The sequence below is a fragment of the Vipera berus genome (assembly GCF_964194415.1).
Source record: "Vipera berus genome assembly, chromosome: 7".
NCBI classification, from domain to species: Eukaryota; Metazoa; Chordata; class Lepidosauria; order Squamata; family Viperidae; genus Vipera; species Vipera berus.
Genome location: NC_138209.1, coordinates 66006168 through 66150346, shown reverse-complemented (window position 1 = coordinate 66150346; position 144179 = coordinate 66006168). Strand labels below are relative to the sequence as shown.

Below are 144179 nucleotides of genomic sequence, written 5' to 3'. Positions count from 1 at the left end.
AGGATAAGGGCCTCCTCAGGGTGCCACCGGTCAGAGAATGCCGTCTGGTGGCCTCCAGGGGGAGGGCCTTCTCTGTGGGTGCTTACCGGTTGAGCTCTGGACGGCACCCGACCTTCGCTCCTTCCGAAGTGATCTAAAGACCTACTTGTTCGAACAAGCTGGCCTGGTCTGATGGGTTTGGGTTTTATTATTGTTTTTAACGTATTGTATTTATTGTTGTATTGTATTGGGCATTATGTTTAATCTTTTCTTAATTTTTGTATCTTTGTATTTTAGTATTTATTGCCCTGTTCACCGCCCTGAGTCCTTCGGGAGAAGGGCGGTATACAAATAAATTATTATTATTATTATTATTATTATTATTATTATTATTATTATTATTAGTAGTAGTAGTAGTAGTAGTAGTAGTAGTAGTAGTAGTAGTAGTATATAAAAAATGGAAAGAGGGACTTTTAACAAATATTTTAAGTGTTGCTTTTAAGTAATTTCAATTTAATGGTCTTTTCATTGTTTAAAAGGGAAAAAAACCACGTGGTGAAACGTTTATACATTAGTTGGCCCTGGATTAGCTTGTCAGTAGATTACATATAGTCTCCTCACTTTTATGAGCAAACGTATGTTATTTTAAGGCATGACTTTCAGAAACTCTGTTCCTAAATATTCACTTATTCTGCTCTCTTTCTTACAAATACTGTGCTGCTTGAGGACCATCACATGTTTTCAGATTGTCCCCATTTTAGCAAGGCATGTCAGCCTTGCAAGTTAGTTCAGACAAGAAGTACAAGCAGAAGTACTAGCATTATCCTTATTGTAAGGTGACATTAACAGAATCAAGCAAGTCTGAAATCACCGCTCCTGTTCCTCATTTTGACGCTGTCTCCTAAAAACTATGGCGGATCCCTTCTGAAAGACTTTCACCACCATCACCATCTTCCTTCAGCCTCAAATTTTCTTTATTAAACTGTTGTCCAGGCTGGGATTCTTCTCTCTGAAGATCATTCCCATATACCATTACACACAGGGAGCAGAATGACAAAGAAACGTGGCTTCTTTGATTGTGGTAGTCTTGTGTCATACTGGCTATTTTGGATGAAAGCCAAATCTAAGATGTTTTGAAACCAGATTTGGGTACTCTTAATTTTGATTATATTCAGAAGTAGATTTTGGGCACAGGAGTGAAGTAGTGGGATGTGATCTTTAGCAGTTTTCAGTACCATGGGACAGTATATTCTTTTGTATTGGCCTTGGATTTATCCTTGTATTATCTTAAGGTTTCGAATTTGGGTATAAGAAATAACTGATGTATTATTTCCCAATAATGGAGCATATCATATCATCTTTAGACAAAGACCTCGGATGAAACAGCAAGTGAGAAAATAGTGTGGTGAAATTACTATCATGCAGTATTTCTTATATCTACTTTTCTTTTAAAGAAGAAGAAACAACAGCAGATACACTTGTATTTCAAGATGAAATTAAAATAATGACAGGTAAAAGACTTAACTACTGCTATTCAGTTTTGCAAGTGTAATTCAAAAATTTGAGTGAAAGTTTAGATTTTATCCAAATCTTAATTTTTTTTCCACATTGGCCTTTTCTTCTCTTGTATAAGGACAGAGGATGTGAAATGCCACATGTCTGTTCTGTACCAGCCTGCTATCGGCCCTGCAGAAAAGGCAGGGACAACCCCTTTACAAACAGCAAGAGGCTGGAACTAAGCCTGCCAAATTTATTAACATAAAACAGAGCAAAACAAGACACGAACCATGAAACAGGAGCTATTCAAGCGGTTGCCTTCAGCAAACCAGCCCTCCCACGCATTCCCCTTTTATACAGTTCAGGGCATGGCTTCTCTCTGCCTCCTTCCGAGGTGTCCCATTGCCTTCCTCTGTTTACTCCTGATTGACTGCCTCCTGCATCGGGCATCCTTGAACAGGGCCAGCTGTGGGTCATCTTCATCCACGCTGTCAGGCTCACACAGCTGGGTCTGCGTCGTGACCAGGTGGGAGGGGCCTGGCTGAGGGCTCTCATCAGCAAGCTCTCCAACCCCCTCAACAAGCTCTTCAACACCCCCCTCCTCCTCTGAGTCATCCAACCCAACTGCCGAACCCACAGGCTGAACCTGAATCACAACAATGTCCTGATAAATGTTTATATGAAACAAAATCAGGCAAAAAGTGACTAGCACCGATGGAAGAATGTTAGCCCAGTCTAGACACAATAAAAGTTATGCTACATAATAGTGTGCATTTGGTGACAGGAGAAACAATAGATATACAGACTATCTGGCCAATGTGTTGCATACCTCGTAAACAGAGCTTTGTCAGCTAATCTGATTTACACTCATGTGAGCAAGGAAAGTTCCTTTATGTTTCTCTGGCACACTGGAAAATTAAAACAAGGTGAGCTTTTTTTTTAGCTTGCTAACAATATATATATATATTGGCCAAGAACAAGGGATAGATAACATGACATGACTGTGACATGGAGCAGCTGGATTAGAATGCCTCGGCTAATTGTATTTTATGATTTCTTTTCATTTAGCAGAGCCCCGTTTAGCAGAGTGGGAGAGATATAAATTCCAAGGTTAATTTCTAAAAAGGAAAAAAAAAGGGGGAAGATCTAAAAAGACTGCATGCTTTGAACCGGAAGCCTCAGTTTAGTCCCAGATGGGCTAAAGGCATGAGAAATTTAGTGTCAAGGAAACCTGAAACCTTTTTTGTTGTTGTTGTCGTTAGCTTATGTTTCCAAAGTTGTCCTGGACTCAAAGCAAAACAAAGCTTAACAGAAATGAAAAAGGCTGGGAACTGGTCTAACTAAAATAACAGAAAGGCTGTACATGTCATAGTTTATGTCTTGGCTTCCCTCTGATGGACTCAGTTCAGGTTCTCAGCACAACCTAATTCACAGGATAGTAGTAGTATAAATGGGAGGAGGCAATAGCTATGTATATTGCTTGAGCTGATGAATGAAAGGTAACAAATAACACAAAGTGATTAACCCAATATTTTAATTTTAGCTATTTTTTTGCTGATGGAAGTTTGTTTTATGTTCATCTCGATGAACATAAGATTAAGAAGAGTTGCAAACCAAAGTGGACTAAAGTGACCGATAAACAGCAACCCTTAAGTGTATCAGCCTGTTCTGTACCAGCCTGCTACTGGCCCTGCAGAAAAGGCAGGGACAACCCCTTTTACAAGAAGGCAAGAGGCTGGAATTAAGCCTGCCAAATGTATTAATACAAAAACAAACGGAACAAGACACGAACCAAGAAACAGGAGCTTTTCAAGCGGTTGCCTTCAGCAAACCAGCAGTCCCACGCATTCCCCTTTTATACAGTTCAGGGCGTGGCTTCTCTCTGCCTCCTTCCGAGGTGCCCCATTGCCTTCCTCTGTTTACTCCTGATTGACTGCCTCCTGCGTCGGGCGTCCTTGAGCAGGGCCAGCTGTGGGTCATCTTCATCCACGCTGTCAGGCTCACACAGCTGGGTCTTCGTCGTGACCAGGTGGGAGGGGCCTGGCTGAGGGCTCTCATCAGCAAGATCTTCAACCCCCTCAGCAAGCTCTTCAACACCCCCCTCCTCCTCTGAGTCGTCCGACCCAACTGCCGAACCCACAGGCTGACCCTGAATCACAACACAGCCACTACGTGGTGCATCAGTTACAGCAGACATGTCAAACACAAGGCCCGGGGGCCGGATGTGGCCCGCGAAGTGGTTTCATGTGGCCTGCGAAGCCATCCTGGAAACAGTGAGGGAACGGCCCCCCACTGCCTTGGCCCTGGCCCAGAGACCCTCCTTCTGCCAGAGACCTCCAGATCTGTCCCATTCCTGCCCAGGCCCCCATAGGCACCCTTGATGCGAATGATGTAGAGCTGGCCACACCTACCCAGTAGGCCACACCCACCCTGGCCATACCCACCCAGTCCCTCGAGGGCAACCACAATGCTGATGCGGTCCTCAATGAAATTGAGTTTGACACCCCTGAGTTACAGTATTATATCAATCACAACCCAGTGTTTTCTAATGTGAGTACAGCAATGTGACTGTACAGTGTAACTTTGAGCATCTAAGGCACAGGTATCAAACTCACTACATCACGTGACGTGTTGCAACATATCATGAATTTTTTTCCATATTGCTGGAACTGGGGTGGATGCAGCCTCTGCATGATGCAACCGGCCCATGGGCTGGCAGTTTGATACCCCTGATCTAAGTTATCTGCCAGTCAATGAAACAAAGTCCTTTGGGGTTTCAGCCATGCTGAAGGCAGCCCTAGTAAATTACCTTGCTGGGTTCAGACTGTGACAATATTAGATTCAGTGTATCTATGAATTTTGATTTACCCCCTTTTAATATAAATTCTAACATTGGACCAAAACAGCCTCAGAGGTTTTGGGGTTATAGGGAGAATGATGATACATTAAGGCTGGAGGTCTCTCTTCAGTTTCAGAGAGTGGATTCTCTCTCTAGTTCAGGGGTGTCAAACTCAATTTCACTGAGGGCCGCATCAGCATTGCGGCTGCCCTCAGGGGGCCGGGTGGGTATGGCCAGGGTGGGTGTGGCCTACTGGGTGGGCGTGGCCAGCTCTACATCTTTCGCATCAAGGGTGCCTATGGGGGCCTGGGCAGGAATGGGACAGATCTGAGGGTCTCTGGCAGAAGGAGGGTCTCTGGGCCAGGGCCAAGGCAGTGGGGGCCGTTCCCTCACTATTGCCAGGATGGCTTCGCGGGCCACATGAAACCACTTCGCGGGCCGGATCTGGCCCCCGGGCCTTGTGTTTGACATGTCTGCTCTAGTTCCACAGATGTAGAACTGCAGTCTAAATCTCTTATTTGTCAATTTTAAAATGCCATTGTACATTAAATACTGAAATCAAATATAATCAGCTGTCAGGTACAGATGGCCGGCATCTGCTAAGCTTGTAAGCCGCCCTGAGTCTTCGGAGAAGGGCGGGATATAAATGTAATAAAAAAAAATTGCTGAACATTTGGTGCTGAACATTAGCTATCTACTGTCATAAAGGAGGATTCTGAATGGAACTTCAGGAAATAAATTTGTTTCAACTCTAGTTTAAACAATATCATCCAACTTTCTGTACTAAGTTTCTTTTTCCAAGAATATAACTGAACATTTTAAAAAGATACTTTTGACTACATTAACATGTTTCTGTGCATTGAGGCGATTTATAAACACCCTTAAATCCCTCTGAAACTCAGAGATACTGATATTGTTAAAACAGGTGTTGAGATGTGGCTAAAGGTCCAATGAGATCTGCAAGGCAAAAATATTGAAAGGCAGAGGACAAGAAACTCTTTTGTGGGAGTTTATATATAAAATTATGTCTATATAACTAAAGTACACTTATTTTCTGCTTTTAAATATTTTAAAATAGACTGTTGTTCACAAATGTAGGGAATATCAGGGACAATTTTCCAAAGGTTTTGTAACTGGTAATTTAATATAATTCGTTTAATTTTGTTTTCAATACCTTTACTTTATACATGGTACATTAAACTATATAGATGGCTCAGGAAAAAAAGTGTTGTGTTTTTTTAAAGTTACCAATAAAAGCTTATAAAGTAGAAATAATGCTATTATCTACATTGGATGATGTAAGGAATCATATTGATTGTGATTTAAACAACCTGGACTTAAGATTTCTGAATGTGCATAGAGCTCTTTGCCTGGGCTTGTGCTGAGCTTTCAATATGGTGCACATTTGTTAGATATGGGTGGAGACTTGGAGTGGAATGGATAGTTACTCAAAAGTATAGACAAGAAACAATATGCACTGAGGGACAATCAAAGCAAATTGTTTAAGTCACAATCTGTAATACAGATGCCCAGGACAAAGCAAATTTAAGCTAAATTATCTAGAAACATGCAGGCTTATGGTTCATCCTAAATATTGCTTCAGAGGAGAGGAGATAAATGGAAAGAAAGAAAAAAAGGAAGGAAGGAAGGAAGGAAGGAAGGAAGGAAGGAAGGAAGGAAGGAAGGAAGGAAGGAAGGAAGGAAGGAAGGAAGAAGGAAGGAAAAAGGTCTCTGTCTGGCAGAGATAGCTAAAAGCAGACCTTATATGTTTAAGTGTAGTCTGGGCAAGAAGAATGACTCTTGGTATAGGAAGATACAGTAAATAGGTAAAGGTAAAGGTTCCCCCGCACATGCGTGCTAGTCATTTCCGACTCTAGGGGCCGGTGCTCACCTCTGTTTCAAAGCCGAAGAGCCAGCGTTTGTCCGAGGACGTCTCCGTGGTCATGTGGCCGGCATGACTAGACGCCAAAGGCGCATGGAATGCTGTTACCTTCCCACTGTAGTGGTCCCTATTTTTGTATTTTCATTTTTACGTGCTTTCGAACTGCTAGGTTGGCAGAAGCTGAGACGAGTAACAGGCGCTCACTCTGCTACGCGACACTTGGGATTCGACCCGCCAAATTGCCGATCTTCTGATCGACAAGCTCAGTGTCCTACCCCACTGAGCCACCGCGTCCCTATACAGTAAATAGGAATTGTTTAATAGATGGCTACAATAGCCTATAAATGGGACTTAGCCAACTACTGTTAAAGTGTCCCAATCTAAACGCTTAAATGGTATTCTGGTTTTCTTAAATTAGTGTACAGACAGCTTTCAAAATCTTAAGATAGTGCAAGGATAAATGCAAGGCCAATACAGAAGAGTATTGAAAACTGCTCAAGATCACCATCCCACTATCTCACTCCTTTGCCCTTCTTTGTCACCCTGCCCCTTGTGTGTAACGGTATCTGCCTGAACTATATCTCACATGATTATCCTTGCATGAAGGAAGGAAGAAGCTTCTTTAAGAGACAAAGAAAAGGAAAAGTCTTCACATGTTAGGGTTTGTCTGGTGGGATCATGAGAACTCCTTAAATTCCCTGTGACACTTTCCTTGTTTCTGATAAAATGAGTGGCAGCAGTAGAATCAAAATAAACATTCTGAGCTTTTCATTCATTGCCTTACTTCCTGTCTGTTTTTTTCTTATATTGGCATAAGGTGAATCTTTATCTTCATTATCTTCAGAATGAAGTCTAACAGATTTAACCTAAGCCAACTGAGTCACTGAAGACAATTCCGTAACTCTTCGATATATTTACTGAGGTTTAAAAATACAAAGATAAAAAAAATGCAAAGGTTTGTTTTTAGACATATGATATGGGAAGTGTTTTTCCCCTTTGTTTGGAAAGACTTTCTATGTTTCTCATGCTTCACCTGCTTTTTCCCCAACTGTTTTCCTATTAAAAATCACTAACATTCTTTATATAAAACAAATGGGAAAACAGACCATAAATATTTTAAGTCAACAGCAACAGCAACCTTTACTATAAAGTGCAGTCATACACCAAAATTTAAGTGTAAATCCATGTCAGTAGTAATGGTAATAAAAAGAACAATGAAATAGCTACACAACTTTTCAAAATTGTGAAATATGAGTGTTCCTACTTTGCTCCTACAGTAGTCATGGTTTACAATTAGCCCATCAAAATATTAGACATGATTTATTTTTACTTTCCAAAATAAATAATTTGGAGTATAAAATCCTTATCTACTCTTTAGTAAGCCTATAAAACCTTTGTTTTATCTCCAACTATAGGCTGAACCAACCTGATGCCTTTAAAATTAGTTATCAGATTATTTGCAGATGGCTGGAGGTAGATGAAAGATTCTATCAAGGTATGCCTTACTCTGTTCCTTAGACCCCAGACTATTGGTCTGCATGCTGACACATGGATGTTTGTTTTACAATATCATTGCACATGTGGGATTTGAGCGTCAAATTTTCACTTAAAGCCAAGAAAATGTCAGCTAGTAAATAATACAGTAAATCAGCAAAAAAGGCTATCAAGGTTGTTGAGGGCTTTTTAGAACAAAGAAAGCAGAAAATGGGTGAGTGCCAAATCTACTTAACCCAATACTAAATGTACAAATTTGACTTGACTGTCAGCAGGTTCAGATTCCTTTGAGATGCTTTGTTGAGATTCCATTACTGCCTTTATCATTAAGAAAAAAACATTTTAACACAACTGGTACCTTTTCTCTGAATCTATTAATGAGATAAAACTTGTTGGTCATGTTCCAAAACCACTGGAGCCACCCTTAATTGGCTGCTTTTTGTGGTTTAAAACTTGGAATGCAGGGATGTTGCAGAACATAATGAGGATTGTACCAGTGTATTTTAATAAAAATGTTTGGATTCTGTCATTCTGTGTAGGCCATTATTCACATAGATTCACCGTGAAACTCAAGTTAATTCGGTTGTAAATACATAATATACATATGCAACACTCTCAAACAGAAGTTGTGGAAAGTAAAGCTTATCTACCTTTCAGCTGCTTTTCTGAGAGATGGATACTTGGTATTAACAAGCTGTCAAACCTCTTCTCCTACTGGTGTTCCGCTTTAAGTCTGTCCAGCCCATAAAAGCAGCTCATAATCAAGAAAGCAAGATTCACCTACAGTCTCTTCAGTCATATTTATTGCATGGAAAAAGAAGTTAGGTTACAAAATTTTGAAAACTATACTTTAACCTTCATATATTAATGAATTTATTAAAGAAAGGTGTCCTGTGTGCTTTTGATCCTTTTGCTTTTAGACTCAAGGTGGACTACTACTTATTTAAAGATTCTGTTGAGAAAAAAAAATCTTCATCAGGGTCCAGTCCAAGCTGGGAATAAACAAAATAGAGACTCCTTTAGTTTATTGAAGAGCAGAGCCAGACAGAAGTGTGGCTCTGGGAAAGGGGACCACATGTAGTAGGGAATGGTGGATTTTTATACCTTCTTGAGCTTTTGTTTGGAGTTGTTCCTGTGGCATAAACTTTGAACTGAGTCTGAGTGTGCCTTTCTGGTATTCTGATGGTGGTGGGTTAATCCTATTATGTCCCAAAGGTCATATCCTGCTTCCCTGGGGCTGTGGCTGATAACTGTTGGATTTTTAGTGTGAGGGATTATTGATTCTAAGGATCTTTGTCTTTCTAATCCAAGCTTCCTTGCTCCAGTCTTTCTGACAAGATTATCACATCCTCATTTCTGCAGACCTGGTTTCTGTTTGGAGCAGAGAGACTGGCGGAGGGTTGGTTTCTGCCTTTAAGATCTTTTGGGGAAATATATTCTGCCTTTTTAATGTTTCCCCAAATATTTATTTCTCTGGATTCTTCTCACAACCCCCCCCCCCTTTGTGTCATAACAGTGTGGATGACACACTTGTACTGGCACAAGATTAAAATTTGATCTGGTCAGGGAAACTTGATAAACAAGTTTTTAAACTGTTAATGCAAAAAAGGGAAGATACTAATAGAGGCAGCAGAAAAAGATCCCTGCAGTGGCTCCCAAAAGAGGGCCTTCCAACCCATTAAGGTCTAAAAGTCAAGGCAAAAGTTCTGTTAGATGGAAAAGAAATTTATAGTGGCCAATATTCTATGCCCATTATTTTCATATGTTGAATGTCACTTTGAGCTTCCAGTCAGGTCTGTACATGCCTCCCAGAATTCTTCACATCCATATTTTTTTCCTCAGTACATAACCACTGGCTGCACATTTTCAAGGGTTGCTTACTGAACCTGCCTTAGCTCTTAGTTCAGTGCATCCAGGTTTGTGATGTCCAATTGAGGTTAGCCAGTATGCAAGCCAGGCTATTAAATTTTCTTAAATTGCACATTGTGGGCAATCTGAGTCCACCAGTGCAAGATATTCAGGGCTTAGGTTTGGAGATGTCTTTTCTGCTCCCTCCTCAGTGAGGGCATATGAATTGCAAATTGCCTGAGGAGGCCAGATTCCCTCCCCCTTGGAATTTGCAGGAAGTTGTGCATGCAAAGCTTTAATGCCACAGAGCAAGAACCAGCCTAAGGAGATTTACTGAAGGTAGGGATAGACTCAATGTGATTCTGAATGGTGTGTGTGTGTGTGTGTGTGTGTGTGTGTGTGTGTGTGTGTGTGTATGTGCATGCAGCTACTTCTACAAAGCAGGCAATACAAGCATCCTTGACAAATTTTCCCTCCCACCAGACAGCAGCCCAAGATGTTAAGTACTTGCTGTGGCAACTATTCCCAAATGCTATCCCTCCGTGAATCCATTCAACTGCTTAATTACAACACAAATGGGGCAAGAAAGAAAACCTTATGATGAGTTTCTACCCTTCCCCCTCAAAGTCTTTCTCTGTAGTCTTCTGAAGCTTCTGTAGTCTTCTGAAGCTTCACATGGGGACCAATGGTTCCAGGACTCCTTCCTTTCTCTGCAGCTTTCACAGGCCTCTGGGTGATGTAGCACTGGGAAGATCTGTTCAGCTCTGGTTGCATAGTGACTTTCTAGTGGATGGCTTGATTCAAACCCAATTCCATGGCTCAAATGAATGGAGGCAGCGTCTGGGTCATCCTCGGACAAACGCTGGCTCTTCGGCTTTGAAACGGAGATGAGCACCGCCCCCTAGAGTCGGAAATGACTAGCAGCCGGTTGCCCAAATCTGATTCCCCCTTTCTGGGTGGACTCTCTCAGGAGAGGCAGACAAAGGCATGGAGAACAGAAGATAAGAAATGGAGAAGTGATATGGTGGGGGGGGGAATAGCTTGCAGGCAGAGTTTGAAAAGGCATTAAGGTTAACATTGCAGATGTTAAATAGACAGATAAAAGGTAAAGGTAAAGGTTCCCCCGCACATGTGTGCTAGTCGTTTCCGACTCTAGGGGCCGGTGCTCATCTCCGTTTCATAGCCGAAGAGCCAGCGCTTGTCCGAGGACATCTCCGTGGTCATGTGGCCGGCATGACTAGACGCCAAAGGCGCACGGAACGCTGTTACCTTCCCACCGTAGTGGTCCCTATTTTTCTACTTGCATTTTTACATGCTTTCGAACTGCTAGGTGGGCAGAAGCTGGGACGAGTAACAGGCGCTCACTCTGCTACGCGGCACTCGGGATTCGACCCGCCAAACTGCCGACCTTCCGATCGACAAGCTCAGCGTCCTAACCCACTGAGCCACCGCGTCCCTAAAAATAGACAGATAAAACCCGCTTAAACACATATAGTAAATGCAAGAGTGAAACTTTTCCAGAAGACGAACTTAAAACATTCCCTCCTGATAACTTTGGGCTGTTCTTAAAAGTACAGAGACAGAGACAGAGAGAAAAGAACACATTTCTCTTCACCCTGTTTGCTGGCCAAACAAACAAGGTGAGAGTATTTTCCTTTGTTAGCTTATTTTAAGCAGAATTTCTAGGAGAATTTTAAAATTCTTTTCTCTTTGGATTAGAGTAACCCAACAGCTACATAATAGGGACGCGGTGGCTCAGTGCGTTAGAACGCTGAGCTTGTCAATCAGAAGGTCGGCAGTTTGGTGGGTCGAATCCCGAGTACCGCGTAACAGAATGAGCAGCTGTTACTCATCCCAGCTTCTGCCAACCTAGCAGTTCGAAAGCACGTTAAAAAATGCAAGTAGAAAAATAGGGACCACTACGGTGGGAAGGTAACAGCATTCCATGCGCCTTTGGCGTCAAGTCATGCCGGCCACATGACCACGGAGACGTCCTCGGACAAGCGCTGGCTCTTCGGCTTTGAAACGGAGATGAGCACCGGCCCCTAGAGTCGGAAATGACTAGCACGCATGTGCGGGAGAACCTTTACCTTTACCTTTAACAGTTACATTTACCTCACACACAAGGACTTTGACACACATACACACACAAAGACAAGGAAAAGAGAACAGAAAAGGAAACAGAACTCTTAGTTTTACATATCCTGGTCATTCCCACCATAAATCTCAGTTAACTCAAATTAGGGAAGGCACTAATCTTAAACATATCGCATGGTTGCATAGAAAGAGAGAGAGAGAAAGAATCACTATCCCTATAGTTTAACTTCCTTTTCCTTCTAAGTACCTTTATTTAGCCACATTGGTTTCCCAGCAAAGCCCTGAGCAAAGCCCATTATTCACAAATTTCCCTTTATCGTTTTTTCTTTATACCAGCTAGGATGGGCACCTGCCTCTCGTCCCATGCCACCAACAAATCACTTAGAGGGGATCTTGGTACAACCTTCGAGCTACAGCTTCCCATGTTTCCCTTCAGATATGGGTTCAATGGGTTCTAGCCAGGTCTCCCTCGCGGCAAAATCTCTACCGCACCGCCTGACATTTTTCAGACTAAAGAAAAAGAATGTCCCGGAGGACTCTGGTTCCCAACAGAGTAAGGGCCCCTCCTTTACCAGGAACATTGCCTTTCAGTTTGCAGACCAAAAAGGCCTCTGGGAGGACCTGATGTTCCCAGTCAGCAGGTATGGGCAACTCCTTCCACTGGCTTTTCACAACTTTACCTCTGTTCACACCTCTACTTTTATTGTTTTGGACCTTGAGGAGTCTGGGAGGCTCTAACCTGCTTCTTCCAAGCAGCGACGGTGAGCAACTCCTTCCCAGACCCGGGATTTGCTTACAGGGCCTTACCAGCTGGTTGCCCAAATCCGATTCTCTCATTCATTTTCCCATTTCATTTTCACACAGCCTGTCCCTTTTCCCTACCAAAAGGTCCTGTGCTCTGGACGAACCACCATGCTTTCCAGGGTCTGCCACTTGAACAGATCCTTTCTGCAGTTAGGAAAGTCCAGAGGGAGCAAAATCCAACTGTGATTGGGAAAAGGGTCTTCTCATTCACACACACAGACATACACACATTTCTGTTGCTCCCCTGGGCTTTAAAATTAAAATTTAGAGGTACTCACCTTCTTTCCAAAGCAGCCCTTGAGCTCAAACTCAAAACTCCCTTTACTACCCTCACTCCACCTGGGCAGGGCCTGGGAAACCCATCCACAGACACAAGAGGTCTGCTGCCAGCAAGATGGGGCTTACCAGTCCCAGTCCATTGGTCAGGTTAGCTTGGAGTCCTATCCTGGGTGCCAAATTGTTGTAGTTTATTGAAGAGTAGAGGCAGACAGAAGTGTGGCTCTGGGAAAGGTGACCACATGTAGTAGGGAGTGGTGGGTTTTTATACCTTCTTGAGCTTTTCTTTGGAGTTGTTCCTGTGGCATAAACTTTGACCTGAGTCTGAGTGTGCCTTTCTGGTATTCTGATGGTGGTGGGTTAATCCTATTATGTCCCAAAGGTCATATCCTGCTTCCCTGGGGCTGTGGCTGATGACTGTTGGATTTTTGGTGTGAGGGATTGTTGATTCTAGGGATCATTGTCTTTCTAATCCCAGTTTCCTGGCTCCAATCTTTCTGAAAAGATTATCACATCCTCATTTCTGCAGACCTGGTTTCTGTTTGGAGCAGAGAGACTGGCGGGGGGTTGGTTTCTGCCTTTAAGATCTTTTGGGGAAATATATTCTGCCTTTTTAATATTTCCCCAAATATTTCTTTCTCTGGATTCTTCTCACAATACAAATGAAGGTCTACCTGTTTTGCAATATTTTGGAAACATCTGTTCCTATTACTAATAACAGAGCCTTTGACTGCAAAATCTTTGCTCAGGAAGAAGCTCTCCTTGACTTTGGCCTTTGCCCGTTTTTCCCCACCTAAATGGGAGAATGTGAAACTTCATCAGAGAGCATACAGTACATATAATACATTGGTTTGTCCAACATTAAATGATATAAAATAGCAAGCAAAATTACATGGTTCAAATATTGAAATATTTCGTTGTTTGCAAATGTAGAAATTCATGTTTCCAGCTGCTTAACAATTCTTTGTCAACACACATGCATAACCTTTTGAGGAGGGTCTGCAGCCATGGATAGTACTTTCCAACTTGAATAGAAAGATGTTCAGGACTCCTTCTGGATCAGGAAAGCACCATTTTAACAAGCTTTCAGAATCAGGCCTTCATATTAAATTTTCATCTGATTTATTTCTCTTTGTTAGTTAGAGTTTAGACTGTTGCCTGAACTAAGCCATAAAGAGAAAAAACTAATTCCTTTCTTTTCTGGCCACATATTCAGACATATCCAGAACAACAACAAAAAATGGCCACAAATGCCAATAACTCTACAGGAAATTTGTGGTAACACCTTTGTTCTTGTTGCTTAATTTTCGTTCTTGTTACTTCTGCCCAGTTTATTTTAGAAGGGAAAATAGCCGAGAGCATGCTATCATCTCGCTCTTCCAAATGGAAAAACTGATGTGTGTGCACACACAGCCTTCACCAAATCTCTGCAGACTTCTTTAAAGCTGCTGCCTTATGCTGAGCTTGGTGTTCAAAGAGAAAAGCATTTATTGAACCTGTAGTTATAAGGAACTGAGGTGTACAACAGATGATGGACTGGGGGAAAAAAGTCCACTGAGAAGCAAACTTAGAACTGATTGCCAAGATTAAAAAATGAAAAGGAGAGATACACATCCTTGAAATTAGTTTTAGAAAACTGACATTTCTCAGTTTGTATAATTAAATTTCTGTTTGGTCTGAAGGAGGCTTTATCATAATACACAGAATTTCTATTGATATCAGTTATGGATGCAGCTCTGTGCTGGTGAAGAATCCAATCTTCTCAATAGTTTTCATGTTGTCCATACATTATAGTACTTGAACTCTTCCATTATAGCAGGGGTGTCAAACTCAATTTCATTGAGGGCCACATCAGCATTGCGGTTGCCCTCAGGGGCCTGGGTGGGTGTGGCCTGGGTGGGCGTGGCCTACTGGGTGGGCATGGCTAAAGTGCATATGGCCTACTGGGTGGGCGTGGCCAGCTCTACATCGTTCACATCAAGGGTGCCTATGGGGGCCTGGGCAGGAGTGGGACAGATCTGGGGGTCTCTGGCAGAAGGAGGGTCTCTGGGCCAGGGCCAAGGCAGTGGGGTCCGTTCCCTCACTGTTTCCAGGATGGCTTCGCGGGCCACATGAAACCACTTTGTGAGCCGGATCCAGCCCCCGGGCCTTGTGTTTGACATGTCTGCATTATAGTATATGTTAATCTGATCCACTATCACTAAATGCAATTCTCCCACCAGATATGAATTATGGGAATTTATAGATATAGAGCAGGGGTGTCAAACTGCCGGCCCGCGGGTCAGATGTGTCACGCAGAAGCCACGCCCACCCTATCGCCGGCAATGGCAAAACATCGTGCGACATCACGTGATGTTGCAAGTTTGACATGTCTGATATAGAGGACCAGAAGAGTGACAGCTCAGAGGCAGAACACATCCTGTGAAAACAGAAAGACCAGTGTTAGAACTCCAGAATTTCCAGATAAGCTTTGAAAAGCTTTGGCACAAATACTGAAAAACACTGCATGTCAGCATCAATATTAATGGGCTCAAATGATCCAATGTTTTGACTTCGTGCCATCCAGAATATGAAAAGCAGAAAGAAGAGTTTTGTCTCCTCACCCAGGCATCCACATCATAAGTTATCCTTTCACTTTGCCCTCTCCTTCCTCTTGTCACCCAACACCATAATATGTTTCCTTCTTCCTTTTCTTGCTGTCAAGTTAATTCATCCTCCCCCATCATATTGCTTAACTACCTTGCATTTGCTCAGTTTTTTCAATAACATTATTATATATTCAGCCCTTAAAATGGGAATTATTGAAGTTCTAATCACCATCATAATAGTTACAATTATTATAATCAAGGTATACAATGCATTTTTTTTAAAAAAAAGCTGTATTATTTCAGTCAAGCAGATTCAACACTCCACCAATAAGGCAGCTGTTCTTAACCTTACAGTGCCATAATATGCTATCAGTTCAAATGTAATTGACCTTTTGCATCACAAATGTCACAGTGTCATAAATTAAGAAATCTGCTCTAAATAATGCCATTCTCATCGATCTAAGATGGCGGCACCTGGAATGGCTGCGGCTGCATTGGCTCTTGAAGGCAAATAGTTTTGGGAGAGATAGTAAGGGCTATAGGCCACATGATCAGGAAATTTTAATGTGTTTGAGCAACATGGTGGAACTAAGGTAACATACGACATACGACCGACAATCTTTGCTGGCATGGTGAGTTTCTAGTTGTTTTGGAACTGTTGGTGAGACTGTTAAAAGTCGTTGGCACTGTTTGAATTTGTTCTACCAGCAGCAAGATCTGACTGCTGGCCCAGTGATGGACTGTATTGCAAATCAGGGCTGTTTCCAGAAGAGGCAGAGGAGGAAAGGACCTGGAGCTTATGGAGCAAAGGAACTGGATAAGGCTGTCGGCAGGCCCAGAGGAAGAGAGAGAGGCTTTTGGAGGAGTTGGTGGCGGCAGCAGCGTGCTCCAGGGGCGAAAAGAAGCAAGGCCTCTTTAAGGAAAAGGTGGAAGAGTCAGGATCAGAAAAAGGAAAGAAGGCGAGGTTGTCAGAATACAAGCGAATTTGAGGGCTAATCCACATGGAGCCCCATTTCCATCTGTCCTGTTTGCCATCGGTCACTCCCTAGAGACTAAAATGGACAATGTGAAATTTGAGCGGGCCACAAACAAGAAGTATATATCGGAGGTGGTGACCCTTTGAGAGCTGAATGCAACAAAATTTCATTTTGATGTATGCCGATTGGTGTACATTCAAAGTGACAATAAAGTTATCATTTCAACTAAAGCTAAATTTAAACTCTTGAGAAACGTAGTGGTTTTAAAATAAAAGACTGACAGAAAAGAAAGAATTCCCCTTGAACTGGGTAACATTTCTAATAAAAAGGAACAAAATGTGTTCAAGGCCACTTTATCCAAAAATAAATTCAGATCTTATTGCTTTTAAAACATGGGGCAAATGCCTTCTCTTTTGGGATCTGATCAAACACAAATAAAATAATTAAAATTTATTTAGTCATGTGCAAAACATTCAGGGATTAAAGGCAAAAAATTACAGAGTGCATTAAAACATTCCCAATGAATGTTTTTATAAGGAAAAAAAATTGATAGGCATATATTGCAGGAAAAACATGAGATGGCTTTTATTTTATTATTGGGAAAATTTCTGTTACCCTGAGAATCCAAATGATATAAACTCACTGTTTTTTGCATGGCTAAAAAGATAGCAGATCAGATAATAGCAGAAAGTAAAGCAGAGTAAAGCACACAAAGCCAGATTAAAGCATAAGTTTTTAACACCGATCTATAGAGGTACCCTTTTGGACAAACAGATTTCTTTAAAAAGTGAATTTTGCTAGCCTTTTGTTCCCCCAGGAGCTGCTTTTTCTTTATTCAATTCCTGGTTGAGATTTGGATTTAACATACGTTTTCTTGTCTATAAAGGAGAACTGAGGGGAATTTCATGATTGTCACACAGATAAAGTATAAACCTCCTGCTGTTTCCATGTCTAGGAAGTACATGTCAAATTGGGAACTGCCAGATGGCAATCACAACAAAGAGTTTGAGCTATTTTGTTCAGCAAACAATGGAAGGCTAGGATCCATGATCGATTCTTTCCCCCTCTAAGCATATTTACCTAGCATTTAATTGCAAAAACATGGCCCCAAGCTCCAATTAATTTTCCTTACAGTAATATACATTAAAATTTCAGGATAATGTAGTATAATTCTTTATGAAATAAATAATGTTGATACAGATACATAAGAATGCTTTGAAAAAAGTAGATCTATGTGTCATCTATAATTAATTCCTTATGTACTTGCTTCATTTGCCATATAAAATATTTTCTTAGCTAATTAATTGCATCTCAATATCTTGCAGTAAAGTAACAAATCCTTAGCATTTCTGATATATAGTGGGGTACCAAAGTGCAATTAGCACACCTTTCTTATGGACTAGCAACCAGAAGCTCAAAATTCTGGTGAGCTGAATCTGCTTCTTTTCTTATCAGCATCATTATTTAGGTTTGGAGAAATGGAGGAAGACCACCACACCCCTTAAAAGTCCTGAAGCAATTTCTCATTCTAGTATGTGCCCAGGTTGCTTATTATTATTATATAAAACTTTTATTCATAAAACATGAAACTCAGTCAACTGTACACTCAAATTGACTGGCACTAATGGTTGACACAGGTTGCTGCCAGCATCCTAGGTATCAACCATGTATCTCCTTAAAATGTAAGATGTTCCGAGTAGCACAGTTTTTTGTAGCTTTGCTGGAGTTATTGCAGGAAGCTGCAATTTCTTGATGTATTTTGCAAAGTTTTTGGACATAGTTCCCAGTGCCCCGATGACAATGGGTATCACTGCTACATGTTTCACCCATAATCGCGCAGTTTTGATGGCCAGGTCGTGGTATTTTGTAATTTTTCCCAGTTCTTTTTCTTCAACTCTGGCATCTCCTGGTACAGCGATATCAATCAACTGTATGCTTCGGTTCTCTATGACTGCAATATCTAGCATGTTGTGTTCCAAATGGCAATCTGTATTCGGAAGTCCCACAAGATCTTCACCCTCTCATTTTCAACTTTTTCCACCCTATGTTCCCACGACTTTTCGGATATAGGCAAGTCGTATTTTTTACACAATGCCCAGTGGATTAGTTTAGCAACTCAGTCATGTCTAGCTTTGTAATCAGTTTGCGCAATTTTGCTGCACTCACATATTAAATGTGAAACAGTTTCAACTTTCAACTGTCAGTAGATATTTGTATCTTTGCTTTAATGCCATTAGTTTGTAGTGCTTGTTCTTGAGCAGCCAGTATTAAGCCTTCTGTTTTTTTCTTGATGGTTCCCATCTTCCCATGTCAAGTTGTTATCACATTTTCCTTCAATGTTTTTCAAATGCTGTCCATGCAAAGCTTTGGTTTTCCATCTATTTAATCTGTCATCCAGCCGTTTTTCCTTATATTCTGCTTTTGTTTCTGTTATTTTTATAATGCTCTCTGTTTTCACAGCCTGCAGCAATTTTTCTGTACTTTGATTTACATAGTCATTCAAACTTTGTTTTTCTTCTTCTACAGTTTGGTGGATTTGCACTAAGGTAAAGGTAAAGGTTCACCCACACATGAGTGCTAGTCGTTTCCAACTCTAGGAGCCGGTGCTCATCTCCGTTTCAAAGCCGAAGAGCCAGCGCTTGTCCGAGAACGTCTCCGTGGTCATGTGGCTGGCATGACTAGACGCCAAAGGCGCACGGAACACTGTTACCTTCCCACCGTAGTGGTCCCTATTTTTCTACTTGCATTTTTACGTGCTTTCGAACTGCTAGGTTGGCAGAAGCTGGGACGAGTAACAGGCGCTCACTCTGTTACGTGGCACTCAGGATTCAACCCGCCAAACTGCCAACCTTCTGATCGACAAACTCAGCGTCCCAACCCACTGAGCCACCGTGTCCCTACTCACAAGATAGTAAAGAATAGTCCAATTAATTTGAGTGACACTAGGTTAGGAGGGCTGACTTACACAACAATACATAATCATCTAATTTGGGAATCTTATTAACTAACTAAAGGGTTTTCATAAAATTTATTTACAAAAGCATGCTTTCTACATACTGATTGCTCAAATAAGCTGTATCACTTGAATTAAAGCACAGCATATCAGTTGTAACAGGCTTTGGCAAATTATTAATTAGAGCAAATTGCATTACTTCCAGATTCTCCCTCAGCTTTACAGTCATTGAACACCAAATTACTGTTTTATCTTAAAGAAACAAATAACTTTCAGTGTCTAACACCAAGGTATTCCTCATCTAGTTGATGTGTTCATTCCCAAATATTATATTATTTTAAAAGATGAGCTCTAAGCTTTTTTTTCAGGCCCTCAAAATGGTGCTTTAATTATTTCCTCTGCCTTACATTTAAAATATGCAGCAACAGTTGTTTCTGTCTCCTACTCCAAAGAATTGGGTTGGATTCAGTTAGTCTTATTCATTCTACTGTTTTAACTGTGGAGAGTAATAATAAATATTACATGTGATTTTGTGATTTCCATCCTTAATATTAATTTGTGTTTTTTTTTAATAATCAAAATATAAGCTTTTGAATAAATACAAAATTCACATAGGCAAACTATGCAAAATAGAGTGTGCTGTTCATATGTAGGTTCTTTCACTGATTGGGAAGAATGTGCAGAATTCCAAATTATGTGTAGAGTTTACACCAAACTCCCCCAACTTGATGTCCTCCAGATGTGCTGGGAATGCAATACCCAGAATTTCCTGCCAGCATGGCCAAGACATCTGGAAGAAGCCAAGTTGGGTAACTAGTCTGCCTTAATTCAGCAAGCTTCCATTACAGGTGCTCCTTCTAACAATGAATGACAGGGGAAAATATCACAATGGTATGAAACGTGCCAACAGAAACACACTGTCCCATGAATTGTGATATTAATAAGGGATCCTTCCTGATGGGCTGCTAGAGTCTTTTCATGTTCTATTTAGCAAGTACTCATTTTTAAAAGATAAGATGCGTATTACTTTGCCTATTCCATTTTTTTTAATGGGTTGTTTTGAATTTTGCAGACTCTTGTAAATATTCCTGCCCACTCCGAAGCAAAGCGAACAACAATAAAATTGGCAAGATACTGTATGAGCCTTATCCTCTACCCCCACACCCTTTTTTTCTTCTACTACTGGATCAGATGATATGACCAAGCTGCTTGGGTTGCTTGTACTTTTCAGCAACTGCCCCATGGATAAAAAGGAACAGAGAACTTATTTACAAATAATTCTAATAACTGCTGAATTGTTACTGCAAATGACAATAAATGCAGATAAACACACAATGCAGTGTTCTGTAAATGTAATTGGCAAAGACAGCGGTTTGTTATAATTAAAAATTTCATTTTGTATATAGAATGGGAGATGTTTGTTGCTCCATGACTTGTAGTTCTGTGGGCAGTAAAATGATGGGTATGTTGTGATTCAGGGTCAGCCTGTGGGTTCGGCAGTTGGGTCGGACGACTCAGAGGAGGAGGGGGGTGTTGGAGAGCTTGCTGAGGGGGTTGGAGAGCTTGCTGATGAGAGCCCTCAGCCAGGCCCCTCCCACCTGGTCATGACAGAGACCCAGCTGTGTGAGCCTGACAGCGTGGATGAAGATGACCCACAGCTGGCCCTGTTCAAGGACGCCCGACGCAGGAGGCAGTCAATCAGGAGTAAACAGAGGAAGGCAATGGGGCACCTCGGAAAGAGGCAGAGAGAAGCCACGCCCTGAACTGTATAAAAGGGGAATGCGTGGGAGGGCTAGTTTGCTGAAGGCAACCGCTTGATTAGTTCCTGTTTCATAGCTCCTGTTTCATGGTTGGTGTCTTGTTTTGCTTTCTTTTATCTTAATAAATTTGGCAGGTGTAATTCCAGCCTCTTGCTGTTTGTAAAGGGGTTGTCCCTGCCTTTTCTGCAGGGCCGGTAGCAGGCTGGTACAGAACAGGGAAGTGAATAAAGACCAAAATGCAAAACCGATAGTTGAAGGAAGGATAAGTGGAGTGAAGAAGAGGAAGACTGAGGAAACTGTGATGAAGTTGGTGAGATTTTCAAAATGAGACTTGAGAAGTTTTAAAGGATAAAAAAAAATATATGTTTGAACATAGTGAAAAAAGCTTGTAACAAAAACAGAAAAGATATGCAAACCCTTTGGCTCTATTTATTTCATTTATCCTATTAATCTGCTAGAACTGGTTGATTCATGACATTCCCTACCTGCTCTCTGTATTCTAAGGCAGTGAAAAAGATTGTACAGCAATCTTCAAGAAGAGGTTGGGGCGCTTTGGAGTAGAAATGATAGACAAAAAAGGGGACAGAGATCCATATAAAGAACCATTATTCAGCATCACATCTGTACCATAATTTAATTAATAGGCCACATTAGACTTTTATTAGATTTTCTATCACCAACTCCTTGGCTGCAAATTTGTGGTCTATGACTTACAGTTCAGTCATAGATCATTGTTGCCACACTCTTAATGGCAATGAAAGTATTCAGGATCTGTATTATATTTATTTGGATTTATGTACAAACTGTCTATCTGTGTGGTCAGCTCTTGACAGTTCAGTAGCGGAAGGGAATCACAAGATAGAATGCTCATTTTTTTCTGTTAAATAACTAGCTACAAATTTAACTGAGCTACTTTTATGCAGAATATTGAGCCCCCGAAGTTTTGATTAGGGAAAACTGCATTTTTGTATGGTTTAGATACCCCAAACTCAATACTCATTAAGCTATTTGACCTCTGGTAGGCTGGGAAGTGAGCCACTGTCTCATTGCCAGACACTTTCATTCTGTATCCAGAATGCCTGACTTTCGATGCTCCCTTGACTGTAAAGGAAACATCACATTGTGCTGTGGGACTTTCCTTCAACTTGACTTGACTTAACCCTTGACTTCTCCCTTGCCAGAAGCAAATACATCAATCACTCAGTAATGGCTTTGAAGATTTGGGGAAGTGTTTATTGCGGTGGCTCAGTGGGTTAGGACACTGAGCTTGTCGATCAGAAGGTCGGCAGTTTGGCGGGTCGAATCCCAAGTGCCGCGTAACAGAGTGAGCGCCTGTTACGCGTCCCAGCTTCTGCCAACCTAGCAGTTTGAAAGCATGTAAAAATGCAAGTAGAAAAATAGGAACCACTACAGTGGGAAGGTAACAGCGTTCCATGCGCCTTTGGCGTCTAGTCATGCCGGCCACGTGACCATGGAGACATCCTCGGACAAGCACTGGCTCTTCGGCTTTGAAACGGAGATGAGCACCGGCCCCTAGAGTTGGAAACGACTAGCACGCATGTGCGGGTGAACCTTTACTTTTACCTTTAATACTACTACAGAGACAGAAAGATTAAAATTTTTATCTGATTTAAGATAGACTGATACATGCATTCCATTGATATTAACATGATAGAAATCTTGGAACTTGCATAGCCATGTTTGCTGCCAACAAGAAACTTTGCCAGAAATGAATTTCTGAGCATGTGCTCCTTGACAGAGATTCAACAGCCTGCTAGATATGAAGTCATATAAACAGTGTAAGCAAATAATCTGCCATTGATGCTGACTCTTTTGTAATGGGGACAAAGAGCATAAAAATCAAGATAATACAATGCATTGGTTTCATGGACAATGCAGATTAGAAACAGACAACTAACATAGTGTTTCAATTTGATGGGTAAAATGTTTTGCAAAAACTTCCATTTTTTTCAGTAACACTCAGGAACCATATTGTTGTATTGAGAGGCACAAAGCAGAGTAGCAAAAAACTGCGACTAAATGGGATCCCTTTGGTAAATGAAGCAATTTTCTTAATATTAGGGATACTTACTTAAGATATGAAAGCACTTCTCTGTACTAAGATTAAATCCACATTTTTTGTATCAATTGCTTGCCTCTGGCAATTAGTCTTAGGAAGTCACTGATGAAAGAAAAACTGGATGTACTATATATATATATGTGTGTGTGTGTGTGTGTGTGTGTGTGTGTGTGTGTAATGCTTGTTAACTATTTAGATTACCTTGCTAGGCCCCAAACATGGGACAAATCTTTATATATATATGTATGTATGTGTGTGTGTGTGTGTGTTACATATTGTTCCTAATTTTATTTGTTTGAAATATTTTAACCATCTGTAAAAGCAATAAAAAACTGTGAAACATTTTAGGCATGGTTAAAGGAAAAAAAAGTATGGAGAGAGGGTTTGAAGATAGATATTTATTTTTTTCTCAATACTTAGGGCAAGTACTATTTCTTTTCTCTTCATCCTCCTCCAGTTCACATATAATGATCACAGTCCAGTAGAACATCTTTTGCTTTTATATGGAATGAACTTATGATTGCTACATGATATAACAATTTATCTACTGTATGTCAGACATGTATATTTTGCAGGTAAATACATTTTCCAAGATTTCAATTTTTGCTATCATAGGCTATTTATTGTATAATGCATGCAATTTAAAGACATTTATTATTTTGGATTTGTATGAAGCATTTGGAAAACTACCAGATTAGAAAAAGCAGAATAAAGCCAAAGCCAGACAGTCACATTGCCCAGTTACAGGGAGGGACAAAATTATTTGATCCCCTGCTGATTTTGTACAGTACATTTGGACACTGACAAAGAAATGATCAGTCTATAATTTTAATGGTAGGTTTATTTTAACAGTGAGAGAGAGAATAACAAAAAAATACAGAAAAAATGCATTTCAAAAAAGTTATAAATTGATTTGCATTTTAACGAGTGAAATCAGTATTTGACCTCTTTGCAAAACATGACTTAGTACTTGGTGGCAAAACCCCTGTTGGCAATCACAGAGGTCAGACATTTCTTGTAGTTGGCCACTAGGTTTGCAAACATCTCAGGAGGGATTTTGTCCCACTCCTCTTTGCAGATCCTCTCCAAGTCATTAAGGTTTCAAGGCTGACGTTTGGCAGCTTGAACTTTCAAGTCCCTCCTCAGATTTTCTATGGGTTTAAGGTTGGAAACTGGCTAGGCCACTCCAGGACCTTAATGTGCTTCTTCTTGAGCCACTCCTTTGTTGCCTTGGCCGTGTTTTGGGTCATTGCCATGCTGGAATACCCATCCACAACCCATTTTCAATGCCCTGGCTGAGGGAAAGAGGTTCTCACCCAAGAATTTACGGTACATGGCCCCGTCCATCATCCCTTTGATGCAGTGTAGTTGCTCTGTCCCCTTAGCAGAAAAACACCCCCAAAGCATAATGTTTTCCCCTCCATGTTTGATGGTGGGGACGGTGTTCTTGGGGTCATAGGCAGCATTCCTCCTCCTCCAAACACGGCTAGTTGAGTTGATGCCAAAGAGCTCGATTTCAGTCTCATCTGACCACAACACTTTCACCCAGTTCTCCTCTGAATCATTCAGATATTCATTGGCAAACTTCAGATGGGGCCTGTACATGTGCTTCTTGAGCAGGGGGACCTTGAAGGCACTGCAGTATTTCAGTCCTTCATGGTATAGTGTGTTACCAATTGTTTCCTTGGTGACTACAGTCCCAGCTGCTTTGAGATCCTTGACAAGATTCTCCTGTGTAGTTCTGGGCTGATTCCTCACTGTTCTCATGATCACTGAAACTCCACGAGGTGAGATCTCACATGGAGCCCCAGACCAAGGGAGACAGTTTTTTGTGTTTCTTCCATTTGCAATTAATTGCACCAACTGCTGTCACTTTCTCACCAAGCTGCTTGGTGATAGTCTTGTAGCCCATTCCAGCCTTGTGTAGGTCTACAGTTTTGTCCTCGACATCCTTGGACAGCTCTTCATTCTTGGCCATGGTGGACAGTTTGGAATCTGATTGATTGATTGCTTCTATGAATAGGTGTCTTTTATACAGGTAACAAGCTAACATTAGGAGCACTCCTTTAAGAGAGTGCTCCTAATCTCAGTTCATTACCTGTATAAAAGACACCAGGAAGCCAGAAATCTTGCTGATTAATAGGGAATCAAATACTTATTTCACTCATTCAAATGCAAAGAGTATTGGTATTGGTAATTCTGAACATTCATGTACAACCTTTATTATTTTTATTTATTAGATATTTCTATCCTGCTTTGAGAGAAAGCAAAGTCATCCAGCTGGCTTTCATGCCTCAGGTGGAACCTTTCAACCATGTGCCTTAATTACTATATCAAATTGAGTCTCATCATTTTATTATTTAGATTATTAAGATTGTTTATAATCTTATTATGACAATTGTGACAAAAATTCTAAACACCAAAAGATATTTTTTTCTATTTGCACAAAGTGTTATACTACTTTACAATGTAGAAAAAACATTGCTCAATTTTTTTGCACCATATATTACACAATATCCTCTGCTAGCTGTTGTTCACAATTCCTGGAATATATCTCCCCCAATATCTCCCTGGATCTAAACCAGCAGCAGCTTGGACGGAGTTAAGGAAAGTTGCAGATATAATTGTTAAGAGAGAAGAATTGGAAGATAAAAACAGCTGAATCATGAGCAACTTTTTACTTCTAGTACTCCAGATTAAATGTAATAATCCTTCTTTATCACTTTCACAACTCAAAAATGTTCCAGAAGGAATAAACAGATAAATCAAGTCCACTTAATATCATACTAGGTTGTAAGGCCATAAATGAGTCTTCAAGAGTTCATTAAAATAAACATATCTCTAAGTAGCATCTTGCAGATCAGGCCAATTGTTAACATTCCAACGAACAATCCACACTCAACATTAATGTTGGATATGGTACAGGGATCAATGAATTAACATTCATAGTTTTTAGAAATTGTTCCAACCAAAAAATACAACCTTTGAAGGAGCCTTAAATTGTTTAGTTTCCATATTCTCCAGTTAGATGCTGCTGAAATTTAGCAGCCTGAAATTACTAAGATCATTTCTTGCAAAGCCTCAACTCAACAGCAGCCTTCTCTTAATGGCAACCTGAATTTTACTTGGCTAATTTCTGGCTCTCGTCTATTGCTATCTGCATTCTTGGGATATGGCAGACCCTAATTAGTTCAAGGTCAGAAATGTTCACACCGGGATTAACAGGGGTCTGCATCTGATGTTTTCAGTGTGAGTACGGTAAATGGAATCTGGTTGATTGTACCAGCCAAGTTCATAAGTGTATGCAGTTAAACCATACACAAGGCATGAGGACTTGGATTCATTCATTTCAGAAAGACGTAATATTTGAATGAATTTGGTAACATTTGCAGCAAACACAGATCAGGAATTTAATAGACAAATTAAATCACATTTCATAAATTTATGGCCATTATAATACATGGGCTGTATGAAGGAGGAATTTTAAAACAAGGGATGTTTCAGCACAAACCAATGTATTTAAAATTTAGAAAGTTCCAAGAAAGTTGTTATGTAATGCATGAGCAACAATAATTTTCATAACTTATTATTTAATATATATCCTTCAGTAAGTCATGTGAGGTAATCATAGAAAGTTTCTTAACAAATAAAATATTTTGTTTAGAAACTTGAGGACGCTTACATAATATCTCTCCTATTTACACACACACACAAACACACACACACACACAATTGCTGAGGTAAATTGGGATGAGAATGAGGATGCACTGTCACCTAGTGAGCTCCAGTCACTCCAGATAAGCAAGAAAAATGGGTCTTCCTATTCCTAATCCAACAATTTATCACTATCCTACCATTTTAGGCCGATGTCCAGCTGTAATTTCCTGGCTCATTTAACCTTTTTTAAATTACAGTTTATAGTTCAGCTGAACTACTGTACTGTGTTTGACATGACTCTGCAAATAGATCTCAAGCTTAAATTAATACTAAATTTTGCTACCCAGAGGTTCTTGGAGCCCTATTTAAGTTGGGCTAAATAAATTGATATACTATTTGCACTCATATATAAATGTTGATTTTTGCTTGAGATTGGTTTTAACACTTATAATTGATGATACTAATACAATATGTTGGCAAGAGCATGAGAAAAGATCTTTTCAGTGATGGCACATTTCAGTGAAATTCCCTGCCTGTTGGATTTTACATAGATCCTGATTTTTTTTTACTCTGCCTTTATTCTTTCTGTTACTAGCTTTTTATTCAACTTGTGCTTCATTTCAATACAAAATGGTCATGGACATTCTAGGATCTCCCAGATGTCCAGTTTTAATCTGGAAATATTCCAACCAACCTAAGAATACTGAAATATTTTTGCCACAAATAAATTTTCCAAAACAATAAGTGATTTATGGTATTACAGAATCTGGCAAAAATCATGACTCAGGAGAGAAAAATATGTTTCACGCAACATCAGATCACAAAATATTGTGCATTCCTGCAATGACTTATTTAAGCTTGTACTTATGGGTTGGATTTTTTTTTTGTTTTTGCATTGATTGATTGATTTGAACTTTTGGATTTCTAATGTTTCTTTAATTTATTCCATGCTTTAGAAAACTGCAGATGTGAAAGCAAAAAAACCCTTCAAAATAAAAAAAAATAATTTTAAAAACAAATCCTAACATTCTTGTAGATTTGTCATAACATGTAACATGACTTTAAATAGTTATGAAGTAGACAGTTACACTATGTACTCAAACTTTTATTTAAAGTATATTTCCATATGTGCCTTTACATTAGTAATAAATTATTATACAAACAAACGTTGAGGGATGCAATTTAGGAAAGAAATACCCACATTATTGAATAAGCTTTCCAGAATAAGTAAGTTTTGCTCTAAGTACATAAGATTCATTTAAAGATTATAACTGTGTCATCAGCTAAAAAGGACAACTGAATGGCAGATTATAAGGCAACAGAAAAGGAAATGGGGGAGTTGGAAGCAAGATAAAGTCTGACATCTGTAAAGGCAAGGATGAAATTGCTGTAAGTAAGAAAAGGTTGCAATTTCCTAATTATGCATGAAGAAAATGTTTTCTGCATAGTCATATGGACAACATATCTGGAAAGTAAAACTTGCTTAAACTAAGTGTGAAGGTGTCTATATGGCAGTTACTTGTACTTGTACACAAGAATAAGAGACCCATATCTTGAAACTTCATTCACAGGCCAAGAAACCAATGGTGTTTCTGTCACCTTAATTTTTGTTCATTGTTATGTATGCAGGCACCTGCATACATAACATACCTAGCCAGGTAAGTGGACAGCCAATGGGGTTGGCCCTAGGTTTCCCGCCAAAACTGGGTTTCCCGCCAAAAACCGTTCAGGCCAACGCCCCCTGGTGGCTGTTGCTATGCAGGTGCCTGCATACATAACATTCATTCTCTCAATTATCATGAAAAATCAGGTTTGTTTTTTAATATTCTGATTATTATATTTAAATTTAGGGGCAAAAAAGCCTACGTCAAGTACTTAATTCTATCACCAGTGGTGGGATTCAGCCGGTTCACACCAGTTCGGCAGAACCGGTAGCTAATTTTTTCTTGCCCAGGCCCAGAATGGACTTCCGGAAGTGGCATCCACACAGATAACCGGTTGTTCACATATTTGAATCCCACCACTGCCTGTCACTATTGCATATTAACTATTTACAGTATTTTATAAAATATTATTTTACTCTCCCCATGCTTTGTCGATGATCTGAGTCCAAGTGGTCCACAATCTTCCATATCCTGCAAGAAATACAGGTAATCCTCAAGTTACGACAACTGAGCCCAAAATTTATGTTGCTAATTTGCTATATTTGTTAAGTGCTTTTGGTAATTATATATGGTAGCATTGTAAGAAACAAACAGGTGATGAATTAAGTCAATAAGGCAACTCTTGACAAATATAACCAAAATGCTTCAATGAGATTTTCTGTATCTAACATGTATTCACATAGAATCTTAGTAACAAATGTAAATTGTATGGTGGCATATATAAGCATTAATAGAAAACATTGAGAAGGAGACTGTGGTAGTATTATGTACTTACATGCATTTGAAAATTTAACTTTCCCAATATAATAAAAAATTAGCATATTAAAATGCATATGATAAAAATATATTTCATACATAAGTATCATCTAAACTGTAAAAATAAGAACAAGTAAAACTGGAATAGTGTAATGTGGTAAAAAAGAGAAGCAAAACCAGAATGTTGGAATAAGATATATTAATAATTAAAACAAAGTAGTAATACCTGATACTTTATCACCAATGAACTTTTTAAAATAAATTATAGAATGCTAGGATATTCCTTGTTCTAAAAAAGCATTAGTAGTGAACATATATAAGGCATATGAACAAATATTTTATATAAACCAATATAATCTCAGGTATTTAAGGTTCATATTTTAATTTTGTGGCTATACTTAGACTATATCTCTAAATGTTAGTTGCCAAATATCTGCCTCAAATCTAGAACATGTGTTCTACCTGAATAATTATTTATGCTTTTTCCAAAATATCATATCTCATCAATCATTTATTATTGAGAGCTGCTGTCAGAACTTTAAATGTTTTGTATGTATGTATATATGTGTTTCTGGATTGCTTAATGTGGCAAAATACTGCTGCAAAATACTTCCTCTCAAAGCTTTGGAAGATTCTAAATGTAATTACAGTTAAAAAGTAGAAAAAAATAAATTATATTTAAATAATATTATTTAATTTACTCATGTAGTTGCATTGCCATGACCTTACCTTTTTGGTTATGCTTTGTTTTATATGTATATGTATGCATTGTGTAACTACACAAACTCATGTTGTAAATAGAAAAGTAATGCAATTAATGAGCTGCCTTATTTCAGAATGTTTTCATATATTATATTATATTAATGTCAGTTTTTACAAGCTGAATCATCTCTCACATTTCTCATATCAAGCCAAAAGTCAAAGAAAATGAACCACCTGTGCAGCAGAATGCCATTGGGCAGGGGTATCAAACTGGTGACCCGCAGGCCGGATGCATCACACGCAGGCCACACCCACTCCAGCTCCGCAAAGGCAAAAAAGTCATGATACGTCACATGACACGATCGAGTTTGACACCCGTGCCATTGGGATCTGTGAAGCCAAGGACTGTAAGCAGGAGCCCATTCTGTAAGCAAGAACTGGGAAATCCTGGCTGCAGTCAAATGCTCTCTGCAGATTTCTTTAGGCTATTCTAAAGTTACAGTTGCAAAGGGTACCTGAATAGTTTAGTTTACTTTAGTTTTATTCAATTTTTATACCGCCCTTCTCCCGAAGGACTCAGGGCGGTGTACAGGGCAATAAATGTAAAAGCAAAATACAAAAGTTAAAAGACAATTAAATATTATGCCCGAATATAAACAATAATTAAAAGCCATATTAAAACCCCAACAACCCCAATAACCCCTGAATACCTCGTAGATGATCTCAGAAGAAATTGAATGGGGGGATACCGCTCAAAGCAAGGCAAAATAACCTCATTCTGAATACTCTTTCATGCATATATTTTCATTCTTCTTGCCTTTGCAGGAGCCACAGAATCACATAATCAAGATATTTTATGTGTTGGATTGTTCGGAATAATCAAACATTCAAAGTGAGTCCATAGAATCAGCGATATTTTGCACCACTATTATTCTGGATATGAACATTTCAAGGATTTTTTTTCCCATCAAACACCAATTCAAACGTATCATAATTTCACAGAGATTATGATGAAGGAGCAGAGACAATCTCTCTTAAAAAAGAAAAGAAAAAGCCCTGTAAAACTGGTAAAAAGAAGAGGTTTTTTTTCACAATAAACACACTAGCTCTATCATGTGAATATTTTATTTATTTTATTAGATTTATATACCGCCCTTTCCCGGAGGACTCAGGGCGGTTTACAGGGCATTTTAAAATCATACCAATACAAAATACAAGTTAAAAGAGAATTAAAAGATTAAATTATCCCTGAAAATAAAACCCCAGTTAAAATTCTCAGCCTGGGTCAGAGAGCTCAAAGAGCCAAGTCTTCAGGTCCCGGCGGAAAGAGCGTAGGTCAGGGGCAGTCCTCAGCTCCACGGGCAGCTGGTTCCAGAGGGCAAATATGCAAATAAGTGAACTGATAAAGAAGAATATTTGTAGCTCAGGGTTGACCTCAGGGGTCCTTGGTGCTCTCCGAGCTTGTTTCCTTGCAGACGTTTCATTACCCAAACTAGGTAATGTCATCAGTGCTATAAGGATTGATATTATACACTGTAGCACCATCTTCTCCCTAATCTGAAGTATGCTTGACTCATAATAATAATAATAATAATAATAATAATAATAATAATAATAATAATAATAATAATAATAATAATAATAAGTTGGAAGGGACCTTGGAGGTCATCTAGTCCAACCCCCTGCTAAGGCAGGAAACCATATACCATTTCAGACAAATGGCTGTCCAGTCTCTTCTTAAAAACCTCCAGTGTTGGAGCATTCACCACTTCTGGAGGCAGGTTGTTCCACTGGTTAATTGTTCTAACTGTCAGGAAGTTTCTCCTTAGTTCTAGGTTGCTTCTCTCCTTGACTAGTTTCCATCCGTTGCTTCTTGTCCTGCTTTCAGGTGCTTTGGAGAATAGCTTGGCTCCCTCTTCTTTGTGGCATCCCCTGAGATATTGGAACACTGCTATAATGTCACCCCTCACCCTTCTCTTCATTGTAATTTGATTAGGCATAAAATCAGTATCATCTGTGTTCAGCTAGCAACACCAGAGTAGCTGATAGATCTGTTTGACTCTAGTGCACCATGACTCCACTGAATCAACATGTCTTTAGCAATGTCCTTCCCTGAGTTTCAGAATGAACAAAAATCCCTTGCAGTGGCTTTCCCCCGGATAGGGATCTCAAACATAAGCAGGAGAAAAGAGGATTATAGACTATTCCAGGTAGTATCTGACGTTATAGTACGGTATATGTTGTGGAAAATTATTTATGGAAATAAGCTTGGCTAAGTAATTTTTAACTTATGAAAATAAAATATTTACAGGTATAGATATAGCACGCTGTGTTTGTATAGTGTATGGCCAGAATTCTAGCCTTACGTCTTTATGTTTTATATTTGAAACCAGTGATAAATTATCTGCATGGGTTCTTAAATTTCTTCCTCTGTTGAAAATTCACATGCTGACCAACTGGAACCCCATTCCCTTGGGATTAAGATATAAGGAGATTTGTAGATGTCTGCATAGTCAGCAGAAAAAGGGAAGGTGAAAAACATGGAGTTATAAGTGCTGAAAGAGATTTCAAATGATGGATAAAAGGTGAATGGGGATATTTTTTTCAATCTATCTGGCAATGAAAAATCTATCTGGCAATGAAGTTGGCAGTTGTGAGAGAACTGATTTTAAATCATGTTGAGATATAGAAGTAAGCAAAGGAGGAGGAAAAATATGCAAATTCTCCCATTTAGGACAATTATGCATTTTAATACTTTCATCCTCCAGTTCTGCAATGTCCCTAAACACAGAAGCAAGAGGCTTAAAGCTGGGCTCCCAGTTCAGCAAATAATTCCAGTTATAATTCTCTCCAAGGTCATGAATACAGGGTCAAATTCAACTAATCCCTCAACAGTAATTTGAACAGTGACAGTAGCTGTGGAATTGCTTCTATCTCTTGCCTGTGCAATGAAACAATACTTACTCTGATGTTCAAAGTCAAGCATCTGCTTGGAGAGGATATCTCCAGACAAAGAATCTATTATAAACAGGTTATGATCTCCAACAGTTCCATGACTAGACAAGGAAGATGACTGGATAGAGTAGGAAAGATAACCACAAGGACCAGTATCAAAATCTAGTGCAGAAATTGTGCAAACAGAGGAAACAGGAGGCATATTTTCTTGTATACCACAACTGAGGTTTGGAAAAACAAATACGGGGACATAATCATTAGCATCAAGGACACTAATAAAAACAACAGCAAAAGCCACATTTTTAGAACTGTTCCTTTGTCAGAAACTTGAACAGTCAAACTGAATTCCATAGCAACCTCATAATCTAGAGAAAGCTCAGATATACTGAGCCAGTTTTACTTTCTAGTTGGAAATGACCTTTATCATCTCCAGAGGCTACATTGTAAGTGATATCTGCATTAGTTCCAGTATCATAACCATATGCTGACACTGAAGTAATGTAATTACCAACTGGAAAATCTTCCTTGACATGACCATGATATTCCAAGCTTGTAAATACAGTGGATTGTCATTAACATCCAAAATAGTAATTAACACTTTAGCAGTGGAAGTTAGATGAGCAGCTCTCTGATCAATGCAAGAATTAACAACTGATAGGATGAACATAATAATAATAATAATAATAATAATAATAATAATAATAATAATAATAATAATAATAATAATCCTTTATTGTCAAAGTACAACATGTGTACATTGAGATTAGCTGAGCCTCCCCCCGTGCTCTCTCCCCCCAACACACAGTGACAACAAACCCTCCATCCTACCACACCATGTGAACGAACTACACCACACACCGGCCTCCCAAGTCAATTCTGCATAAGATTATGTCCCATTTAAAAGCCTAACAGCCTACGGATAAAAGCTATTTTTCAGCCTGTTGGTACGGCTGGCTATATTCCTATATCTCCTACTGGATGGTAGGAGAGTAAAGAGATACTGTCCAGGGTGTGAGTCATCCCTGAGAATCTTCCTCACTCTTCCAAGGCAACAAGACCTGGCGATGTCATCCAGTGGTGTCAGGGAACAGCCCAGAATGTCTTGTGCTGTGCTCACTACCCTCTGTAATACTTTCCTATCCGTGGCTGTCAGACCAGCATACCAAACCACAATACCATACGAGAGGACGCTCTCTATAGTAGACCGGTAAAAGAGGGTCATTAGCTGTTGTTCTACCCTGTTCTTCTGCAAGACCCTAAGAAAGTGAAGCCTCTGTTGGGCCTTTCTAGCCACCTGGGTTGTGTTAACTTTCCAGGTCAGATCTTCACAGAGGTAGACTCCCAGAAATTTAAAGGAGGAAACTCTCTCCACACAGTCCTCCCCGATGTAAAGTGAGGCAGGTTCCTCCTTTTTTCTCCGGAGGTCTAACACCATCTCTTTCATCTTGCCGATGTTTAGGTGCAAGTTGTTGTTACTACACCATATGGATAGTTTTTGTACCCACCCTATATGCTGTCTCATCCCCACCTGTAATAAGACCCACCACAGTTGTATCATCTGCGAACTTGATTATCGCAGTGGATGGGTCAGATGATACACAATCATAAGTGTATAAAGAGTACAGGTAGGGGCTAAGCACACAGCCCTGTGGCGTGCCGGTGCAAAGCTTCAGGGGTGTGGACAAAGCAGAGCCGACCCTCACTGTTTGTAACCGATCCCTAAGAAAGTCTTGAATCCAATCACAGATGGCGGGGGAGAATTTCAAGTCAGTCAGCTTCTCGATGAGAATGCTTGGCAAAATGGTGTTGAAAGCCAAGCTGTAGTCAACAAAAAGCATCCTGATGTAACTTCCAGGCTTCTCGAGATGACTTGCTACAGAGTGTAAAGCGGTAGCTATGGCATCGTCTGTCGACCTATTTCCCCTGTAGGCAAATTGATGTTTATCAAAGTCCAGTGGGAGGCATGTCCTAAGATGGTGGAGAACCAATCTTTCGAAGCATTTCATGACTACAGACGTTAATGCAATAGGTCTGTAGTCATTCAGGCACGCAACTGCAGTTTTCTTGGGGACTGGGACAATGGTAGCTGCTTTCAAGCACGATGGTACACATGCTGTTTGCAAGGAGATGTTAAAAATCCTTGTCAGGACCCCTGCTAATTGATCAGCACAATTCCTGACCACTATCCCCAGCACCCCATTTGGGCCTGCGGCTTTGCTGGGATTCACAGCCTTCAATACAGCTCTCACTTGGTGTTCACACAGGGTGAGTGGCTGAGAGTCAGAAGGCCGGCCAGCAAAGGCTACAGGGTCTGGTCTTTTAACCTCGTAGTGGGCGAAGAAGATATTCAGCTCCTCAGCCAATGAGGCATTGGTGTTTGTCATGCTCCTCATGCTGCCCTTATAGTTGGTTAAGTGCTGCAGTCCCTGCCATACTTATTTATTTATTTATTTATTTTATTTAATAATATTTCAATACCACCCTTCTCCCTGAGGACTCAGGGCGGTTCACAGGGCAAGAATAAAATACAAAATTACAAATATTAAAAGGAAATTAAATAATTGCCCGATTTTAAAACAATTGATATGTTACAATTATAAAACCCCAAAGATACAATATTAAGAATACAAGAATAAAAAACCCCACCAATCCCCCATCAGGCTAGGCCGGCTTGTACAAACAAAAACGTCTTCAGATCGCGACGAAAGGAGCAAAGATCGGGCGCCATCCGGTAACTGATTCCATAGTTCCGGAGCACCCACAGAGAAGGATCTCCCCCTGGGGGCCACCAATCGACATTCTCTGATCGGTGGCACCCTGAGGAGACCCTCTCTGTGGGAACGCACAGGGTGCAGGGAGATTGATGCCGGCAGCAGGTGTTCCCTGAGGTACTCCGGACCCCTGCCATGTAGGGCTTTAAATACCATTACTAGTACCTTGAATCTCATCCGGAAGACAACTGGCAACCAATGCAGCTCACGGAGCAGAGGTGTAACATGGGAGTATCGGGAGACTCCCAACACAACTCTCGCGGCTGCATTCTGTACCAGTTGGAGCCTCCGGGTGGTCTTCAAGGGCAGCCCCATGTAGAGAGCATTGCATTAATCCAGACGAGAGGTCACGAGCGCATGAGTGACCGTGCATAAATCATCCCGGCTTAGATAGGGCCGCAACTGGTGCACCCGGCGGACCTGGGCGAAAGCCCCCCTAGTCACAGCCACTATGTGGTCTTCCAAAGTAAGCTGTGAATCTAGGAGGACTCCGAAGTTGCGAGCCCTATCTACAGGGGGTAATAATTCACCCCACACTTGCCTTGGATCGTTGTTCGCTAAATGGTTCTCCACCTTTTGTTTGTATTGTTGTTTTGCCATCCTAATGCCTCTTCTGAGATTTGCCCTGGCCTCTCTGTATCTGTCCCTGTCCCCCGCCTTAAAGGCAGAATCCTGGGCTCTCAGGAGTGTTCGTATCTCTGCAGTCATCCAGGGTTTACAGTTCCCGTAAACTCTAATGCACTTATCCGTTGTTACACTATCAGTGCATGTTCTAATATAAGAGAGTACGGCATCTGTATATGAATTTAGATCTTGTTCTTCAAATATACTCCAGTCAGTGGTTTCAAAGCAGTCCTGCAACTGACTGAGAGCACCCACTGGCCAGGTTCTGACCCTTTTTGTGACTGCCTGAGTCCTTTTCCTGAGAGGAACATACTTTGGGCACAACAGGAGTGAAAGATGGTCAGATGTACCCAGGTGGGGAAGTGTTCTTCCCTCGGTGGAAACTTGCACATACTGTACAAACTTAGGGAGAACTGTCTTCAGACAAGCTTGATTGAAGTCCCCAGCCACGACAAGAGTGCCCTCTGGGTGAGTTTGCTGCTGCCTGGTGATGATGTCATACAACTTAGAAAGTGCCATGTTGACATTGGCATCAGGTGGAACATAAACAGCTATAATAATTACCACAGTAATTTCTCTAGGCAGATAGAAAGGCCTACATATAACAGTCATCAGTTCCACATCTGGGGAGCAATACGTGTATACCAATCTGCTGCTAACACACCATTCACAGTGTATGTACACACACAGTCCTCCTCCTTTACCCTTCCCAGAGCGTTTATCTCTCTCAGAGCGGTGAAAAACTCAGCTTATCAACTCCACAGCTTCATTCGGTATGTCTGAATGTAGCCAGGTCTCCGTGACAACGATCACACAGCATTCCTGGAGAGGCCTGCTTTCTGCTAACTGCAGCTGTAATTCGTCAATTTTATGGATGAGGGATCTGGCATTGCTCAGAAAAAGGCTCGGCGATGTTGGTCTAAAAGGCTGCCTTCGAAGTTGAGTCAGAATCCCAGCCCTGCAGCCATGTTTTTGCTTTCGCTCCTTTCTCTTTTGCTTACGTCATCTCCTCCCCAGCCCAAAGATAATCCATGGATATCCTGGAGGCCTCGCTATGCAGTTCGGTATGTTTTGTGACTGCTGAAAATCACTAGTAATTTCAGATTGCCTTGCAAGCCCGATGTTTAACAGCTCTATACGTGAGTAGGCTATTTTAGCCCCTTGCACTACACTGTGCACATTCATCCATACGCATATTAATCCAATCACCACACACCAGTACCGGGAGCTCAGAGCCGCTGCGTGTGAACGCACCGCCATCTTGGAACATAAAACATTTCTCTTGATGTAGGCAGGGATGTCAAACTGCCGGCCCATGGGCCGGATGCGTCATCCAGAAGCCACGCCCACCCCATTGCCGGCAATGGCAAAACTCTCCCGATACGTTGCACAACCTCACGTGACGTCATGAGTTTGAGATGTCTGATCTAGGGTGTTTCTCAAAACAAGATTACCCATCATTTGATCAGAATATTCTGGCCCAAATACAAGCTTTTTCACATAGAATTTATTATCATTATTGCCACCAATGAGGGAATACACAAAATTGGTGCCTTGACCATTTGTATCTTGTATCACTAACTGAGAATATGAACAAGCTGTCTCCAACTGAAGCATTTTCACTTATAGTAAAATTATATGTTGGTACTGTAAACAGAGGAATGTAGAGGATCCGGATGGCACAGGATCTCCGCTCCTTCCGGCGCGGGTTAAAGACCCACCTGTTTGAACAAGCTGGCCTGGCCTGATGGGGAGTTAATTTGGGTTTTAAATATTTGTATATTTTATTGTTTTATCTTGGGCATTAATTTAATTCTATTTTAACTTTTGTAGTTTTGTATTTTTATCATATGCCCTGTTCACCGCCCTGAGTCCCTCGGGAGAAGGGCGGTATAAAAATTTAATAAAAAAAAAAAAAAAAAAAAAAAAAAAAAAAAAAAAAAAAAAAAAAAAGTATTCATAGCCTGTATCTGCATTGTAATAGAAGTCATAGTAGTCAAAGGAGGATTTCCATGGTCATTGGCTTCTACAAGAAGATGAAACTCTGGGTTATTGAACTGATAGGTCAATGGCTTAGCAAGAAATAGTGAACCTAAAATAAAATAAAACATGCAGTATTTTGTGCAAAAACCTTTAGTACTAACACTATAGTTTCCTCTTTCTGTATTGCACAAAGATGAAAAACTCATCATTTAAAAAGTTTTTAAGTACTACAAAAAAGAAAGACATTTACTATATAAAAGGACAATTCCAGATAGCCCACGATTGCATGTACTAAATGGAGCTCATGTAAATTCAGGTATATGAAAAACATTTGAAGTTATTGTGAAAATCATTATAACATATTAATTAACTCTAATTTCTTATATTTAAAGAAATTCTGGTACTCTTAAAAAGTATTAAATTAGTGAAATTTTCTAAGTCACAGAAAAATAATAGCATTCAAATTAGATGAATAGATCTAGATGGGCCAACCCAAAATGTAAAATACACACTATATGCTATTATCAACCTCCTGGACTCTTTATTCTAGTACCTTCCAATCTACATAAAGTCATGAATAATATATTTAAGGTATGCATGAGAAAGGTATGCATGAGAAAAATGGCTATTGAGCATTCTCAGCAAATAGAATCTTGAACAGAATTTTTTCCAATTTGTGTTGTTCATTTATGCATGCTCGTCATTTTGTGGATCAATAAAAAATATATCAGAGGCAGAAATCATTCTGTAGAATATCTTTCTGTTGTGCTCCAAATCTTTGTTTGTGGCATACACAGTCAAGGGAGAGTCATCTATATGCCTATATTCAGGTATAATCACCTGAAAGAAAGGTGGAGCAGTGGGCTAATGCCTCCTTAAGTAACACCAGCTGCCTGCAATTAGTGCAGGTTCGCATCCTACCAGGCTCAAGGTTGACTCAGCCTTCCATCCTTCCGAGGTAGTTAAAATGAGGACCCAGATTGTTGGGGGCAATTAAGCTGACTTTCTAATAATGCCACTTGGGGTGTGTGTGAAAGCCCTAATAAACAGGCATATACATAGAATGAAGGCTACTGCTAAGCTTGTAAGCCGCCCTGAGTCTTCGGAGAAGGGCGGGATATAAGTGGAATTAAAATAAAAATAAATAAATAAATAAATAAAATAAAGCATTTCAAATATGGACCATTAATTGGTTTTAAAAAGTAGATTACTGAGCCCAACATTTCTTTTTCTTCTCTGATAGGCATCCTGAATAAATACTGGAAGATTATCATTGACAACAGATATAAGAATTTGAAGTCGTTCTATGGTTTGATGCATAAAATCAGAAACATTGATAAAAAGTTCTAGATGAGCATTTATTTCAAAATCTAAGCAGTGTAATTGCTCCCTTCAATTGGTCAATTACAAATTTATTTTCATGATTATAACCTTCAGCAAAACTGTAGTGAAGAGGTGGGCCCAAGTCTGCATCATCTGCAGCTACTTGTATTACTAGGAATTCATCTGGTGTATGTACAACGATCATGCTTAAAAATGAGACATTATTATAGTGGTTCCTGCATGGTTTGAATAATGTAAGCCAACCATTAATTCTATTATTTAGGAACAAACTGAAGTGTTCTATCATAAATTATCATAATTATATAGATGTTACATAAATTTTAAACTTAATTCTAAAATGAGTAATGATAATATTACATTTCAGTCTGTACATTTTGCAACAACCATTATACAAATGTATGGTTATCCTTAAATATCTGGGCATGGGGTTGGAAATATAAAGTGCTACCTGTATGTTGCACTTGGCAGCTTCATGGCTAGGGCAATATAGTTTCCTTAAACAACCTTCTTCTGAGGTGTTTCCTAATCAAATCTTATTTCACTTAACTTGTGAAGATCACTAAGATCAATATGTGCCACATACTGCTTCATAAACCTTTGTTATTCCCATGAACAATTATTTCAAGATAGGAATCTTAACTTTTACACCTAACTATTTTTAATTTTTACAATACTAATCACAGAATATTACAGTTTAATAATAATAATAATCACAATCATAATCTCCTTGATCTTGACAAAGACTCATTTAATTCAATATTTTGTGTCACACTAAAGCGAACTGGATAGCACCTGAGAAGTCATAGAACTGGAGTATAAAGTAAAAATTACTCTTGATTTCCAACTATCAGTGCCCATGATGCAAGAGAAGTAAAGAGCCATTTACGTCTCTCTCCAATCTGGTCTGCTTTTAAAACCTGCCAATTAGCTACCATTATTATTATTTGGGTTAGATTTCAATTTTCCTCCAGTAGCTCAAGACAACATACTTTGTTACTTCTGTCAAGATTAAGAGTACTCTAAAATTCTAAGTTGGTAGTCTTGGCTTTACAATAGGGTATTTTCCCCCAAACGTAAAACAGAAATTAGAAGTAAATGTCAGGAATAATAAATAATAATCAATTCTTGATTTCCTGATTAGTGGATTAATTTAAACCAACATGTCCTATGAGGGTTTAAAGAAATAGACTGCATTATTTTTTGTGTTTATTTTAAATAGTTCAAAAATAGAATACTCATAAATATGAGAAATATCTCACATAATATTTTGCTGGAGTGATACTTGCTATTTGAGCAAAAATATAAATTGAAAGAAAAACTATTCCAATGTTTAAAGTTTAATCCAAGCATAAAATGAGAATCGCTCTTACTTTCAGAGATTTTGATAACATCTAATGGCTGCAGAGCTGGTGCATTATCATTGATATCCACAACTTTTATTTCTATTGTGCAAATAGCAGACAGCCTGGGAATTCCTCTGTCAACAGTTTATACAATTGACCTATTAGGGAATCAGTAATCCAGGGATTATTGGCTGCCAGAAGCACTACACAGATTAATTAATATCCTAATTATTACTGTCTAAAAATTGTCACATTTTTCCAATGAAAATGTTAGCGTAATAAAATCATTTGTGAAAGATAAACTTGTATTTGTCTACCTTTTAAAAAAAAGAATATAAGCAACTGAATAGATTGTCTTAATTTATAAAATGCCACACTATGTTAACAATTGATTAGCAGAACAGTAGCATTCATAATTGCTTTATAATTCTTTTTTAAGGAAACCTCAATCCAGATTGTACAGGAATTTAAGACAGCAAACCTCCTGCATATGTTCATATGTTCATTTCATGTGAACATATATGGCCACATATATGTTAGTATAAATTACACTGAAGAATCCCTCTGGTTTCAGTAGGAGCTCATTCCAGACTGTAAAGTACACAAATTCACCTGACATGACATCCAATTGCACTAAGTAATGTCTTACACACCCACCCACACCCACCCACACACCAAAGATCCATATATATATATATATATATATATATATATATATATATATATGTTTTCGTAGATTCTCGCGGGTGTCTGTATGTGTAGATCTAGAGTCTCGGGTTTCTTCCCGCGTTCCTTTCATCTTCAGAAAGTTGTGGCGACGTTTCGATGGGATTCCGTCGAAACGTCGCCACAACTTTCTGAAGATGAAAGGAACGCGGGAAGAAACCCGAGACTCTAGATCTACATATATATATATATATATATATATATATATATATATATATATATATATGTGTGTGTGTGTGTGTGTGTGTGTGTGTGTGTGTGTGTGTGTGTGTGTGTGTGTGTAAATTATTCAAATTGCTAATAAAGAATTTTTTAGGGAGCAATTTGAATAATTTACACAAATAATGAGCTGTCATAAGTTGTGACTATATCCTGTGGATAGCCTTGAGTTAGGCCAAAAGAAAGAGTTAATTAGCAAGGCATATTCAAATGACTTGACAAATATTTAACATATATATATATATATACAGTCATGGCCGAAATTGTTGGCACCCCAGAAATTTTTCCAGAAAATCAAGTATTTCTCACAGAAAAGTATTGCAGGAACACATGTTTTGCTATACACAGGTTTATTCCCTTTGTGTGTATTGGAACACAACAAAAAAGGGAGGAAAAAAAGCAAATTGGACATAATGTCAAACAAAACTCCAAAAATGGGCCGGACAAAATTATTGGTACCCTTAACTTAATATTTGGTTGCACACCCTTTGGAAAAAATAACTAAAATCAGTTGCTTCCTATAACCATCAATAAGCTTCTTACACCTCTCACCCGGAATTTTGGACCACTCTTCCTTTGCAAACTGCTCCAGGTCTCTCTTATTGGAAGGGCACCTTTTCCCAACAGCAATTTTAAGATCTCTCCACAGGTGTTCAATGGGATTCAGATCTGGACTCATTGCTGGCCACTTCAGAACTCTCCAGCGCTTTCTCGCCATCCATTTCTGGGTGCTTTTTGACGTATGTTTGGGGTCATTGTCCTGCTGGAAGACCCAAGATCTCAGACGCAAACCCAGCTTTCTGGCACTGGGCTCTACAGTGCGACTCAAAATCCTTTGGTAATCCTCAGATTTCATGATGCCTTGCACACATTCAAGGCACCCAGTGCCAGAGGCAGCAAAACAACCCCAAAACATCATTGAACCTCCACCATATTTCACTGTAGGTACTGTGTTCTTTTCTTTGTACACCTCATTTCATTTTCGGTAAACAGTAGAATGATGTGCTTTACCAAAAAGCTCTATCTTGGTCTCATCTGTCCACAAGACATTTTCCCAGAAGGATTTTGGCTTACTCGAGTACATTTTGGCAAACTGTAATCTTGCTTTTTTATGTCTCTGTGTCAGCAGTGGGGTCCTCCTGGGTCTCCTGCCATAGCGTTTCATTTCATTTAAATGTTGACGGATAGTTCACGCTGACACTGATGCTCCCTGAGCCTGCCGGACAGCTTGCATTCCTTTGGAACTTGTTTGGGGCCGCTTATCCACCATCCGGACTATCCTGCGTTGCAAACTTTCATCAATTTTTCTCTTCCGTCCACGACCAGGGAGATTCGCTGGTTGCAAACTTCTTGATAATGTTGTGCACTGTGGACAAAGGCAAATCTAGATCTCTGGAGATGGACTTGTAACCTTGAGATTGGTGATATTTGTCCACAGTTTTGGTTCTCAAGTCCTCAGACAGTTCTCTTCTCCTCTTTCTGTTGTCCATGCTTAGTGTGCCACACACAGACACACAATGCAAAGACTAAGTGAACTTCTCTCCTTTTTATCTGCTTTCAGGTGTGATTTTTATATTGCCCACACCTGTTACTTGCCCCAGGTGAGTTTCAAGGAACATTACATGCTTGAAACAATCTTGCTTACCCACAATTTTGAAAGGGTGCCAATAATTTTGTCCAGCCCATTTTTGGAGTTTTGTTTGACATTATGTCCAATTTGCTTTTTTTCCTCCCTTTTTTGTTGTTTTCCAATACACACAAAGGGAATAAACCTGTGTATAGCAAAACATGTGTTCCTGCAATATATATATATTGAGTTTAGTGGGATTTCAACTCCTTTATAATCCTTATAAAGATTAAATATGCAAACATTGAGATGAATCAAGTCTAAATTAATTCCCAGTAAAATCAATGGCATTTTAATGAAAATATAGTTTAGTTGAATCATTTGTTTCTTTGGTACTGAAATAGTCAATTTAGTTTTGATTCACCTCATTGACTTCCTAAGCAATAAAACATTACACAAACGTGATAAAACTTGCTTAACTGTACTACTTCATATAAATTACTTCTAAATTAAAGCAATATATTGTTCAAAAGAGCAAATAACTTTAATTGGTAACATTTGCACAGCCCTTTTTATATTATTACATAAAAGCTAGAACAAAAGAGCAGGACTAAGCACAGACACAAAGACTTTATGGAGTTAATATGCTTTATATACTGTAAATAGTCTTAAATTGATACAGCAGTTTTATCCCTTCAAATGTATTACTATATTGTAAATGTTTGGAGTATAGCAGAATAAACATTGTCAAATATATATGGATAATTTATATTTTCTTTCATCTCTGATACAATAACTTCCTTTCAAAAAGTGACAAACATTTGTTTTCCTTTATTCATATGTCAGGAATAACACAAACAATTACAATTTGATCTTAGGATTCTATTGCCATTCATCTACCACACTGAGTTTTTGTGGTTTAAAAATGATCAGCATGGTCAGAATATATTACTTAATTTACAAACTTACAAATTACAAAGTTTGTAAATTACAAATTTAAATTTCTAAACAGCCATAATTTCATATTGTGTCTAGAATATATAAAAATACGATACATGCAGAAATACATATTAAACTAACCATTTTCTTAAATTTGAATGTTTTAAAAAAACTGATAAAATATGAAGTAGCCAAGGACCACTCGGGACGACAGGCTACTAACAACAGGTTTATTTAAGAGCAAGGCAAACATAGAATAACTTGTCCGGCTTTTATAGCCGGCAGCTGGTAGCGAGGACCAATCAGCGGTGTTTAATTTGGCGCCGCGTCAGGCAGGGACCAATCCGCGTCGTCTTCTGTTGACAGCTCCGGCTTCCGCGTGGCTTGGTGTTTTGACAGCCGCGAGCTGTCAGTGGTCGCGCCTGCGCTGTGCGGTGGACGCTTTGACAGCTCAGGCTTCCTCGTAGTCCGGAGTTTGACAGCCGCGAGCTGTCAGTGGTGGCGCCTGCGCTGTGCGGGGAACTTTGACAGCTGTCAAAGTTCCCGCGTGTTTTCCTGTCAGGAGGCTTTTAGTTTAACACTTTATACACTGCCGTATTATTTGAACTGTTAACATATATACATATCTATTTAAGGATTGTTTACATATATAACACAAAATACATAACTAAGTAAGGCATTTAGATAAAAAAGTTCCCACTCAAATTCTTATTATAAAGACTTAATGTTTCCAGCATTTAGATTCAACAACAGATCACTGTAGTTTCAGAAAAGTGAGAACTATGACTTGTGTTTCAAAACAATATTTCAGTCTTAAGGCTGGCTACAGTTTGTTCAAGGCGAATGCATTTTAAAAGGAACAATTGTAGAGCACATGAAATAATTGTGCGTTCAATAATATGTTTAGAAAAGAGCTTGGGAAATTATTCTCAGACACACTGAATAAGATACATCAGAAATAAAAAAAACCTCTGCACAAATATGTTTTAGACCAGCACTAGGCAACCAGAAACAGCCTCATTTGTACCTCCAGGATCTTGAAACAGTGCCACTCAATTTGATGGTAAAATGACTATATTTCACGTGATGCAATGTTTACATTTACTTTGTTTTGAAATAATAATAATACAGACTTTTTTGCATTTCTTATCAACAGTTATTAAGTCTGATTGATAAGAAAGACAAATGTCTGGATCATGGATGTGGCAGTAACTGGAGCTGTTGTTATTAAACAGTATCTCCCTATCCCAGGTCCTTAGGAAAGACTCTGTATATTGACAAAAATGTCAATTCCAGTCTAAACATCTGACTGATTTTCTGACCAACCCTAATAATAAATGTGAGAATGGGAGCTCAATGTCTTTGAGAGCCAAAGACCATGAAAACAGACCCAAAGTGTCCTCCAAAATGTCAGTTGGAATTGTTGGGACTGGGCTTTTTTATTTTGAGGATAAATAGGAGCATTTTGTCCCTGACAAGTCTCAGATTTCCACTGTCCTCATTCGGTACATACATACCCTCCCAAAGGAGGCTGATAAATACACCTTCATCTGTTTCTATGATGTCACTATATCATGATGGGGCCTACTGTATTTCTCCAGATCAGGAAGTTGAATTGCACCCACATTCCTCAAATGTTGCCCACCTATTTTTGATGAACCCTCAAAACTGCTGATGAAGAGAGATAGTGGAGTTCCGCATATGGAGAAGCTTCATCAGCGCCTTTTGAAGTGCCAAATGCCACATACAGTGGGTTATGTTCGTTAAAAGTGCAATTCCCAATTAAGTCTTTGGGTTATAAAAAGCATTTTCCTTCCAGTTTTGTTAGATCTGGATACAGAATGAGGCATCCAGAATTTCCTGGAATGTTCCATTTTCAGAGACATGCTTTATAAATATCTACTTTAAAAGATCCAGTTTTTCACTTTATTTTAGCTAAAACAAGCTACAGAAGAAATACTTTAAACACCCCATTGGGCAATTTATTTTAAAAGGCTTCATTCTGGATATTTCTTGTGATCCCACTATACAGATGAAACTCGAAAAATTAGAATATCGTGCAAAAGTTCATTTATTTCAGTAATGCAACTTTAAAAGGGAAACTAATATATGAGATAGACTCATTACATGCAAAGCAAGATAGTTCAAGCCATGATTTGTCATAATTGTGATGAATTCAGGAGGTTACAATGCTAAAACCCAGGATATCACAACACAGCAAACCACCCAGGATATTTCAACACAGAACTCAGGAAATCACTACAATAGAGCTCAGGATGTCATCACACAGCCCATTACCCAGGTTGTTACAACACAAAGGACTAACAAGCACACAGCCAGCACCTCAGCATCACAAGATGTTACAAAACAGCCAACTAATCCCCTAACAATAACCCCATCAACCAATCATGATGTAACATCACAGCCAACCAATCCGCTTACAGCAACAAAGCCAGCACCCCACACATCCCCACCAGTATTTATAGAGAGACAGCAGCTCCGATCACGCTTCGCTCGCACAAGCACAAAACTGAAGACACCAGCCTGAAGATGACGAGTGGGACCTCGTCGAAACATCACCAAGACTGCTCAAAAAAATAAAGGGAACACTTAAACAACACAATGTACTGTATTTAATAGTAGGATGTCTTATCTTGTGTCCCCTTTATTTTATATATATATAAAAGTCTCCCAATACTCCCATGTTACACCTCTGCTCCGCGAGCTGCATTGGCTTCCAGTTGCCCTCTGGGTGAGATTCAAGGTGCTGGTGATGACCTATAAAGCCCTACTTGGCATGGGCCCGGATTACCTACGGCAACACCTGCTGCCGGCGTCAACCTCCCTCCGTCCAGTGCACTCCCACAGAGAGGGACTCCTCAGGTTGCCTCCGATCAGAGAATGTCGACTGGTGGCCCCCAGGGGGAGGGCGTTCTCTGTGGGCACGCCAGACCTGTGGAACCACTTACCGGTTGAGCTCCGGATGGCCCCCGACCTTCACTCCTTCCGACGGGATCTAAAAACCTATTTATTTGAACAAGCCAGCCTGGTCTGATGGGTTCGGGGTTTGGGTTTTAACATGGCTTTTAACTATTGTATTATATCGAGCATAATTATTTAATGTTTTTTAACTTTTGTACTCTGTATTTTGATATTTATTGCCCTGTACACCGTCCTGAGTCCTTCGGGAGAAGGGAAAAAATGGGGAAGGTGATTTCATCCTATACCACAAGGAAAGTGTTCCATATGGACCATTTGATTTAAACTGAAAGAAGCAGAACTATAGAGGCTTTATTGCCTTTAGAGATCACTAATGGCTAACACAAGTTTGTTTAGCCAGCTGCAATTTCAAGAAAATTCATGTGCTCACTAAGCTAAGGCTTCTGTGGTCATCTTAGCTACTTGCCCCAAGAATATCCTTACATGGGGGCATTTTGTCATGACAGGCTAGATGCTGCAGCAGCAATACCAGCATGCACTATTTCCTAATCAGCAAGTATCCTAGTCAACAATTATTCAGTTATGTTCCTATTGGGCATATCCCAGTTTCCTAGTACCATAGCCTATTCAAAAGTTTATTGCACAGCATGATGATAGAAGTAAATCATGCCTCAAAATAATTTAAGCCAATCATCCCCGCGGAAATGAATCTTTGGGTGGATATAAAACATATCCTGATTATTCTGCCAGCAAAAAGTCAGGCAGTACATAAACTATTTTACTTTGTTTTGTTTTGTTTTTATTCTATTCTATTAGCAGTGGAGTTGTTGAAAACATCTTTTATAAATGTTCCCAAATGTGAACTTGATTTAGATTAAACAAGACAGTCATGTTAATAAAATAATTGATTATTAAAAACATACTTGAGGTTAACTAAGCAGTAGATCTCTTTTTCCACAGCCAGGAGGAAATTATGTTTTCAGCAGTCAGCTGGTATTCATTTACTATATAACAACTTTTCTCATAAACTGTAGCCTGTTTCATCTTAAAATCTTTAAAACATAGTTTTATGTTTCAGGTCATTTTGTTTTTCATTTCAGCATTTATGGATAAGTTAAAATACAAAATATACTTTTAATACAAAATACAATTCAATTCTCACAAATATAGAAAAGGTTTGCATTCCTTTTTCTGATCTACCTGTGTAAAATATGGGTGTTAAATACTAAATCTGATGGAAAAATCCATCTTTACTTTGTTTAATTTGGCAAATAAAATTGGTATGAAATTCACAATTGCTTTAACCGTTATTGGAATAAATATTTTTAAACGTATTATTGGAAAGAATATTTGTATTAATGGGGTAATTGGAGAATTAATAAACAAACCTAAGTTTGAATGAAGAAGTGATGTACATACTCTGCACTGCTAAACACAGTATAAAGTATAAAGCTACAGCCAGATAGGCCTCCCATGGAGATTTCACAACACCACCAGCAAAATTGATACTTTGTGGATCTTCTCTATAAATTTGGAACTTTCTTTCATTTGAATTCCAAAAACACTCTGGGCTAAAATCCACTTATACATTCAGAGTATTACTGTGTATGCATGCTATTGGTAAAACGGAATACTATAATGAGGTTGAAAAGATCTTGAACTGCATCAATTCAATTTGAAAATGGCAGTCTGAATACTCCTCTTGTTCACTTTAAGAATAGTAACAATTACTTTGAAAATATTTGGTAACTTGGGTCTTATTAGTCAGAAATTGGTTTAGGGCAGGCATGTCAAACTGCCCGTAGGCTGGATACATCATACTGAAACTGCGCCCACCCCATTGCCAGCAATGGGGAAAAAGTTCTGATACATCGCGTGACATCATGGGACATCACAATTTTGACATGCCTGGTTTAGGGATTCTGAATGAAATATTTAGATCTTTTATGTATCTAAGATAAAAAAAAATATTGCTGACCTTTGCTATTGACATCACTATAGAAGAATAAATCACAGTCTCCGTTCAGATGAATTTTAAGGAAAAAAGTATGAAAGTTTTATTTTAAGCATATACATCTTTATTAAGTTTAAAGGACTAAATTCAATTTTCCTGGAACTTAAATAAATCATCCCTAATCACTTGAATAATGTTTATACAACTGCAATCATAACTCCACTGTGGAAAATATTTTACTAAAGCCTTTTAGAACAAATGAAGATAAATAGGCTAATTTACCTGTGATGGGATGAATATAGAAAATATCCCCATGTTCACTGATAATTGTATATTTTACAGCATTTTCCATCAAACTTGGGTCATGAGCAGTAACAGTAAAAACAGAAGTACCTATGAAAGAAAATATTAAATTTATTCCAAAAGATTTTAAAGTATGAAACAAGTTAAACTGAAAACTGGTGAAATATATTTACTGTTTACAGGTATATAATAGGAAAAGTTATTATTTTATCATCTTAACAAATATATTTACTAAACCACGGGTCGGCAACCCACAGCTCCGGACCCGCATGCGGCTCTTTGAGCCATCTCCTGCAGCTCCCAGTCGCCCGGTGCACGCGCACCACTCCGAACGGGAGGAGGTGCGCGCGCACCACTCCAAAGGTTTGGAGAGCTGCACGCGCACCTCTCGGAACAGGAGGAGGTGCGCACACACCACTACGAATGGGAGGAGGAGCGCACGTACCACTCCAAAGGTTTGGAGAGCTGCGTGCGCACCTCTCGGAACGGGCAGCGGCAGTACCTGTTTGGAGACCTGCTGGTGCCGGTTTGGAAAGCTGCCGCGGCCCACAGCAGCTTTCTAAACCGGCACCAGCAGGTCTCCAAATGGGTGTTCGGGCGGAGGTGCGCACGCACCTCCGCCTGAACACCCGTTTGGAGACCTGCTGGTGCCGGTTTAAAAAGCTGCCGGAGCCACCCCGTTCGGGCGGCAGTTTGGAGGTCCCGGGGGTGGCTCCGCCGGCACCTGGGCTGAAGGCGGCACCGCAACCCAGCGCCCGTCACCACGGAGACCCGTCGCCGTTGGCATGCAGGTGCGTCCACATAAAAAAGTGGAACCGTGCGCGTGTATCCATGCACGCGCATGCGCAAAAAACAAAACGTTTTGCGCATGCACAAAACATTTTGTTTTATGCGCATGCGCGTGCGCGTGCATGGATGCACGCGCACGGCTCCCACTTTTTTATGTGTGATGGAACCGGTTCCCAGTGGCTCTTTTGCTTTTTCAGGTTGCCGACCCCTGTACTAAACTAATTCTTGAATATCAGTGATGCACTGATAGCAGAATATCAATGATGCAATGATGATAGCAGAAGACTGAGAAATAAGGATGATAGCAGAATATCAATGATGCAGTGATGATAGCAGAAGACAGAGACATAAGGATGGTAAAATATTTGGAAGTTATTTATTCCAAGAACTGAACACATTAAACTTATATAGATACACAATGCCAGTAATGCTCAGCTAGACACAAAATAAGAATTATTGGACTCTCAAGTTCTTTATTAGTTCATGTCAATCAGCACTCTGCTCACTTTTTAAAATTCAATTTTAATTATTTCTAAAATTTTAAAACCATCTTAGTCTTAAAGAATCTCTGGAATGCACAGAGCAGCAGCAGTGAGCAATAATAAAAATACAAAAATATAGTAAAACATTTAATGTTATTTATTTACTTATTAACAATAATACATCAACACATCTAGCAGAATGATTCTCAACAATAAACATCCAAAGGCCTTCTGGAACAGCCAGGTTTGTATTATTCAAAGGTCATAAGACTGGAAGCCAACCTTATCTCAGGGAGGTCAAGCAAGCTGTTCCATATGAGAAGAATTCTCTCACTGAATGCCTGTTTTCAGGCCCATAGTGCTGTACTTCTTAGTAACTGTGAGAACCTTGAGCAGGTCCTTTCATTTGCAGCCAGAACATCTCCCACAGCAAAAGTGCTATTTGAGTGTCCCATAAATATATGAACTGCTACCTTTTACATCATTTGAACTTTCTTGATGAGATTGAAGAGTACAACTGACATTTTCAGTACCTCTTGTTCTTGGTACAACTATTGACTCAAGTTGGGTAAATAGCCTTCAGATTTTTCCAGGAGGAATTGTGAAATCCAGAATGACACCCTCACCCCCCCCCCAAACTGCAAATCTGACCTCTAAAGCAGTACTAACCCATTGAGAGCCAAAGAGGATAATAGTTCAAGAATCAGAAGGCTTCTGAATAAATAGCCGCTTTAGTCTGCTTGGATGAGTCTGAGCCGATTTCTTCCTATCCAGACTGTGACAGCCTCCAAATACTGGGTCATGGCTTTTATTATATGAGCCATTTGGCTTGATACGTAGATAAGGTAAAAGTTCCCTCGCACATGCGTGCTAGTCATTTCCAACTCTAGGGGCCGGTGCCCATCTCCGTTTCAAAGCCGAAGAGCCAGCGCTTATCTGAGGTCTCCGTGGTCATGTGGCCAGCATGACTAGATGCCAAAGGCACACAGAACGCTGTTACCTTCCCACTGTAGTGGTCCCTATTTTTCTACTTGCATTTTTACGTGGTTTCGAACTGCTAGGTTGGCAGAAGCTGGGACAAGTAACAGGCACAACTATAATTCATTTAGTAGTGATACACATCCTGAACCAATAGATTACTTCTGTGAGTGACCTCATATAGCAATTATACAGGATGGGGAGATGACTGCAACATGAAGCATATGACCAGGGAGCATCTGTGGGACCAGATATCTTCCCAACTCTATAACCACTGACTGGACTTTCCCACGTAGGAAAGAGTGGGACTTTGGTTGGGCCCCCAGGTTTGTGTTTCACCTCTCTGGAAAAGATACAATCTAAATTCATTAGAGCAGCTCTCCAGATACCTTGCTGTATATTAAACTTACACCTATGACTGGAGACAGGCATGATTAAAGTTGAGTCCAAAATGCCTCTAGCTTCTAGAAATCTTTAGTTAAAGCTCAACTTCTTTCCCCAAGGCTTATCACCAATAAATCTTAGGATAACGTCCAAACCATATGGATCAAGGCTGTGGAATTATCTTTCAAATTTAGGCTACTATCCCTCTACATTTCTTAAGATGGAACCAGGAGAAACAATCCCTGAAGCAAGGGTTAAAGGATACAGAGAGACAAGCAAGCAGATCTAGGGAAATCTCCAAACTTCCTGTCACCACTACACATATTCCACATTGTTACTGCAGCCAGCTGCTTCACACAGCTAGAAACACCTAACTACCAGAAGGATTTCTCTCTTCCCCCTGCAAGAAATACCATTTACCTGCAAGCAAGAATTGGTGACATAAAATAGACAGAGTAATAAAAAAAATAAGGAAGCTAAAATGCTCTGAGACTTTAAATGCCAAACTGATAGGCCTCTGTCACACAACATCCCAAACAATTGTTGATAAGACAGACAAAAAAAAAATCTGGACAGCGGACATTGCAAAACCCGGAAACAGCAGAATAGAGCAGAATAGAACAGAAAATCACAAAATACAAAGACCTGCAAGTAGAAGTAGAACAATGATGACAAAGAAAACAAAGATAGTACCAATAATAATGGGAATTTCAGGTGCAATTCCAAAACATCTGGAGCCCCAATTGAACACCATTGGCATTTACAAAATCACCATCAGTCAACTACAAAAGGCAGCCTTACTTGGAACAGGTTACATTCTGTGGTGCCTTTAATATTATTAAACAAAATCTGGCTATCCCAGGTCCTTGAAAGGACTCGATAGGTGGACAAAAATGTCAATTCCAGTCTAAACCTCTGGCTAACTGTGCAACCAACTATAATAACAATGGTGGTTTCATTGTCAAAACTGCTATAAACCCAGATCTAAGTCAAATTAATACCTTGAATAAGTCTGATGAGAGACAGACATTTTCTTCTTCTGAACAAACTCCAGAATATTCTGCAAGCAACAGCCAAAATTTCCATGGAGAAAAAAAATAATTCTATTGCCACTGGAGGCCAAGAAGATATACCAGGGGCAATAGAAAAAATACCTCCATGGCTCAATACTTTTCATGTTAAGAGATTCATATAACAAAGAGACTGCTGCTCATAGAAAACAGTTTAAAGCTCTAGTCAGTGTTGCCTAAGTCAGTGTTGGCTAAGATAAGAATCTACCCTAAAACAAATCAGCAGTATGCTCATACTTCTATTCTCAGCCATAGTAAAAATATGGAGCCAGTTTATGAGGTTCTGAAATTATAGAGTGCATTCAAGAAGAGACAGAAATGACTGCTTGTAGACTGACATTTGTATTATATTCAGGAAAGAAAAGGGGTGTGTGTGTGTGTGTGTGTGTGAGTGAGTGAGTGAGAGAAAGAGAAAGTGGGAGAGAGAGAGGAAAAGAGAGAGAGAGGGTGAGAGGGAAGGAGGGGGAGAGAGAGAATCCCATTTGATTCTTGGGAAAGGAAACCTGGGATCTGCCTGGTTTACTTCTAATTCAGTACTACTTCTGAGTTATGCTAAGGAGATGCTTTCTCTTTTCAACTGTGGTTGTGGACCTGTTTGCAATATGGGGAGATAGAGATTTCATGAGAAGAGAGTTGACCATCTACAACTTCTTTGTTGCCTCCATTTCCTGGCCCTTTGAATCATCCATTGGTATACAGAATAAGCAATTATCCACATAGTGGTCAACCAATTTCTCTTTCTAATGTCACTCCCTGCAGAATACGTTTGTGGACAATGATTAATAATAATAATAATAATAATAATAATAATAATAATAATAATAATAATAATAATAATAATAATAATAATAATAATAATAATAATAATAATAATAATAATAATAATAATAATAATAATAATAATAATAATAATAATAATAATAATAATAATAATAATAATAATAATAATAATAATAATAATAATAATAATAATAATAATTTTATTTATATACTGCCCTCCCGAAGGACTCAGGGCAGTGAACAGGGCAAATATATAAAAATACAAAAATACAAAAGTTAAAAGAAAATTAAACATATGCCCGACTAAAAACAGTAAATACAAATATTAAAAATGACCATAAAACCCAACCCATCCCCCATCAGGCCAGGCCGGCTTGTTCAAATAAGAGTGTCTTCAGATTGCGACGGAAGGAGCGAAGGTAGGGCGCAATCCGGAGCTCAACCAGCAGCCGATTCCATAGCTCCGGGGCACCCACAGAGAAGGACCTCCCCCTGGGGGCCACCAATTGACATTCTCTGATCGGTGGCACCCTGAGGAGGCCCTCTCTGTGGGAACGCACAGGGCAGAGGGAAGTTGATACCGGCAGCAGGTGCTCCCTAAGGTACTCCGGACCCATGCCATGTAGGGCCTTAAACACCATTACCAGTACCTTGAATCTCACCCGGAAGACAACTGGTAACCAATGCAGCTCACGGAGCAGAGTTGTGACATGGGAGTATCGGGAGACTCCCAACACAACTCTCGTGGCTGCATTCTGTACCAGTTGGAGCCTCCGAGTGGTCCTCAAGGGCAGCCCCATGTAGAGAGCGTTGCAGTAGTCCAGACGAGAGGTCACTAGCGTGTGAGTGACCGTACATAAAGCATCCTGGTCTAGATAGGGCCGCAACTGGCGCACCAGGCGAACCTGGGCGAAGGCCCCCCTAGTCACAGCTACTATATGGTCTTCCAAAGTGAGCCGTGAATCTAGGAGGACTCCCAAGTTGCGAGCCCTATCTACGGGGGGTAATAGTTCACCCCCCATGGAAAGAGATGGAATGTTCTGAATATCCAGGGATGCCGGTATGCACAGCCACTCAGTCTTGTCGGGGTTGAGTTGAAGTCTGTTCCTCCCCGTCCAGACCCGAACTGCCTCCAGGCAATGGGACATTACGTCGAGGGCATCACTGGGGTGGTTTGGGGTTGAAATGAAAAGCTGGGTATCATTGGCGTACTGATGATACCCAACTCCAAAACCACGAATGATCTCACCCAGCGGTTTCATGTAGATGTTGAACAGGAGAGGCAAGAGGACCGACCCCTGAAGAACTCCACAAACAACAGACCTCGAGGTCGACCTCTGCCCCCCTGCCAACACCGACTGCAAGCGTCCCAGGAGATAGGAGGAGAACCACTGCAAAACCGTGCCTCCCACTCCCAATCCTTTGAGACGCCGCAGCAGGATACCATGGTCGATGGTATCGAACGTCGCTGAGAGGTCTAATAGGACCAGGACAGAGGAACGTCCCCTGTCCCGAGCCCTCCAGAGATCATTCACCAGAGCGACCAATGCCGTCTCCGTGCTGTACCCGGGCCTGAAACCCGATTGGTACAGGTCTAGATAATCCGCTTCATCCAGGACCAGAGGGAGCTGATGCGCCACCACACTCTCAACAACCTTCGCAAGAAAGCGAAGGTGGAAGACCGGACGAAAGTTATTCAACACAGCTGGGTCCAAGGTAGGCTTCTTGAGGAGAGGTCTCACCACAGCCTCTTTCAAGACGGCGGGAAAACTACCCTCACTCAAAGAAGCAGATATAACCGCCTGGAACCAGCCTCGTGTCCCCTCCCGGGCCGCATAAACCAGCCAGGAAGGGCACGGGTCCAATAAACATGTGGTGGAGCTCAGCCGCCCCATAATCCTGTCCACTTCCTCCGGAGACACAGAATCAAACTCCTCCCAGATAATATCGACAAGACCACCCATGTCCTGATCGTCAGACTCTGCCCAGTCAGAGTCCAGACCAGTCCAAATCCGAGCGATTTTGTCCGACAGATGTTGGTTAAACTCCTCGGCACGACCCTGCAAGGGTTCCTCCCTCACCTCCTGATTAAGGAGGGAGCGGGTCACCCTAAACAGGGCGGCCGGGAGATTATCTGCGGACGCAATAAGGGTAGCGAAGTGATTAGACCTCGCCGCCCTTATCGCAGCGAGATAAGACCTAATGTAGGTTCTTAGTCGCAATCGGTCAGATTCAGATTGGCTGGATCTCCAACAGCTCTCTAGGCCCCGTCTCCGAAGCTTCATCTCCCGAAGCTTGATGGGATCTGCACTGGGTAAGGGGCCGCAAGGGTACAACTCGGTCGAGAGCCTCCATGGCTGCCCTTTCCCAGGCTTCCACTAAGGCATCCACCGAGTTGTGAGCGAAGGAGGCAGGTGGGGATCCCAGCGCTGCCTGGAACCTCTCAGGGTCCATTAAGCACCTGGGGCAGTACCATCTAGTTGGTTCCACCCACCCACGGTGGGGAGTGGCAAAACGGAAGACCAGCCGCAGGAGATGATGATCGGTCCATGACAGGGGCATAACAAATGGGGAACCCCCACCAAGATCATCTAACCACCGTCCAGATAAGAAAATCAGGTCAAGGGTGTGGCCTCCCACATGAGTCGGTCCAGAAATTACTTGCATCAGGTCCATGACCGTCATGGAAGCCATGAACTCCCGAGCTAACTCAGATGATCCTCCGAGGGATGGTAGATTGAAGTCACCCAAAACTATAAGTTTGGGGAACTCAATCACCAACCCAGAGAGGATATCGAGAACCTCAGGCAGGGCTGCTGCTGCGTGACTAGGTGAAAGGTACACCAGCAGCAAGCCCAACTGCGCGCTAGGGCCACATCTCAAGAAGAGAGACTCACACCCGACTATCTGAGGAACGGTGGTCTCCCGAGGACACAAGGTCTCCCTCATGACAACTGCCACTCCCCCACCCCTACCCTGAGCCCGAGGCCGGTGCAGCACCCAGAAACCTGGTGGGCAAAGATCGACCAGAGGAATACCACCCTCTGGGCCCAACCAAGTCTCTGTGATGCAAGCCAGGTCCGCATGCTCACCCTCGACCAGATCCCGGATGAGAGGAGCCTTATTAACAACAGACCTGGCATTCAAGTACACCAACCGGAGCTCAGGTGGCTGCACATCCTCACTCCCGGGACCTCGGGGCAGAAACAGAGGGTCGGAGTGCCTCACCGCTTGTAAGCAGCGGAGAGGCCTTCCCAGAGGTTGATACGGCCCTCTGTTCATGCACCTTCTGCCATTCCCTAACGTCGTGGGAATAGGTAATCCCACGACCCGCTCTGGAGCACCAGAGGCAACCAACCCCCGCTCCCTCCCGGCGATCAATTCCGGACCTGGCCTGAACAACGGTTGTTGGACTACCCCCCATTTCCAAACAACCGAAAGAAATTCCCACCCCCCTCCCTAACCCCACAAAAAATTTAGCTAAGAAATTTACTAGGGGCCTCTTATTAAATTTATATCGGAGGCCCCTACCCGTGACCAGCCATCTCTCAGGGTCCCAACAATTGGGCCCTTCCTCGAGATTATATGTGGCTAGAAAGGCGGGTCGCACCCAGGAAGGGGGGGCACCCCTGAGGGCGAGCAAGTCCGTGCAAGTATAACAGAAACGAGGCATAAGGAGCAAATCCAGGAGAAGGCAGTCCCATATTAGTTGATTAGGAGGGTCCAAACAGAGGGTAGATGGGTGTCCAGACCATCCACCCAGCTTCACTGCCACTCAGCTGGGCGAACCCCCAGAACAGGCCAACCACCATCCTCTCACGACGGTCGCGTAACCTGTTCCTGGGGGTGGTCTGGAACACACACTCTAGGTAAGGCATACCCCATAGAGCTCTCACCTCTAGGGGCAGCAGATGTAAGTTCAAGCCACCCTCTCACGGTGGCCTATACCTAGAACCGTCTGAGTCCTTTGGGGATGAAATGCAGGTGAATAGACGAATGTTCGTACATGGCACAGATGTAATAGACCATGATAGTTCTGTCTGCTGATGGCCGGCCACTCAAGACGCCACCATGGTTCCTCCGCCGCTCCACCATTCCAGGTGATTGTTCCTGGCCGCAGCCCCATGGGCCCCCAATTGTCCAAAGGTTGGGGCCATCCAGAGCGCGGCCTTCAAAGTGCGGCTCCACCGGGCCTGCTAGCTTCCTCCGGGCCCCGTCGTGCTCCATCGGCACCAACCAGCTGACAATAGGTGCCGCGCAGAGCACAGATCTTTCGGGCTCCTCCGGAACGACCAGACTCAGCTGGGCTCCACTGGGCTCCACCGGACTTAACCGGATAACCCGGACTCCTTCGGGGGCCACCGAGGTCGCTGAGGACACCAGGCCACCTGGGGTAAGCAGAGCAACCAGGGGACCGGAGCGAGTTGAGGGCCATGCCGCCGCCAAAACCGCCGAAACTGCTGCTGTTGCCGAAAGAGACGCCGCTGCAAGTGCCGCTGCCACCGCCGCTGTCGCCAAAACGTTGCCACCGGCGAAAACGGCCCAGAAAACGCCGTAGCCGCCGGGGAGAACGGGCCAAAAAGGCCCGAACACGCCGCCGCCACCACAAGCGGCCCGAAAACAGCCCAAGACGCAGCTGATGCTGCCGAGAACAGCACAGAACAGCCCGGGAACGCCACCGCCAGAAACGGTCCGAGATCGCCGTCATCGCCGCTGCCAAAAACGGACCGAGACAGCCATCAGGATGGCCCGAACAGCCTGAAAACGCCGCCACCGATGCCACAAGCAGCCAGGAAGCACCTGAAGACGCCAACACCACCGAAAACGGCCCGAAGCAGCCGGAAGACGCCTCAAACGGTGAGCCGGCAGACCAGCAGACAGCAGACAGCCAAACGGTGAATTAGCAGCCAGCAGCCTCGTTGTTTAATCGTCTAGCTGTCTAGTCCATTGTCTGTCATTACCCCTCAACACAGAGGGCACAAAGGCACCCCTGAGGGGCTCCTAGGGATGCCTAAGTTCTGGGGCTTGCAGAGCTCAGCCCAGCACGTCCGCCAGCACGTCCGCCATCTTGTTGAATATCAATATCTAATTATATTAGAATAAATCCTATTTCTTTTTACAGAAGGAATGTAAAAAGGCAGACACAGAAGCAAAGCAATTGAGATAGCAATTAAGGGGGAGAAAAGCTATGTTTTATTGAACAATTGTTGATTTGGAAACTGAACTCAAGTTGATCCCATTGTGTTCTCTGCTTATGAAAAATCAGATACTTTAATATCTGTAACTAATGTCCTGTGAAAAGGGTCTTTTTTACACTGAATAAAAAAAATCCTTTCAACAGTTCAAAACTGGCTTTTGGTTATGTATGCTTCAGGCCTACTTTACAATTTATCATACTTCAAGCCCAGATTATTTTATGAAGCTTCTCTTCAATTTTGGGTTCAACTTTCTGGATAGAACAGAGAGTGTGATTAGGATATATAGATTATATATAGATCATTGCAGGTGCTACAATATTCCACATTATTCTTATCTTGTTACAAGCTATTCTTGGGTACTGCTAATGGAAAATGCAGGTAAACAACAAATTAAATGTAATGTTTTTCTTACATTCTGGGAATTAGAGGGGTTAAGGATTTCCTCAAATGAGAGGCAAGAATTAAGGATATTTCTGTCATCGCTGGTTGTTTTTTCATACTCACCCTTTCTGCTCAATTTAAAAAATGTAATTTCCACTGATCCTATTTTAGTGGAAATTACATTTATTTAATTGAACAGAGTGTGTGAATATGAAAAAACAACAACCAGCACACACAGTGATGACAGAAATATCAGAACATATCAAGCAGGAGACCATATATATTTGAGCAGGGGCTTGGATTAGAAGACCTCCAAGGCCTTCCAACTTTGTTATTCTGTTCTGTTCTTGAAATCTCTTCCTCTCCAATATCTCCACACTTGGGGGGGGGATGAGGTAAAGGGTCAGTAGATGATTATAAATGAGCCATAAAGTTATTTTTCCAGCATCATAACTTTTAGAGCTTGCTGTCTAGGATAAGATTTGTAATGACAACTGTCCTTTAAGTTTAATACATCAACACAGTTGATTGAAATTCAGTAAAATAAATTGGCAAATGCAACATATACTATGGCTAGCAACATATACTATAGTTAGAGAAGCATGAATGTAAAATTTGATACACTAATTCACTCAATTCTTAAGTCAGGGAACTCTGCACACATTTCATGTTTTTGTATTTTTGCTTTTTGTCTGTCTGTCTGTCTAGCTAGCTACACTCTCTCTCTCTCTCTCTCTCTCTCTCTCTCTCTCTCTCTCTCTCTCTCTCTCTCTCTCTCTCTCTCTCTCTCTCTCTCTCTCTCTCTCTCCTCCTTCCAACTATATCTGGGAAGTTAAAATGCCAATCAGATGAGAGCATATGTAAGATCAGGAGCTGTGACTTAGAACTATTTTATTTAGAAAAAAGTGACATTCATACCCTTTTCCTCTGCATTTAATGTAGCATTTGATTTTTTTAAAAAAAAATTTAAATGAAAAGAAACTTTATGAAATAACTATTTCAATTGAAATTGTCCCTAATTTCTTTTCTTCTTTAATAAAAACAGTAATTAAAGTGGTATTATAGTGCCCCATTCTGGACAGATGGAATGAATGCATCTATGTAATACTATTAATATATACTTATTAATCTATAAGTTTCAAGAGCATAAATCAGCAGTCCAGTAGGATAATTTTCAATTTGGGACACCTACCATTAATCAGTATCATTTAATGAAAATCTACAGTGAGTCTTTTCAGATTTGGGTGCTGGGAAGAAATGAGATAAACTGTCTTAAGATACAATTGCATCAAGTTTAAGTTTAAGTTTATTAAATTTATATACCGCCCTTTTCCCGTAGGACTCAGGGCGGTTTACAAGGTGTTTAAAAATGTCAATACAATACAAAAGTTAAAAAACAATTAAAAATAATTATTAAATTTTATCCCTGAAAAGTATAAAAACCCCAATTAAAAACTCTCAGCCTGGGATGGAAAGCTCAAAGAGCCAGGTCTTCAGGTCCTGGCGGAATGAACGAAGGTCGGGGGCAGTCTAAGCTCCACAGGCAGCTGGTTCCAAAGGACAGGCGCACCCACTGAGAAGGCCCTCCCCCTGGGTGTTATCCGCTGGCAGTCTTTTACCAGCGGCACCCTGAGAAGGCCCTCCCTGTGGGAGCGCACAGGACGAAGGGAACTTGATGCTGGCAGCAGGTGTTCCCTCAAATATCCCAGACCCATGCCATTTAGGGCTTTATAGGTCATCACCAGCACCTTGAATCTCACCCAGAGGGCAACCGGAAGCCAATGCAGCTTGCGGAGTAGAGGTGTTACATGGGAGTATCGGGAAACCCCCATCACAACTCACGCGGCTGCCTTCTGCAAGAAGCTATGCTCCCTCTCCAAATGCCTCCTCAAAAGGTTCTTGGCCCATTTTTTGAGAATTAACTTAGTAGAGCAGACACGTCAAACTTGCGACGTCACGTGACATTGCACGATATATCAGAGCTTTTTCTCCATTACAAGCAATGGGGTGGGGGCAGTTTCCTGGTGACGCGTCTGGCCCACGGTCCGGCAGTTTGACACTCCTGTAGTAGAGAAAGGGCTTAGTTCAATGATACCATCTTCAATGGCGTATACTTACAATGCAGAACATTGTGAGTTTCGTATGTAGCAACCCCAAACGCATAATTCTGACATTGCAAATATTTTGGATTTACCAAATATTTTCAGACAAATAATAAGGAAAGGCAGAAGTTCACGTTCCAGCATCTGAAGGCCACCTGAAAAGGTAAAATATAATAAGGCCTGAAAGGACTTTGCTAGCCCTGGTAAACTGTATTAGGCAAATATTTTGATCTAGCATAAGGCAATATGCTGTATTCTTAGGAACAAACATTGAGAAATTGTAATTGTAATTACAATCCAATTTAAATCTATGACTATAGATTTTATTATAATGAGGAAGTTCCCTTTGCATTCCATTACACTTTGCTGTTCAATTTCCATTGAACTAATTAATGCTGATTGAATTTACTACTTCTGAGTTTTTCAAAACATGTCCCTGATATTTTATCCCTATTAAGAGTAACAAGTAGACCCAGAATTTTTGTTAAATGGTATATATAAATATATACACAATGAAATTTTAAAAGATGTACAATAGCCACCTCTGGCTGGGGTGCCAGTTGTAGTCTTATCTATAGCAGGAAACACTGAAAGTGTTCCAAATTGGCTGCTGTAATTCACTTTTCAGTTCTTTTCAGAACATTGTCTTCAGAGATTATCTCAAAAGCAGCCCAAATTCTTACAGGACACAGTTAGTCCTAGATACAGGTAGTCTACAGTTAAAGCCACTCATTCAGTGACTGTTCAAAGTTAATATAGCACTGCCTGAAGGGGACTTTCAACCAGTCCATGCTGTTGAAGCTGTGATCACGCGCTCATGGTTCAGGCATTTGGCAACCACTTTGTGACCTTTCCTGTCGGCTCACCAAAATTAATGGGGAAGCCAGCAAGAAAGCTTGCAAGCCGCTCCCATAAACACTACCCACTCATCCTCCCAGCAGTCTATTTGTGAGGTTTGTCATGACCAGGACTTGCAACTTCCATCTGGCTTTCCCACTGACTTTGCTTGTTGGAAGCCAGCAGAAAGTCACAAGTAGCAGTCACATAAGCTCCTCACTATCCTCATTTAATGATGGCAACGGTAATTGCTGGGATTGCCAATGCTAAATGATGAGGTAATGTGAAGTTCCAGACCAAATTTCAGATTGTAATCTGAGTACCACCTGCATTTCACTATCATGTACTATTTTGAGCTACGTCTAAGGCACTTCAAAGTGCTGGTATGTAGCTCAGGACCTGAAAGTGAGGAATCTAAGACAAGGAAGAAGTAGACATTTTTATTCAAGATCTTTATGCTCTACTTAAAGAAACATATTTACATATATTAACATTTTGGGGATGAATAACAGATACCATATTAGCAATGAAAGCAAAAAGTTACTTTTCTATATATAAATATGGGTCCTTTATTGTAGATAAAATTTATTTCTTTTCTTGCATATATAAAGAAAAAAATAAAAATGAAAACATGTAAGACTCTTGACCATTTTTAAAAATGTGAATATAACACTTTCTGTTTGTTTTTAAAGGAAAATTACCTGAATCTTTTATCTATTGCTTCAACTTTAATGCCAAGCACTCCTGGGGCTCTATTTTCTCAGACTGAAGCGTCATACATAGCTGTCAGGACCCACACCAATCCACATCTTAGGAAAATAAAGAACTCTTGGAGCCAGGTCTTGTCCAAAAGGAGTTTTTACTAGGACATGATCGGTTGTGGAAATACATGACAGGATCTGGCACTGTGTTACACTTTGATACTTTATAAAGAGTTCCCAGTTCAACCCCCTCCCCTCAAACCCATTTGGTCAGACCCACATCAATTAAACTTAGGTGTCAAACCCTTTCGTGGGAAAGAGGGATCTTCCTGTGCTTTTATGACTATTGCCTCCTTCCTTTTCAGATTCAAATGGAGATACAAACCAGATCTCCTTCTCCCTTCCCACCCTTTGTTGTCCTCAGTTCAAAAGGTTTTCCCTGGTCTTTGAAGACAGCCTACAGGCAGGCTGAATAAACATCTTCTCTTTTCCCCTCAGGAAAATGGCAGAATCCATGGAGGGGTATAATATTTTACACATACATTTATGAATGGGATACAAATGGATTCTGACAGTAGCTTTGGTAAATATGGGTGCTTCATCATTTACATCATGAACAATTACTCTCAAGTTCTGAGTGGCAGATTGGGCTGGACTGCCATTATCAAGAGCAACAATTTTCAGCATATAATATTCCTGGTATTCACGGTCCAAAACAAAAACTGTTGTTAGCATTCCTAAAGAAAGACGAGAAAAAATATTAATGATATCTCATTCAGTTGCTGTTCCCATAAGGAATTACTATGAGGATGCATAGCATGACAGTTCAGATACCATGTCAATCTATGGTTTGTTCTAACCAACATTCAGAAAGCTAGCTATTGTTTGGATTACAAAGAACTAGAAAATCATTGTTCATCTTGTCATAACACAGGCTATGAGTACTAGAACCTCAAGGAAAAGAAACTCATTAGGAACAAACATCTCTGCAAAATAGTCTTCTAAAACATGTTTGGAACTTCACCATTTTGTTTATGAATGTTCAGTTCTTTGGTTAATAGTGATTATGAACCATTAAATGAAAGTGTGGCCTCTTATAATGTTATTTACAACAGAGTTTCCCAACCTTTCTGGATTGGCGGCCCAGGGGAAATGAAGAGGGAATGGTTTTATGGGAGGAGCAGGTGTGTGTGTGTGTGTGTGCGCACACACACACACACAAGCACCTGTTGCTCACACGAATGGGACCAAGAGCACCCATGACACATGTGCAAGTGGGGCCCCGAATGCCCACAACGCTCATGCAAGTGGGGCTGTGCGCAAAGACACATGCTTGCACACCAGCCAGCCACTCACACAGCCTGGTTGTGAATAGGCCACGGACCAATAGTATCAAAGTTATGTTAAATCTCCTCGTGGTTTAGATCTATTGTAGCTTGTATCTGTCATAGCATTGCATAAATTTCTTCTTGGAAAGTATTTGTCTTGTCTTGAAGTGTTTCTGAAGGTCTTTGATCTTTCAAGCTAAATCTTTCAGGAGTAGATATTAAGTGTGGTTTTCTATTATTTTTTGATGAGTATGTCATATCCACATTGTCTCCCCCTTTCAAGTAGTCCGTCATAAATACCATAGTCTCTGTAATTAGCCTTGTCAAGCTAGCCAAAACTCAAAATCCATACAGTTCAAAATTGTATAATTCTTGTTTTTATATATAATTTTTGTAATCCACTATAATTTTCAGTTGTCAAGGTTTCAGTAAAATCAATGTTTTATAACAATTCTTTCTTTCAGGAGTCAATTGTCAATTCAATATATTTAGCCAGCTTAAATCCTTCCTGTAACTTCCCTTCTCAATAATTTGTCATAGATCAAAGTTTTTAAACAGCTCATAAATTTAAACCACAAAGTATTTCTTTTCCTCCACTCTTATAGCCAGCCCAGTATCCAATCTCTTCTCTGTTCCTTAGCAACTATCTTCTTAAAGGTTATTAGAGTTCATGGGAACAGATTTTTTTTCTTTGTTTCTGGGCATTGCCTTTAATGTGCTATATTCTCATTGTCCACTAGACGTCACCAAATATTTATTTTCCAACTCTTTCAGACAAAAGTTGTTATTTTTTTCTTTTTTTATGTAGTTCAATCAAAATCCTTTACAATATAATCTTAGCAGTTTGTTTTCCTTTCTAAGTTTGATCAGATTGTAGTATTTTGAATTTAATTTCAATAAGGTTCTTTCGTCCTTAAAGGTTAATTCGCCGCTTCCGTCTATGGAGGAATGGGAATATAGTCCCCTCCCCTCACTTTCGTAGTAAAATAAGGGAGAGAAGATCAAATACTCTCACCAGTTCCAAACACCCTGTTCACTGTTGTTCTTGGTAGTGCTCTTGGACTTCAGCTGCGGTAGCTTGGGTTAGACACTGGCATACAGCTAGCCTTTCTCCTGTCAGGTTCGGAAGGCTTTCCCCAGATCAAATGAAGTGATTGCTGTTGCTTTGTGATCAATGGGGCACCCCTCCTTCACGGTCACCTCTACGGGGCAACTTTGGACCCATCTAGGGTTCCCCTAGCAAAGCAAAATGAGCTGTGGGGAGCAGAAATCTGTTCTCACATAGCCATGCATTACGAGCACAAACCAGAAGTCCTTGATATGTAAATTTTAATTGGCTGCATTAGAGCACAGTTTTTAGTCTTAATGCTCAATCATAATTTAATTCATAATATTTAAATTTGAAGAGATATGTGAAAGTCGTGGGTTCAAATCACAGTCCATGGGTTCATATATCATGTGAATCCAAACCAAACAGAGTATATTAATTGTTTGGGTAACAAAAGATTCTGCAGGATCTCTTCTTGCTTCTTTTCTATTTGCTTTTTTATTATTTTTTCTGTAAATATGTAACATACAATTACAGTATAAGCAGAGAAACTCTTCACTGTTTATTCTCACATCTGTTTAAAGAGAAGTAAACCAACAATAAAATAAATAAACAAGCTATAAAGTGGAAATTTATATTTTAAATCCCCAAAACAGCCTATGGACCCTGAATGCTTAGGCAGCATTCATCTCTGGAGACCGCCAAAATTTCTGCCTAATTCATTATTTTAAATGGTATAGGCAGGATACATTAGTCACTGGTGTAAATGTAAGATTATATTAACTGAATTGAATTTTGATTAACTTAAAATACAAATGGAATTTTCATGTTTGGCTTGGTCCCATCAACTACTTTGGAGAATAGTCACCATTGTGCACTTTTGCTGTAAAGTATCTGTGGTTTTACTATGTTTGGTCATAATAAGAGAAAATAATAAATCAATTTTGGTGCAAGTGTGTATGACAAAAATAGTCTACCCAGTGAAGGGTAAAATCAGATCAACAGAAGTTCCTTTGGCCAAATTATTTTCTGATAACTATATTAAATTGTTTTGAGTGGTTGAAGCTCAGTGAAATATTACAGTGAAATATTAAAAGTATTCTATAGAATAAAATGCTGCATTATTCTGAAAATACTTGGCCATTATTAAAACATTAATTCTCAGTGGACAAAAGTCTGAGACATGGAATATGTGTCTTATATATATTTATGACAATTCCAAGAAAACATAACACAATTTCCATTCTCTTGCAATTTGTCATAAATTAAATATGATATGAAAAAATATATTTATATACTGAAATATTATATGCCACCTACCTTAAATAGGTCTGGCTGAGTTACAGCAGCCATAAAACAAAAAAACAAAATGATATAAAAACCATTAAAACAATAAACAAACATCCTTGCTGCTATCCTAAAAGATAAGCTCAAGATCTACATAGATCTTGACAGAACACTAGGCCCCGTCTAACAAAATGAATTTCAATGTAGAGGAAAGCAAGGTTTTACACTTAGGCAAGAAAAAAACAAATGTATAGGTATACATTATGTGAAACCTGGCTCAGTAGTAACTACAAGAGCAATCGTGGAGTTCTAGTAGACAATCACTTAGATATGAGCCAGCAGTGTGCTGCAGCTGCCAAAAATCTTGATGCAATCCTAGGCTGCATTAACAGAATTTTATTTATTTATTTATTTTATTGGATTTATATACCGCCCTTTCCCAAGGACTCAGGGCGGTTTACAGGGTACTTAAAACATTGATACAAAAATTAAAAACAATTAAAAAGAATTAAATTTAATCCCTGAAAAAATATAAAAACCCCAATTAAAAACTCTCAGCCTGGGCCGGAGAGCTCGAAGAGCCAGGTCTTCAGGTCCCGGCGAAATGAACGAAGGTCGGGGGTGGTCCTAAGCTCCGCGGGCAGCTGGTTCCAGAGGGCAGGTGCACCCACAGAGAAGGCCCTCCCCCTGGGTGTTACCCGCCGGCAATCTTTAACCGGCGGCACCCTGAGAAGGCCCTCCCTGTGGGAGCACACTGGACGAAGGGAACTTGATGCCGGCAGCAGGTGTTCCCTCAGATATCCCGGACCCAAGCCATTAAGAATGATAGAATCAAGAGCACATAAAGTGTTAGTACCACTTTTACAAGGACTTGGTAAGACCACACTTGGAATACTGCATCCAGTTTTGGTCACCACAATATAAAAAAAGATGTTGAGAATCTGGAAAGAGTGCAGAGTATAGCCACAAAGATGAATAAGGGGTTGGAAGCTAAAACTTATGAAGAACAGTTTCATTAAGTGAAAAGCCAGGTGTTAGTAGCCTTTTGTAAATAGAAGGGTGGGGGGCTGTCAAACTACCAGGGGAAAAGTGTTCCACAAGATCTAGGTCTTTCTTCTCATGTTATGCTATATAGCTAACATTTTGATATTATATACACATGCATTTTTACTTCATAAATAATAATTACCTGAGGATAATGAATACAACTCTATTCCACTGTTTCCAGAATCAAGGTCTTTGGCAAATATACTGGCAACTAGTGTCCCTGCTGGTTGCCTTTCTAAAAGCTAAAATCAAACAATTTAGTTAAAATTAAATGTTTCAAAGTACAAGGAATTCAGATAATTTGAGTCCCAAAACAAAATCATGACTTATAATTTGGTAAATAGACAATTTTCACGAATATATTCACAAATGGGCAAGTTCATGCCACATACTCAGTGGCAAATATTTTTCTGTTAGGGCTCTGCCCGTTTTCTGAGCAGCTGGATCAACATGATTTTCATCCTGCTTATCAAAATATTACTAATAGTCAAATATATTGATTGATTGCAGGATGCTTACTTCTAGCTCTGGCCATAAGTCAGGAGTTGAAATTTGTTGAGTTTGGTTAGGGCTCTGTTTTCCAGTCACAGCATAACTAAGTCGATGTATTAAATGTACTTCATGTCACTGACTGGCTGAGCATATACTGTACATATAAATACATACCATATTTATACATTTAGAAGACATGTCATAGCATTGTCATAGCATCTACTTCATTGATTTTTCTGTAATACCTTTACAGGGTTTCAGTTAAAAAAATATGCACCATAGCAGTATTTGGCCAATTATGATCCCAAAAAGATTTTATTAATATTTGAAATTGGGAACAATATCTGACAACGGTAGTGACAAACCAGTTCCATGTTGTTGCCACAAGAAGTTCATGTTAATCATCGGCATCTCAGGTCAAATTCTTTAACATTTTGTAACAGTGTCCAAGTTCTAATTCAAACATTTGACCACAAGATGGGGACCAAAACCAATTTTTCTTTGTACATTTTTTTTAATTTGCCTGTAATGCAAATTGAACATACACTGGGTAAAATTCACATTCACATTTAAAATTAATATTCTCCATATTCTGTCCAACTGTAATAAAATGTATAAAATGTCCCCAAAGTCCTTTCTCAAACCTGCATAGTAACAAACTTCACATATTTTGCAAACCTTGAAATGTAGCAGATTCTTGGAGAAGCATGGATGGTTGTCATTGAGGTCAATAACTGAGATATAGACAGATATGATAGATTATGTTGAGGGACTCCATGGTCTGGAGTTACCAGAGCAATCAAATGGTGCTAAACTTGCTGCTCATAGTCTAAGGCCACCGAGTTTATAATTTACCCTGGTGAAAAGGAACCATGAAAAGAAAGAATATTGTGGGATGCATTCTGAAAGTCTTATTAAATAGCATAAGGTATCATTTGCTGCTTCTGTTACTTGATCCATTATGCAGAGGCTAGCAAGAACTGTCATTCATCATTACTTGTGCATCTACTGTCATTGTGCAATAAAAGACTTGGACTTCACACAAAGGCTAATGTCAAAGCCAGATGCTATTCTAAAGCAATCAGATAATATTTTGCTTGCAGACCAGCAAAAGAAAAGGGACGAAGATATTTTAGTTGTTAAATAAAATCTTTTTATATTGGGGATTCTCAGTACAAATGCTTTTAAGACACTAATAAGCCTTCCTTCATTTTGTGCAGAGCTGGATATATTTGCCTTGCAACAACTTAATATGAGTATCTGGGAACTTTTAAAAATGAATTGCATCAAAATATAATGATATGGCAGTGTTTATACTCTATGATTTCCCAATAATATCTCTATATATCTCTACCAGCCATGCTGCTTTATTACTTTTTTTTCAGCTGATAAAAGGACAGGTTTTGTGGAATGTATTATTTACATGTAGATGAATCTTAGAAAAAAACTGTTTTGTCAATTAAACTGGCAGGTTATGTGTAATTTCCATTCCACATTCCTTCATGATAAAATTTGTTTAATGTCATACCTTCTCTTGAATTTTATCCTGTATCAGCTCTCTCATTCTCTCTAAAAATATACATTATTTACATCTGTGACATGCTATTATTAAACATCTCATACAAATGTCTCAAAATCATGTGCAAAGCCATGATAGTCAATTTCCTAACCCCAACCCTAACATTAGCAACAAAGTTTGAATTAACTTAAATTCTCCAAATGGAAGAAAAAGTCAGTTGTCAGAAGAAGAAAAGGACAAATATGTGGAAACAGGCAACTGTGTATTTTTAAAGAGACTGGCAGTAGGACAACATTGAGAAATTGAAGCAGCAGAGTACAGAGAAAACTCAGATTAAGGGGTGGGTTTGTAAAAAACATCAATTGAGGGTGTACACTGAGAGAATCTGAGTTACTTTAATCCTAGAAGTTCATTCCTCAAACCAGTACAATATATATAATAAGCACCAACTACTCGTCATTTAAGCAAGCATTTGTGCTGATGCTTTATATTTTCAGCTGTATGAGTTGTGAACCAGTATCAATATTACGATACTTGCGAGTATCAAAAACTTTCTTTTTTTTATTGCTGCAAGTAAACAAAACTGCATGCCATTCTATTTCTTAGTGTGTTACTGTTTTTTTTTCTTTGCACCTAAAAATGCCCAGTTTTACTGAATGTTGAAGTGTAGTTTGTTAATTGACCAAATAAATCAATTCAATGAATTCATATTACTAGTAAACTAACACATTCCACCTGAATATAGGGAAGAGTATTAAATGTATTACCTGTATTGGAATGATTTTTAAATAATTTTCATTTGATAAAACGAAGTAGGAGAGCTGTCCATTTCTTTGAGTCCTTGTCAATTGCTTTAATTGTGCCAATCACACCTTGGGGTAATACTTTTTCTTCAACTTCAGTAAAATAGGCAGGGCTTTTTTTTGTCATAGAACGCCAAGAACGGAGTTCCAGCACCTTTTTTGGATGGAACCTTGTAGGATAGGCAAGGCGGGTTGTATGACGTGTGTGAGTTGTGGCACCTTTTTTTTTTTTTTACAAAAAAAGCCCTGAAAATAGGGATTGTGAACAAACACAGGAGAGTTATCATTTTCATAAGTTACATTATTATTAATGTGCTTGTATTTTGTACTGATTTATCCACTGAATAAGTAATAAAAGCTCTAAAACTATAAGTTTGCAAATGTTCATAGTCTAAAGCAGGGGTGTCAAACTGCCGGCCCATGGACTGGATGTGTCATGCTGAAACTGCACCCACCCCAGCTCTGGCAATAGAGAAAAAGTCGCGATATGTTGCAACACATCACGTGACATGGTGAGTTTGACATCCCTGGTCTAAAGGATTATGTAAGTAAACCACACCTGTTTCTGGAGCAGATAAGCTGCCTGCAGAGTGCCAGATTGCTTAGATTTTTTTTTAGTCTGTTTGGTGTGGAATATGGATTAAGGAATTTTTGTTACTGTAAATCTGTCACAATTCATAACAGACAATTACCTTTACTGCTGAGCCTGAACTAAACTGAATGTTATGTACTGGGCTTGTGGTGATACACCACGTGCGTTGCTGGAGCAGCTAGCGGCTCTCCAGTAACCTAGACTAGCTGTCTCCTGTCTTGCAGTTGGCTAGCCCCAGGTGGCAAGAGTGGGTTCAAACCTATTGGCTGCCGCCTAGGGGCTAAACTATATATTGTGGCTGGTTGCAGCCAAGTTTCAGTACAGTTCTAGCAAGAATAAAGTATGTGTTATCCTGTACTCAGCCTTGGGTCTTCCTTCCTGCACCAAACAGCCCACTACTTAACACTGAAGTTGAAATAATTTTGGAATCTAATGTTGTAATATCAACTCTATAATAGTTTTTGTGGTCCATTCAAAACAATGATTTTGTGTTTGGATCTGAGCTGAGTCATAAACATGCTGAGTGCTTGAAAAAAGGATAGTTTTATTCAGCAGCTTTACGCGCAGTATACCAACCAAAAGTAGGCTACGAGTTAGAATGCTGAGAATGGTAGTACTTATAATAAATTTTAATTGTGGGGTACTGTAATGGACTTTGAGTAAAGTATGTTAGATGTGCAAATTAAGATATTTTTACTGTTTTTCACTCTGTTTTAATGATAGAGTAGGTGAGATCTCTGTTTGTGATCTACTGTCTGGTTGACCCACTTATACGCCAACACCAGGAAGAGAAATTGCTTAAGAAGCTAGGTCTTCCTATTTTCCTGAGTGGTATATCATTTGCTTATAACAAGCGTGAACTAACAAGCTTCCCTTTTGATTTTAATAGATGCAATCCAAATTCAAAGGCTGATTTTGTTTCCCTGTGGCTCATACTTCATGAGGCAAAGAGCTTGCACATTGTATACTTTTCTAGTTGTATTCTTTATTGAATGCCCCCGTCCTTTTTTTCCTCCCTTAATGATAGAATCTCCTTTAATGATAGACTTGAAGTAAATGAAGTCATCTAAAGTAAATCTCAGCATCTAATTTTATTCTGACTAATCTTTTCTGGTGTTGGGCGTGCCTTCTAAAGGGTGGAGGAAGGAATGGGGAGCTGTAAATTCTGCCCCCAAGAATGGATGCCTTTGTGAGTGGATGCTACAGCATTTACTTGGCTTGGTTGCTGAACAGTGAGAAACTGGTGAAGCGGGCACAGCAGTGCCTGTATTTTCTGCGTCACATGAGAAAAGCACATCTTCCTTCCCCTGTCCTGACCACTTTCTACAGGGGAACGATCGAGAGCATCCTGTCATACAGCATCACAGTCTGGTTTGGAAGCATCATTGCTTCAGATAGGAAGGCAGTGCAGAGAGTGGTGAGGATGGCTGAAAAGACCATTTTCAGTTCCCTCCCTTCCATCCAGGACATAGCACAGAAGGGTTGCTTGAGCAGGGTCTGAAAGATTATCTGGGACACTATACTCCTCTTCATGATCTGTTTTCCTTGTTACCTTCTGGGAGGAGGCTTCATGGTATCCATAGCAGAACGTCCAGATTCAGCCATAATTTCATTTCATACAGCCTTAACCTTGTGAACTCTCAAGCTTCCTCCTCCCGTTATATATTTAAGACTGACAGTATTTAATATTTATTTGTTATGTATATGTAGGGGTTAGGGTCTATACATATGTTGTATATAGTATGTTTAGGTGTATGTCATGGGTTTCACTTGAGAGTGGGCAACTACATTTCATTTTTGATGTGTGCCGTTGTGCCCACAGTAAGAAAAATGACAATAAAGATTATCTTATCTTAATCTGTATCATTGTGGCTTATTGTGAGGAGAAATTTCTCTTACACTGTCAGTCTTGAATTTTCATTAATAAACTTCTATTATTTGTAATTACATTGGGTTTCTTTCCTTGTGTTCAGCTTTCTTTCTATCTAACCTGCAAATTATATACTAACCAGCAACATGATGTTTTATATTTATTTGCTTGATGGATTGCTAACTTGTGATTATTTTATAGTTAATCATGATTGTAATTGAAATTGGTTACTTTTTTTGTATTTTGGTATATTTAGGTCATGTGCCCAGAGCTTAAATTGGGAGCATTCCAATAAATTAAGTAAATTAAATTAAATAAAATTAATTATTATCATAAAGATTATGATAATATCAATTTCCATTCCATTATTTTTGCTATAGGAGAAATACGTTCCCTGGTAAATTCCTTGAATGTGCCAATTCAGCAATATTTCATGAGGCAACTGGGAAGTAAATCCAGCTTACTTTAACACTACCACTCACCATATTTCATATTAAATTTCATCAGGTTTCCGGGTGCTGCACCAGCCTAGGGCTCAAGGTAGGGGCGGTGGAGTGGCAGTTGTTCTGAGGGAGACCTTATGTCCGCGGGAGGCCACCATAGTCCAGATAGCCGGGTGTGAGTCCCTCCTCCTGAGATGTGGTCCCAGAGCTCAGTTGGGCTTGCTGTTGGTGTATATTTCACCTAGACACGTGGCAGCAGCCCTGCCTGAGCTTCTCGATATCCTCTCAGGGTTGGTGGTTGAGTTCCCCAAACTTATAGTTTTGGGTGACTTCAACCTACCATCCCTGGGGGGATCATCTGAGTTAGCTCGGGAGTTCATGGCTTCCATGACAGCCATGGACCTGAAGCAGATTATTCTGGGCCCAACTCACGGAGGGGGTCACACGCTCGATCTGGTTTTTCTATCTGGACGGTGGTTAGATGATCTTGGGGGGGGTTCCCCAATTAATTTACCCCTGTCATGGACCGATCATCATCTCCTGCGGATGGTCTTCCGTTTTGCCACTCCCTGTCGTGGGGTTGCTGAGCCAACAAGATGGTTCCGCCCTAGGCGCCTTATGGACCCTGAGCGGTTCCAAACGGCGCTTGGGCCCCCACCTGCCTCCTTTGCTCACAGCTCGGTCGATGCCCTGGTGGAAGCCTGGGAAAGGGCAGCCACAGAGGCACTCGACCAAGTTGTACCCATGCGGCCCTTGACCCGACGCAGATCCCAATGGGCCCCATGGTTCTCCATGGAGCTCCGCGAGATGAAGCGTCGGAGACGGGGCCTAGAGAGCTGTTGGAGGTCCAGCCGATCCGAATCCGACCGGTTACGACTAAGGTCGTTTACGAGAACTTATCTCGCAGCATTGAGGGTGGCTAGGTCTAACCACTTTGCCACCCTCATTGCGTCCGCAGAGAATCGCCCGGCCGCCCTGTTTAGGGTGACTCGCTCTCTCCTTAATCAGGAGGTGAGGGAGGAACCCTTGCAGGGTCGAGCCGAGGAGTTTAGTCGATTTCTGTCGGACAAAATCGCTCGGATCCGGACCGGTTTGGACTCCGACTGGGCAGAGTCTGTCGAAGAGGATACGGGCGGTCTTGTCGATTTAATCTGGGAAGAGTTCGATCCTGTGACCCCTGAAGAAGTGGACAAGATCATGGGGAAGCTGAGCTCCACCACGTGTTTGTTGGACCCGTGCCCCTCCTGGCTGACTTATGCAGCCCGGGATGGGACACGAGGCTGGCTCCAGGCAGTGATTACTGCTTCTTTGAGTCAGGGTAGTTTTCCCGCCGCCTTGAAGGAGGCGGTGGTGAGACCCCTCCTCAAGAAGCCGGCCTTGGACCCAGCAATTTTAAACAACTATCGTCCGGTCTCCAACCTTCGGTTTTTGGCGAAGGTTGTTGAGAGCGTGGTGGCGCATCAGCTCCCTTTGTTCTTGGAGGAAGCTGACTACCTAGACCCGTACCAATCGGGTTTCAGGCCCGGGTACAGCACGGAGACGGCATTGGTCGCGCTGGTGAATGATCTCTGGCGGGCTCGGGACAGGGGTTGTTCCTCTGTCCTAGTCCTTTTAGACCTCTCAGCGGCTTTTGATACCATCGACCATGGTATCCTGCTGCGACGTCTCAGGGGGTTAGGAGTGGGAGGCACGGTTCTCCAGTGGTTCTCCTCTTACCTCCTGGGACGTTCGCAGTCGGTGTTGGCAGGGGGGCAGAGATCGACCCTGAGACCTCTCATTTGTGGAGTTCCTCAGGGATCGGTTCTCTCGCCTCTCCTGTTCAACATCTATATGAAGCCGCTGGGTGAGATCATTCGTGGTTTTGGAGTTGGGTATCACCAATATGCTGATGATACCCAACTTTTTATTTCCACCCCAAACCACCCCAGCGATGCCCTCGACGTGATGTCCCGTTGCCTGGAGGCGGTCCGGGTCTGGATGGGGAGGAACAGGCTTCGACTCAACCCTGACAAGACTGAGTGGCTGTTCGTGCCGGCATCCCGGGAAATTCCGATTATCCCATCATTGGCCATGGGGGGTGAGCTATTACCCCCCGTAGATAGGGCTCGCAACTTGGGGGTCCTTCTAGATTCACAGCTCTCTTTGGAAGAGCATATTGGAGCTGTGACTAGGGGGGCCTTTGCCCAGGTTCGCCTGGTGCGCCAGTTGCGGCCCTATCTAGACCGGGATGCCTTGCGCACAGTCACTCATGCGCTCGTGACCTCTCGTCTAGACTACTGTAATGCTCTCTACATGGGGCTGCCCTTGAGGTCCACCCGGAGACTCCAGCTGGTGCAGAATGCAGCCGCGCGAGTTGTCTTGGGAGTTTCCCGATACTCCCATGTTACACCTCTGCTCCGCGAGCTGCATTGGCTACCGGTTGCTCTCCGGGTGAGGTTCAAGGTGTTAGTTATGACGTACAAAGCCCTTCATGGCATGGGTCCGGATTACCTACGGCAACACCTGCGACCAGCGTCAACGTCCCTCCGTCCAGTGCGCTCCCACAGAGAGGGCCTCCTCAGGGTGCCGCCGATCAAAGAATGCCGATTGGCGACCCCCAGGGGGAGAGCGTTCTCTGTGGGCGCGCCAGACCTTTGGAACAGCTTACCGGTTGAGCTCCGGACGGCCCCCGACCTTCGCTCCTTCCGGCGCGATCTTAAAACATTTTTTTTCAAACAAGCTGGCCTGGTCTGACGGGGTGGGGTTGGGTTTTTTAAAATTAGTTTTTAACTTAATATGTATTGATTTTATGGGCATGATGTTTAATTGGTTTTTAATGGTTTTTTAATTTTTGTATCTGATTTTTATTGTGTATTGCCCTGTTCACCGCCCTGAGTCCTTCGGGAGAAGGGCGGTATAGAAATCAAATTATTAAATTAAATTATTAAATTAAATTGTTAGACTGAATGCTGAATTTGCAAATATGCAGCATGCTGCCTATGAATCAAGGTTATCCTTACATATTCAAGTCTGCCATTTGTGACATGTAGACATTTGCCACTCCTGGGCTTGCACAGGCTGGGCTATGTTTACAGTATATGCATCACTCTAACAGCAGCAACATTTCAAAATAAATTATTGCTGAAATTAACAGATGAAGACTCTGGAAATATTAATAAGATACATGGATACCAACAGGGGAAAGAGAGAAAGTGACAAACACGCATCATGAACCAAACACAACAATTCGTGTATTTACATCAGATATTGAAATAAATATATGACGGCAGGATTTGCATCAGGCCATCACCATATGCTTGCTGTCATTTTTGTGTCATCATGGCTTGCTGTTAATGCTTTATTTATTTTTTCCTTGGACTGTAAAATTAAAATTGTTTGCAACACCAAATTAATTGCATACAGATTTACAATACAGATTTAACTTGGGAAATGTATGCTGTTCTTTCATTTTTGACTTTTTAAATGAAAACAGAATGCTTCAGCAGTCTAGTAGCAACATAAAATCATTATGAAGCTGTAATGATGCAAAAACTGTACAAAGGTCTGGAAGTTCAAAGGCATATTTATGAAGAAAAAAAATGAAAAATATTATCCCCAGATCTATGAATCTTAACTCAAAAATAATCAAATTAAACAATAAAAAATATTGGCCAAACATATACTGTTTTGCATAAACAATTTTTGGTTTTGAGCCATTAGGGAAAAAAAAATCTTCAAACAACACTTTGAAAGGAATTACTTGTGTAAAATCAAACAATATGATTAAAGAATTTCATTATAGGACAAATTAATTCTTCTATAGAGTTTTTAGTGGTATAATTTTATCCACCCTCATTTTTTCCATGTGTATGTACATTATACTTCTTTGTGTTGAAAAAAAAATCAGTTTTCCACATCTACTTTTCTATGTTACTTGCTCCCATACCATTAAAAATAGATTATGTTGTACTCAGACTTCTAACATATATATTTACATTTGACTGGTTTATACCCATTGTCTGTTAGTTCTCATTTCTTAAGATATCAAGCTTCAGTTTTCACCAATGTGGTCGGTGTCAATGAAGCAACACAGAATGTCTGATATCCTTATTCCAGTCTACAAATAGATTTGTTTTCATGCTTTAAAGCCTGTCTACTAGTTATATACTAATATAAAATCACTGTGAGATGGTCTCACGAGGTCGATGGATCGTTAAGGTGCTTCCAAGTGAAAAGCAGAACGCAGAGATGCAATCATATGATCTTTATTCAACGATAGATTAGAGAGAAAGAATTACTTGGCATGGAGGCATCCATGCCTGCATGTGAGAGAGAACAAAAGAACAGAAGTAGACTAGAAGAGAGCAGAACTAGAAAAAAGAGCAGCCCCTTGAGCAGAGGTATTTATGGGGGACCTCAGCCCCTCCCTAACCATAAAACTCTCTCGCCAATGGGGCTGCAGGGGCCTGGGACCCCTGACTCATCAGTGGAAGCAAAGAAGCCTCTTTGCTCCCATCTGATGACCTTTTTGGGGAACTGCCATGGCTGGCACAAAAACATCTAACAATCACTGCACTTAAAGTTACTTGTCTTGGTCTGTTTGAAGCTAAAGCTTACATCAAAGTCACTATATTGAAGTATAGACTACGACTGTTAGTTATAAGAAACAGAATATGAAATCATACACCCTTAATGAAATGGTTAATTTTCTGGTGTTTTTTAGCATACGGTATGTTTTAATAATAGGGACGCAGTGGCTCAGTGGGTTAGGACGCTGAGCTTGTCGATCGGAAGGTCGGCAGTTTGGCGGGTCAAATCCCGAGTGCCGCCTAACAGAGTGAGCGCCTGTTACTCGTCCCAGCTTCTGCCAACCTAGCAGTTCGAAAGCACGTAAAAAATGCAAGTAGAAAAATAGGGACCACTCCGGTGGGAAGGTAACAGCGTTCCGTGCACCTTTGGCGTCTAGTCATGCCGGCCACATGACCACGGAGACGTCCTCGGACAAGCGCTGTCTCTTCGGCTTTGAAACGGAGATGAGCACCGGCCCCTAGAGTCGGAAACGACTAGCACGCATGTGCGGGGGAACCTTTACCTTTACCTTTACCTTTATGTTTTAATAATGTTGCATTCTGCTGCTGCATCACAGGGGGATCGTTTGAACCACCGATACTTCTGTGGCAGTCAATAACACCTACATAAGCAGGAGACAGTTTAAGTGTCAGAAAAATTCAATCACCAGAACACCGTTCTGATTCTTACTCCTGTTAACATCTGGAGTGCTCTAGAAAGAATGCTACTGAGGCTCTAGAAAGAGCACAGAGAAGAGCAACAAAAATGACAAAGGGGCTTGGAGGCTAAAACATACCATAAAGAATTGTAGGAACTGGGTATGTCCAGTCTAATGAAGTAAAGGATTGGGGTGAAATGATAGTAGTCTTCCAATATTTGAAGTGCTATCATAATGAAGAGGGGATCAACCTATTCTCCAAAGCACCTGAGGGTAGTTCAAGAGGTAACAGATGGAAACCTGTCAAGGAGAGATTCAACCTAGGACTAAGGAGAAACTTTCTGATAGTGAGAAAAATTAATCAGTGGAACTACTTGCCTCCAGAAGTTATGGGTGTTCCATCACTGGAGTTGGATAGCCATTTGTCCAGAATGCTATGGGTTTTCCTGCTTGAGAAGTAGAAGAATACCAAAGTCATTTTCTGTCATTATGTTATTAAGTTCCTGTTATATCCTGTTAATTATTTTATCCTGGTTAATACTCTATGGGCAAAATAACTAAATTAAAGGGACTGTCAAAAACTCTTGATTTCCCCCACCCCCCCAAAGCTAGTACATGCTACTTTATGTGGGTGATATAATCCTTCTGTTCCAAAGTCCAATTGGCTTAAATATTGATTGGCACCAGGTTTTCCAAGCACATGACTTTTCTTTCCCATAAACCTTGCTAGGCTGTTTTTGGGCACAATTCAAATTACTGTTCTTCATTTTTAAAGTCTTATATCATTATGAATCACACCATTTAAATAACACTTCTTCACTGACATCATTTAGTATAGGAAATTATCCTTTACGTAGAAGATATTTTTTGTTGTGAGCAGATAATTCATCAGACTCAACAGAACACATCAGTTCCTCTGTAATATCTATTAGGATACTTTTAGAAATATATGAGGATTGTTGAAACAATAAAAATAATGGAAATACATCAGTGGAATGCACTCGACATCATGTGGAAATTCATCTTGGAAGGAGTATTATGTGTGTTTGCTGCCTTGAGATGTTTGTAAAAATAATAAAGGTGGGGAATAAACGGCTTTTTTTAGAACACTCAGAATGGTGTTCCAGTACCATTTTTTTTGCCAAAAAAAAAGTTCCTCTATTGGCTTTAGGAGTAGGCAATCTTGGCTCTTTTTTATGATTCGTGGACTTCAACTCCCAGAAATCCTGAGCCAGCCACGCTGAGGGGAAAGAGAGAGGTTTCCATGCTGAGCCATGCTGGCTCAGGAATTCTGGGAGTTGAAGTCCTTGAGTCATAAAAGAGCCTGCACTACAGGAGGACATTAAAATTATTTACAAGGTTACTTCTTTAGGAACTAAACTTTTAGAATCTAAAGCAGCTAATTCAAAAAAGCCAACAGGAAAGAACCTCAGATTTTTCATCTGCTTCTGTCTTTTGGAAGGTAAAATTAGATAACAAAATAATCTATTTCCTATGTTAACATCTCTGCAATGATGATTTCATAAAGGTAACAGGAAAGAAATGAGAAACATTTTTCTCAATGTAATATGTCTAATTTAGCTGATGCAAGAAAAAAATAGTATATTTTGTACACTCTTGAAAACTATTTTGAATCTATAACCATCTATTACAACTAAACCACTTTAAATTAAACAATTCTTAAGAATGAAATATTCTTGATTTGGACTTTACTTTTACTGTTTAGACTGTTGTGTGTTTTGAAAAATAGATTATTTAGAATCTAGTTATGTTGCACTTCAGTCTTTAAATAATTAACCTAGTATATACATAACAATATATGATGTTTTCCATGGTGAGCTTAACATCAATAACAACATTTATTAAAAAGGCTAAAATAATTTCTGGTGGTATTATCTGTATATTAAAGTTTTGTTTAGTCACAATCTTTCACTTTTCACATTCTGGACAAGCAGTGGTCATGTATCCTAGCAAAAGATGTTACATATGTGCATAAGCCTAGTCAGTAACATATGCCTTTTTAAAAATATCAAACATGCAAAGAAACAAAAATAAGTCCAAAATATCTGTATTACATCCAGAAATGCCAACTTTGCAACCAATATTTCTCATCCATAACTATGGCACCCCAAGGATACCTGCATACATGCAAATGCTTCTCTGGGATCAGTAACGCAGCAGGGATTGCTTTTTCCTTCCAGGAACAGATTGCTGGGAAATACCAAACATGGCCTTGAGAATTCCAATGTTTGTTACAAATTTTTCTGGATGTGGTTGGAAAGAGGCTGTTTGGTGCTGGAGACCACTGCCACGAGGAACACAGCTCTGGGTTGGAGTTCAGAGCAGCTCCGGGTGGGGGCTCAGCATGGACCGCGGCATGGCAACTGCGGGGAGGGGAATCCCCACGGCAGCTGTGGGGAGGGGAATCCCTACGGCAGCTGTGGGGAGGGGAATCCCCACGGCATGTGGCTCTGAGCCACAGGGGTGGGGGTGGAAAGGACGGGTGGCGATGCCGTAGCAAGACACCAGCATCGCTCCCAGTGACAGCACCTCTGAGTTCCAGCACCTTTTTTTTTTAGAAAAAAAGCACTGGGAATAAATAAATATAAACAAACAAAATCTTGCAATTTGAAAATGAAAATTATAGAAAAATTATCCCCTTCTTTCATTTTCCTGTACATACCTTGTTCTTAGCATTTAAGAACAATGCCTAACAATAGGCTATGCACCTGTTCATATTGATTACCCAAATTCTGTAGAAAGGGCACAAGGGGTCGTTGCTAGGCATTTGTAATTCCTTCTAAACTTTCCAATTCAAAAAAGGGAGGAGTTTTTAGATTTAAACTATATACTGACACACACAAACACAGGTTTTTCAACATTCATCTATGTTTTCGCTATCAAAAACCTCTACAATTTTTAATTTAGATTTCCATAGAGCTGTAGTGAATGCTTTGACCAAAGCTATTTAGAATCATTTGCTACAAGATACAAAATGATACTTCTGCACTTTCAAAGCAACAGAAACATGGAGTCTAAAATGAAAAACAATTCAATGTATAACAGCTTTAAATATTTTCTCTGTGTGGAAATATACATCCAGCAGTTTGAAAATTACATTAAACCATATGCATTACAGGGGTGGGAGTTGTAAGAACCATAAAGCATGCAAAATCTGCTTGTCCCAAGAACGTCTAGGAGGTTTAAATGACTGCCCTTCGTTTCACCTTTTTCCAAGTACTAGATGTAATGCCATGAGTGGAAATGGAGCAGACTTAAGTGTGACGGCTCAATTTTTTGCACAAAGTAGAAGGAAACCACTGCTTGAGTCAATGCGGGACACAGACGCATCAATCAGAAATGAAAAAAAAAATGTGCACTTGCTTATTCTGTTAATAAAACATTGCTAAAGCAGTATTAATGGATTCCTGCTTACAACCATCGGGGCTTTAGAGACAATTCGAAATATGTAGACAATTAGGTAAAGTGTCTAGAATTACATAAAACAGAATTTAAGTATAAGAAAAGTATGGTTTACTTTAAAAACTGCTTTGTTTGTTCCCAAAAGGAGGAAATATTATCAAAGCAGAACAGACAAAGTCATTTTTAAAAGAAGAAAGTCTAATAAGAAAGCACTCTTTTAAATCAGTAGTTCTCAAGCATGCTGGCCTCAGGACACATTTACATTAACAAAAAACGACTGAGAATCTCAAAATGCTTGGGATTTAGGTGTGTTACGTATCAACATTAGAAATTAAACCTGAGAAATTTTAAAATATTTATTTGATTTTGTGACCCCTCTGAAAGGGTCTTGGGGATCCCAGGGGTCTCCAAAACCCCTGTTCTAAACAAACACAATTCTTAATGGGAAATACTTTTTAAAAGTGCCATAGTTAGGAAGAAAGAAAAGGGTTTCAAAATCCACAGTGTTTACCTGTCAAAGTCCATAAACACTACATGGATTTTGAAATCTGTGGAGAAAAGAAAATAGAACTTCATTTGCCCGGTTTAAGAATCAGAATATTAGAAATTACAGAATAGCAGTGCCCATAGAACTTACACAGCATCACAAAATTGACTTATTACTATTTTAAAAGGTAAAGGTAAAGGTTCCCCCGCACATGCGTGCTAGTCGTTTCCAATTCTAGGGGCCGGTGCTCATCTCCGTTTCAAAGCCGAAGAGCCAGCACTTGTCCGAGGACGTCTCCGTGGTCATGTGGCCGGCATGACTAGACGCCAAAGGCGCACGGAACACTGTTACCTTCCCACCGTAGTGGTCCCTATTTTTCTACTTGCATTTTTACGTGCTTTCAAACTGCTAGGTTGGCAGAAGCTGGGATGAGTAACAGGCGTTCACTCTGCTACGTAAATCCAGTGAGTTCCATGATTGTGTTATTCCAGCTGATTTTTTTGAATTGACCAAGTCAATCCTCTAATCCCGATAATGACTATATTATCTAGTTTACAACCATATAAAATGTTCACAGTATACAGTAAGCATAGCACTATTTCCCAGCATATTGCAACTTCCAAACAAGAGGAAAAACACATAAATTTTTTACAAAACCAGTAAAAATGTAAGATTCCTATGAGCTGAGTATGCCTCTTTGTAATTTTCTGAGCAAAACTACGAAAGAGGTGAGCTACTATCTTTTTCTGGATTTGTTTTTTTTTCCTTTCATAATCTAGCCGGTGGCTGTAATAGGAAGCTAGCATGAGCCCATACATTCTCATTCCATTATTCCATACACAGGTCACAGAGGTCAATCAGTGTATCATTCTAAGTTCTAGTCCTCCATCTCACACTTTAGCAATTTTGAAAGTGCTTTATCATTCTGAATACCAGGCAAAAACAGGAATTCTGTTGATGTGCTAGTTACTCCACAGTTTATTAAAATCCCTGAGATCACATGAATAATTTCAGAAATAATGTTGGAGAACCTAAGAATTCTGAGTGAGGTGACCATCCTGAGGAACGTGTCTTGAGTCCCTTAGTATTTAGTATTTAGTATTTAGTATATTTGTATACCGCCCTTCTCCCGAAGGACTCAGGGTGGTGAACAGGGCACATATAAAAATACAGAATACAAAAATTTAAAAAGAATTAAATAGGAGCCCGAGCTAAAACAATAGATGGTAATAAAAAAATCCACAATAAAAACCCCAACACATCCCCCATCAGGCCAGGCCGGCTTGTTCAAATAGATAGGTCTTCAGACCGCGTTGGAAGGAGTAAAGGTCAGGTGCCATCCGGAGCTCAACCGGCAGCTGATTCCATAAAGCCGGGGCGCCCACAGAGAAGGCCCTCCCCCTGGGGGCCACCAGCCGACATTCTCTGACCGGTGGCACCCTGAGGAGGCCCTCTCTGAGGGAAGGCACAGGGCGGAGGGAAGTTGACGCCGGCAGCAGGTGATCCCCGAGGTACTCCGGACCCATGCCATGTAGGGCTTTGAAAACCATTACCAAAACCATTATTGTGCCCAAAAGAGATGTAAGTCCAGCCCATCTTGAATTCCACCAAATTGCTTTGACCATTAGTAGTTCAGATTCTTGTAGAGCAGTGGTTCCCAACCTTTTCTATATCCTGCACCCCTAGAACGCTTCTGATATATTCTCTCACCCCTTACAAAAGTTTGAAATAATGGCAACGAATTATGCATATACACTATAATTTTGAAACTTCTAAACCCAGGTTTTTGCACTCCCTGGAATATCGTCTCGCACCCCCGGTTGGGAACCCCTAAAGAGTATTGGCATGCAATAAACTTGTCGTTATTTGAACCTCTTTGGCTCTTGATTTCTTGCACCTGGTAGATATAGACTCTACAATTATTTCCAACTTGCTGTGTTAAATGTATTAATTCTTACTGCATAAGGCATATTGCAGAAAAATCTTCTTTTAACAGAAAAAACTGGACCTTTGATCATGGACACCTGAGTTAGGGGTTTATACATGCCAGTTACAAACTCTGCCTCTCTTGTAGTCACCTGCAACAGTGTATGTAAACATAAGATGCAGACCTTTCATTGTGATGATATGCCACATTTCAATGTTTTGACAAAATCTAAGGTTGCTGAACATATCCTTAATGTTGATTGCTGTCCTACTTTGCCTCAGAATTTTTTTCTTTTACTTTCTACGTATGGAGCTGCTCATTTGATATCGACTTTTGAAAGGTTTTTTGTTTTGTTTTGTTTTCTCAATTATTCAGCATGCAGTTTTGGTCTTTTTAAACACCGGACTGAACCCCTGGCATCACTTTTTTTCATATTTTGATAATTGTACTTGTTGATTCTAAGCATTATTTTTCTAGCATGTGAAATTAAGGATATTTCTGACAGGCATTTTAATTATGTTTACAATTTTTAATTTATTTTTAATTTTTAATTTTAATTTATTGCACAGATGACTTTAATTTTAATTTTAATTTTATCTTAATTTCTGTTATATGTTATTGGTGTTAGCCGCCCTGAGTCCTTCGGGAGATAGGGCGGGATATAAGTCCCATTAATAAATAAATAAATAAATAAATAAATATTTTATCATAAGTTTGCACACACTAAGTTTCCTTTTTGTGATATAAATTTTGCTCTCCCAATGTTTTGGCCTCTGAATCATTCTCCAAATTTGTGGCACAGCTTGGTTAGAGCTTTTACTGATTCTTCTGCTTCGGTTCATAGCCAAATATGAATGCCACTCTTTCTTTGCCCAAGCCAAACTATATAAGCAAAATAAACAGACCCACCTGCACGAGAGGGTTGGTGTTTTACATTTACAGTGCATGACCCTTTGGCTATGCTTACTGGTTAATCTTGAGGCGTGGTGGCTCAATGATTTAATGACGCTGGAGATGGTTTCTGCATCAGCGGTTCGAGACCTAGCACTGTGTGTTGGGGTGAGCTCCCATCACTCAGCTTCTGTCCACTTAACAGTTTGAAAGCATTTTCTGTGCAAGTAGATTAAATAGGTACAATTTTGGGATGGGGGGGCAGAATGTTGTCCGTGCAGGCAGTCAGATTACTGCATTCTGAACCTTCCTAATTGTGGTGCCCATTTTAGAGGCGACTCTGGGAAGAGATGGGGCCTTGAATGATGCTGCAGGGAGAGAAACTTATCTTTCTTTCTGGTGCGAAGCCAGCTTGTCTTCTTGTAGAGCACCATGGGAAGCATGCACCCATGTACCTGACTGAGCTGATAAACAGGCAGCTAAACTACTACTCTGCAATTACATTGTAGTCTCCTGGCTAATGTAGTAACTCTACATGCTAATAACAATAACTGGCAATCCCAATACATTTATAGAGCATCAGATTGGGGAGGACACAATATACTTTGGGGAGGACACAATATACTTTCCAGTAGGGGTTGGCTTCTGTCCAGATTACATCAAGCATTCTAGGAAACCAAGGTCTCAGGTTACAGTTAAATATTTGCTTTGGTGTCGTGTCCTGGTTTTCCAGAATTAGTTTTTAAGATAAAGGGAACTTCTTACCTCTTTTGACTTGCTTAAGGTTTTGAACTTTTGCTTTTAGTAGTAACATTTATAAAGCTGTATGAGTTGTTTCTATACATAGCAGTAGCTGTTCAAGCAATCAAAAAATTCTGTTTATTATTTAGTGACATGGTTATTTCACAATTTCTATTTTTACCACAATTTATTTACTTCAGAAAAGCTGGACTTAATTTGTTCTCAGCTCCTCTCCTCAGGCTTAAAATACAGGCAGCTGCTTTAACTTAACAATACTTGTTTCAGCATGGAAAGGAAAGAAATGAAACACTTCTCATACATAAAACACACTTGCTGAGGTTGTGAAGACACTTATTCAAATAAAATGCCTGAATGAAAAAGTGCCCTTTGGTAGCTTTTAATGGATGTTTCTTGAGTGATGAGGCTTTAAAAATTTCTTTACAGATGAAATATGGGAAGAAGAGATTTTTTGTTATATTCTTAGAAAAAAATAAGTTATTGTATAAAGTCAAGAAATGTGAAATGCATTTACTTGCTTTAAGGTTAAAATATACATAAAATATTACTTCTGGTAACTCTTAATGGACTTTGGCAGATTAAGACTGAATGACAATTCTTTATTATTTGCTTATATATAAAACATAAGCTATGGGATGAAGAGATATTTGACTGAAATGTTAAAGATGAAACATTACTGAATTCGTACTTGCTATATAATTTTTTCTTTATATTTTTCCCTTCCCCTTTTTTCCTGAACTTTTTTCTCATTTTTTAAAGTTTTTCTTAGTTTGCATTAGTTTTTATCTTTATTTTTAAACTTCAATAAAAATTATTACAAAAAAGGCTGACTAATTAGCAACTGGTTATCTGCTGATAGTTGTAGGTTTTTTAAGACACTTGCACTAAACCAGGGCTTTGCAACCAGTGGTACATGGGCACCTGGCAGGTGCTACGCAACCATCCTAGAAAAGTGGTAGAGGGGGAGAGGAATGAGCTGAACCGGTGGCAGCACCGCACAAGCCTGAGCAAGAGACGGCTGGAGCTGCAGGGCTGTCAGGGCTCAGCGGAAGCGCCAGGATCAGTTTTTGACACCTTGCTAGGCGACTGGTGATACTTGGATGTTGCCATATCCTAAAAGTGGTACAATGGGCGGAAAGGTTGAAAAGCCCTGCACTAAACACTTGCACAGAAACAGAGCAATTTGGAAGACACCTAAATTAACAAATCTAGCCACCCATCAGAATCTCCTTCCTCCCCAGCACCAGTCCTATCCCATATTAAGGACAGTGATTGATGAGTTATTTCTCACGAAGCTGGTTAATGTTTACCAGAAAAGGGAAAGAAAGTGAGAGAAACTCATTCAGCTACTATATGTCCTAATTGTCCTGAATTAAAATGAAAGGACAGTACCAGCCTTGCGTACAGTCACTCATGCGCTTGTGACCTCTCGGTTAGACTACTGCAATGCTCTCTACATGGGGCTGCCCTTGAGGACCACTCGGAGGCTCCAACTGGTGCAGAATGCAGCCGCAAGAGTCGTGTTGGGGGTCTCCCGATACTCCCATGTTACACCTCTGCTCCGTGAGCTGCATTGGCTTCCAGTTGCCTTCCGGGTGAGATTCAAGGTGCTGGTGATGACCTTTAAAGCCCTACATGGCATGGGTCCGGAGTACCTTAGGGAGCACCTGCTGCCGGCATCAACTTCCCTCCGCCCAGTGCACTCCCACAGAGAGGGCCTCCTCAGGGTGCCACCGGTCAGAGAGTGCCGACTGGTGACCCCCAGGGGGAGGGCGTTCTCTGTGGGTGTGCCAGATTTGTGGAACCGTTTACCGGTTGAGCTCCGGATGGCCCCCGAACTTTGCTCCTTCCGACGTGATCTAAAGACCTATTTGTTTGAACAAGCCGGCCTGGTCTGATGGGTTTTGGGATTTTATCACTGTTTTTATGTAAATTTATCTGTTTTATTGGGCATTATGGTTTAATCTCTTCTTAATTTTTGTATTTCTGTATTTTAGTATTTATTGCCCAGTTCACTGCCCTGAGTCCTTCGGGAGAAGGGCGGTATACAAATTAAATTAAATAAATAAAATAAATAAATTATTAAGACAGCACAAATTATGGTTGGCATACTTTTCTGTCAACTCAGGGACTTGATAAATGCATATTAACATGGACTTGAAGAACAGTACTAACCCAAGTAATTATGCATAGGTTTCTGTTCTGTTTTCTTTCTTGCCTGTCCAGTTACTTTTTCCACTTCTCTCATTTCTCTTCCCCTCACTTTTCAGTTATCCCTCCCCACATTCCATCTCCACTCCTCTTCCTTCCGTTTCAGTTTTTCATATGTGAGAGGCATCTATGAGAAAAATAAAATGATTTGTGCGTTATGTCTATGGAGATTCTCCATCATCCAGATGATTATAAAATTCAAGATCGTGACCGTAAGTTAACAGACTAGCAGAAACTGGTATTCTTTATTTTTTAAACAATCCCTTCTTTTAATTCTCTCATCTCTTTATACAGTCAGTTTTTCCTAAACTGTTGCCTTGCAGACATGTTGAGCTATAATACCTATAATCTCTATATGTCTGAATTTGCTAGTTGAGAAATTATGAGAAGTATAGCTGAAAATCTCAGCAATGTACCAAAATAGGGAAAGTTGTTCCATTCAGAAAGATGAAGTACAGGTGAAACTCGAAAAATTAGAATATCGTGCAAAAGTTTATTTATTTCAGTAATGCAACTTAAAAGAGGAAACTAATATATGATAGACTCATTACATGCAAAGCAAGATAGTTCAAGCCGTGATTTGTCATAATTGTGATGATTATGGCTTACAGCTCATGAAAACCCCAAATCCACAATCTCAGTAAATTAGAATATTGGGAAAAGGTGCAATATTCTAGGCTCAAAGTGTCCCACTCTAATCAGCTAATTAAGCCATAACACCTGCAAAGGGTTCCTGAGCCTTTAAATGATCTCTCAGTCTGGTTCAGTAGGAATCACAATCATGGGGAAGACTGCTGACCTGACAGTTGTGCAGAAAACCATCATTGACACCCTCCATAAGGAGGGAAAGCCTGAAAAGGTAATTGCAAAAGATGTTGGATGTTTCCAAAGCACATTAATAGAAAGTTATGTGGAAGGGAAAAGTGTGGAAGAAACAGGTGCACAAGCAGCAGGGATGACCGCAGTCTGGAGAGGATTGTCAGGAAAAGGCCATTCAAAAGTGTTGGGGACTTTCACAAGGAGTGCACTGAGGCTGGAGTCAGTGCATCAAGAGCCACCACACACAGACGGATCCTGGACATGGGCTTCAAATGTTGTATTCCTTTTGTCAAGCCGCTCCTGAACAACGCCAGAAGTGTCTTACCTGGGCTAAAGAAAAACAGACCTGATCTGTTGCTCAGTGGTCCAAAGTCCTCTTTTCTGATGAGAGCAACTTTTGCATCTCATTTGGAAACCAAGGACCCAGAGTCTGGAGGAAGAACGGAGAGGCACACACTGCAAGATGCTTGAAGTCTAGTGTGAAGTTTCCACAGTCTGTGTTGATTTGGGGAGCCATGTCATCTGCTGTTGGTCCACTGTGCTTCATTAAGTCCAGGGTCAACGCAGCCATCTACCAGGAGATTTTGGAGCACTTCATGCTTCCTTCCGCAGATGAGCTTTATGGGGATGCTGACTTCATTTTCCAGCAGGACGTGACACCTGCCCACACTGCCAAAAGCACCAAAACCTGGTTCAATGATCGTGGGATTACTGTGCTTGATTGGCCAGCAAACTCGCCTGACCTGAACCCCATAGAGAATCTATGGGGCATTGCCAAGAGAAAAATGAGAGACATGAGACCGAACAATGCAGAAGAGCTGAAGGCTGCTATTGAAGCATCCTGGTCTTCCATAATACCTCAGCAGTGCCACAGGCTGATAGCTTCCATGCCACACCGCATTGAGGCAGTAAACGCTGCAAAAGGGGCCCAAACCAAGTACTGAGTCCATATGCATGCTTATACTTTTCAAAGGTCCGATATTGTTCTATGTACACTCCTTGTTTTATTGATTGCATGTAATATTCTAATTTTCTGAGATTGTGGATTTGGGGTTTTCATGAGCTGTACACCATAATCATCACAATTATGACAAATCACAGCTTGAACTATCTTGCTTTGCATGTAATGAGTCTATCTCATATATTACTTTCCCCTTTTAAGTTGCATTACTGAAATAAATGAACTTTTGCACGATATTCTAATTTTTCGAGTTTCACCTGTATTTGTTTGGGCAGCTGTACCCAAACCCATTTAACTAAGCATGGTTTTAATGGAAGTTGTGTAAAGTCACAATTGACTCCTTTCACACAAGACACTAATCAATAAGCTATAGTTTGCAAACTTAGTAATTCACACCTGGGGGCGGCTAAGCACGTAAGTCACCTCTCTGTTGACACCCAGATCCAGGTTGGTGGCGAAAACCTGACACATGGCAGCACCTGAAGGCATGTCTTCCCATAGGTGGGCGTGATGCTTGCGTTGCCCGACAGTGGGGGCGTTGTCGTTCTCATCCAGCATTTGGACCACTGCTTGGAGGCTCCGGCGAGGGCTGCCGCCGTCCCAAGCTTCAACCAGCAACCGATGGGTAGCCGTCTGCTAACGGTCCAGCCGCCTCAACTACAGCAGTCCCAGAGGGTCAGAGGGAGTGCCGTGGTGCACCTGGAAAAACAGACCTTTCCCCTCTGTCCACAAGGCCGTCCTGAAGCTGCAGCAGTAAGGAGTAGCTGCCCCAAATGCCAAAGCTTCCCTCGTCAGGATCCCATGTGGCAGACGAGTGGAAAGTGCTGCTGGCCGGACTGAGCTCGCTGAAGCGCACAAACTCCCCGAGGGAAGCGGGGAGCGAGGTCATTCACCTCAGCAATGGTGATTTTAACCTGCACAATCACCCCTCTCGGCGTGATCGCTGTGGCGCACCATCTGCTCGCAGTCCAGGGGCCTGGCGGTGAGGATGAAGCTGGTGTTGTGCACGTGGAAATCTGCTAACAGTGGGTTCTGCCATTCTCCTGAGGGTGAGGTGGGAAGGCTCTGGGGACACCCTTTCTGCTTTGCTACATTGTATCCACTCTGCTGTTTCTATCTGCTCGCTCTTTGAAGTGTTTCTCCTTTGATCTCAACCTGGGGTGAGAAAGGAATGTGCCTCCCACCATCTGGCTTGTCTCTCACTGCGGGAGAGAATGGTGCAAAGACCCCACAACCTCTTCACAGGCATGGGAACAGACTCTGTTATCAGCTCTGTTCCCAGAGTGGACTTAACACCTGGGGATTGGCTCATTTGAACTGACCGGATGAACTATTGGGGTGGAGTTTGCTTGGGACTCTTAACTCTCAGATCCTACCTTCTATCAGCTTCTCCTAATAAAAGTTCTTTTTCGAACGAACTGTTCCAAGAGTCCTGCTTTCTTGGGATGAAGCGAACGCTCTCAGTCTATAGTCCTGATCTCTAATTTGTATACCCTTAATTCTATCCGAATTCCGTATTTTTACCAATAATATCTCCAATGTTAACACAAATAAAAAAGGTGATAACGGACACCCTTGCCTTGTGCCCTTCTCAATATTACATACTTCAGTCAAACTATTGTTAACTATTATTCGGGCAGTTTGTTTTTGATATAATGCCCTAATTGGTTGCAAAAATTTATCCCCAAAATTCATTTTATCTAAAACTTTCATCAAAAATTGCCAATTCAATTGATCAAAAGCTTTTTTAGCATCTAAAAAAATTAGCGCCGCAGAAATCTGGTTGTTCCTTTCCAAAAACTCTAACACATCAACTATATGCCTCACATTATTTTTCATTTGCCTACCACTAATAAACCCAGTTTGATCCCCATGAATCACCTGTTGCAGAACCCTCATCAATCTGTTAGCCAACACCTTAGCAAATATCTTATAATCTGTATTTAAAAGTGATATCGGTCTATAGTTTTTTACTTGAGTAGCATCTTGATCTTCCTTCAGAATCAAAGAGATAAAAGCAGTTCTCCAAGATGGAGGCACCTTTCCCCCTCTCTGAATTGTCTGAAACAGTTCCTTTAACGGTTTTATCAACTCCATTTGTAAATTTTTGTAGTAAACCGCAGTCAAACCATCCGTACCTGGCGCCTTATCCATCTTCAATTCCTTAATTACTATTAAAATTTCTTCTTCTGTTATCGATTGATTAATCTCCTCTTTTTGTGCTTGCGTAAGAACCGGGATGCTAGCATTTTCCAAATATACATCAATGTCTTTTTCATTAATCTTCTCCTTAGCATATAATTTAGAATAAAAATCCACAAAGGCTTCCTTAATAAGATCCTGTTGAAACACAACCTTTCCCTTATGTTCAATTTTATCTATATTAGAAGCCCTTTGCTTTTTCCTTAGTCTGTAAGCTAGCCATCTGCCTGGCTTGTTAGCATTGCAAAAAGTATTATGCCTGGCAAACCGCAAGTTGGTTGCCACTTGATCAGCCATCAATTTATCAAATTGTCCTCTTAATAGCTTAATAACCTCCTTAGTCTTCACATCCAATGGGTTCAAAATTAAGGCCTTTTCTTTTTCCCTAATTTCATTCTCCAATTCTTTCCTTCTGGCTTCCAAAGTACGTCTGTATTTATTATTCATATATATCAACACCCCTCTCATGTAGGCCTTGCTAGCATCCCAAACCATATCCATAGAGGTATCCTTATTCATATTAATTTCAAAAAAATCCTTCATCCGCTGTTTACATTCTTCCACATTTCTCTGATTTCTAAACAAATTCTCATTTACGCGCCACGAGCGCCTGTCCCTATTGTCCTTATTAATCTCTAACCAAACTGGACTATGGTCCGAAATAGTTCTTGCACAGATCTTTACCTTCTTAATCCTAGAAAAAAAATCATTAGTCAGCAAAATAAAATCAATCCTGGAAAAAGATTGATGTCTGTCAGAAAAAAAAGTATAATCCTTTTCATATAAGTGTGTGTCACACCAGATATCTCGCAGTTCCAAATCATCCTTCATTTCAAAAAAAGATTTAGGCAATCTGGCATGACTCGGAACACGCTTAAAAGAACCAGCCTTATCCATCTGTGCATCCAAAACACCATTCCAATCCCCCATAAAAATAAACGATTTGTAATCCAATTGAGTAAGCTTTGTATGAAGTGAACTAAAAAATTAGGAGCATACAGTCCAACTAGAAGCATTTTTTTACCTTCTAACATCAAATCTATCATAACATATCTTCCTTGCTTATCTGCTTCAATTAATTCCGCTGTTAGAGTACTTTTAATGTAGACAACCACTCCATTTTTCTTATTCATCGCAGAAGCAACAAATTGCGTGCCCAACCTTGAGTTCGATAAATACTTTTGGTCCATAACCCTAATATGCGTTTCTTGCAAACATATAACATCAATCTTAAATTGTTTTAGATATTGAAAAACTTTCTTTCTCTTCTGTGGTGAGTTTAGTCCATTAACATTCCAAGTTAGAAATTTAGTCACCATGCGTGGCGCCCCGAAGCTTTTGGAGCACATCTTCAATAACCCCTATATTTTCTTTGGGCCGCGCTCCTCCCACAGCTTCAATATAAGTACGCTTTGAAAGTTCCATAAACTTCTGCTGGTCTTGCTCTTGCACTTGTCTTGCTCGTTTTAAAGCGGCACGCGTCAACCTCTGCTCTCCAGCAGCAGCCGATGAAACTATAATTTGATCCCCTCCAGCACCATTCTCCTCTGTCTGTCCACCTTCAGCCTCTTGAGGTTTCCCCTCTCCAGATCTCTTTGCAGCTTCCAAGAGTGATAGAGGGGTTGCTTTTAAAACATTGCTGTAGAAGTCACGCGCCTGAGTCACAGTAACCAAACGATATCTTTTACCTTCGTGCATCACCACCAATCCGACTGGAATCTCCCATCTGAACTTAATATCACGTTGCTTAAGTTCCTGTACAAGAAATGCAAAATCTTTCCTTCTCCTTAAAATCTTTGGAGGAATCTCTTTTAGAACCAGAACTTCTTGCTCAGCAACCACAACTTTAGTATCATAAGCAGCTTGAATAACTTCATCTCTAGTTGCTCTCTTTGTAAAATAGACCACCACATCTCTAGGTAGCTTCCTCTGCCTTGCAATCCATGAATTAACCCGAAAAACTTTATCCATACATCCCTCTATCTCAGATGCTGGCTGGCCCAATACTGCTTCCAGAGCCTCAGAAATCAGCTGCTTTAAGTCTTCTTTAGGATTCTCTTTTAAGCCCCTGATTCTAATAGCATACTGCATCTGATGGAACTGGACAAGACTCAATTCTCCGTCCATTTTATCCCTTAAATTTTCATTCTCCAGTACCTTTACTTCTAATATAGTATTCTTTTGACTAAGATCCTCCACTTTTTCGTCCAAACGTTGCACACATTCAGCCACGCTTTCCACTGTAGACAAAATGTCCACCCTCATTGCACTAAACTTCTCTTCCATCCTCTCCTCCATTACGTTAAACTTCTCTTCCATCCTCTCCTCCAATTTCTCCTCCAACTTTGCCATCTTATCACCCAGCATTTCTGACATTACCTGGGATTGCTTTGCAAAGGCATCTTGTAAGTCCTTAAGCGTCAATGCCACAGGAGGTGCAGGAGGAAGCAAAGCTTGCAACGATGTCTGTTGCACCGGAGAATTTCCCGCACTCCGAAGAACTTTAGAGGAAGATTTAGCCGCCATCTTACCTCACTTTCACTTGTTGCGCACTTTCACTTTAAGTTTATAAAGTCCATTGAACTAGGGAGTAAGAATAAAAGTCCTCTTCACCTTATCCTCCTGTACCGCTCTGCCTGCTCCTTTTTACTCCAAAATCTTTCCTTCTGGCAGGGGTGGTCGCAAACGCCTGGCTCTGCTCCAAAAATCCCGGAACAGAGACGCTAAGCAGCTCGGAGCAACCCAGGCTACGGGGGAGCTTAATCCTTCAGCTGCCCAAGCTTTCAGCTCAGGCGGCCCCGGAGAACTCAACCCCTACCTGGGGCCTCACCCCCTCTTCTCCCGAGGAGGGGGCTTCAATTCCACCTAAACAGCTGATCGGCGCTGTTTTAGGTGGAAAAAACTCAGCTGTGAAGCGGATAGCCCGAAACGGCTATCTTCGGCGCCGCGCCGCCACCGGAAGTCCGAAGACCCCACAACCTCTTCACAGGCATGGGAACAGACTCTGTTATCAGCTCTGTTCCCAGAGTGGACTTAACACCTGGGGATTGGCTCATTTGAACTGACCGGATGAACTATTGGGGTGGAGTTTGCTTGGGACTCTTTTAACTCTCAGATCCTACCTTCTATCAGCTTCTCCTAATAAAAGTTCTTTTTCGAACGAACTGTTCCAAGAGTCCTGCTTTCTTGGGATGAAGTTTTGAAATAAGAGGATTATTTTCCATTGGGTGCTTATGATTATCATCCAGAAATGATCTCAAAAAGCAGTTTAGTCCTAACATTATTTTCCATGATCACCATTTTACTCACACCTGCAATTGTGCAAATCAGCATTTATAGTAGTTCTGATATTTCTTAAGGTGAGCGAGTGTCTTTATGTCAACTGAAGTAACCATTGTACAGCTTATACCTAGTTCCTAGTTTTCTCTGGATTGTTTTAATAGCTTGGAAAAATCTATTAGCAATTGACCAATGTCACCTAAATGATTTCTAAAACCTCTTCAACAAATGTTATGTAAAATCCAAGCAGGTTGGAGTATGGAAGCCTTCCAGTAATCAGCCTTTCGGAAGCTCTCTATCTTTGGGTTTGGTTTTTTTGAAGGGTAGGGTATATATACCGGCCCATTTAACCATCCTATGTATGGCTTCTGGAGAATAAGACAGTACTCAAGAGATTGTTTAGAATTTGGCCTGAGTAGCTGTTCCCTGGAAGATTACACTCTAAGGATCACACTGAAGGCTCCCACTGATATAATGATCTGGGCATCCTTGCTGACATTAGCTCCAGCTCATTGTTCTGAGACACAAGTTTTAAAAAAAAAACATGCAAAGAATGGTTACTTTCTGAAACACTAGAATATACTGACTTACTTGATAAAACCTCAGAGCAGCCTGGCCAAGGAGCAAATGTAATGAAGTCTTTCCAAACAGAATTATCACTTTTTTCAATTAAAATATTAATATCAGGTACTCAACAGCAATTGTTTTTAAGTGGATACACCTGGCATGTGACCCAAAGAATCAAACATAAGCCCAAAATAGCTTTTAACATTCTTCTGCAAATATATGGACCAAAAGAAAGTTTCTATCACAGATTCTTCTCAAATTGCATTTGCACAAGTGAAACATTTGATTCCTTTCTCTCAGAATTCTCTAGTATGAGGAATAAAATTGGTTCTTAGTAAGAGGAGGTCATATACTTGTGATATGCCATATTTAGGTTTACAATCTGTAGCTGATGTTTAAAAGTATTGATGCAATGCAGTCATTTTAATTAACAGAGACTTGCACCATAAATTCCTAGGTACTTCTACTTGGTATTAAGTATAATTGATTACCTTGGTAGTATAAGAAATGGACCACAGCCTCCCAACGACTCCAACCTGAGTCAGGGTATAAGGAAAAGTGCAAACTATTCCACTTTTTATGGTACTTAAAATGAATTATCACACACTTGTAACATATGATCTTTGTAACAAAAGCTTTCTACAACAATTGCATATTTTTATCAAAATGTAATCCTCAATAGCCTCAGGTGTTATATGGAAATTACCTCAATAACAGTAACAAATCAAGCATGCTACTGACAATATTACATGTGAACGAAGACAAGCATACACATAATACATACTTTAAACAGTTTTTTAAAGAAAGTTTAAGTGAAGACATTATATCATTTATATCCAAGTGGTCTTCGTTACAATTCACACGAAAATTAAGGAGAGGGAAGGGAGAAAATGCTAAGGATTTCAGTCCATGTTAGACAAATTCTTGAAGTAGTAAGCAAAATCCAAAAAAGAAAAAAGATGCACAATGACTTTTCCAGTCACTCCTAACAGAACTTTCTGAAAAGCTTACGGAGGTCATGCTACCCAGAAGCAAGTTTCAATGTTGTTGTAGGGCCACACTCACAAACCAAAATAAGGAACACTTTGCCACTATATTTAAAGCAAAATCCACCCATATACAAGGGTATTTCATTTCAGCTGAAAAGCATACCGTATGCTATTTCTGAAATGTATTCTGTATGCTTTCCAATGTTATTACCTTCACTTTGTTTTTAAGCTTTCATAAATATGTATGTAAAAATGGAAGAGACAAGCATCAGATTATTTTTAAAAGGTTGTTTCAATAAAATTTTAATGATGATTCCAATGTGGGATAGGCAAAAATAGAACCATGACTCAAGCAGAATGATGCGCGTTCAACCTGTGAGACTGCAGTTCAGTCTTCTGTTTTTAGGGGAAATGAAATGTATTGCATTACATCTTGACAAGCAGCACATTGTATTAAGGACGTGAATCATTACTACAATGGCTGTTGTTTTCCCTTGACAATTTTACCATTCAGAGTCCCAGGACAGAGTACTATATAAGTATTTTTCTAAAAAAAAAATCATCAAAATTTCAAACATTACTTCTTCATCAGAGGAAGATGGAAGGAAAGACCACTAACTCCCATCCACACAGAAAGACATGCAAACATTTAATGGTTTGCTACTGCTATGTAATGTACTCTGATTTCTTCAGACATGTATCATAATTGCAGCTGATTTTTCAGAGGAAAAGATAAAACTCCTAGAAGAAAGCAACACAAAATATAAAAACTGCAAACTGAAGCAATGGCTTTAGCAGTGTTTCGGCTACGAAACAAAGAGTCAGGATTATGGCACATCAATGGAAGTCTGGTCTTATTAAAATCGTTTTCTCTTGATGATTTCAGGTTTCCAGCTAACAGGATGAGTTTCTTCAGTCTGGAGAGAATAAAGAGAAAAAAAAGAGTTCTAACCCAATTCTAACTTTGCATATGCTACAGTTACATATTTCCTAAGACTGGCTCTAGTGAATTTCTGAATACAATCCCAAATGATATGCTAATTGAGACTACATTGTTATTTCTTATTTAGAACAGTTACTTGTACTAACTTCCCAATTAATCGAAAATAAGCTGAGGAGGAACTTAATGCCATATCTTCTGTATCAATTTTCCCCATTTCTTTTTTTAATTTTAATGGCTATAGAAAGTCACCAGTGGTGTGGAAACATAAAAAAGCACAAATGGATTTATTTCCTATTTCATTTCAGGTTATCCACGATTATCAGTCTGGGAAAAGGATTTAAATAGTCCCATTGAAATATTTCACATAAACCACAGCATCAATTAAGAAACAGAAGAATTAAAATTGTTTTTGAAAGTGAGTACTCTATTTTATTGTTTTCATTAATCAGATATTTTGCTAAACAGTCTAAGGGCGATTTCTTGTCATTTGTGAGCTACCAGAATTAACAACCAGTTATACATCACTATGTACTGCTATACTAAATGTGAAAGGAAGGTTGAAATCTCAAACATTTACTTGGAAATAAATTTCACAAAACTAAGTTGATCTTTCTTATGAGTGGATATACGTAAAAATGTTCTATAAAGTATAGTTCACTACTTTTAAAATACAACCATAAATACATATTTGCCAAACTGAATAAATTATCTGACCACCTATACTGTTCTCACAGTTACTCTATTAAAATTGAAGAAGAGACTACAAAAGCATCTATTTTATTCCGTTACTGGACAGCTTCTACTGGACAGGCAACTGAACTCAACTTATAAAGCCCATTTTTTAAAAAAAATGTTTCCACTTGTGTAAAATGTTGTTTGTGAACCTTATTTAATTACAGTTCAGCTTTAAATACATTTTTGAGATTAATTTCAGGATACGTGTACTAAATGTATCTTTTAAGTTTTATGCTGTAAAATATTATTAAAAAAGATCCCACATACCGCAGTATCATCTTCTCTGTAGACTTTTATAGTTTTATCAGCTTCAGCTGTAAGAAGTCTGCTTTCAGATTGGTCGAATGCACAAGCAAATATTCCAGATTCACTGTCCAAAGAGCCAGGCTGCACAGCTGCATGCACCCTCTGGAAGTTGTACCCAGTTCTCCAATCCCAAAGGTGCATTGTACCATTGTCAGCTGAAAATAAAACACTGGCATATTTATTCAAAGTTACAATTCAAGTATATAGCATAGTTACTCCAAAGACTTTTATCCACCAGATCTGTTTGCATCCACACAATTCATACGTAATAGGATTCACAATGCATCTCTATCCCCCTCTGATTTCACTAGGATTGACTTCTAGAAAAAAATTAAACATTACAAGGGTTCTCCAAAAATATGGCATTTTAGTTTCCTGCAACTTGTACTGATATTACATATGCTTGCTATCTGCAGTTAATATATATTGCAGATAGTCTCCTAGTCTTGCCCACTTTCAAGTAGTGGGTTGTATACACAATGGGAATTATAGCCAAACATAACACTAGAGTACCTAGGAGGGCTGACTAGAAAGCCCAGGGGGGAAAAAAAAAACTTCCCAGAATTCCTCTGCTAAAGTACTGGCATCATGTAGAAATCTTTTATATTATCTGTTTCTTGTGTTAGGCTAAACTTGCTTTAACATTTCTCCTGGTGTACATATTTAAATGGGCTTGAATTTGCTTTCACTGAAAGCTCTCCTAAGAACATGGCTTTACAACAAATATATATTGCTTTTAATATAAAAATATAACTAAGCATTGGGTTAATATTTTTTAATTATTTCATTCAGTTCCAAAAGAAACCAAATGTAAAGTGCTCCAAATCTGTTTTTAAAGCAGTTTGCAATGCCAGAAGCTGAAAAATGGAATTACTACCCTGCAAACATTTGTTGAAATAAGTGTGTATGGCTGTGTTAACGGGGAAAAAATTGAAAAACTGGCATAATGGACAGCACAATTGTTAGCTTTGGGAAGATTCAACAGATTTCAGCAAGTACCAGAATGTGAAGTAAATAAATTCACTTTAGCCTTTATGAAGGAAAATCTGAAGGTGCTGAAACTTGGGCAAGAACATTTTAAACTAGAAGTAAAAAAAGAAAAAATGGATTCTCAGTGGCACTGCATGGTTACTGGTTAGACACGATGGATATTAACATCCTGTGTAGAGTCGCAGGTTACCGTTCCAAAAATTAAGGGCCAAAATAAATTGAAAACCTATATTAAATCCTTCCAGCAATGATGTCTGTATGTGTTCATGGTAATCAATAAGTCTGGCAATAAGTTCTAAATAATCAGAGCTTTAGAATAGCACACAAAAGGCAGTGCTGTCTCATGAGTCTTACAGTGCATAATAGCAAAACAGAATTTGTTTTGAAATCATATGTAAATTTTAATTTACCTCCAGAAACCAGGACTCCATCTGAGTTCACCGCCAACGTATTGATAATTGCACTATGGCCAGAAAGGTTTTGGATGAAATTTCCATCAGGGAATTTCCACTGTTTTACGTTATCTGGAGACCCAGATGCAAATGTGTATCTGTAAGAAAATATATATTAAGATCTTAGTAACTGTTGGGATGCCTAATTAATCAGTATTTAATTATTAGTTGTTAAAAGTTACCAGGGTTTATTACATTGAAACTGTAATAAACCCTGGTAACTTTATCAATCAATAATTAAAGTTTACAGAAAATTACACTTTCAATGTTAAACTATTTCCTCTGAATTATTTATGGTGACAAAGAAACTTGGCTTTCCATATATTTTTGAATTACAACTTCCAGGGATCTCAGCCCACGTTATTAATAGTAAAACTATACGGAACTTGACATTCAGCAACTAGAAAGCCTAAGTTCCTCACCCTGTAATTTAAGCACCATAGACTGCTTGTTTGGAAACAAAGTAACTGATTAATGAGGGGTAGGATGTCTGTTAAAAGCCAAATATTGTTAAACGTCAATGGGAAATTATACATACATAAAATAGGAAGGAAAATTTATATATGTTTGTTTTATTTAGTATAAGATGGGCTTGTATAATACATGGAAAGATATGGCATATAGATAGATTTTGTCCAATGTAGATTTCCTCTGTCCAGTCATGTCCTACTCTACGGCACAGTGTTCACCTTCATTTCTTAGCCCAGGGCTTTTCACCCATTGCACCACTTTTAGGATATGGCAACATCCGAGTATCACCAGTCGCCTAGCAAGGTGTCAAAAACTTGACACCCCCCCAAAAAAAGGAAAAAAAAGTGATGAAGTACAGGTAGTCCTCAACTTACAACAGTTCGCTTAGTGACTGTTCGAAGTTAGAATGGCACTGAAAAAAGTGCCCCCAAAGCCACAGCCGAGCAAGATGCTGCCTGCCCGCCCGGCGACACTTTCCCTCCTGTCCGAGGTTTTCACTGTTGTGAGCATTTCTGTTGAGGATTGGCAGCGGGGGTGGGGTGGGGGTGGTGTTTGATTTTTATTCCCTCTATCTGCTGAGTGGTTGCAGCAGGTTTTGGTCACTTCACATGACCCTGGGACACTGTGACCGTCATAAATATGAATCAGTTGCCAAGCATCTGAATATAAATCACAAGACCCTGGAGATGCTGCAACATTCCAGCTGATCAGCGCTTCTTCTGGGCTCAGCAGAAGCACCGGGATCAGTGTCGAGCTCCAGCTTCCGCTGAACCCTGACAGCCCTGCAGCTCCAGCCGTCTCTCGCTCAGGCTTGTGCGGTGCTGCCACCGGTTTAGCTCATTCCCCTCCCCTGCTACCACTTTTCTAGGATGGTTGTGTACCACCTGCCAGGTGCCAATGTACCACAGGTGGTACCCGTACCACTGGTTGAAAAGCCCTGTCTTAGCCGATGGAGCCAGCATTGCCTGAAGCCATTTTCTGTGGTCACGTGGGGAGCATGGCTATATGCCAAAGGCACACGGAATGCTATTACCTTCCCACTGAAGCAGCCCCTATTAATCTATTCACATTTGAACTGCTAGGTGGGCAGGAGCTGAGGCAGGAACGGGAGCTCACCCCATTCCACAGCACTCGGGTCTTGAACCTGGGCTGTCAGTTTCCCAACTGACAAACTCAGTATCTTTTAACTAGTGAGCCATCCTGCCTCCGGGTACTTTACTCAAAGAACATAAAAATCAAAGATTTACTGTATGGAAATAATCCACCAAAGGAGATGACATATTTTCCCACATAGAACAGTTCTATTCGGTCAGTAGCATATTAGAAGGTATTTTCTGATAAATAAATAGCTCTATTTGGTGAGAACGTTAGATTGTACTTTCTAATAATCTTAGAAGCCACAGGAAGTTGAGGTGTTAAGTCTAAATGAAACAAATCATCTTATGGCTTAGTTTGCAAATCCAACCACTCTGAGATGTAAAAGGGGAACAAAGACAGCAGAAGGCATACTGCCTTCATCTGTGTAATGAAATGAATTATTTAAATCTAAGAATAAAACACCAAACTCTTCCTCACTGATTTTAGTGAAACAAGAATCTAAGTAAGCATGTACAAGATGGCAGCTTTAATGTTATATAATCTTGTTATGCTGTACATAAGACCAACTTTTGCACACAAACCCTCTGGCCTTGATGAAGGAAAATTTCAAGCAATGATCAAAAGCTCACAAGGTCAGGTGACATTGCCATAATACATTGTTCTCGTATTTACAACTGCTGGAACAAATTAAACCTATCGTTGCCTTAAATAGGCAGCACAGTATTGAACTCATGACTAGGAGCCTGACCTATCTGTACTAAAAAATGGTATATTTACGTTTTTAAAAGCCTGTTTCTTAAAAAAAAACACAGCAAATCTTACTGTCTTGGATGCAAGACCACGGCTCTAACCGATTTCTTGTGATTTGTTAACGTGACCCGTGTTTTTCCTGCTACCAAATCCCAGAGGCGTATGGTGGTGTCATGACTTCCTGCAGTGTAGAAATAAAATTTAAAGAGTAATATAGATATATACTTTGACCATAATTTGTTTTTCCTTAATGTTTGTTTCCCCTGCACTTGAAAATCTTCCCACTGCTTTGAGTCTTACTCAGGTAAGAAAGATGGTAGAGATACTGGTATTACTTCCGGCACCCCACTCAATGCTACAGCAATAGAGAGATTATACAGTATGCTGCCGATGACAATTATGATGTTGGCAGAAGAACACCTTCTCTGTTCTACCATAGGTTCAGAAAATGTCCCAGGAGTCACAATTGGAACTGCTGCAGAGGCATGTATATATTCTAGTTCATTTGTGGGCCTTATTCATATGGTCAAAGCAGTAAAGAGATGATTTTCTGAAAGACTTTCTCCTCCTTTGTAAGACAGTTTTTCAAAACTTAACCAATTTATTTGCCTGCTGCATAAGTGGTAGCTGCGATCCAATTAACAACTCTGAAAAGCATTCAAAATTCTCATGCTCTCAGTATATTTTTTTTAAAAAAAATCTGGGCATTTATACTAGTTTATAGCCAGAGATCTTAGCTATATGCAGAATTACTTAAAATGTTTTCATAGTTTGAAAGCTACAAATGCTCAACTAGAACGCAACAAATGGAAGCATTTTATTAAGCCACAAGCAACTGCGTGCAAGTTGGCTATAGGATCGACTTAGTGAATTATGTTCCACTTTAAGAAGCAGCATTCATCATACCTGTGATAATCTGTGGCTCTGCTGCTTGGCACTTCACTGTTGCCACAGCATTCGTGTGTCCTGACAATGTATGCACACTAGCTTTTGTTCTTACATCCCAGATCTAATAAGATCATAAATTTGAACAATTAAGTACAACAATACAAAGGTTATAAACAATCTTTATTAAACAAACTTTACCATCTGTTTATAATTATGAGCATTATCGCTCAGGATCCTGCTGACCTTAGTATCATTATGAACTCCCATCTAGGGTAAGAACAGTATTGGTATAGGAAAATAACAGGAACACACAAGCACTTCCCGCCACTGGCATGGTTTGTTATTGTAAGGAGAAGAACTGAAGCTGCTCAGCTTATTTTTGTAAGCCTTTGATGAATAAAGCATGGATTACAACAGTTTGCAGCCCCAGAGATCTCTCTTATTTCTACTCTCAACCCTTAAAACACAAGTATTAAACAGTACAAATTTGATTATTTTGCAAAAGTAACCCAGTGCATTCAGTTGTGTCCCCTGGGATACTGGGGCTACAGCATCCTTATTTGATTGACTAGAATTAGTAGAATCTGAAGATTTTTAAGATTTTTAAGAGAGTATAAATATTAGTTTCCACAGGGACAAACACACACACATATATATAAATAAAAAAATAAATATTTCTGCTTTACTTACACGGGCTGTTGAATCTCTGCTACAAGTTACAAGCACATCTATTGTTGGATGCAAATCCAAACCATACACAGCACTTAGGTGGCCATGGTAATGCCTAATAACCTGGACGTAAACATATTGCAATCAGCACTGAATGTTCCATTATCGTTACACTGCTGAAATATTCCAACTGTTTCAAGTTCATTTAGTTACCTTATTATATTCAAGATCCCAGCATTTCACCTGCTTATCTTCCCCACATGAGAAAAGATAAGGACTTCTTCCACTGACTATTACACCTCGAACTGTACTAATATGTCCTGTTAAAGACAGTTTTAATTTGCCACTTGCAAGATCCCAAATCTGTAATGAGAAAAGTACATCTTTGATGTTCTTTGAAATAACCCACATAGACATCTGTTATTCTAACTGAGCCACATCTCAAAGTTCTTAGTAGAATACAAATATATATTTATGATGGTAGAAAGACTGGAAAAATAGTTTACTATACTAATCCCAGTTTGGGAATACTAACAGACTTAAACAATTTGGCCTATAGGCAAAGATAGGTAAAGGTAAAGGTTCCCCCGCACATGCGTGCTAGTCGTTTCCGACTCTAGGGGCCGGTGCTCATCTCCGTTTCAAAGCCGAAGAGCCAGAGCTTGTCCGAGGACGTCTCCATGGTCATGTGGCCGGCATGACTAGACGCCAAAGGCGCATGGAACGCTGCTACCTTCCCACCGTAGTGGCCCCTATTTTTCAACTTGCATTTTTACATGCTTTCAAACTGCTAGGTTGGCAGAAGCTGGGACGAGTAACAGGCGCTCACTCTGTTACGCGGCACTCGGGATTCGACCCGCCAAACTGCCGACCTTCAGATAGACAAGCTCAGCGTCCTAACCCACTGAGCCACCGCGTCCCTTTAGGCAAAGATAGAGAATAATAAAATATTCTGAAGTGGATATTACTAAAGCACTATTATGAAGTATATTACTGAAATAATACAAAAAGTACTGGACTACAATTAAGCCAAAATCTCACCTTTATAGTCCTGTCAGCAGAGCCAGTAACAAACCACTGATTTCCTGGTTCAACTGCAATACATCTCACCCATCCCAAATGTCCACTGATAACCTAAAAAAGTTATAGCTTATCAATTTAGATAAAATATCAACCCTGACAGCTTAAAGCAGTTACATAACAAAAAGTTTCATTGGCTTCAAATTTATCAGTAACTGTAACGTTGCCAGTGTTCAATGAATAATGACTATGGGGTTCCAAAGGAAATTGCAAAACCTATCGGATGCAGGTTGCCCAGTTCTGCACTAAATTAGGATTATCATTATGTACAAATAGCAATACCCAGTAAGACTTATGTATCGCTCTTTACAACACTCTCTGGGCAGTTTAAAATGTCAGCGTATTTCCTCCAACAATCTGGGTCCTCATTTTACCAACCTCGGAAGGATGGAATGCCGAGTCAATCCTGAGCTGCTCAGGATGAAATTCCTGCAATTCTGCATTCTAACTACTGCACCACCAGGGCTCCTACACTGCTCCAGCACAGCATATCCAGCCACGATCAGGAATTCTTAAGACTTTGTAATTTCAAATTTTATTCAAAATAAGATTATTTTTGTTACTGCCCTCTAGGGCAAATTCCTTTGCAACAGCTTTTGTCTCTATAATGCATAGAGCTATATTAAAAGGGTCAGTACTACATTAGTTAAACTTTGGAGCTTTGTTTACCCCCCCCCAGTTGCATCATTTTCATCTTTTTAAGTTCCCTCCTTGATGGTATAAACAAAGATGAATTGTCCATGTCTTTCTTCAATTTTAAAATGAACGTGTGTTAATTTTGTTTGGACTGTATTTAAGAATGTGCTGCCTTGCCTACTATAGTTGTCACACCATTTTGTAGAAGTATCTAGTTAACTGCTAAGCTTGTAAGCCGCCCTGAGTCTTCGGAGAAGGGCGGGATATAAATGGAATTAAAATAAATAAAATAAATAAAATAAACTAATGCTAAAGACAATAAACGAGCAAGTCAGTTACTGTGTACATGTGTGTAATGAATTAGATGCTTCTAAGGGGCTCCACATACAATATGTTTCCATGAAGTTCTAAAGAATGGGGCCTTTTTTAAAAAAAAAATGGTTCCAGTCACTCTGACAGTTCTGCCAATAGTATTCCACACAAGACCAAGCTAAACTAAACTAAAAATAGTTGGAATGAGTTTCTACATCAATCTCTCTTTGCTCTCTTCTCTGCTACTTTGAAGTGATTAGAAACATTACTTCAAATTTTAAGTCACAGAAATTGCTACTCAGTGATGATTTACTAGAACAAGACAGGACAAAAATATGATTTGACCTTGATTCAGTCAATAAACTTTAATCAGAATGCTGTTAGTTTATTTATAGGTGTTTCCAACTTGCCTAAAGCATATTGAAGTAGGAGTGATAGTAACTGAATTCAAGGTCAGAATAATCTTATTCTTCTAATAATCTCATCATATAGTTTTGTATTCCCATCTAAACTAGTCCAACATTTAACAAACTATTTATCTGGCAATAAACAGTTCTAATATATTTACTACTTACTCTGTATAGTTTCCATGGTGGATGCCACTGTGGTTTTGGCATTGTTGGAGCCTTTTTTGCCATTAATGCAGAATTTTTATTCCCACCAGCTTCCATCAGAGCCTATAAATTAAACAAACATGACATCATATCTTTTTCTTCACTGAACTACTCTCAGAGGGGCCTATAATATAATTCTGTCACAAAAGTCTATGCTCTTTCTAGCTCATTAGAAGACTAGAATATAATCTGATTAATTTGCTGGAATTGGGTATGTGTAGTTTAACGAAGAGAAGGGTGAGGGGTGAGATGATAGCAGTGTTCCAATATCTCAGGGGCTGCCACAAAGAAGTGTGAGTCAAGCTATTCTCCAAAGCACCTGAAAGCAGGACAAGAAGCAACGGATGGAAACTAGTCAAGGAGAGAAGCAGCCTAGAACTAAGGAGAAACTTCCTGACAGTTAGAACAATTAACCAGTGGAACAACCTGCCTCCAGAAGCGGTGAATGCTCCAACACTGGAAGCTTTTAAGAAGAGCCTGGACGGCCATTTGTATGAAATGGTATAGGGTTTCCTGCCTGATCAGGGGGTTGGACTAGATGACCTCCAAGGCCCCTTCCAACAACTTCTTCTTCTTCTTCTTCTTCTTCTTCTTCTTCTTCTTCTTCTTCTTCTTCTTCTTCTTCTTATTATTATTATTATTATTATTATTATTATTATTATTATTATTATTATTATTATTATTTTGCACGAGAGGGTCCCTATTACTGAAACTTACCATAGTCAAACCCGGAGGCTGTGAACGCTCAGGAATCCCAGCGTGCCTATATATATCACCTACACCAGCAGCAGTTCTATTTGATTCTATTCTGAAAAGAGAAAAAAAAATGATGTGGGCTTATTACCTCCATAAAGAATTAACAGACTGCTGACTCTGTATATGACTTGACAATACACCTACTCAAGAAAACCTTTGGAATATCACGTTAGCGAAGAACAAACAAACATGTTCAGATCACACTCCAGCAAAACTGGTAATAAGTAGCAACATTTTAATCATGACTGTTAAGATTCCATAGTATTTCAGGAGCCTTAGGCTTTGCAAAATTTTCACTATTATCTTGCATTATTATTTACACCCGTACTTGTCATAATACCAAAGACACACAAAATAGATGGACATTCATTGAGGCAAGTATGGTTTATAACCTTTGTTGTTAATGGAAGAGTAAATGTCCAAAAGGATTGCTGGAGATACGAATAAAAAAAAAGACCTGGAGTAGGTCTTTCAAGAACTAGCAGAAAGGGCGCAGGTCTTCTAGATATGTCTTCCACCTAGGACAGCTGGATGTCTCCTTCTCTAATAATGGTATAGGTATATGAGATGGTGTAGGTTCTCCTACTTGAGCAGGGGGCTGGACTAGAAGACCTCCAAGGTCCCTTCCAGCTCTATTCTAATTCTAATTCTAATTCTAATTCTAATTCTAATTCTAATTCTAATTCTATTCTATTCTATTCTATTCTATTCTATTCTATTCTATTCCACTCCATATTCTATTCTATTATTCTATTCTATTCTATTCTATTCCACTCCATATTCTATTCTATTCTATTCTATTCTATTCTATTCTATTCTATTCTATTCTATTCTATTCTACTCCATATTCTATTCTATTCTATTCTATTCTATTCTATTCTATTCTATTCTATTCTATTCTATTCTATTCTATTCTATTCTATTCTATTCTCATTCCATTCCATTCTATTCTATTCCACTCCATATTCTATTCTATTCTATTCTATTCTATTCTATTCTATTCTATTCTATTCTATTCTATTCATGACATCACCACCACACAACCATTCAAAAAGCAAATCCGAACCCACAATGATAACGACGCACAACCACAAAACAGAAACCTAAAGCTGCAACAAAACAGAAAGCTGCAACATCAGCCACTTTAAACCCCTCCAAACCACACAATAAGCAAACTGACACCCACTATAAAAACATGGCACCACCACAAACACGAAGCCGAACAAAAGCAGCACAACTCACCAGCTCAGGTCTAAGGCTGGCAGCTGAGACCAGCCCATCCACTCAAAACACACCCCCACCCAATCAGAACACACCCACCATTCAAAACACACTCCCACCCAATCAGAACACACTTAATCCCCCACCCAATCAGAGCACACCTCCACCCACAGAACACACCCCCTCTGGCAGTTTAAAAAAGAGGAACAAACAGCCACTACCACATGCTTCTCCCAGAAGAAGGAAGCAGAAGCCACCAGCCGGATGATGACGGATGGGATTCCGTCGAAACGTTGCGCCTACACCTTCATTTCTACGCGGGAAAAAACCCGAATGACCAAAGGTCCACATACAGACACCGGCGAAAACCTCAGAAAACATATGGTTCCCCCGCACATGCGTGCTAGTCGTTTCCAACTCTAGGGGCCGGTGCTCATCTCCGTTTCAAAGCCAAGGACGTCTCCGTGGTCATGTGGCCGGCATGACTAGACGCCAAAGGCGCACGGAACACTGTTACCTTCCCACCGTAGTGGTCCCTATTTTTCTACTTGCATTTTTACGTGCTTTCGAACTGCTAGGTTGGCAGAAGCTGGGACGAGTAACAGGTGCTCACTCTGTTACGCGGCACTCGGGATTCGACCCGCCAAACTGCCGACCTTCCGATCGACAAGCTCAGCGTCCTAACCCACTGAGCCACCGCGTCCCTTTTATATATATATATATATATATATATATATATATATATATATATATATATGTGTGTGTGTGTGTGTGTGTGTGTATATATGTATGTGTGTGTATATATATATATATATATATATATATATATGTGTGTGTGTGTGTGTGTGTGTGTGTATATATATGTATGTGTATATATATATATATATATATATATATATATATATATATATATATATATATATATATATATACACACGGTATATATATATACAGTATATATATATACGGTATATATATATATACGGTGTATATATATATATACGGTGGTCATGTGGCCAGCATGACTAGACGCCAAAGGCACATGGAACGCTGTTACCTTCCCACCGTAGTGGTTCCTATTCTTCTACTTGCATTTTTTACGTGCTTTCGAACTGCTAGGTTGGCAGAAGCTGGGATGAGTAACAGGCGCTCACTCTGTTTCGCGGCACTCGGGATTCGACCCACCAAACTGCCGACCTTCTGATTGACAAGCTCAGCGTCCTAACCCATTGAGCCACACCACGTCCCTTTTAGACGCTATAGAAACTAGCTTTTTATCAAAAGATCCTTTATGGCACATAAAAACCATCAGAAACAGAAAAGGTATCTACTAACAGGCTGCTTCTGTTTTGCTGTTTGATGTAAGTCCCTGTTTTATTTTTATTTTTTCTTAAAATTATCAACAGTAAATAACGTATTGCCAAACAGTTACAAAGAACATAATCACATGGAGCACACCATGATGAGTTAACAAAGACCACTTTATGTCACTGTGCCTTGCAAATGAATCTGAAATGTCATTTTGGTTTCTTAGCTAATTAATAAGGGAAACATAATTACTTGGATTGAGAAGGAGGCAGAGCCACAGCTAAGGACTGAGATGCTGATTCACTAGGCATCCTTTGGATTTTAGTGTCTGCAGTCAGAGCCACTCCTTATTTCAAAAAGGAAAGAGAATATAATCAAGAACAATAAAATGTCAACAACTAAATGCTTATTTGTGTTATGAATTATACATTTAATAAATGTACCATTTTTAATTTTGCAATACATAAAGGAACAATTATTATTTCTTCAAGCAATTATGTAGTCAGGGAAATCAAAGGAATTCTATCTGAAGTTTGTAACTGATAACAGACATATTCTATATTGGAAGATCGCCCACTTCAATTATTATTTTATTTAATAGACTTTTTAATTTTGAATGCTTTTAAATCACTACAGTCTGGCTGTGTACACGGCTAATGCTATATTTCAACTGCTTAGTTTTATTAGTACTCATTAAAAGTAATCAGGTTTTTAAATTAAAAAAAAACAGTTTCACAATAGTTTTTAAACATTAAAACATTCATTTCATATTGCATAGATTAAATAGGAGCTTGAACATTCAAGCAGACATTAAAAACTAAAATCAGAATAAAGAATTTTATTATTTGTAATGCATATAATACATGAATTTGAATAGGGTTTTCTGAAGCTATATAAAAAGAGACAACATTCAAGAAAATTTAACAATATAAATCTACTGGGTAGTAAATAGACAAGTGAACAAAAATAATATATTCCTTGCTTAAAAGTTTAAAAAATTCTGGCATCCTGCTAATTGTCTTAATTTAAAGTATTCTATTTGTTTGTGTCAATGTCTAATAATGGATGAATTCTTCCATTAGGTTGCTGAGCAGCTAAAAAAGAATGCAGAGAAGACAGCAAGTTGTTGAGTGGCTTAGAGGCTAAATCTTACAAATATTTTTAAAACTGGGTGTGTTTAACCTAAAGAAGACAAGGTTGAGGGGAGACCCATAGCAATCTTCCAATATTTGTAAAAGCTATCATAGGAAAACAACACAGGCTTTTTTTTACCCTGACAGGAGGACAACCTCAAACCAATAGATATTTGGTTTGAGTATTTACAGAGATCGATCCAAATTTAAGAAACTTCCTTACTGTGAGAGCTATTAAGCAGTGAAACAGTATGTCTCCTGAATCATAAGTGCTCCATCACTGACTTTTTTTTCAAATGAAGGTTGGGCAATTATTTGCCTGGGAGGTTTGAAGAATGTTGCCCTGGGCAGAGAATTGAGTTCCCTTCCAATCCTATGATTATAAGTATCCCGAGCTTTTTAAACATTTCAAAATATAGTGGCGATATACCTGCTTTAAACTATTAGGCATGATAACAGAAGGTATCATAAATACTACCAAAAGCAATTAAAGATTATTTGTATAATTCCTTCATAAAAGATGCACTCAAACTGTTTTCAAATCGATATCTGTATCATTACGCTCCACCTTAATATACAATGACATCTTCCTGAAGATCCTGTTCTAGAATACCACAGATTTCCACCTAAACATAACTGTATTTGGCAATAAGCTTACTCACCTGGTCCAGGAGGATATGGATGGGTTCCTGTTATCAAATAATCATTATCTTCTCCTAAACAGTAAGAGATGTATTAAGTCATTTATAGAAGAGTAAAAACAATCATGTAATAATCATATACAACTCCCGTGACGATTCCAAACTGCAACCATCATTTGAATTTCTACTGAATAATTGATGTGGAAAAAATCACATTATGAATATGTGTGTGTTTGTGTGTGTAAATACCTATCTAAATGTCTGAAAAGCTCAAGAGGATTCTCAACCAACACAACACATGTGCACACTTTAAACTCAAGAATACACAGAAGGAGAAGCAAGATCACCATCCCCAAAGGCTTCCATTCTCTGTGACAAAAGCTTTTGAAAAGGGGATAGAGGCCTGCAGGGGGGTGTAACTGCCTGCTTGCACTACTTCAGGGCTCTATCGCTTTTGCAAAAGCTTTTGTTGAAGAGAATGGAGGCCTGAAGTAGCGCGAGATTGGGCCCCCAAAGTCTGCCATCCCCTTTGCAAAAACTTTTGGAGTGGAAGACGAGAGCTGAAGAAGTGCGAGATCGCACCCCTGCAGGCCTCCATTCTCTGCTCCCAACATTTTTGGCAAAGGGGATGGAGGCCTGTAGTAGCGCGAGACTGAACCCCCTAAAGTGTTCCGTCCCTTTTGCAAAAGATTTTGGAATTGAGGACGGAGAGCTGAAGAAGAGCGATCTCCTGCCCCAGCAGGCCTCCGTTTTCTGCAGCAAAAGCTTTTGGCATGGAGAATGGAAGCCTTTGGGGACGCCATCTTGGGCTCCTTCAGACTCACTAAGGCTACCCTGTGCTCCAAAACCAGCTTGCCATTGCAGGCAAAGAAACTGTGGCAGAAAGGAGAAGCTCGCTTGATCATGGAGTTTTTTGCAAGGTGAGTCTCCACAGGCCCAGTGCCTGTGGAGATCCAGCGGAGCAAAATGGGGGGGGGGGGTTGGAGCAATTCTGGGGATCCCAAGGGAGCATGAGGTGTTTCAGTGGGTTGTGGGAGGCCTTGGGTGGTCTGAAGTAGGTGGCCTGTTCCAGCACTTTCTCCCTCCATGGTCAACCTGAGATACCTCATGTGCATTTAACGACCTGCGCATTCGATTAATGAATGCATTGGGAAAGCAGGGAGGGATCACGTTCATTTAATACGATCCAATTAACGAATCCTCGGGTTACTAATGTAATTGACAGGTTCTATGTAATTTCAGGATTACCTGTAAATAAGAGTATGAATTTGCTTCCATTTTAAACAAGGGAAGAAAAAGAGAAGATTTAATGGATCAATTTTAAAAACAAAAACAAAAAGGGAAATGTTGATGAATTTGAATTCTAAAAAATGAAGCAACAAGATTATCTTTAAAAATAAAAATAAATTAAACAAGAGATGTTAATTGATGATGTAATGGCAGAATGTTAACATTTGACTATATCTAAGAATAAAAAAATAAATAAAAATATAATAACAAATGGAACATGTGCATATGAAAACTATATATCTTGAGATAGTGTACTGAGTTACATAATGCAAAATAGAAAGATGTTAAACACATTCTGAACAATACCTAAGGGTTTAAAAATGTTCATATTTGAAATAATACTTCTTTCTTTTAACTAGGTGCATGTAGACTTCAGCCCGTAGATTCTACTTTATTTTGAGTAGAATTTCAAGAACACTGACTCAGAAGAAAAATAATTGTTTGAGCAAGTGGACATAAATTAAGAATTCAAGAAGAATCTCTCTCTACCCACAAGAACTCATCCTTGCCACTTGTGATTAGTAGTGGAGTCAAACTCATGTTCTGAAAATACAAATTAACTCTTCTCTTCAATTTCATTAATTTATAATTAATTTAACTTGGGGTTTGAAAATTGTTTTGGTTTGTCTACATAACTGATAGTGATACTCTGCCGATGTATGTTAAAATATCTAATACTCTATTATTACATTATGATTTATATCTCTGCCTTAAATCAAGTCAATGACAAGCCTTCAGGCAGTTACAATCCACCGCTCTTTAGCCAGCAGGCAACTCTCTTTAAAAGTGGGGATCCTTTAAATCCAATAAAACAATCCTAAGCGTCTTTACTCAGAGATAGTTACTATTATCTGATAGTGACCATATGGTTACAAAAGGTGTTTCTCGAACAAGGGTTCAGGATTATTAAAGTCATATCTGTATCCATCACCTAAACATGCACCCATGTAACTGTCACCTACCTGGATTTTGGAGATACTGCTTGTGTCCATAGGAATCTACTACACCATGAGAACCCTTCTCTCGAACACACTCTTTCAATGCAGGCATATGTAGCACAGAACTATACTCTGTACGGAGTTTAACTGCCATCTTAACTTTGTGGCTGCACAAAAATACATTTTATTACATCTTTATTTTTAACATACGCTTTACTATATAATAAAACTATATCACAGTAGAGTTTCATATATTCAGAGGTTCAGATAGCAAGTTTGATATATACTTATACCGTGCACTGGTACACAGATTTTTTTTCCAAATACAAATACTTTCCTGTAATTTCTGAATTTGAACGAAATGCAAAAAACAATTCTGATTATTTAACATACAATAACTTGAATTTTTTTTTAACCGCATTAAGGGGAATCATTCTATTTTCCCATGGTATTCAGCACTTGACCGATTCAAGACTTCAGGATTCAAGTCATGAATAAATGCCAGTGGTAGCAGCTACTGTGAGATAAGGAAAGGGAGGCATTGGAAAGATGGCGGGGGGGGGGAAGGGAAGAGGTAGCTGCTACTCTCCTTGGTTTCAAAAATAGCATATTCAAAGGGCCAGCCCACTTAGTCTCCAGGCAGCTTGCCTTGCCTTGCCCATCTGCTGATTGCCTTGGCTTCAAATATAGGGAAGATTGGGGAGGGGAAGGGAAGCTTTGGGATAGATGGGGAAGGCCAAGTCAGTTAGACATGCTACAACTGAAGTCACTAACAGTAGAGCAGGTAAGGAAAGGAAGGTACTCAGAAGATCAGTGTACAAACCCCATGGAGGATGCAAGAGGGATACACACTAGTCTTCCCTATTCATTATCTAAAAAAAATCCCACATTTTGTTTCGGCTGAAACCTAGAACCACCAAAATGTTTTGAATTTGATTCTGCTGAACCACATGGAAGAGTTTGGCAGAATTTTTAAAGCACTATGTATTGGTTCTGGGTTCAAAACCAAACCTATTTTTTTCACTGAATGCCTAGTTCTATTTCTTACCTCCTTTCATCTAATAATACAGGTTTTGCGTTGTCAGCCACAAACATATCATGAGTCCTCTTTAAAGACCTGAATACGAGAGTGTGGACAGAGTGCTTCTGCACGTCCTGAAAAAAGAAGAAAAAAAAAAACACACATTCCGTTAGAGCGAAGTTCCCAGAGGATGGGCTCCAGCACAAGTCTGAAAGCTCACAAGACGAAACCTGGGGCCCAGTGACCCACCCAGATTGAATCCTGCAAAGAAAAAAAAGAGTTATCCATAACAATTTCAATAAAACAAAGAAGTGAAATAATGAAAACAAGATTCACTTACTAAATAACCATAGTTTCTCCTTATGAGCAAAGAGAATGAGCATCTGATCTCACTGGGATTTGAAAAAGAAATCACATAAAATTTTCATTCTTTTCCTCCCTCCCTCAAAGCTCAACAGGAGAAACCTAACCTTCAGATCAGAAGGAGCCAACTACAGCAATCACTAAACAAAATAATCATATGTTCTGCTTCTTTTAGAAGAAAACCAACAGCAGCCGTTTCTTCTTGCTCTAAGGATCCATGTCACAAGAAATCTCCTCCTTATAATTGTAGAATTTATACGAAAATGAATATCCAACTATCTATATATCTGTCCATATCTCAAGACTGCTTTCTGTTTGTGTAATTTTACTAGATGCAGGGAATTATATTCCCAGCAATGATAAGGTATTGTTTTTGCCCATGTAATGTCAAGTTTGCGGAAAAATGAGAAAAGTGGTAAAAACCACAAGAAAAATCCATTTCTGTCTCGCTGATTTAATGGATATTATTTAACTGAAAATGTGGTGGCTAGGAGTTTAAACAATTTGAAGGCACATAATCAATGTAACTACAGGTAGTTGTCAATTTACAACAGTTCATTTAGTGACCATTCAAAATTATGACACTGAAAACAGTGAGTTATGACCATTTTTCACACTCATGACCGTTGCAGCATCCCCATTGCTGATCAAAATTTAGATGCTTAGCAACTAACTTATATTTATGACTGTTGCAGTGTCCTGGGGTCATGTGATCTCCTTTTGTGTGATATGTGGGTTAGGACGCTGAGCTTGTTGATCAGAAGGTCGGCAGTTTGGCGGGTCGAATCCCGAGTGCTGCGTAACAGTGAGCGCCTGTTACTCGTCCCAGCTTCTGCCAACCTAGCAGTTCGAAATCACGTAAAAATGCAAGTAGAAAAATAGGGACCACTATGGTGGGAAGGTAACAGCGTTCCGTGCACCTTTGGCATCTAGTCATGCCGGCCACATGACCACGGAGACGTCCTCGGACAAGCGCTGGCTCTTTGGCTTTGAAACGGAGATGAGCACCAGCCCCTAGAGTTGGAAATGACTAGCACGCATGTGCGGGGGAACCTTTACCTTTACCTAAGTTTATTCAAAAAAGGTTAAAATACAAAACACCAAAATATTAGTCATGTGATCACCTTTTGCGATCTTCTGACAAGCAAAGTCAATGGAGAAGCCAGAATCACTTAACAATCATGTCACTAGCTTAACAACTTCAGTAATTCACTTAACAACTGTGGCAAGAAATGGGGCAACATTCACTTAAGAAATGTCTCAGTTAGCAACAGAAATTGTTTTTGTAAGTCGAGGACTACCTGTATATTGCAGCTATTGTTCTTGTTATTACAGTACTACTAGAGATGGATCAGTGGCAAACTATGAGTGAGACTGTAGGTCACCTCTAGATTGGACTATTGCAATGCACTCTCCACAGGGTTGCTGGAGGAATACAGTGGTATGGAAACATGAGACCTTCTAGAAGGATACATGTTGCATCTCTGCTCCACAAGATGTTTTGGTTGTCAGTTTCTTTCTTGGCCCAAGACACTGGCTTTGACCTATAAAGCCCTTCATGTTATGGGGCCATTTTGAAGGCACAGATCACAATGTGGAACATATGTTAGAGAAGTCTTCATCTTTCTATTTTTTTTAAATTTCTATTCTATTACTTGATTTCTTCTTTTCATTTAAGTCTTTTCCCCTTGGTTAATTAAATTGCAACTGCTTCACACACAAGGCATGCCTGAATTAAAAATTATTAACTAAAAACTGCAATTGTTTCACACCCGAGGAATTGGGAAAACTTAGGGTGTTTTTTTTACTAATTAATATTGCTTAGTTCTTCAATTCTGTTTTCTTTTTCCCCCGTTATTTTATTGTTCTTTTATTTTTTGCTTTAAGCTCCCTTATTTCTTCAGCAGTAAATATATTTAGACAGATGGGCTTCAAATAAATTTAATAATAACAAATTAAATTTACAAGCACAATGCTGCACTAGCCCATGAGAGAAAAGCATGGACAATGTCATTATAAGCAACTCATGTTGTTGTTGTTAGCTGCGAAGTCGTGTCCGACTCATCGCGACCCTATGGACAACATTCCTCCAGGCCTTCCTGTCTTCCACCATCTTCTGGAGTCCATTTAAGCTCACGCCTACTGCTTCAGTGACTCCATCCAGCCACCTCATTCTCTGTCGTCCCCTTCTTCTCTTGCCCTCAATCTTTCCCAGCATGAGGCTCTTCTCCAGTGAGTCCTTCCTTCTCATTAGGTGGCCAAAGTATTTGAGTTTTAGCTTCAGGATCTGGCCTTCTAAAGAGCAGTCAGGATTGATCTCCTCTAGGATCGCCTTGCAGTCCAAGGGACTCGCAGGAGTCTTCTCCAGCACCAGAGTTCAAAGGCCTCAATTCTTTGGCGACTCATATACCATGGCAGCTGGTATCAGATGTACAAAACCACTATATATATATATAGTCGTTTCCGACTCTAGGGGCCGGTGCTCATCTCTGTTTCAAAGCCGAAGAGCCAACGCTTGTCCGAGGACGTCTCCGTGGTCATGTGGCCGGCATGACTAGACGCCAAAGGCGCACGGAACACTGTTACCTTCCCACCGTAGTGGTATATGTATATGTATGTAGGTCTTGGAGTATTCGGGTCTTTTCCCGTGTAAGATTGAGAGTGTAAGATTAAGACACTCTCAATCTTACACGGGAAAAGACCCGAATACGCCAAGACCTACATACCTGTACCCGTGAAAATCTACGAAAACATGTATATGTATGTATGTATGTATGTATGTATGTATATATATATATATATATATATATATATATATATATATATATATATATATATATATATATATATATATATATATATATATATATATATATATATATATATATATATATATATATATATATATAAAGATTTTGCCCATATTTGGGCCGACGAGGTGCTCAAAACACTGAAGACATATACATACATGTATATATACATACATACATACACTGGAATACTGCTATCATGTCGCCCCTAGTCCTTCTTTTCTCTTAGCCGGCCATACCCAAATCCTGCAACCGTTCTTCATATGTTTTAGTCTCCAGGCTTTTAATCATCCCAGTCGCTCTTCTCTGCATTTTTTCCAAAGTCTCAGCATCCTTTTTTTTTTTTTTTTTGGTAACGGGGTGACCAAAGCTGGATGCATCATTCCAGGTGTGGCCTCACTGAGCGGTACTAAGACTTCACAGGATGTTATAATTTATAATAAGTTGGAAGGGACCTTGGAGGTCATCTAGTCCAACCCCCTGCTAAGGCAGGAAACCCTATACCATTTCAGACAAATGGCTGTCCAGTCTCTTCTTAAAAACTTCCAGTGTCGGAGCATTCACCACTTCTGGAGGCAGGTTGTTCCACTGGTTAGTTGTTCTAACTGTCAGGAAGTTTCTCCTTAGTTCTAGGTTGCTTCTCTCCTTGACTAGTTTCCATCCGTTGCTTCTTGTCCTGCTTTCAGGTGCTTTGGAGAAGAGCTTGACTCCTTCTTCTTTGTGGCATCCCCTGAGATATTGGAACACGGCTATCATGTCACCCCTCACCCTTCTCTTCATTAAACTACACATACCCAATTCCAGCAACCGTTCCCTGTATGTTTTAGCCTCCAGTCCCCCAATCATCTTAGTTGCTCTTCTCTGTACCCTTTCTAGAGTCTCGACATCTTTTTTACATCGTGGTGACCAAAACTGGATGCAGTATTCCAGGTGTGGCCTTACCAAGGCATTGTAAAGTGGTATGTTGATTCTACGCCTCTCGTTTATGCTACCGTTCGCATTTACACTTTTGATCAGGGGTGTTCAAACTTGGCCCTTTTATGACTTGTGGACTTCAACTCCCAGAATGCCTCAGCCAGGCACATTGGCTGAGGAACTCTGGGAGTTGGAGTCCACAAGTCATAAAAGGGCCAAGTTTTCTGAAGACCCCTGCTTTTGATCCTCTCGCGGCAGTATTCGCCTAAGGCGGCACCCTACTAAGTTCCTATACGTAGTTGACCGTTTGGGGGGGTGGGGGGGCGGGAGGGGGGGTAAGGTGTTGGGCGAACCCAGCCCCGCCAGCCAAGACCGAGGGCCCCCTTCACCTCATTCCCTTTCGGATCAGCCCCGCACATGCGCAAAGAGGGTGGGAAGAAAAGCGCCCTCTTTTCTTACCTCCATCGCGACGGCAACTTACGCGCCCCCCCCCTCAACGGCACCGGACCAGACCCTACACCACAAGCAGGTCTGTTATACCAACGGGCGCTTCCGGCTCTGGTCACCGCCGCGACGGAAGTGACGTTTCGGCTGGCATCTGGAGCATGCGCAAAAGCGCGCGTCATTGGCAGAGCGAATCGATTCCGGACGGCTTGGGATCGCGGGGGGAGGGGGGAGGGAAGAGGAGGTAGATGTGAGGCTAGCGCAGCGGTGGGCAAGCTCGGCTCTTGTAGGGCTCATGGACTTCAACTCCCAGAATTCCTGAGTCAGCTGTGCTGACTCAGGAATTCTGGGAGTTGAAGTCCATGAGCCCTACAAGAGCCGAGCTTGCCTACCCCTGGGCTAGAGATAGAGGCGCAGGCAGGGTTCTTCGTGGCAGCAGCAGCAGCAATGAGAGAGAGCTGCGAATGAGAGCGAGGCGGAAGAAATAACGGCGATAAATGCCCTTATAAGCCTATCTTTAACAGTTGAAATGTCTGAGCCTTCCTCCAAGGTCCACGCGTGGAGGAAGTGCGGCTTAGCCCGGTTAAATTCGGTAGATTGCTTACAAACTGAACAGGGTTAGACCGCAAGATCCACGTTCTGCTCTGTCTCTCCTTTCCCGGATTTGGTTCAAAAATCAAAAGAGTTTGGAAAATTGTGAATCAGGCAATTCCAAATGTTAAAAAAAAGTTTCCTGAAAACCAAAATAAAAATGGTTTGGAAAAGTTAAAACTAGCTTTGGTGCTATTAAAGAAATGGGAAACTTAGAAGCATAGTAAGTTAAAACTAGCTTTTTTGTTTAATCCCATTTATATCCCGCCCTTCTCCGAAGACTCAGGGCGGCTTACAATTTAAAGCACAAATCAATATGCTTAGCAATAGCCTTCATTCTATGTATATGCCTGCTTATTAGGGCTTTTGCCCCCCCCCCCAAGCGGCATTATTACAAAGTCTGCTTATTACCCCCAACAATCTGGGTCCTCAGCTTTGATGCTGTTAAAGAAATGGAAAACTTAGAAGCGTAGTAAGTTAAAACTAGCTTTGATGCTATTAAAGAAATGGAAAACTTAGAAGCGTAGGAAGTCTACTATACTTACTATATAATAGTAATGGTGTAGTGTAGTAATAAAGATCGATCAAGTTCTTTTTTTTGCAGCCATTCCTCCACCTTTAGGCAGAAAAGTAGGTTGCCGTGATTTGTGATACCCTGATGAGCTCTGATTTGCGTTGGTAACAAGATTTGCTAGCAGTAGAGGATTCCCGAGATAGTTGATCCTTAAGGAAACTCATCGGAGAAGAGCCTAATGCTGGGAAAGGTTGAGGGCAAGAGAAGAAGGGGACGACAGAGAATGAGGTGGCTGGATGGAGTCACTGAAGCAGGAGGCGTGAGCTTAAATGGACTCCAGAAGATGGTAGAGGACAGGAAGGCCTGGAGGAACGTTGTCCTTGGGATTGTGAGGGATCGGACACGACTTCGCATCTGACAACACCAACAAGGGAAATTCTGGGTTATCATTGGGCCACGTTGCATCCAGGCTTTGAGAAGTATTAAGAAAAAAATATAGAATTTAAGTAGCTGCAAAATAAATGCTTACACCTGATTAAGGTCAACCAAAGCTAGGCTTTGGGTAAAAAATGCTGAAGTAGCCTGTTAAAAAATGGAAAGCACTTGAGGCAGAATGGTTGCTAGATTTTTGTAAAAAAAAAAAAGTTGTATGGGGAAAGTTAATGGAGTGTGATTTTTTTTTTAAAAAGGCAGTCTCCTGTGCACTCCAGATATTCAACAAATATCAAAAATATGTTTTAGAGCATTATGAAGTTTTAATAGCATTTCAGAGTTGTATACATCTTTGTACAACTTTCATTCTCTGGCTTCATTTTATATTTTGGGGCAAAAAAGTGTCATTACAGAGTCTGAACAGAAGAGAGTGTAGTTCAGCTTTGTTTCAGAACAAAGTACCATTAAGAATTATATCACTATCAAAAGATAGGGCTATTTTTTTCACCCAAATGAAAAAATGCCAAAATCCAAACTGATGGAAGATTTAAGTTGGTTGGGGGTTGCAGTTCAATGCTTCTAGAGCAGGGGTCTTCAAACTTGGTCCTTTTATGACTTTTATGACTTCATGGATGCCAACTCCCAGAATTCCTCAGCCAGGCATGCTGGCTGAGGAATTCTGGGAGTTGAAATCCATAAGTCGAAAGGGCCAAGTTTGAAGACCCCGGTTCTAGACGCTACTACGTTTAAAACAATGCTGTAGTGATCTATATTTTAAATCTCAAGATTTGTTAAATTTATCACAGTTTGAGTTTAAATCTGCTTATTTCCTAATAAAGAAATATCAAGCTTTTGTTGCTGAAATTATCATCTGCAAATAGCTGGGCATTTGTGGAAAGAAAATGTGTAAGATAAAATGGGCAAAATGTGCAAAACTGCACATATATAAGGGTAGGGTTTGCACCATGATGCTATTGCATGCATTTTAAAATAATCTCAATTTGTGGCAGATAACCAATGCCAATAACCAAAATATGGGATGACATACAAAATTGTAAAGAAACAGGTGGCCATCAACAGTTTCAAAATATATCACATATACAATAATTGAGCTTAATAATGGATTTTAAGATTTTCCTTGGAATAATTTTCATTAAATATATTGATATTGAATTTTTAATAGTTAAGTGACTAAGAACTATACCAATCCATTTTTAAAAAATCAGCCATTGATTTATGTGTTTGTGTTATAAATAAGCAATAGAAAAAGAGCTGTGTCTTTTTTTTCCAAAAAAGTTATATTTAAAAATGTACATTTGGATTAAATGTTCTATATGCTGCTATGTTTACTCAACTGGGGCAAATGAAAACTGGAAACTGCATTAGTTTTCAGAAAATGTTTTGGTCATTTCCTTTGTGATTGCATTAGGTTCTCATTTACAAGAAGTTACTGCTGCAACAGATTACAATTTGAGATATCAGAGATAGACTTTATGTTTGCTTTGCTGTTTGAAAAAGAATAAACTTGCAACACCACTTGTGAAAAAAACACTTTTAAATAAATAACTAGAGGGACACATTGCTTATATTTGGTCAAAAGTCTCTGTTCCTGGTGCTATGCACAAAGGCATAGCATTGATATGAGAGTCACTGAGCAGTGGCCTTGACTCACCTGATAGGACAGGATATTTCACCACTGTTTGAATAAACAATGCAAGTTAGCATCTCTGTCCTCCACTGGCTAAATAAATAACTTGGTAAATGAATGAAAAACCAAGGAAGAACAAAATGCCTACCAACATCTTTACCTCCACTTCTGTTTACATTGAAAACACTATTTTCCATCCAATGTTAGCAATGCAGCTTACTTATATACCTCATTCTCATAAAAAGCTCAGGCAAGACAATATGCTATACGCTTAGTCATAATAGTTCAGAGAAACCATGATTGTCCTGTGTAATCCGTTTGTCTAATATGAACTGCAGTAGCAAATAGACATCTCTCTAAGCTATTGCAGTTCAAATTAGGCAAACAGATTACACAGAACAATCATGGTGGCTTGTATTGTGTAACATTGGTCAACAGGATAATAAATATAGTCAAATAATTTCCCCTAAATGCTGCAAGACATTATTTGTGGTCTAGCTGGGAAGAGTATTTTGTAATGTTAACACTGCTTTGGTGCACTGTGTACTACTTGAACAATTGCCTATTTTACTTTGCTGATTTTATAGGTCATTGTTGGATGCTATATTCCACATTTTCCTGTTATAACACTGGTGTATCAATAGATCAAACTATCTGTACATCAACATATCAATGAAATATGTTCAGGAATGGCTAATACAAAAAACATCAAATGTGGCATTCCTATATTTCATATTATATATGTTCAAATTTTAGGGTGCTGATTAGGTTGCACTCCAGAGACCTTATGACAAATTTATCAGAAGTAATTATTTATTTATTTATTTATTTATTTATTTTATTACATTTGTATACCGGCCTTTCCCGGAGGACTCAGGGCGGTTTACAGGGTAATTAAAAACCAAAAATACAAAAGTTAAAAAACCAAGTTTAAAAAAGATTAAATTTATCCCTGTATAAATAAAACCCCAATTAAAATAAATTAATCCTCAGCCTGGGCCAGAGAGCTCGAAGAGCCAGGTTTTCAGGCCCCGGCGGAATGAACGGAGGTCGGGGGCAGTCCTCAGCTCCACTGGCAGTTGGTTCCAAAGGGCAGGCGCCCCCACTGAGAAGATGTTGCGGTAAGAATGGGGAGGCCCAAGTTCTAATCCTCCATCAGTCATGTAAGTTCACTAATTGTTTTGGATCAAATCTTATTTCTCAGCACAATCTGTTTCATGGAGATGTGTAAAATTAGGAAGAAAGAGTTTCCAGACTTCCCCTTCCAACTTCAACATCTATTACTTTATGGAATTGGATCACAATTCCTTCATTGGACAGGATGCCATAGAAGGAATATTTGTAAAAAGAATACTGGTAGATGATTTTGAAGTCTTTTAGTTGCAGAATCTTCTTTTCCTAATTTATGTATTTATATGGTCACCCATCTTAATAACTGAGCAGCTAACACTACAATAAACCTGCGTGTGTGATAAAATAATATATCCATCAAAAATTTGTTCTGTCAAAGATCAAGCTACCACAGAAAATATACAGCAGTATTTTGAGCAGTAGGATAAATTCACTATCATATAATATGGCTATACCAATTCTTTTAGCTTCAGCTGGCCTAATAAAGATTATTTCCCTATTATATAGACTTGGGAACTTTTCTCAAACTTTGACAAGCATCTGCAGAAAACTGAGTTGATGTCAGAAAAAAAATAACATAGTGATGCCATAACATAAATCCAGACCTTATGTTCTTCCATCCTAATTCGTGATGCAAACATGAGTTGTTTTTTGTCACTTTACTTTTCCTGTAAGGGTTACCATTTTTTTTGTCCAGTTAAAAAAAAATGGTATCCATTATGTCAATAACCATGGGATTTGATTGTTTTAATTAGGACAAAATACAGTGTGAATTCCCAAACATAATTTTCCCTGATACAGAAACCCTGTTTTTTATGCAAGGAACACATTTACCATCTCATTCACAATTGTTTTTCTTTATGCAAGCCTTAAAGCTCAATTATACAATAAGGTTTGTAACTGACAGATACATTATGTTTTTACAAAGTGGTGCTGTGCTTCAGGTTGACATGTCATTTGACAGTACAAATTAAACTGTAAAGAAGAATCTTCAAATTACAACGGCTGAAGTTGCTATTAGTCAAAGGTATAAACCAAATTCAGAGAAATGTGTTAAAGCTCCACTGAATATTGATACTTTTGAATCGCCTCCATTTGATTTCTGTAAATGAGCAGAACTATATGTAAAAAAATCAGCGTTTCTGGGCTTAAGCTTATACATAGCAAAAAAAATATTGCTCAATTAGTGACTGTCCAGGCACAATAAGGTTAACTGTTAACTATCTGAACAACAGTTGGACCTATCAGGAATCAGTTAGTAGCCATCGTGGTGACTCACTTATATAGGGACTTGGATTTACCTTCCTGAATTTGGGGAAAATACTGCAAAGTTGTTCAGGCGACTAAGAATCATGAAACTACTATTGCTCTTTCTTCTTTCCGTTGCTGTGGTTAAATCTGGTGCCACTGTGGTTGAATCTGGCGACACTACAGACTATGATGACGATGAGGTTAGAATATCACTTCTTTTTTATAGTAGCATATTTTCCATTTCACTTAGATTAAAACATATTTCTAATTTGTGTAGACAAAAGTTTAATTTTTCAACTTAACCTAAGAAAAAAGTGCTGCACGTTTGCACCATCTGAGTACATATTTTCAATTTTTTTCTCTTCATTTTCTTTTCTTCTTCTTTTCTTCATACAGGGAACTGAAGCACCACCGGTAAGAATCTTTTTTCTTAAAAATAAAATAAAATATATAGCGTATATATGTTTATACTTGTTTTTGTGATAGACTGGGTTCTGATAACGGGTTAATAGTTTCCTATCAAATTCCTTAATGCAGAAAAATCCATATACAGAAAACTTGAAATTGTCTGAAAAAATTAAATTCCAAAGCAAATTTTATCCCTACTTGGAATGAAATCTGGCAGATATAAGGGGAACCAGCATCATTTATGGTAACCTTGTACTCCTCTGGTTATGGTTCTAAAAAGAATGTTAAAAAAAAAAAGAATATGAAAGTGTTTTTCATTCCTCTGTCTGTGGAGTTTCTCAGCCATTCGTGTCATTCCTATAGTTAAATGGGTGGAGTATAGAATCATTGATCTTCATAATGCACACTGAAGATATTTGAAACAAAATCCCATTGTCTGAGTAGTAATCACTGAACTTTTTAGAAATTAAATATATGTTCTATATTAGTCTAAAAGCAATATTAAATTTACTTAATTTAATAAATACACTTTTATTATGCTTAATATACATTTGTAAATTAATTTTTAAAATTTTTGAAATGAAATCTGGTATTAGATTATTTACCAGCAAAATATTATACAATTAGTGACAAGCCATATAGCTAATATATACATATATGCATATACGTAACATATACATATACATGTGTGTGCACACACACACACATGTTTGTGTGTGTGTGTGTGTGTGTGTGTGTGTGTGTGTGTGTGTAACCTAAGAAAGTAAAGCTTGTTTCTCTTCATATTTGTAGCCATAGGGCCTCAAGTTCTTCATTTGCTATCTTTTTAAGCAGAAAATATTTTAACTGCTTTCCAACTTATTTTAAATGTACCTTTTCTATAAAATATCATGTGAGAAATTTGGAAAATACAAAACCAAGCTCTTCCATGATTTTTGAACTCTGATTTCTTATATCCAGATACATAGCCCACATCCACAGAACCACAGAATATGTATAACCCTTAAGATCTTCATGTCATTAAACTTTTTTCCAAGTTACTTTAAACTGATATCCTTCAGTTTTGTTTCTTTTTTCCTTTTTTGCACATGTGAATTTTTAAATTTCATTTGGTTAGTCTTGGTGATTTATTCTTAGGCCATATGTTCAGCTAAGGTGGGCTTCCGTAACTGGAATGCAAAAATTTGGATGACTATTATTAGCCTTCCTTTTTTTTTCTTTTCTTAGTCCAGCAATAATGTTTTAGGATTAAACTATCCGGGTTACTTACGGGAGCACCTGCGGCCGGCATCAACTTCCCTTCGTCCAGTGCGCTCCCACAGAGAGGGCCTCCTTAGGGTGCTGTCGGTCAAAGAGTGTCGACTGGCGGCCCCCAGGGGGAGGGCGTTCTCTGTGGGCACGCCAGACCTTTGGAACCGTTTACCGGTTGAGCTCCGGATGGCTCCCGACCTTCGCTCCTTCCAACGTGACCTAAAAACATATGTATTTGAACAAGCCGGCCTGCTCTGATGGGTTTAGGGGTATTTTAATATTATTGTATTAACTTATTGAATTGGGCTGTAGTATTTAATATTTTTTTTAACTTTTGTATATTGTATTTGATTGTATTGCCCTGTACACCGCCCTGAGTCCTTCGGGAGAAGGGCAGTATAGAAATAAAATAAAATAAAATAAATAAATGAATAAACTATCCAGCACCCTCTTTTTCCCAGCAAAAGCTGTATATATGGAAGGGATAATATTTGGCAGCATTAAGCAGAAGGAGGTAACGTTTTTCGCCATGCTGTTTCCCTCTTCTAATCATATATTTAGAGGCTTCTCCTCCTCCATATGGTTTCAGATCAACATTTATTGTGCATTACATTGAACAATTCAGGGGCTACCAATATAAATCCTGCATACAAACACATTTTGGAGGTGTGTGTTGCTTGCTGCTTCCTTCAACAAACTAACACTTGAAATTAGTTCCCCCTACATTCTGTGTGGTTCCAACCCTGACGGCGTTCCATAAAGCCATCAAGACATAGTTGTTCTGTCATGGGGTGAAATGGATGGGGCTCGTTATTTGGGCTTGTTGATGGTTACTTTTTTTCTGGTCTGTATATTGTTCCCAAACCCCATTTGGATTTAGGTTTGTATTGATTTCTATGTTAGTTATTTGTGACCTGCCCAGAGTCAGTTGGAGTTGGACAGTGTCTAAATTGAATTAAGTAAACAAAGAGGTTGGAATCCTATTTCTCCATTTTTGGGAATAAACCCCATTGAACTAATGGGTTTTACATTTGAGTAGAGATATATAAGACGAGAATTAATTTGTTAATGTTAATTTTGTAAAACCATAGCTCAACCACATCATGCTTGCAATCATGAATCCTTTTTTCTGAGAGTAATAGAGCTTTTTTCTGAGTAGGTATATAGTGTGAATTAGGACTCTGCAGCTGTGCATACTACAGTATAATAATAGAATACAACAGCCCTTTGAAAGAAGAGGTGGTATTATTCTGTGGAATGATGGATAATTACTTGTTTGTGCCTTAATATTTTTCTGTGGATAGAATGAGCTAAGCCTAATGGAAAGAATGCACACTTATTTTGGTGCCAACTTGATATCCCAAGGAAACTCAGGATATAAATCTAACAAAATAATAAACCCAAGAAAAATACAATACACAGAAATATGGCACAGCTTGTTTTCACATGAGTTTGCATCCCTTTTTTTGAGAATTTGATTGTCCATGTTTTTTGCTAGAAAATTTTTTATCTTGAAAATTCTGTCTGTTTGCAGTTCGTAACAGTATTTTTCCTTTCTGTTAAATAGATTGAAGGAAAACATGGGGGGGCAGATGCACGAGGACACAGGCCATTGAACAAGAAACACGAGCCACTTCCGACTCTCAGACCAGCTCCCCTTCCTCCGGTTGGTGGTATAAGGTATCGAGCTCGTCCAACCAAAAAACCTGTTACTGGTGCAAAGCCAGGCCCAATTGTTTATCCTGATAGCGGAGGCTGCAAACACTTGGCAGAGGAACTGGTAGGTGTTAGTTGTACTGAGGTAAAGTTGGGCTAGAACAGGGATAGGCAACCTTGGCTCTTTTATGACTTGTGGACTTCAATACCCAGAATTCCTGAGCCAACCATGTTGACTGAGGAACTCTGGGAGTTGAAGTCCACAAGTCATAACAGAGCCAAGGTTGCCTATCCCTGGGCTAGAATGTTTAAGAATAAATAATACATTGCTTTCATTAAAGTTTCCTTTGCAGATTTATTGTGTGTTATATTACATTGAATGTTTATATGCATGTCCATTTATTATGTGACCATTTGCTATAATAATAATAAACCATCTCAAATAGAATTCACGCATACACACGCACACAAACATTGATTCCTAGGAAGATTGTTTTAGAACTTTTTTGTACTCAAATTAGGTGGTTTCGACAATTGCTTGAGTATATCATCTCTTTCACTATTTGCCTGATATGATTCAATAAGCGGCAGAGATGTCAACTGATTTATTTGTCCTTTCTTGGCACCAAATTCAGAATGCTGTTAGGCTCATTTCCTTACCACGTAACTCTGCTTGAAGAAGGAAAGGACAGGACCAGATAGCTGAGTCTGATTCATTTATTTATTTTTAAATCCTTTAGGGCTCCTCCCCCACTCTGGGGAAAAGGCTTCCATATTTCTGCAAACCTCCATGAATAGCACCCTTTGTCTCACTAGATCCATTGATACCCTACATGTCATAAAGAATTATTACATGGGAAACATTACTTGTATTGGTGCGAGGTGTTGTTTAAGAGGAGAGATTTTTATGAAGCTCACAGCAAAAACAGAAAAGGACTAATCGCAATCATCTCGTTTAGTGCAGTTTTGATACTAAAGAGAGCTATCCCAACAGAAGCTTTTTAAAGGTTTTTTTTTAATCATTTATAATTTTGAATTAACCTATTGAATTTGTTGTTCTTTTTAAGGGTGTATTATGTCCCACTGGTTGTGAGCTGAGAACTGAACTGTTGAAGCAAGAAAATACAGTGAAGCCAGCTATTAAGGATCTAGCAGACAAAGCACAGAACCTACACCAATCCTCTACAACTATTAATAACTATGCCCATTTATTGGACGAACGTTTAGCCAAAAGACAGAAACAATATAAGGGTAACGCCTAATAGAGTAATGTGTCAAGCAGTAAATTAATATGTAGGCAAAACTACCTTGTTTTCATCATGAAAGTTTTGGGTGTTTTTTTTTTTTAAAAATGAAGGGTAGCAAACAATATGAACATGCAACCACATTCTACAAAATACGTACACATGAATCAAGTACACTTAAATCCCGTGATTTAAGTCCCAACCGTTCTTTTTCAGACGACAACTGGACTTTCTTTTTCCTTCGAGACGTTTTGCTTGTACAGAACTTGAAGCAGCTTCTTGGATGAGAAGCGAAATGGCTTCAAGTAAAAACAAAGTCCAGTTGCCTTTTGAAAAAGCAGTTTTGGAACTACTATGAGCTGGATGATGGAGAATCTCCATAGACACGTGATTTAAGCCAAAAGGTTGAGAAGTGATGTAAGACTTAATCAATAAACCTTATATGGTAGAGACGCAACAATTTTCTACTTTCTGTGTCTTTGCTACAATATCTATAAAAAATAATTGTAATCACTGTTGCCTTTTCTTTATAGTTATACATTATGTAATGTAAATAACAGTTTACTAGTATAATCCTGTATGTATTTATTTAAAAGTGAGTCCTACTAAACTAACAAAATTAGAGCTGTGGCATTCCAGTCCACAGTTTACTTGCAATCTTTTAAATAGACTTGCATATCTTTGGTTGCAAAATCTGCTTGTGAAATTTGTCATGCATATCAGTACGTCAAGTTAGTCACTTCAATTGGTTCTCAATCTGAGTAACTAGTGATTCCAAATCCTGGGTTATTAAATGCTTTTGATGACATTTTCTTTCATTTGTGACCATTAACCATTCTTCCTGGGAATGATGAGACCTATAATAATCTAGGAACCCAAGAGTGAAAACTACTTAAATTAATAATAGTATCTGTCTTGGGTGCTGGATCCAGTAAGCATATATTTGCCTCAATCATTGGTGATCTTTGTCAAAGAGGAAAAGGGGAAGAAAGTTTTGGACCTGATTTATAAAACTAATTTGCAGTTATTTATTTTGCACATAGTGCCACCTGTTCATAGAAATTTACAAAGATTGGAAAACCTGTCTTCTTATATCCTGGAGTGTAGTAGAGGAATTAGAAGAAAATGGAAAATCTTAATATCTTGTTAAATGTATTTTGTTGTTGTTCTTTTTAAAAAGCCTACCACCTCTTTACATTAATTTCTTTTTTTCTCTCCAGATAATCAGAATTTAATTTCCCAATATAACAGAGAACTTGATGAGCACTACATTTTCATCAAAGAGAAATTAGATAACAGTATTCCATCCAGTTTACGACTTCTTCGTTCAGTTGTGGATACTCTGAACAAAAAATTACAAAAACTAGAAAACGCCATTACAGCACAGTTGTCTGAATGCCAAACCTCTTGCACAGTTTCTTGCAATATCCCAGTCGTGAGTGGCAAAGGTAATGTTTCAATTCTCCCACTTGCTTTGCTCTAGAAATGGGACAGATTCTTAGACAACTTTGGATACCACTATATGGGGAGATCCTTACATTTCAGTCTCCTCTGAGAGACTTCCTGCAAAGTCAACATTGCCCATTGCTTTGTATCACTGGATTACCGACATTTATCCTGGATAATTGCACTACATAATACTGATGCACCTTTTGAATCCAACATCCCTAGATTCTCATGTTGTCCCTTATGGCCCTTGTAACTGGCCATTGACAGTTCTGAGGTGGAAATGAGAATCTTCAAGGACTACATGCCAATCTGGTTAGATGTGAGGCCTGTGATGTATGAAACTAGAGTTATGTGTGGATGGGCTACCTTTACACTTTGATAACCTCCTTCTTTCCTTCCTTCCTGGAAAAGAAGGTTTTTTGTGACTACGGAGAACCTTTGAAATTAGGTCAAGAAATGCTGTATTTATAACTCCACAAGTTATCCTTTCTAGCCTGTAGCAACCTGACTGTTTGTGGTTTTCCTTCCTCTTATTACCCAACTATCTAAAGGAATACGTGAGAACTAATTCTTGGACTTTTAAGTTAATAGTAGATATTTTAAAAGTATCTCTTTATCACTTGTACTGTATCTCATGGGCTCATCTGCACAGGTACTTTGTCAGGAAAGCTTGCACTCAGATGTTGTTTGAAGTTAGACAACAAACCCAACAGAAATCTTGACTCCATAAACTCATTGTCATATTCAGAAATAGCAAGTGCATCATCGATGTGACATGGCTTGATAAATTCCATTCGTTCGGATAAGAAAGAAGTCATGAATATAGAGAAGATTTGTCTAATGCAGAAGAAATAAATAAAGATCTATCAGTCTCAAATTTTACATCCTAGGCATTTTCCTCCCAAGCTTGCCTGGTTATTCTTCCCTTAGCCTTGAGAGTTGGATACATAAGTTCCATGTTTATGTAATAGTTATTTTTTACCTCAGCACTGATGGCTTCTGTATGGCCAAATTCAAGCCTTACAGTGGGATGGACGAAAGAATTTCCAAGTCAGCATTTCTAAATATGCATTTAGTCCTAGGTAAGGCAGAGATCCCAGAAGCAAACGGACCCTTGAAAATACTCTGATAGATGTTTATTGCAGATAAAATCTTCAAGTCTTCCCGTGCAGTTTAAATTATATTATAAATTTATGTAGTTGAGACAATGCCTTATTCCTCTGTTCAGAACATTTTTGTTGCTCGCTAAACTGGATAATGGATTTCTGTTTGCAGAGTGTGAAGACATATATAGAAAAGGAGGTGAGACGTCTGAGTTGTACCTTGTTCAGCCCGATCCTTTCTTTAAGCCATTCAGAGTGTATTGTGATATGACTACAGAAGATGGAGGTAACTGTTAAGCTAGTATTCTTAATCAGAATTGTTTCACATGATAGATCCATTGCCTTTATAAAGTCAGTACCTCTTCAGGTACTGTATGTATACCATGATAAGAGCAAAAAAAACCAAGAACACCCACTTCTAACTGCTGGGATCTTATTTTTTAGGCCAGGGGTAGGCAACCTCGGCTCTTTTATGACTCATGGACTTCAACTCCCAGAATTCCTGAGTCAGCATGTTCTAGGCAATAGACTGAGCATGGAAGGGAAGGGCAAATGATTGGCTAAGCATAACAGTGTTAACAAGGTGGAGTCCATTCCAAGTGGGAAACCTACAAAGGTCATCTGGTCCCTTCCCCATCCTCTAGTTCTGGAGCTTTATGGAAATATTTCAGGAAAGTGGACTATATAATTGTTTTATGATTATAAAACTTAAAACTATAATTTATCATTTTGAACAGGTTGGCTTCTAATTCAAAACCGCCAAGATGGGAGTGTTGGCTTTGGAAGAAAATGGGATGCATATAAAAAAGGGTTTGGAAATATTGCTTACAGTGGTGGTAAAAACTACTGTGACACCCCAGGTAAGAATCTGTTTTCCAGCAGTGTTTATCAATATATAATTAACTATTGTCTCTGCTAAGCAAAATGAAACATAATATTTTCTTGTGAAATAATTTTTTTTGATTCAAAAGTTAAAATACAAAACTCAAAAAAAATAATTCACAGAAGCAAATAAAAAAACAAAGCAATTAAAAGTGCATTAAAACACAAACACATATAAATATATTAACCCCCCACACACAAACATTGAATACTGATAAATATATTACAACAATATTAGTTTCCCACCCCTTGCAAAACAGGCTACTATATCTACTATATCTACTATATTAATGGCCAAATAGTTAACAGGAGGAACAACAAACAAACCAAAAACAATATTAAAATTTCAAAACCCTCTGTTAACAAACTATTATTGTATTCAACTCATAGAAAGTGTACTAGCTCTTTATACTTTAATCTATCTGAAGTCATCCCAACAGTTAACTCTAATTCATCCTGTATCAAATATCCACGATTGTTTCTTAATACCATCTCTTATCAATTGTTGTTTGGTTAAATACAGTGCTTTTTTTGTAAAAGAAAAAGGTGCCAGAACTCACACATGTCATACAACCCACCTTGCCTACCCTACAAGGTTCCATCCAAAAAAGGTGCTGGAACTCCATTCTGAGCGTTCTATGAGAAAAAAAGCCCTGGTTAAATATAATAGATCCATTCTTCAAAGTTGACCTATCTTCCCTAAAAAGTCCAACTGAAGTTGTTTTTGAGTTAATTATAATAAATCCATTCCCCAATCTCTTTTAATCTTCTTAGAGAAAACCAATTCGGTCAGTTTTCTCCTGTTATAAAAGAGGGCAAGCCTGTACTTTGCAGTTCTCCCTAGAAAGTGTAATCTTCAAGATCTCTCATCCTGGGTGGGTCCATGATTGTTTGATAACCATCTTGGGTCATTCCTAAGTGCTGCCATTCAAATCCAGGCACCAACCTGCCAAAGCTTGGCAGCAAAATTAGCAGATCATCAGCAGGAGAAAAAAACAACAACCTTACTCTTCAGCAGCCATTTTGGGGAGGAGTCTGAGACTATATTTCCTTTTGTAGTCTTTATTATTTTGATGTTTATTTTAGACTGTTCTATTATCTACATTTGTACTCTTCTTTCAGGTGGGAATACAAATCAAAGTGTCAGTTTTGGCCTTTCATCTTTTAAATTTGTCAGTGTTTGCTTGAATTTTCTATTAGTGCATAAATTAAAGGAATGTCAAGAAACATTTTTCCTTAATTGCTTAATAGTTGTGGAACTTTTCCTTCTGTAGAGTTTCCTTAGAGACTTCCAAGCTACATCTGAAGTTAAATACATTACCTGCAATCTAGTGTAAAGTGGTTTGATGTTAATATAATTAATGCAGAGGGAATCTCTGTTTTGATATAGACTGCCATGTTCAGAAAAAAAGTAAGGTTTAATTCTTCATTCTTGCCATGTATCAGTTTAGAAATATCCCCTGCTACTAGCTTTCCATGCATTGTCGTCTCACTTCAAAATGAGCCAAACTTTGTGGAAAGGACAGGGAGGGGGATTTTCTCTATGACAGTTGTCAATTTCTATCAGCTGCAGTTTGGTTCAGTTTTGGTTAGACCTGCATTTCAGAATCTTTGTCAAGTTGCCTTGACCTCAGTTAAAAAGAACATTCAAGCCACTAGTCCCCAGCAAGTTGCCATGCCATTCTTTTAAGTATGGAGTCAGAATACTGCAAAAAGGTAAATAAGTACATGTAAATCAGTTTCCCCCCCCCATACATTCAGAATGACTTTGATTCAGTTATTATGGTATAGGTTTATGACAGGTTGAAGAGACTGCTTAAAATTTGATGAAAAGAGCTTCAGGGGATTTATTTTGTGTCACAGGTGAATATTGGCTTGGAAATGACAAAATCAACCAGATTTCCAAATTGGGGCCTACTGAACTTTTAATTGAACTGGAAGATTGGGAAGGAGCTAAAGTTACAGCCCACTATAGAGGTTTCAGTATTCAGAATGAAAACAACAAATACCAGCTCTCTGTTAGTAACTACAGGGGCACAGCCGGAAATGCGCTTTTAGAAGGAGCTTCACAGCTATTTGGTGAAAACAGAACAATGACAATCCATAATAGCATGTTCTTTAGCACTTTTGACAGAGACAATGATGGATGGTAAGTATATGCTTTTTCACTTGGTTTCCTTATAGTTTTATATAGCACCTGCAAAATGTTTTTGAAATTTATTTGCAAATCATCCTCCTACAGAGGATTTTGGGGTAATTTTTTTTCCATAGTTCCTTATGAATAAGCTCTGTTGAACTCGGTGAAATTCATTACTGAAATTCATATGATTTGTCCAGTTTTTATCCCACTTTTCCTGTGGGAACTCATGATGGGGTGAAAAGTATTATTTCCTCCGTTTTTCTCCCCAGCACATGTATGGAACAAATTAGGTTGTGAAAAAGTGACTGACTGAAATTTATCTAGTGAGTTTCCGTGGTTGAGATGGACTTGAATCTCAGTCTGTTTGATTTTAATCCAACACCATTACCAATCTAATTCTCCATTAGAGGTGTATAGTGTTGCTTTTCTATCTGGGAAAGATTATAAAGGGTAGCCCAAAAGTAAAATTATGAGTATCCAGTATTCATTTTTGGGACAACTGATCTCCTAGAGCAGCTAAATCAATTAAAAAAACTAACCTTATCTAGGTAAAATATAACTGTTTCTGAATTTGCTATTCCATATATATAAAAATTATGTTAAAACAATACATCACATTGCTTTGTTTGGGGTTTAAGAAGGTTTCAGGTACAGTAAATATTAAATGAATCCAATTTATTGGGAAATACAGATATTTAAAAGTGCAACAACTCAAATCAAAGAAGCCAAAACTAGAATGTTTCTATTAGTTTTGTTATATATGTCACAGCAGTGAATATATACACATAGTAAGATAAGGCAAGATTCATAATATGTATTTACATTTCAATTATGGTATCTATTCTTTTAAATGTTTTGTGTAATTAATTCATAGGATACACCCAGATCCCAAAAAGCAATGCTCTAAAGAAGATGGTGGTGGATGGTGGTATAATCGTTGTCATTCAGCCAATCCAAATGGCAGATACTACTGGGGTGGACACTACACCCCAGAAATGGCAAAACATGGAACAGATGATGGGGTTGTATGGATGAATTGGAAAGGATCCTGGTATTCACTCAAAGAAGCGAGCCTGAAGCTGAGACCAATTTCCCAGTCTTAGTCACAATGATTATTTAAAGAAATAATTGCAAGTTTCTGTGTTTACATCTGTTTCATGATACTCAACTTTTACTTTGCATAAGAGCAGCAAAGAACAATAAAGCAATTCTTCCTTGATGGATCTGTTTAAATGCATTTTGATAAAAATGGAAAGACTACGCTGGAAATGAATCTACCAACCCATTAAAACAATGTTACATGTGAAGTACGGAAGGGCAGTACTGAAACCTATGTTTTGCTAAATAAATATTTTATCCTAATGTCTGCCCATTAGCTCACTTATTGAAAAGTATATTCATAGGAGTGAGTTTTTGTTTCACATTTTTTTTTTAATAAAAGGAGCCACGTTCTATGGACAGGATGCTTTGTCTTTCTAGCTTCCTTCTTAGTATGCAAAAATGATTATACCATCAGTTTCAAACAATATCTTCATATCTTTTGTTTTACATTGTTTTCAAAGCTCTTAGTCTCCTGAGCACTTGGATTGTTCTGGCCGTAGTCATATTTGGGACTGGCACTACCTCCAGCCATTTTGAGTGGCTATCTACTACTATTAGGAAAAGCTGTCCTTGGAATGGACCAGTATAGTATGTATGGACCCTGGACCAGGGTATATGTGTTGCCTCCCATTTGTGGACAGGCGCTTGGGGCATCTCAGGTCTGGACCTTTGACAAGTGTAGCATCCATGTATCTGCTCTTCCACTGGCTTATCTAACCCTGGCCACCAAAGGTAGCTCCTTGCTAAAGCCTTCATGCGAACTATGCCAGGGTGTCCTTCATGTAAAGACTGCAGAACTCTCTCTCTCTCAGTGTTGATGGTATAATAACCCTACTACCCCACAACAGGCATCCTTTATGTGCAGACAATTTATGCCTCCTTACAAAATATGCTTGGAATTCTGGGCCTGGACTTTTATCCTGCCACCCCGTGAATACCCAAGACTGAACTCTGCTCAGGATTTTGTCTGAGGCTGTCTCAGCTGCAATGTCCCTTGCTTGGAGAGGGCATTCCGGTAGCTCTTGGATTGCCAGTATCTGTGCAGCAGGCGCCGGATCTGGTTCTATGTTTGCTAGGGGTAGCCTACTTAACCCATCTGCATGGCCCATTTCTTTCCCCGGCTTATGAATCAGTTTAAAATTGTAAGCCGATATGAATATGGACCACCTGAGCATCCTTGGGGAGAGTATTTGTGGAGTTTGTTTGTCAGTGGTGAATAAGCCTAATAGAGGCTTATGGTCCGTAAACACTGTGAATTCCCTACCATACAGATAGTCATGGAATTTTTTGACCCCAGCCACTATTGCCAGGGCTTCCTTGTCTATCTGTGCATAGTTCCTCTCTGCCCCTGACAAGGTTCTAGAGTAGTAGGCTATGGGAACCTGTGTACCATTTTCCTCCAGATGGCTTAGCACTGCTCCCACTCCATAAGGTGAAGCATCGCAAGCAATGCAGATAGGCCTCGTTTCAATGAAATGGGTGACTGTGGACTTGTTGGACAGTAGAGCCTTTAGGTCCTGGAAGCTTTTCTCATGGACATTGGTCCATTTCCATGCAGCTTTTTTATCAAGGAGCCTATGCAGGGGTTCAGCTATGGCTGCTTTGTGGAGTAGGAAGGAGTGGTAAAAGTTTAATAATCCCAGAAAGGCTTGCAGTTCAGCCTTGTTTTTGGGAGTTGGGGCCATCTTAATTGCCTTCACTTTTGATTCTGCGGGGTGAATCCCCTTGGCATCGTTTCTGAACCCCAAAAATTCTGTGGATGCAACCCCTATGCTGCATTTATCTCTTTTTAGCTTGAGACCTGCAGTGCGAAGCCTCTTTAAAACTGCCCTAAGTCTGTCTGCTAACACTTCCTCTGTTTCTCCTGCAATGAGGACATCGTCAAAATAAGGGCATATACCTTGGATGCCCTTAAGTGTTCGCTCCATTACCTCCTGAAATATTCCTGGTGCTACACTTACACCAAACTGCAGGCGGTTAACTCTGAAGGCTCCCTTATGAGTTACAATTGTTTGTGCTGCTGCTATCTCCATGGTAACTGGCAGCTGCTGGTACACCTGCGCGAGGTCTAGCTTAGCAAAGATGGTGCCGCCTTGGAGGGAAGCGAGAACGTGGCTGACCATGGGGACCGGGTAAGCGTGCTGGTTTAGGGCCTTATTTAGGGTGCATTTATAATCCACATAGATACAGATCTCCCTGTTAGCTTTGAGGTGGGTGATTATCGGGGTCTCCCACTCTCCCACGTCTGCTGGCTGCAGGAACCTCTGTTCTACTAGTTTGTCTAGCTCTTTTTCAATTTTGTGTTTGAGTGCGAAGGGGACTCTCCTGGGTTTAATTCTAATGGGTAAGACACGGGGTTATTATTTTTTTTTATTGAAAAGTTTTAAAATACAATTTTCCTTTAAAAAACCCACCTTCCCCCTCCCTACTCCCCCCCTACCTCCCCCCAACCTCCCTCCCTCCTCCCCTCCCTCCATCCCCCCCTCCCCCCCCGACTTCCCAGAGCTAAATACAAGGTATATATCTATAAAAAGGCAATCATAAGCAACCATATACTACCCACTATAAAATCTAAAATCCATTACTCTCTAGCTTATATAGGATAAGACACACCTTAACAATATTAACTATATATAAAAAAACTAAAATAAAGAAGAAAAAAAAACGAAAGAAGACTTATTCGAATGCTACATAAAACTTCTTAACCCTATACTTGTTCTGGATAAACTCAATCCATTTTCTCCATTCCATAATATAGCGTTCTTGCGAATGATCTTTCAAATAGGCCGAAATCTTCGCCATCTCTGCCAGGTCGGAAACCTTTAAAGTCCACTCTTCTATGGTCGGCAATTCCACTTTCTTCCAATATTGGCCTATCAAAAGTCTTGCTGCCGTAATTAGGTTCAACATCAACTTAGTGTCCACAACTGTAGCGTCTGCAATTATTCCCAACAAAAAAAGTTGCGGACAAAACTTTATCCTCTGTTTAAAAATCTTCTGCATATTCCACCAGACTTTTATCCAAAAAGCCTTGACCTTCTTACATGTCCACCATATGTGAAAATATGTTGCATCTTCATCACCACACCTCCAACATTTAGGCTGGTAATTCGGATACATACTTGCAAGCTTTTTAGGATCTAAATGCCATCTATAAAACATTTTATAAAAGTTCTCTCTTAGATTTTGAGCTTGAGTAAATTTTACGTTCCTCACCCAAATCTTTTCCCACATGTCCATTGTGATAACTTCTTGGATGTTTTGGGCCCATTTTATCATACAATCCTTAACAAGCTCTGTCTCTGAATCAATCTCTATCAATGCAAGATATATCCGTTTGATATGTGCTGATCCCTGATTTCTAACTTGCTTTATCAAATTTTCATCAGTCATTGTAAAACCATTTTTCTGGTCTTCTTTCCACCTGGCCCGTAGCTGAATATATTGAAACCAGTTTTGAACAACCTTCTCTTCTCGCAAGAGGCTATATGATTTCAAACACCAAACATTTCTTTCCAAAGTTAAAATCTCCTTGTACGTAGTCACATCATGTTTGAAGCCAGCATGAATATTTTCTATTGCGTGTTTTGGAATTGCCCACAATGGTATCTTGCAACTCAACTTATGTCTATACTTCTTCCAAACTCTCAGCAATGCCTGTCTTAAAATATGCACCCTAAACACATTGTCTACCTTCTTATCATACAACAAATATGCATGCCAGCCAAACCACAAATCATGGCCCTCAAGATTTAATAACCTCCCTTGCGTCAAATTAATCCAATCACTTATTCCTACTAATGCAGCAGCTTCATAGTACAATTTAAAATTAGGCAGTTTAAGACCACCTCTCTCACGAGTATCCTGCATAATCTTAAGTTTAACTCGTGGTTTTTTCCCTGCCCACACAAATTTATTGATACCACGCTGCCATTCCTCCAAATTAGAATCTTTCTTAAGGATCGGTATCATTTGAAACAAAAATAAAAATTTGGGCAGGACATTCATTTTCACTGCTGCAATCCGTCCCAACAAAGACAATTGCAATTTTTGCCAACTCTCCAATTCTTTTTGAATTTTCCCCCATAGTTTTTCATAATTATTTTTATATAGCTTTGTATTAGAGGGCGACAAAATCACCCCCAAATATTTAACCCTCTTAACAATCTCAAATCCAGTTAATCCTTCTAAGAGAGCCTTCTGTGAAACTGTCATATTTTTAGCCAAAATTTTAGTTTTCTGTGTATTTACCTTAAATCCAGAAACCTTCCCATATTGTGTTATTATTATTTAATAATAATAACACAATATGGGGTTATTTTTTTTTAATCCCATTTATATCCCGCCCTTCTCCAAAGACTCAGGGCAGCTTACAATCTAAAGCACAAATCAATGTGCTTAGCAATAGCTTTCATTCTATGTATATGCCTGCTTATTAGGGCTTTCGCGCCCCCCAAGCGGCATTATTAAAAACTCAGCTTATTGCCCCCAACAATCTGGGTCCTCATTTAAATGAAATGGGGGGCCCTGTGTACCTTCCCAGCTTACTATCGAATATGTCTGCAAACTCTTTGCAGACAGATTCAGTGTTGTTTCCCTGCAATCTGTGGATGCCAGATATTACAATGCCCAATGCCTCAAACCAGTACAACCCGACTAAACTGGTCCTACGGCCTTCAACTACGATAACATCCAAGTGCCCCTGAAACCTCTTAAACCGCATGAAAAGGGTGGCCTCCCCCTTAACTTTTACTGGGGCATTTTGGAAATCAGTTAACATGATACTGGAGGGCCTCAATTTAACCCACTGCTTGCTCCGGATGCAAACAAGCTTAAATGTCTCATCGGAAATAATCGAGACTGCAGAGCTAGAGTCTAGCTCCATTTTACAAGGAATGCCTTGTAAATGGACTTCCAACTTTAGTTTGGGTTTAAGTGGCCAGCGGGCCCCGGTTCAGCAGATGGTCCTCTGGCTTTCAAAAAACCCCATGCTTGTCGAGCTCTGGGCCCCGGTACCTTTCCATGATGAGTTCTCCGACTGTCGCTTGGGTAGGCCCTCTCGGAAACGGCTACAGCAGACTGCTGTGATGTGGCCCAATTTTCCACAGGCCCGACACGTGGCCGACTGGAACTTGCAGCTCACCCGTGCGTGGTTGCCTCCACTGCCTCTGTATTTCAGGGAGGGAGCTGCCTTTTGCTGGCTCTCCCTGTGCTCGCGTCGTTGATCCCGTTGTTCCATTTTTCATTGGATCTGGTCGATGTCGGTTTCTTCCTCGTCTGTGTGCTTGCCGTACGTAGTGCCTTCGTAGTGTATTGCTTCCTCTGGGCTGCTGGGCAGGGGAGTCTGTACTGCTTGCACCGTACCTCCGGCCGCCTCGTCAGCCAAAATCTCATCTTGAGCATATTGGAGAGTTATATCGGGCCTTGCAAAAAGCCTCTGTTGCAGTCACTTGTCTCTTAGGCTGCACACCAGCCTGTCCCATAGTCTCTTGTCCAGGTTAGAAAACTTGCAGAGGCTGGCGGCCTGTCACAAGGCCGCAATGAACTCCGATGCAGATTCACCCGGCTGTTGTACCCTCTGGTAAAAACGGAACCGCCAGGCCAGCTTGGACATTCGGGGCTTGAAATGCCCATTCAGCTTTTGCGTGAGGTCTCTGTATGAGACGGTTTCGATTGGCATCGGTGCGAATAGGCTTTCGGCCAAATCGAATGTGGCAGGCCCACTTATGCAAAGCAAGATTGCTGCTTTTAGGCCATCCACAGTGATTTGGTTCGCCCAGAGATAGTTCTCGACTTGCCCCAGGTGTGATGGCCACCGTTCAGGATGGCGGATGTTGAATTCTCTGGGCTGGCTGACCTTTGGCATCTTCTTCCTCTTGTTCTCGGATCCTGCTCCACCGACTCAGACAGTTGGTTCTGAGTATGTGTGGCTGCTAGTATGGTGACTAGCCGGCCATAGAAGTGGGGGGAAAGATGCCTCTTTCCTCCAGCACGCGAAGCCGTCCCCTCGTGAATTCAGCTCTTTAAGGCAAAGCAGGATCCCACCTTCGTCGCCACTGTTGTGTAGTGGGTTCTGGAGAGTAGGAAGGACACCAAGCTGATAAGTACAGCATAACAGCTCTTTATTAGGTGGAAGTGACTGTACTGGGGAATAGGGGCTACCTGCACTGTTTATATACCTGGCCAGTACCTGGCCAGGTACCCAGCCAACCAATCGAATTGAACCTCTGTTTCCCGCCAAAACTGCTTTCCGCCAAAACAGTTACAGTTCAACGCCTCCTGGTGGTGACTCTTATACAAAGCTTTAGGTGTTCCTAAAAAGCTTAATACATAACACTTACAATATATGTTGAAATGCTCTTGTGTACATATTTGCTGATGTCCTCAAAAAATCTAGAATGTGAGGCAGCTTTATCTTTGGAAAAATCATGTAGTTTTCTTTGCTTATTTTTATTGTACATTAACAACCATTTTTCCTATAACAGATGTTGAGCTAGTTTGCTTACTATTTCTTTAGCAACCCTTTCAAAAATCAGAGCCATATTGGATATTTTCCAGTTTTTTTACAGCAAGTGCAAAAGTTATTTTTTTAAAAAGATCAGCTATTTTTATTTAAATCCTTGAAATATTTTTGAGAGAATATCATTGGATATTGTGGACCTGTGGACCAATTTGTTGCTTCGTTTGTCATCCCTTGTAATTTATAACTTCACCCCTTACCTCTATTTGTATCAATTCATCCAATCTTATGCCTAATTAATATGGAACAAAATATGCTTCTGTGTTCTGTTTAGAAACAGAAAAAAAGCAGGAATGCAGAGATGTGAACAAGAATTGATCATTAATGGGCTAGACATTAAAAAGGACATTAAAGTGTCCTTTAAATGTTTGAAAGCTAGCTATGTATATAGGCTCTAAATCAGAGGTCTTCAAACTCGGCCCTTTTATGACTCATGGACTTCAACTCCCAGAATTCCTCAGCCAGTGTGCCTGGCTGAGGTAATCTGGGAGGTGAAGTCCATGAGTCATAAAAGGGCTGAGTTTGAAGACCCCTGCTCTAAATGAACATTATCAATCAGAAACTATTGGTTATCTATTATGCCAGGATCTGTATTGTGGTTTCCAGTTTAGATAGGCCAAATGTTTTGTTTTCTGGAAACTTTGAGCAGAGGGTTTAATGGGCAAAATGGGAACCACAAGGCTTGTGGGTGTTCAAGGGAC

At 39.8% G+C, this 144179-nt stretch overlaps 3 protein-coding genes across 3 annotated transcripts; 1 reads left to right on the top strand and 2 right to left on the bottom strand.

Annotated features, from left to right (window-relative positions):
• Positions 1 to 32674: 32674 nt before the first annotated feature.
• Positions 32675 to 97404, bottom strand: DCHS2 (dachsous cadherin-related 2; the record flags this gene model as incomplete). The annotated part of the gene is given in 22 exon segments (XM_081332543.1): positions 32675 to 33120; positions 33123 to 33185; positions 33188 to 33370; positions 33373 to 33436; positions 39595 to 39692; positions 40901 to 41007; positions 48413 to 48464; positions 49501 to 49611; positions 58193 to 58717; positions 63766 to 63960; positions 68076 to 68175; positions 69104 to 69183; positions 69186 to 69234; positions 69238 to 69273; positions 70712 to 70778; positions 70780 to 70840; positions 70984 to 71049; positions 71052 to 71087; positions 78736 to 78822; positions 90816 to 90972; positions 90976 to 90993; positions 97396 to 97404. Coding segments are annotated over 22 exon segments (2610 nt in total).
• Positions 96948 to 120284, bottom strand: PLRG1 (pleiotropic regulator 1). The gene is made up of 15 exons (XM_081332083.1): positions 120173 to 120284; positions 115653 to 115759; positions 114629 to 114771; positions 112398 to 112451; positions 110855 to 110948; positions 108035 to 108125; positions 107279 to 107380; positions 105717 to 105809; positions 104889 to 105038; positions 104697 to 104798; positions 104025 to 104127; positions 103191 to 103299; positions 100758 to 100897; positions 99319 to 99512; positions 96948 to 98290 (listed from the first exon to the last, which is right to left on the bottom strand). Exons 1-15 carry the CDS (start codon positions 120176 to 120178, stop codon positions 98231 to 98233), a joined length of 1548 nt encoding a protein of 515 aa, XP_081188209.1. The 5' UTR covers positions 120179 to 120284; the 3' UTR covers positions 96948 to 98230.
• Positions 120285 to 125558: 5274 nt separating this feature from the next.
• On the top strand, positions 125559 to 137320 carry FGB (fibrinogen beta chain). The gene is made up of 9 exons (XM_081332126.1): positions 125559 to 125924; positions 126121 to 126138; positions 128951 to 129163; positions 130107 to 130290; positions 131504 to 131731; positions 133008 to 133121; positions 133573 to 133695; positions 135581 to 135866; positions 136732 to 137320. The coding sequence occupies exons 1-9, from the start codon at positions 125826 to 125828 to the stop codon at positions 136958 to 136960; spliced, it is 1494 nt and encodes a 497-aa protein (XP_081188252.1). The 5' UTR covers positions 125559 to 125825; the 3' UTR covers positions 136961 to 137320.
• Positions 137321 to 144179: the final 6859 nt, after the last annotated feature.

Coding starts and splice junctions, on each gene's coding strand:
- PLRG1 (XM_081332083.1), bottom strand. Junction 105,039..105,716: donor CTGCTGACAGGACTATAAAG/GTGAGATTTTGG, acceptor TTCTCATTACAG/ATTTGGGATCTTGCAAGTGG. Junction 100,898..103,190: donor GTGGTCTTGCATCCAAGACA/GTAAGATTTGCT, acceptor ATTTTCTTACAG/ATACACATTTGCATCTGGGT.
- FGB (XM_081332126.1), top strand. CDS start 125,826: ATGAAACTACTATTGCTCTTTCTTCTTTCCGTTGCTGTGGTTAAATCT. Junction 130,291..131,503: donor AAGACAGAAACAATATAAGG/GTAACGCCTAAT, acceptor TTTTCTCTCCAG/ATAATCAGAATTTAATTTCC. Junction 133,122..133,572: donor TATGACTACAGAAGATGGAG/GTAACTGTTAAG, acceptor CATTTTGAACAG/GTTGGCTTCTAATTCAAAAC.